Source organism: Narcine bancroftii, chromosome 1 (genome assembly GCF_036971445.1).
Source record: "Narcine bancroftii isolate sNarBan1 chromosome 1, sNarBan1.hap1, whole genome shotgun sequence".
Classification (NCBI taxonomy): Eukaryota; Metazoa; Chordata; class Chondrichthyes; order Torpediniformes; family Narcinidae; genus Narcine; species Narcine bancroftii.
The window spans coordinates 86086077-86206426 of record NC_091469.1 but is presented as its reverse complement, the minus strand read 5'-3'; the positions used below and the strand labels follow the sequence as shown (position 1 = coordinate 86206426).

The 120350-nt window shown below is 41.6% G+C and overlaps 3 protein-coding genes and 1 long non-coding RNA gene across 8 annotated transcripts in view; 2 read left to right on the top strand and 2 right to left on the bottom strand.

The window, feature by feature from the left end:
- Positions 1-7137: 7137 nt before the first annotated feature.
- On the bottom strand, positions 7138-15153 carry mrps2 (mitochondrial ribosomal protein S2). The gene is made up of 4 exons (XM_069932231.1): positions 14879-15153; positions 12508-12627; positions 10314-10440; positions 7138-8061 (listed from the first exon to the last, which is right to left on the bottom strand). The coding sequence occupies exons 1-4, from the start codon at positions 14901-14903 to the stop codon at positions 7530-7532; spliced, it is 804 nt and encodes a 267-aa protein (XP_069788332.1). The 5' UTR covers positions 14904-15153; the 3' UTR covers positions 7138-7529.
- Positions 15154-15327: 174 nt separating this feature from the next.
- Positions 15328-63325, top strand: LOC138760903 (uncharacterized). Of its 5 annotated transcripts, none has more exons than XM_069932221.1 (3): positions 15522-15808; positions 17846-17942; positions 62811-63325. In XM_069932221.1, exons 1-3 carry the CDS (start codon positions 15664-15666, stop codon positions 62830-62832), a joined length of 264 nt encoding a protein of 87 aa, XP_069788322.1. In that variant the 5' UTR covers positions 15522-15663; the 3' UTR covers positions 62833-63325. The 5 variants fall into 5 exon arrangements, with proteins under 5 accessions (XP_069788316.1, XP_069788322.1, XP_069788321.1 ...); XM_069932220.1 differs by lacking the exon at positions 62811-63325 and adding an exon at positions 38890-38974; XM_069932215.1 differs by lacking the exons at positions 15522-15808; positions 62811-63325 and adding an exon at positions 15328-15469 and having other exon boundaries at positions 17846-19721.
- On the top strand, positions 25658-29146 carry LOC138760918 (uncharacterized). Its single transcript, XR_011355968.1, has 2 exons — positions 25658-26009; positions 26159-29146. It is a non-coding gene; the product is annotated as an uncharacterized lncRNA (long non-coding RNA).
- Positions 63326-102897: 39572 nt separating the features above from the next.
- Positions 102898-120350, bottom strand: part of mymk (myomaker, myoblast fusion factor) — a 34368-nt gene continuing 16915 nt past the window's right edge. Inside the window, exons 5-6 of the mRNA XM_069891678.1 lie at positions 118126-118274; positions 102898-103152 (exon numbers count right to left, since the gene is read on the bottom strand). Of these exons, the coding sequence (XP_069747779.1) occupies positions 118131-118274 (144 nt within the window). The 3' untranslated portion in view covers positions 102898-103152; positions 118126-118130. The remainder of the gene's footprint in view (positions 103153-118125; positions 118275-120350) is intronic.

The window sequence follows — 120350 nt, the reverse complement described above, 5'->3', positions numbered from 1 at the left end:
CTTCAGATACAGTTCCAATTCTATCCAACAATTTCTTTTCCATGTTAGTGATCGCAGCAAATCATGTTAGTTTATCTACTTTTAGAACAGAATCTGAGAGTACAGGCCCTTTGCCCTCACTGTATTCCTACCAAAGTTTAAAAAAAAACTAAGCCCTTCTTACCTCGTAACCCTCTAATTTTTTTTCATCCATGTGTCTGTCCAAAAGTTTCTTAAATATCCCTGTTTCAACCTCCACCACCATCCCTAGCAAGGCAGTCCAGGCACCCACAACTCTCCCCTAAACTTTCCTCCCTTCATTTTGTTCAGATGTTCTCTGGTGTTGGCAACTCCTCCGATGGGAAAAAAGTGCTGGCTGCATACCTCATATATGCCTCTGCCTTTTCACAGAATTCATCAAAAGGCTTTTGTTTTGGAATATATTCAGTTTGGTTTCTTAAGCCCAATATTTGAATTAGTTTGAAAATGTCATCACAGCATGTGTTCCAAGTGTGCATTTGAAGGAAACGTAATATTTTAATTCTGGGAGTAATTGCTTGTCCAAATAAGTTAATAATTAACCCCACCCCAGCATCAGTCCAAGCTTTCTTTCAACATTCTTCATCCCAGGTGAGCCTGAAGACATACAGATTCCCCTCTGGTTGGATGTGGTGGTGATATAACAGATCAAGATCAGGAGGTGCAATCTTCACCAAAGTACAGACCATTATATTCCAACCTGCAAATTTGCTGTGGATATTTAGCACTTTTTAAAAATTTTATTGGGATGCTGGAGTTGAGGTACTGATCTTTTCTAGAAAAAAAAGCAAGAAAATTGACAAAATTTTCAGGCCAAGTGCAGGAAAGTCATTACTTGACAGGACTGGCACTTCCATCTTCTACACTCTTCCACAGTAAATCCATACTGACTGTCCAAAAAAATACTGATTAGTTCAATCTTCTACTTTAGGGCCAGCATGGTTAACACCACACTACCGCAGCGCCAGGTTCAAATCTGTTGCTGTCTATACATTTTTCCCTTATCTGTGTGGGTTTCCACTGGGTGTTCCAGTTTCCCCCCACATTCCAAAGACATACAAGGTTCGCAGTTTAATTGGTCACATGGGATATTTGGGTGGCATGGGCTGGAAGAGCCTGTATCTCTAAATTCAAAAATTAAATGAAAAACCCAAGACTGGTGGTTTTCCTATCTCCACACTCCATTTCCAGACACTAAAAAGCCCATGTCAGGGGTGTGATGGTATACCACCCACCTGCCTGAGGAAATGTACCACCAAGAAAGTTCACATCCAGGACAAAGTAGCCACTTGACTGACATCCCAGCATTCATCCAAGACAGCACCTGCAAACTATTGTGTATACCAGTTACAAAATGCACTTCTGGAATTCACCAACATCATCTTCAAACCTACAACTTTAATATCAGCAAGGGAATATGCATTGGGGAATGCCACTGCCTGCAAATTATCTTTCCAGCAGTATAACTTCCCTATCACTGAGTCTGCATTCTTGAATTCTCCAACTAATGACACTAGCAATGCCTTCTCTAGATAGTCCATAGCTGTTCAAGTGGCTCACCAGTACCTTCTTGAGGGCAATCAATAAGAGACTATAAATAACTGCTGAGAAAGAAAGTTAACGTTAATTATTTAATAGGCATTACTGCTTTATCAATTATCTTTTCTCAGTTAACTCAGCTTGTGTAAAGGAGACGGAAAGATGAGGATAGAAGTGGGGGGGAATCAAAGGAAACCAAAGAAGTAAACGTTAATGACATATGGCTGGAGGGCGTCCAGATGGTATATGAGGTGTTGTTTCTCATTTGCAGGTGGTCTCAGTCTGGCAATGCATGAGTCCATGGATAGACATTGGCAAGGGAATGAGGTGGGGAATTGAAATGGGTGGCCATTGGGAAATCCACACTATTGCGGTGGACAGAGCTGAGGTTCTCAACAAAGTGATCTCCAAGTCTGCGCCCAGGATACAGTAGATGACCCCTGCAGATACACTTTAATGCACTTCACTAACAATCCCCCTCCATCTTTCTCAATGGGTGTCTGAAACCATCTCTTTAAAGTGAACCCACACAGGATATGGCCACAGTTAAACATCTGCATCATGGTTAACTGACAAAAGACCCCCTGGTGTCTTTGGATATCCCAGAACAGTACTGTAAATAAAATGCTCGATTTCCCTCATGAAGGGTGCCTGACATAACAGTATAAATCACAGATCCCATAACACAAAGTACCCTGACCTTTCCAAAACCTCTAATTCATATTGAAATGTTCAGTTGTTGAAAGTTCCTTTTATTGTCACACAATACATAAAAATGTGATATACTTCCACTTAGTAGTAGGAAGCAGAAATGGTGTAGGTTGGTGGGGTGGGGGGTGATAACAAAGGGAATCACATTCTTGTTGCGCTTGGGTTGAGAGAGAGCCAGGGTTGATGTGCGGTTAATGGAGGATATGTGGTGAGGGTCGAATTGATGGTGGTAGAGGGGAAGCCATGTTGTTCTTCCACCATTTCCACCACCTACCACGTGATCCCACTACCAGACACATATTCCCCTCTCTGCCTTCTGCAGGGGATTGTCCACACCTCCCTCCCCACCAATCATCCCCTTGGGATCTACCTCTGACTTCAGGAGATGCTCCACTTGCAGTCACACCTCCTACATCACCAGCATTTGGGGCCCAAAACAGTCCTTCCAAGTGAAGCAACATCTCACTTGATGATCTGCAGGAGTCATCTACTGCATCCGGCAATCCTGTTGTGCTCTCCTCTACATCGGAGAAACTGGACGCAAAATGGGAATCACTTTGTTGAGCACCTCGGCTCGGTCTACCGCAGTAGCAGGGGTCTCGCAATGACCATTCATTTCAATTCCCTGCCCCATTTCCTTGCTGACATGTCTGTCCACGGACTCGTGCTCTGCCAGACTGAGACCACCTGCAATTTGGAGGAACAATTCCTTATATTTTGTCAGAGCACCTTCCATGTAATGGCTTAACATCGACCTCCAGTGTCCTTAGACCACTCCCCCACCCCTCCCCCATCTTTCCCTCTAGCTCAGTCTCTTTTTTTCCTGTCTTTTTCCCAGCTCAGTTTCCACAGAGCCCCAAAAAACCTTCCCCATCCCCCAGTGAAGTCTCACCTTTCCCCTCCTCTATCCAATCAATTTTTGTCTTTTGTTCTGTATTCCTCCCCTTGTCTATTTTTCCCACCCCAACCTTTTAATTCAGGCACCTGCCTGCTTTTTAATTCATACCTTGAAGAAGGACTCAGGCCCAAAATGTCCTAGGTTATGTATGCTGCGAGAGCTGCTGAATTCCTCCAGAATTTCAGCTTTTGTCTGCCTTAAACAACAAATCGCCATACATATTGCTCAGCACCCCAAACAATAAAAGGAAAACAAATGAGAGTAATTCCTTGTAATCACAGGGCATCTCTAAGCATAGGGATTACTTAAAGTGGTATGTGAGTGGAAAGAAAAAGTTCGAAAATCATTGCTCTAAACCCATCTTCTGCACGTATGTGTCCATTTTTTTTTCATAAATTTTGCAATGGTACCTACTTCAGTTAAGTCCTTTGGCTAGTTACTGATTTCCCTACTGTAGGTAAAAGGCTCTCTGGGTTTAGCTTATCTATTCTTCTCATGATTTGTATACCCCTGAAATCACCCCTTGTTCTCCAGTGCTCCAAGAAATAAAACCCTAGCCTGCTCAACTTTTCCTTATACCTCAGGCTCCCAAATCCTGGGATCATCATACTTCTTTGCACCCACTCCAGCTCGACAACATCTTTCTTGCAGCCCAGTGACTAAAACGGTGGCAAAGAAGGCAAATGCAATGCTGGCATTCATTTCAAGAGGAATAGAAAAGCAGGTGTGATGTTGAGGGTAAAGCACTGGTGAGACCTCATTTGGAGAATTGTGAGCAGTCTTGGGCTCCTCATTTAAGGATGTACTGATGTTGGAGAGGGTCCAAAGGAAGTTCAGTAGGGCTGGATTCGTTGGAATTTCAGAGAATGCGGGGTGGGGGGGGGGGGGGGGAGGGGGTTGATCTCATTAAAATATTTCATATGTTGAAAGGCATGGAAAGAGTAGATGGAAAAAAGGTTGTTTCCCATGGTGGGAGAGTCCAGGAGAAGAGAGCATAATTTCAGGATTAAAGGGCAAGTCCCCTGAGTTACCAAATATCCATGGATTTGCACAGCCAGAGTCCAGTCCAAACCATCAGCAGCGTGAGCTCTAGATCCAAAACTCCAATACGATCAGGAAACCTTCAGCGCCATCGGCACACTCTCACATCCTGGTTCCAATACCTGGCACCCCTTCAGTTAGTCTTGAGCCAGTCTCCAGCAAATGCCCCCCCACTCCCACAGTCTGTGTGGGTTCTTAACCTTGAGTCCTGCCACCTGTGTGTTCTTCAATCACAGAACTCCTCACTGTCTGCCGCTGTGGTTACCATCCTGAGTCGTCTCCTCTGCTTCTCCCTCTCAAACAGGGGGTGTTCGCCAGGGTTTTCTGGTGCTTTGCGCCTGTCCTCTGCTCCCCCTCGTGGCTGCTGTCAATCATAGGTGCTGCCACCTTGGGTGCAGACCTCAGTCACAGATTTTTTAAATAAAATAATTGTTGGCTCCATTAACAGGCAGATAAAAGCCTGTATGGAGTTGACAGCAGACAGACTGGGTGGATGGACCCCACAGGAGCACCGTGTCTCCACTCCCTGCTCTGCCCAGGACCACATCCATATTACAGCAGCTCTGGCCACAGTGTCATTTTCATAGGCAATTCTGTGATCATTTGAAAGAACAAGCAATGCCAATTGCTCCAAATCAAGCACAAACTTTGCACAACCATACATTTGATTTAAAAAATCCGTGAATGAGATTGCATTATTAGGGAAACCTGCTGGTGTCTCCCATTGCCACCCAATCATTCAAATCCAATTGTAAGATTCTATCAAGACCTCTTTGAGTATGGATTTCAGCAAGGCGTTCAATAAGGTTCTGCACAGTCAACTGCTTTGGAAGGTTGGATTGCATGATTGCAGATTGGTTAGAAAATTGGGTTCATGGAAGAAAACAGGTAGTGAAGGTGGAAGGTTTCTGGACTGGAGACCTATGACTAGCTCATAGGGTTCAGTGCTGAAGCCATTGTTATTTGTCAATGATTTAGATTAGTGGTTTTCAAACTTTTTCTTTCCACTCTCGTACCACTTTAAGTATTCCCTATGCTCTGTGATTAGTAAGGGATTACATAAGGTGGTATGTGAATGCAAAGAAAAAATTTGAAAACCACTGTTTTAATCATACCTCATTGGGTGGTGAAGAAGGCTTTTAGTATGCTGGCCTTTATCAATCATTGCATGGAATATAGGAGTTGGGAGGTGATGTTGAGATTGTATAAGACGTTGGTGCGGCCTAATCTGGAGTTCTGTGTGCAGTTCTGGTCACCTAATTATAGGAAGGATATAAACAGAGTGGAGAGAGTGCAGAGAAGGTTTACCAGAATGTTACCTGGGTTTAAGCATCTAGAGTATAGGGAGAGATTGGACAGATTAGGTCTTTATTCTTTGGAGCGTAGAAGGTTGAGAAAGGATTTGATAGAAGTATTTAAGATTATGAAAGGGATAGACAGAGTGGATGTGGATAGACTATTTCCGTTAAGAGGAGGAAAGATTAAAACAAGAGGACATGAGTTAAGAATTAAGGGGCAGAGGTTTAGAGGTAACATGAGGGGGAACTTCTTTACTCAGAGAGTGGTAGCCGTGTGGAATGATCTTCCGGGAGAAATAGTGGCGGCGGAGTCAATTGTATTATTTAAGAAAAGGTTGGACAGGTATATGGATGAGAAGAAGATGGAGGGTTATGGGCATTGTGCAGGGAGGTGGGACTAGAAAGGGGTGTTTGGTTCGGTGCGGACTAGAAGGGCCTAATGGCCTGTTTCCGTGCTGTAATTGTTATGATATATGTTATGTTATGACTCGTTATGTGCAGTTTCATGATTCCAAAGGAAATGGGCCAATTACAATTTTTCTCCAGCAAAATATTTCAGTAACAATTGCGTCTAGAGCAGTGATTCTCACATTTTTTCCCTACTCACATATCACCTTACTAATCACAGATCACCAATGGCATAGGGATTACTTAAGGTGGTACGTAAGTGGAATGAAAAAGTTTGAAAACCACTGATTTAGATGAAAACATGCATGGCAAGTTTTCGGATGACACTAAAGTGTCTGGTATTGTAGAGAGTGAAGACGGTTTCCAAAGATTGCAGCAGGAACTTGAGTGGTTGGACAGGTAAGCAGAGGAATGGTTGATGGAATTTAATAGAGAAATGTGAGATGTTACATTTTAGGGGTGGGGCGGTTTAACATGGGAGGCTCTACACATTGAATAGTAGGGATCTGGGAAGTGTTGAAGAACAGAAGGATCTAAGAGTTCAGGTACACATTACCTGGGAAGTGGCATCTCAAGTAGATAGGGAGGTCAATAAAGGCTTTTTTGCCCCTTTGCTTCCATCACAGTAATGAGTATAAAAGTTGGAAGTCATGTTGCTGTTGTACAAGACGTTGGTGAAGCCTCATGTGGAGTATTGTGTTCAGTTTTGGTCTCTGTGCTGCAAGAAAAATGTTGTCGAGCTGGAGTGGGTGCAAAGAAGTATGATGATGGTCCCAGGATTTGGGAGCCTGAGGTACAAGAAAAAGTCGAGCAGGCTAGGGTTTTATTTCTTGGAGCACTGGAGAACAAGGGGTGATTTCAGGGGTATACAAATCATGAGAAGAATAGATAAGTTAAACCCAGAGAGTCTTTTACCTACAGTAGGGAAATCAGTAACTAGCCAAAGGATGTAACTGAAGTAGGTGCCATTGGAACATTTATGAAAAAAAATTGAACACACAAGTTCAGAAGATGGGTTTAGAGCAATGATTTTCAAACTTTTTCTTTCCACTCACATACCACTTTAAGTCATCCCTATGCTTAGAGATGCCCTGTGATTAGTAAGGGATGACTTAAGGTAGTATGTGAGTGGAAATAATGTTTGAAAACCACTGTTTTTATCCTACCTCATTGACTTGTTACGTGCACAGTTTCATTACTCTAAAGGAAATGGGCCAATGACAATTTTTCTCAAGCAAAATATTTTAATAACAATTGGGTCAAGGGAGTGGTTCTCAACTTTTTCCCCACTCGCATACCACCTTAAGCAATCCCTTACTAATTATAGAGCAACTATGGCATAGGGATGACTTAAGGTGGTACATGAGTGGAAATAGAAAGTTTGAAAACCACTGATTTAGCTAGATATGGGCCAAACACAGGTAAGTGGAACATTTTGGTCGGCGTGGGCAAGTTGGACATGTTTCCATTTTGCATGACTCTATCACTCTTTCTTGGGTGCTAACAGCAGACAAATTTAATTCACTCTTTTCATTTTTTTTCCCCAAAATGGAGATTTGCTGTTTTTACAGATCCCTATGCCTAATGGTTCTTCCAACACACTTAGTTCACTTAGTTCAATCTTTCTGTAGTCCATGCAGAAGGTCCATTTGTCGTCTTTTGTCTTTTGCACGAAGAATAGTCATTTTAAAAAGTTTACAATAGAGTTTAACAGCTGGAGGAGAATCATCATTCCCTGGAATGGGGTAAGTGATGAGGCTTGGATTACAGTTACTGTCCACTATCCCCACAGTTGGAATATTCATCTTGGCAGCATCTCGCACAGCTAAATGCGGTTCAAACACATTGTTTAAAGTGTTGATAAAGATGATGAGATCAGGCAGACGAACTCCAGTGGCGTACTGGACATGAGCATTGGTCAGAAGCCCACCTTGCCAATACCTGGTGTGTGCGTACTCTCCACTCTCCTGTGCTGTTTTCTCAATCAAGTGAGCAAACTGACGGGCTCGACTCACAAACAAGATGATGCCTTTCCGATAAGCACAGTGGGCAGTGAAGTTCAGTGCCTGCTGAAGATGAAGAACGGACTGATCCAAATCAAAGATGTCTTGTTCCAATCGGCAGCCGAAAAGGTATGGTTCCATCAGCCTAAAGAGAGATGAAGTACAGTAAAACTCCAAGTATCCAGCACTTATGGGGATTGGTAGATGCTAATCAGTGTAGTTTCTGGTTGCTTGAGTCTTACTCTAACAATGCCTCTAACTAAAACACTTGCATTAAGAATAGAGTTTAAAAGACTACACTGTACTCTCAATGAACAAACTTCACTTGCATGAATATATAAACCTCAAAGCATTTTACTTTATTTTCAGTCACACTATGGAAATTTAATTGCATCTGCAAGTTCCTCCCCCTCCACAGAGCCACCCAACAGATGACCAATAACGACCCCCTTTCTCCCAATTTTACAGATAAATCCTCAGACTTAAGGGGATGCTTTAAGAAAGTCACCCCAAAGGTGAGTGGAATCAACCAGCTCTTCATCTTGGGTGATACCAACTACTGTTTCACACCATTTTATTCAAACAGCTGCTATAAGCTCCCTGAATATTTGCTCCCATCTTCAACAAAGGTTTTCGTGTTACTTCAGAGGTTTACTTCTACAATTTTTAAACTTACGTATTTTTTTTATATATATTATTTTATTCTTATTTATTTTAATTGTTTAAATTTATTTTCCTCGATTTTTTTTTCCCCACGATTGCTTTAATTCTGGATACCAGGAGTTTAACTGTATTTTCATTATTCCCCATTATTTTCAGTCAAACCTCACAGACCACCCTCCCTCCAGAGCACAGCTGGTGAAAAATGCTAAGTCAATCATCCAGACACCAAACATGCCACACCAAGACAGGCCAGCAAGTATCATCCACTATACCACATAAATGCCGCACTCTTAGAAGCCAGAACACCTTCCTTTCGTAACCAAGGACTGTCTTCAATTTGAGTCCCTTGCCATATTTCACTCTAGCTATCAGCTGCAGAAAAAAATTAACACAAAACTGCAGGTGCTGTAATCTAGAGTCAACAATGAGATGCTGGGTAGACTTAGCGGGGTCAGGGCACATCCATGGATAGATAGGGTCAGTCAGCAATTCGGATCCGGTCCCTCCGTCAAAATCTTCAGAAACTCAGGTTGAGTGTCAATTTAGAAACTCTGAACTCTAAATTAGGAGCTGGCTAGGAAAGTATAACCACCCATGGATTCCCTAATAAGCAATGTGTATTAGGACAGGTCCAACATCTGAACAATATCTCTCCACATTATTTGAGCTTCTGAGATTCCCTCTCAAACCCTTTCATAACCAAAATTGAAGGTTTTGTTTAAAATTTATTTATTTAAAAATCCATTTCAAATGCAATCCAGAGACAATTTCTCTGGGATGGCTAGTTTTCTCAGTTCAGAATCTTCCTCAAGCAGAATAAAAGAAAGCTGAGAAAATATGTTTGTTGTATTACAGGTCTGGTAACAACATGGATCTCTGGTCAGAGAATCTCTGGTCATATTTCTATTAGAATACAAAGTTTATTATGCACACTACTTCCCAGGAGAGATATATTGCCTTTGGAAGGAATGCTGTAGAGATTTATCAGAACACTATTCAGGCTAACAGGATTAAATAATGGAAACATGTTGCATGGACCAGGGATGTCCTTTATCAAAAATAAAAGAGCAAGTTATATTAAATCATTTAAAATCATTAAAAATAAAGAATTTTCTGGACTGAGAAAGAAAATATTTCCTCTGGTGATGAAATCTTGAAACTAAATCTGATATTCAAAAGGTCACATCAGAGATAATTCTGACATCCACTGGTGGAAAAATAAATCTTGAATTCTACCCCAAAAAGTTATTATGGGTGAATGGCAGCCATCACAAATATCCAAAATGATATTTGATATTAAGTTTAATTCAAGATTATTTTATTGTCATGCAATCAAACAGAAAATGTGATATTACATAAAATTTCCTTTAGTCTACCTTAAGGTAGACAAAGAAGGAAGGTAGATTGATAAAGCGAATGTATAGATAAGGCACAATTCAATTTAAAGTTGGAATAGCCTCAAGTAGACAATTAGCCTTCTTTCTGTTCCTGAGTAACAGGTGGCAATGACATGCCTTACAACCTTTCAACACAAGCCATATTTTCCATTCAAGTGTTTTGTTACTGTGATCTGATATGGTGAAAGAAAATTGCTCATCCTTGTCCCCATCTCCTTCCTCGCACCGGCCTCTATAGCACTTGTACCATCTTGTTTCATTAACCCGACCTTCCACCAATCCCCACCACAGCAAGTCCTGCCAGCCTATCTAACTCGTGCAGAGTGAACACACCTACCTGTGCCGGCAGCCTCTCTTGTGACCATAATGCACCCTGGCATCGAAGAGGTCTTTGAGAGTGAAGAGCTCACTGACATGGAAGAAATCAGGATGTTTCAAGGGGTCGTTCAACACTCTGTCCTCCTCTAGAATAGTTACACAGAAGAATGTTAACGTTCACAATTCAGCTCACTCACAGATCAGACTTTACACTAAGCTCACATCTGCCAGTTTCTTCTGCAAGGTAATGAAAGTTGATGGATAGGCAGGAATGTGGTTGCGATTACTATCCATTCAGGTATTTTTGAATAGTGGAGCCAGCTCAAGGGTCTGGATTAAACAGAAAAATCTGCAGATACTGTGATTGCAGTGAAATATACAAGTGCTGAAGAAACTGAGCAGGTCACGCAGCGTCCATAGGAAGCAAAGGGATACAACCAACATTTCGGGCCTGAGATCCTTGTCAAGGTATGAGCAGGGAGGAAGTTGTCTGAATAAAAAGGTGGAGGGAAGAGAGGACAGAATAAGGAGCAGGGGGACAAGCACGGGCCAATAGGCAAGAGGTGGATATTCGATTGTTATTGTAATGTAGTTAAACAGAAAATGTGATATTATTAAAATTTCCTTTAGCCTAACATAAGGCAAATATTTGCCATCAGCAGAAATTGCTGGACACCCAAAATGTCAGAGAAAGAGAAGCAAAAGAGAGTCCTCCAGAGTCACCGAGTCCATGGATTCAGCTCCGGTGCTCTTGCAGCCACAGTTTTCGTCCAAACCATCTGCAACCTGAGCTCCAGATCCAAACGATACGATCACACTTGCATCTGGTTCCCTTTCCTGGTGCCCCTTTACTCAGTCTCAAGCAGTCCACAGCTTGGTGTGAGTCCCTTGACCGCAGTCGCTAGCAGCCCGGAACCTGTATGTATTTCTCGAGTCACCAACAGCCTGCTTCCTGTGTGTCCCTTCAGCATCAGAGCCCCTCGCTGGTCCGCTGCCATGGTCACCATCCTTTGGGCCACCTCCTCTGCTTCTTCTTCGCAAATGTGAGGCAGACTCTCCATTTACTGGTGCCCTGTGTCAATCATCTACTTCCCCAGAGTCTGCAACCCCTCATGGCCACTGCCATTTTCAGACACTGCCATCCTGGGCCCAGACACGCAGTCACAGAATTTGAAAATAAACCACCATTGGCTTCATTAATTGGTCATTTAAAGTCTGTGCAGAGCCAATGGCAGTTGGACTAGGCAGTTTGACCCACAGGGGAGTCCTGTGTCTCCGCACCAGCGGCAGTGCTGACTTTTTTTTGGTTGGGAGGGCAGAAGAGAAAAAAGATGATGATGGGGGAGGGACGTAGCTCTCTAAATGGATAGAGAAGTGGGTGGGGAACTGGAGGAAAGGATACACAGGGATAGGGAAAGAGAGACAGGGAAGGGCCTAACAGAAACTGGAGAACTTGATGTTAATTCCATCTGGTTAGAGAGCGCCCAGATGGAATTATTAGGTGTTGTTCCTTCAACTTGCAGGTGGCCCTTGATTTATCAGTGCATGAGGCCAGGGACAGACATATCCATGTGGGAATGGGGTGTGGAATTAAAATGGTTGGCTACTGAGAGGTCCTTGTTATTGCAGCTAACAGAGAGATGGTGCTCAATGAAACAATCTCCCAGTCTCAGGATAAATTTCTACCAATCCAGTAATGCACATTAATAAGATAATCTGACAATTTATAGGAGTAGAATGATCAAATGAAGTCCCAGTGAAGTAGAGATGGCTGGAATTTGCACACTTTTGGAAAGTGACATTGTGTTTTCAGATATATGTCACCAAATTAGAGAGAAATAAGAAGTGAACAAGGATGCATGACCACCCATCTCACTCTCATCCAAATCCACCATTTAAATTCCTCTCACTGGCTCATTAACACCATAACCTCCACGCCCAATCACTGAAAGCATTAAAAAAAAACTAGAGCAGGAAACAACTTTCCTCCAACACTCCCTTAGTCTCTCAATGGCTTCTAAAATTCAGTGATTTTAAATGTTTTTTGCAGCTCCCTTTCACTTCCACTTGCTCACTGACTAATTGGATGGCAACCCTTCCACAGATTGCTGTTGTTCACAGAAAAGGCCATAATTTTCCTGAAAAGACTTCTTGATTTCCTGAGCAATGCTTGTATTTATGTGCCCGAATGAGCATCAGCCTCCATCACTTACCTGCTTCTGTTGCTTCACGTATGACCGGCAGAGGGCCTGTGGCATGCCCATAGAGTTGGATTTTCAGTTGGTGGTTAGAACCAAGCACAGATCGGGTTACAAAACCCAATTGTGGCAGTACTAAAACAAACAGAGAGAAAATACATGATATTACATGAAATCAAGGCATTCAGCCAAAACTAGCTTGTAAGAGAGAGGTTTGCGGGAGCAAAAATTAACATAGATGTTAGTGGTCCAAAATAAAAAAAAGAAAATGCTGAAGCATTCGGCAGGTCAGTAGCATCTGTGGAGAGAGAAACAGAGTTTCTGTTTTGTGGAGGGTAGATGGGATGAGTCGTGGAGTAGGGCCAGTGGGACGAGAGGGGTGAGGTAGGGCTGGTGGAAAAAGCAGTACAGAGAGAAAATAACAACAGGAAACTGAAATGGAAGATGTTAGTGTCACCACGACAGAATTAAAATAAATTGTTTATTGTCAAATGTACAAAGATACAGTGAAAAGCTGTACAAAAAAAAAACACACTCAGCTGGAGGAACTCTGAATCGAGCAGCATCAGTGGGCAAAGAAGAATGATCAACGTTTTAGGTCTGAACCCTTCATTGAGTCTTGACAATCATTATCCTCCCCCCTGATGTTGCTCGACCTGCTGATTTCCACCCGCAGCGTTAAATAAGAAATTCTGCAGATGCACTCAAGTTCCTCCAGCAGTGTTCTTTGCTCCAAAATTCAGCATCAAGTCTGCAGTGAAAAGTTTTGATTTTCGTGCTAGCTGTACAAGTCAACCCATACTTAAGGATAACACAAAAGGTCTGCACGCACCATGATTGAAGTAAAAACACAATGGTGGCAAAACTCAGCAGGTCAAACAGCAGAATTTATATAACAAAGATAAAGATATAATAATGATGAAGGGCTCAAGCCCAATACATTGGTTATGTATCATTATCTTTACAGTATAGAACCTGGAGAACATAAAACACTACAGAACAGTAAAGTCCTTTAGCCCTGGATGTTGTACTGACCCATAAATTCCAAACATAAAAATAAACCCTCCCTACCCCATAATCCTCTATTTTTCCTTCCTCCATGTTCCTCTTAAATACCCCTATTGTTCTAGCCTCCTCCACCACTCTGCCAAGGCATTCCAGGCATCCACAACTCTGTGTTAAAAAAAAACTTACCCTGATGAGTTCCCTAAACTTTATTCCCTTCATTTTGTACAGAGTACTGAAATAAAAGACACCCCCTACCCCACCACTTTCTGCAACTGGATCCTTGACGTTCTCATCAGAAGACCACAGTCAGTGTGAATTGGAAAAGTCTCCTCCTCATTGATTATCCACGCAGGTGCACCCCAAGGATGCATGCTTACTTAGTCCACTGCTCTACTCATTATACATCCATGGCTAGGTGGCCAGGCACAATTCCAATGCCATCGACAAGTTTGCTGATGACATCACATGTCGGCAGAATCGCAAGCGACAATGAGAAAGCGTACAGGAGGGAGATAGGTCAGCTCGTTGAGGGTGTAACGACAACAACCTTGCGCTCAATGTCAGCAAAACCAAGGACATAATTGTGGACTTCAGGAGGAAGTCAGGGGAGCACAGCCCAGTCCACATTGAGGGTTCAGTAGTGGAGAAGGACTTGAACTTCAAATTCCAGGGTGTCAACATCTCCGAGGATCTGACCTGGAGTCTCCATGTTGATGCAATCACCAAGATGGCTCACCAGTGGCTGTACTTTGTGAAGAGTCTGAGACGGTTCAGTATGTCACCAAAGACTCTTGTAGACCTCTGCAGGTGTACTGAGGAGAGTATTCTGCCTGGAATAGTGGCGCCAACTCTCAGGACAAGAAAAATCTCCAGAGGGTTGTTAACTCGGCCTGTGACATCACAGGCACCAGACTTCACTCCAATGAGGGGACCTACTAGAGACGGTGTCTTAAAAAAGCAGCCTCTGTCCTCAAAGACCCCAGCACCCAGGCCATGCCCTCTTCACTCTGCTACCGTCTGAGAAAAGGTACAAGAGCCTGAAGAGGAGCACTCAGTGACACAAGGCCATCAGATTCCTGATGAATCCGTGCACTATTCTTTCTTATTTTTATAGTAAGATGGTTATAATTATGAATGTCTGCAAACAGATTCAGTTTGACCTTGCTGTTTTTTTTTCAGGCACTGTGTACTTAAGTAAGCAGGTTGGTACAATAACCACAGAGCAGATAAATGGGAGTCTCTTGCACAAATGTGGCCGGGTGGCTGACAAGGAGAGGGATGGAGGCGATGGCGGGACCGAGGACGTGGCCTGGGCCTGCTTCCCTCCTTCCATCCCGCTACCCAACCCACGGGAGGAACCCGCAAGATTCTCACTCACCGCTCCGCACAAATCTCATCGCCATGAATTTCCACAAACTTTAGGAGCACAACCTGGAAATTCGCAGCACTTCGGTTTTACGTCAATGTCGAAACCGTCTTCCTCAGCGTTATCTGCTAACGTTCCTGTTTAATGTCCTCAACATCATGGCGCCTCGCCTTCTGCCCCTCAACATCATGGCGCCTCGCCTTCTGCCCCTCAACATCATGGCGCCTCGCCTTCTGCCCCTCAACATCATGGCGCCTCGCCTTCTGCCCCTCAACATCATGGCGCCTCGCCTTCTGCCCCTCAGTATCATGGCGCCTCGCCTTCTGCCCCTCAGTATCATGGCGCCTCGCCTTCTGCCCCTCAGTATCATGGCGCCTCGCCTTCTGCCCCTCAGTATCATGGCGCCTCGCCTTCTGCCCCTCAGTATTATGGCGCCTCGCGTTCTGCCTCTACCCCTCAACATCATGACGCCTCGCCTTCTGCCCCTGCCACCCCCGTCATCGAGGGACCTCACGTTCTTTCCTACTACATCATGGCGCTGCGGCACTTCCCTCCAATCAGAGCTGGGACTAGTTTTAAAAATTCAGCATGGCGCATGTACAGGTAGTTCAGAATGGCTGTAGTTTGTGACGCTGGCATCACAGCGCAGGTGAGGTAGCGGTGCCTGGCTCGCCGCGCGCCCCAGGGCTGCTGCGGTTATGTGGCTTCGGGCCGCCGGTTGAGTGACACACCTCCCCTGACCCTCCCTCCCTCCCTGAACCGGACCGACCGGTTTTTGGATCCTTCCATGGAGGTGAATGAAGGCGAATCCGAAAGCCTGGCCCTGGGCAGGGGTTCAGAACCCCGGTGTGCAGTCTCCTCCAGCGGTGGGCGAGCGGCCTCGGCCGGACCCCCGTCCCATAGCCCAGGGGAGATGGCTCCAGGTGAGCGGAGAGGAGGCAGGTGGGGCGGCCAGAGTAGGAAGGTTGTCTCCGTAGGGCTGGGGTTGGGGCTAACGTTGACACAAATCCCGGAATTGGGGTCAACTCAGTATGGCAGTACACGAGACCATGGACAGACATGCCTTCTTCATCTTTGACAAAGTTCAGTGTAACCATCGAGAATCTTATATTCATGAAACAATATTTATATATATATATAAATACTTGTCCTACATGCATATTGTTTGTCTGTATTTGTGTTATGTCTGGTTGTGTGTCTGTGTGTTTTGCACTGAGGACTGGAGAACACTGTTTAGTCAGATTGTACTTGTCCAATTGGATGACAATAAACTTGACTTAACACTGTGAAGACACGGGACTACAAATGCTGGGAATCTGAAGTGAAGAGCCTGGGAGAACTCGGGTGGCAAGTGTGGAGGTGAAAGGGGCAGTCTTGTTTCCAGTTAACATACATAAATGCTGGAGGCACTCAGCCAGTCTCACAGTGTCCATGAGAGGTAACGATATATTACTGATGTTTTGGGCCTGAGCCCTTCTTCGAGGTATAAACAAAAAGCAGGCAGGTATCTGAAGTAAAGAATTGGGAGAGAGAAAAAGAAGGGGAGGAGTCCATACCAACAAACTAAAGCTGTCCATTGGATATGATAAGAGGAAAGGTTAAAGTTAGGAGGGACAGCACCACCGTGGCTGCGTGAAACCCACGATGACTCCCATGATAGCTGAATTGCTTTATCGACATTCCCTGATCTCAGTGGAAAATTATAAAACATAGAAATGCTGGAGGACATCATTGTGTCTCGCAACATCTATAGGAGGTAAAGATACATAATTTTTTTTGGACCTGAGCCCTTCTTCAAGGTATGAGTAAAAAGCAGACAACCACCTAATTTAAAGGCTGGAGGGAAGGAAAGAATGGGCAGGGGCAGGAGTGCAGACCAACAGACAAAAGGTGTTAATTGAATATGGTAGGAAGACGGGAGAGGGGAAAGATGAGAATTGTTTGGGGGAGGTGGATGTTTTTGGGTGCGTGCCTGCTTTTTACTCATGCCTTGAAGAAGGCTTGAAGACAGAAATGTATCTTTACCACCTATGGATGCTATGAGACCAGCTGAGTTCCTCAGCATTTCTGTGCTTTTACAACAATCACAGTGTTTGACCAACTGAGTTCCTCCAGCATTGTGTTTTTACTTCAACCACAGTGGCTGCAGACTTTTGTGTTGTACTTTCAGAGGAAAGGTGAGAATTGATTTTGGCTCTGAAAGGAGACAGAGGAAAAGGGAAGAGGGAGTCAGAGCTGGTGGAAAGGAGTCAGGGGGAAGAAGATGGGGGTGCGGGGGGTTAAAAAAAACAGTAGTTGCTGTTAATGCCATTCAGTTGGAGGGTGCCCAGACGGAAAATGAGGAGGTGTTCTCCAATTTGTGGGTGGTCTCAGTCTGGCAGTGCATGAGGCCATGGACAGACATGTCAGCAAGGGGATGGAATGGAAAAGCCAGACCTTGCATCTGGTGTGTCTATTGTGCACTTGTTACCTGATCCCAGTGGCCAAGCAGTGCTCTTGAAAGCCCATCCTCATCATAATTAGCAAGCAAGTCTCACTCTCAGACCTCAATCATAATCCCCAAAAATGCTATTAAAAAAAACTACTCTGTTTGTCCCTCAGCAGATGATGCTTGAGGCTAGAATATCTGCATCTAATTTTTTTTTTAATTTTAAACATCACAGCAAGGTAACAGACCCTTCCAGCCCACAAGCCCATGCCTCCAATACACCAGTTAACCTAAAAATCCCATATAATTTTGGAGGGTGGAATGAAAGTTACATCTCATGGGGAGAACTTACAAATTCCTTATTGACAGCATTAGATTCAAACCTGGCTTGCTGGCACTATAAGTGTTGCACTAACTGGTACACTAATTGTGCCCAGTGTAAATTGAACTCAACCCTTCCCTGTGTATCTGTAACTTCATTTGAATTTCATGTGAAGTGTAAGATAAAAAGTGCTAAATTAATGAAACTTTTTTTTAATTATTTGTCATAGATGAGAACACAGTCAGGGATGCATCCAATGAACAGATGGCGATTTCTGACACAGATCAGTTCCATAGCTTTCTTGAAGTTGAACACAATTCCTGCAGGTACAAAATGGAACCAAGGGAGCAGATGCCTTCCCCAGTCTCTCTGGAATCGGACTTCTTTGTTTCGTTAAAACTCGCTGCTGTTTTAACATTTATTTTTGTTGTTGTAACAATCTTATTGGTTAGCTCCAAGCAGAATGAGCCTATTCTCATGCATCCTGGCTTATCAAAGTTTAATTACCAACATTCACTGAATCAAAAGCTTCATAAGGTACAGCTGTTCTTTCCAAGACAGTCAGATAGTTTCTGGGCAGCACTGGAGAATATTTTTAATCAGCTTCCCATGAACCCTGCTGAGAGTCTCCAAGCTCGCTTCATTGGAGTTGGACATGGAGATTCATGGAACACAATGCTATGTCTCTCCAAGGCCATTGTCAATTTATTGCGAGTCAGTGATGCTGATCTAAGTCCAGATGGAATGAACAAAATGCCAGATTACAGTCAGGTTTTTTGGTCACATTGTGGTTCTTCTCTCAGGCCAGGCACTTCCAATGTGCTTATTGCAGAAATTGTAAGAAACCACTCCTGTACTGTAGCCCTGAGTCTGCATGCAGCCACTAAGCCAACTGCTGCAGCAACATCCCTCATCTCAGTGTGGTGTATTAAAGCAGAGCCCTTGCAAGAGATTTTCCCTTCTCTTGTGGCCAAAGTTTTACATCATCTCAACCAGACACTATCCAGTAATACAAACATCCCAAACACCCCTGTTGTAACAGTAAATCCAGAGGATCACTTGCAGAGTGGCTTTCTGTGCTGAGTCTGGTCACCTTATTGGTTGGTTTCAAACCTTTCCTTATTCAGTGAATGAAGCCCAGAAATGAAAATTACAATGGAAACAAGCAAAGGCAAAGCTAAAAGCTGTGAGAGATTATCAGTTGGCCAGCAAATGTATAGAGAATGGGTAAAGATAAGCATTTTTGTACAGAGAGGATCTCTGGTTTAATCATGTCTGGTGGAGTGATATTCCTATTAATATTGGTTTGTAATGCTACCATTCCTTGCAGTTTGAAAATTTAATTGAGTGTGATTTATATTGAATTTTGAATATTTTTAAATTGCTAGATATCTGTGCTGCCTGCAATTCATTTTTAAGATTTGCATTGTAAAGTAGCTTTCTGTGCTGAGACTGGTCACCTTGTTGGTTAGTTTCAAACCTTTCCTTATTCAGTGAATGAAGCTAGGAATGAAAATTACAGTGGAAGCAGGCCAATTTCAATTCAATCTCAGCCAACATAGAAAGGATAGTGAAAGCATATTTGAAGATAATGAACATCATCAGCAAATGACATTTCTAACATTCATCTTTAAGATATCCAATGGAGACATTTTTAATTTAGACATACAGAACAGTAACAGGCCCTTTCGGACCATGACCCAGTGCTGCCCAATTACTCCTAATTGATCTAGAATGAATGGTGGGAAGAAACCACCCAGAGGAAACCCACACAAACACAGGGGAGAACGTACAAACTCCTTACAGACAGTGCCATGCCAATCTACGCTAACTATGCTGCAGTTGCTCAACTCTCCTTCATCCCCTTCCCCTTTCTGTCCATTTCTTGTAGCTGCAATCAAAATCTGTTCAAAGCCACTATATGGAATATTTTCCAATGTGACTTCAACCTTGAAATATGAATTTTAAAAGTTTTCAGTTTCCAAAGGAAAATGTATATTTTCTGTAAGCGTTGAATTTTATATCGATTTTACATTTGGAAACGTATGTGGGCATTTTCTGAGATTAATACTGACATTAAATTGTCGTAACTACTTCTCATCAAAGCATTTGTTGTGACATCTGCAAAACATCTTTATTTAAACAAAAAAAGGATCAAAATTTAAATTATTACAAATAACTTAACTCCCTTCTAATTCTAAGTGCACGTGTATATGCTCAGGAAAGTTATTTGATTTGTAGTTGATTGAATCTCACTTCTCACTCCTCCAAGTTCACCAATTCTTATACTGGGCACAGAATTTAACATTTATAAATTTTCACCAGGCTCTGGTGCTTAAAGGTACATGGTTACAGCTTGGAAGGTTCTGGTTGGTTTCAGAGAGAGATTTGTTGCTCGTTGGACACACACACAAATTGATTTCCTCCGATCAGCCACTTCAATGTCTTGCCAAAGAAACTTACCCCATCATGGGTTTTCCAAATGATAACCTCTTCTTCCAGGTCACCACAGAGTTTCTCTTGTTTCCCTTATTTCAGGAGAAACGCTCTAGCCAGCCATTTCCTCTTGTAAGGACTACAAGAGTTTTTAACGGGCTGAACACAGAACTCACAATCCATCTTCAAAATGGGTTTTCAACAAGCCTGCCAGCTTGCTATGTTGCAGCCTCAAAAGCCACTGCAGAACCCAGTATTCTCTCTCTCTAAGAGAAATCCTGTTTGGTCGTTCTCTTCACTTGTAAAGAAACCAAACAACCACTTCCAAGGCTCCAAACCCAATCTTTTAAAGATCTTTATCAACACTTGAGCTTGAACTTTTATTTGCACCTGGTTTTGAAGTTCTTTCCCCAAAGCACTTTCCATTGTCTTTGCAAAGGCACTTGAAGCATGGATGTCTGGCTTGAACAAAGCTCTGGCATTTTAAATGAGATGTGTTTTGTAAGCATCTGTTTGTGAAGTGACCTGCATGCACTAAACCCCCACAATCTATCTATTTAAGACATATATAATATAACCTGTAACACTATCTTCAAAACAGGTGGGCACAATCCCTTCCTCAGTAGTTGTTCTGATCAGAAGGGGGCACCGTACCTCCAGTGTTAAAGCTGCCTCATCAATGACAATTTCCTTTTTGCTGCTTGATGGTTTGTGACTGCTTTTAGCTCTCCATTAAGTCCCTATGTTGCCCAGAACATAATTTATCCAAAACTGCTTTAACTCTCCCAAAATGATTGAACTTTAACACAATTCCATACAGCATGTAAAAAAAGTTCCAATACATTAACCACATCTAAAACAAAATTCCGAATTACTAAACCCATATTTTTTTAACTTTTCCGTGGTCAAATATAATTGATGTAAAAAATTATAATTAACCATTCCATATCATACATTAGTCAATTTAATTACATTGTCCTGACACATATTTGCCCAATCATCTTTAAGAAAAATAAATACTAAATCACTCTCCCATTTAAGTTTAGATTTCTCCCAATCTGGTTTATCCATACTATCTTGTAACAAATTATACATAACTGAAATATAACCCTTTTTCAGTATAGAGGAAATCAAAGATTCAAATCTTGACAAAGTAGATAAAATCATCTCTCTTAAAGCTTTAAGTTGATAATACGCAAACAAAGAATTTACAGGTATATCAAATCTTTCTCTCAGTTGATTAAAAGAAAGAAATCAGCCCTCTACAAAACAATATTGTATTGTCTTTATTCCCTTAGAATCCCAAATCTTCAAATGATTGTTAAACATTGAAAAAGGAATAAGCTGATTATTATACAATGGAGTTAAAATAGATAATTTATCTTTTGACCCTAACACCCTATTTTTTTTAACCATATCTTTAATAAATGTTTCAATATCAGCATATCATATTGCTGTAACAAATTCGAGTTTCAACGAAATATAAATTCATGTATCTCAACCCTAGAAATACACACCATCTCCACTTTAGCCCATCTAGGAGGCTGATCTAAATCCATCAATCTACTAATGAACTTCAACTGAGCTGCTTCATAATAATTTTGAAAATGTGGTAGTTGTAATCCACCCAATGTATACTTTCATGTAAGTCTATGCAACGCCATTCGAGCTAATCTACCTTTCCATAAAAATTCTCGCACTGCTTTATTCAAATCTTGAAAAAAACCCTTAGAAAGTAAACAAGGTAGTGACTGGAATAAATATTGAATTCAAGGAAAAAATATTCATTTTAATACAGTTAACCCGACCAATCAAAGTTAATGGAAGATCTTTCCACTTAAGTAAATCTGCTTTAATCCATCTTAATATAGGTACATAATTTAATTGATATAATGATTGATAATTCGTATCCATAAACACACCTAAATATTTAATTTTACTTGTCCTCCTTAATTTTGTAATTGTTTTAAATTCAGAATAATCTCCCAATCCAACTGATAAAATTTCACTTTTATCACAATTAACATTATATCCCGATAATTCTCCAAATTTCAACAAACACTCTTGCAGTTGTTTCAATGACTGTTCCGGTTCCGTCAAGTATACCAACACGTCATCCATAAATAAGTTAATTTCATATTCTTAATACTTAACCCACATCCCTCTAATTTCTTCATTTTGTCTAATAGCCTGAGCTAACAGTTCAATAACCAATGCAAATAAGGCTGGTGACAATGGGCAGCCCTGTCGAGTTGAACGAGTCAATTTAAATGGTAAAGAAATCTGTCCATTTGTCACCACCTTAGCAATTGGGTTCATATATAAAGCCTTAACCCAACCAATAAAAAAATGGCCGAATTTAAATTTCTCTAACAACTTAAATTAAAAAATCCCACTCAACCCTATCAAAAGCTTTTTCTGCATCTAATGCAACCACATTAGGTTAGTTGCTTTTGATATGCATTGACCAAAGTAATTAATCGAAATATATTGTCTGATGCATTTCTATTCTTAATAAAACCTGTTTGATCAATATGTACCAATTTAGGCAAATATTTAGCAAGTCTATTAGCTTACTTTCACTATAATTTTAAAATCCACATTTAATAAAGAAATAGGTCTATACAAAGACATTTTTAATGGATCTCGATCTTTTTTTTGGATAACAGTTATTAAAGCACTAGAACATAATTCTGGTAACTTCCGATCTTCAGTAACTTGATTCAACACCTCTCCAAATTCATTAGAAAAATCATCTTTAAAAAGTTTATAAAATTCCACAGGAAATCCATCGTCCCCTGGGGACTTTCAGTTCGGCATTTCCTGAATAGCTTCCTTAATTTCAAAATCCGTAAATGGAGATTCCAATTCCTGAACATCAATTTCATCTAATACCGGTAACTTTAATTTAGATAAGTAAGAGTTAATAGAACCATTATCCTGTTTCCCCTCAGAATTATATATTTTTTGATAAAATGAACAAAACTGGTCATTAATTTCCAGAGGCTTAAAAGTTATTATTGAATTCTTCTTAACAACATTAATGGTCCGAGATGCCTGTTAAGCTTTCAATTGCCAAGCAAGTACCTTATGAACTCTTTCCCCCAACTCAAATAATGTTGTTTAGATCGATTATTTAAGCGCTCAAATTGATAAGTTTGTAAAGAACTATAACGCAATTTCAACCTCTCTAATGCAACTTTTTTTTAATCTCTGTTACCCCTTTCTGAACGTCCTTCTCTAACTCAGCAATCTTATTTTCTAACTCTAAACTTACTGCCATATATTGTTTCTTAACTTTCGTAGAATAACTAATGATCTGCCCTCTCATATAAGCTTTTAAAGCATCCCATATAACAAAATGACTATCCACAGAATTAACATTTTCAGCCAAAAATAAAGAAATCTGCTCTTTAACAAAAGTAACAAACTCAGGTTTCTTCAATAGCATTACATTAAACCTTCAACTAAACGATGGACGTACTACCTCCAAACTTTCGTAAGAAAAAAGTTATAATGAATGATCAAATATAACTCGACTTTTATATTCAGCTCTTAATACTCTACCTTGTAAATATGGTGACACCAAAAATAAATCAATTCTAGAAAATGAATCATGTCTCAAAGAATAAAAAGAAAAATCTTTCTCTGTAGGGTTAACTTTTCTCCAAGTATCCACCAAATTTAAATCTTTAATTAAAGAATTAATTTGTGTTGCCATCTTTGATTTCCTTATATTTTTGGATTTCTATCCAATAAAGGGTCGAGAACACAATTAAAATCACCCCCAACTAAAACATTTTCATTAGCTTGAGTTAACAATAAAAAAGCTTCTGAAATAAACCACTCATCATCTATATTAGGGGCATAATGATTCAACAAAGTCCACCATTCAGCAAAAATTTTACAATTCACTCTTAATACTCTGCCAGCATACCCCTCTGAAGATTCCAATTCAAAGGGTAATTTTTTATGAATCAAAATCGCTTCTCCTCTAGCCTTAGAATTAAAAGAAGACGAGAAAACATAATTTCAAATGTTCTTTCTCAGTCAAATATTTTTCTTGTAAAAAATCAAAATCAATTTTCATTTTTTTAATATGTCAATATTCTCTTTCTCTTAATTGGATGATTTAACCCCTGCACATTAAAAGTTGCAAAATTCAATTGAGACATCATTTTTAACTACTAATGTAAACACACTACAAATTAATGCTCCCCTCTACAATTCTTCCAAAAAATAAAGACCCCCTCAAAAAAGAAAAAAATAAATAAAAACATTGTAAAAATTTTAAAAACTAAAAAAAAACAACAAAAAAAAACCATTGAAAGGTAGTAATACCCTAAAAAAACTGGGAGTGGTAAGCCCACTAGTGGCAGATGACTGTCAAAGTTTTCAGTATCATTCGCCCCTCCCCTCCCCCCCAGCCGAATACATATTAATTATACTCAAACACAATCGAATATAGTCCATATATTAAACCCAACGATTCCAAGCCCAACGACTGCTCCGGATCTTCAACTTGAGAAGACTTTGTGTCATTTCTTCTTTCTTTCCATTCTTCCCATTTCCATTTCTATTTCCATTCACTCTCCTCTTAGGAGATAACGGAGGAGAAGATCCATTTCTTCGCAATTCAGGCAAAGAATTGGCAAAAACCAAAGCATCATGATCATTCTCAAAAAATTGAGATTGAAAATTTCCATAGAAAACCTTCAAAATTGCAGGATAACGAAAAGCAAACTTGTAACCTTTGCGCCCCAAAATGTCTTTAGCCATATTAAATTCTTGTCGTCTTCTAATAACCTCTTGACTCAAATCAGCATAAAAGAACACCCTATTATGTTGAACTATTAATGGAGATCGATTCTGTCTTGCATTCTGCACTGCCATACATAAAATCATTTCACGATCTTGATATTTTAAACAATGAATCAAGACTGCTCGCAGTGCTTTTCCTGGAAGTGGCCTTCTTCTCAGTGCTCTATGAGCCGTATCCAATTCCAAACCTTAAGGGAAAGACTCTTTACCCAGCATCTCTGGGATCCAGTGCTTAAAAAATTTTAGAGGGTCAGCACCTTCCATGTCCTCTGGAAGACCCACTATTTTCACATTATTCCTCCAACTTTGATTTTCCAATGAATCAATCTTCTTCATTAAATCTCTTTTCTGAATCCCCCAATCTACAAAAGAACCTTCCACTTTTTCCATTTTTTTCTCTATTACATTCTACCTGAGTTTGACACTCAGAGAAAGGTGTTTCAATTTTCTTAAAATTATCTTGCACTGTGTCTACTGATTGTATACATTTATTAATATCACTACAGTCATTTCCTGTTTCACGGTTGACATTTCATCACACAAAGTATTCATTTTTATTTTCATCTCCATAAATCCTTGAATCATTTAAGTTGATATTTGTTTTGACATATTATGCATTTGCTGCATTTGACTAGCAATCCCTTCCAAAACAATGAACACTGAATCCAGTCCAGATTCCACTTCCACTATTTGAGATTCACCTTCATTAACTGCAAGCTCCTCCTCCTGGACATATTCCAATAAGGTAAGTTCCCCTTCTTCCTCAGTCATCACAGGTCCTCTAACTGAACGGCTGCGGGTCTGGACACCCGACGCCGGCACCCCGACTTCTTCGGGACGCCGACGTTCGGGTTCCCCCACAACGCCAATTTTTTCCAACAGCTCCCAGTCCCGCAATGCCGCACGCAGGCCAGGCAAGCCTGTCGGATGCGCAGAGGTGTCTTCCAACGCTACTCTGCGCGCCACTGGGCTGCCCAGCGAGGTTGCGGGCTTACAGGTCCCCTTATTGGCCGAACTCACCGATGTGCCGGCGCCATCTTGTGGATGCAGGGTCGGCACCAGTCAAACTCAAATGGGCTGGAGTCCTCTGAGGCTTGTAGACTCCTAACAATGACTCTGTGGATTCAGCTATGCAGGTAGGCCTCAATTCTTCTGCACTTTTATATGGTAGTTTTTTCTGAAGCTGAGGTTTAAATTTTTTCACATTTGATGCCATCATAAAGCACTGTTATTTAAATAACTGCAAATCTTAATTTTAATCACTTTTGTTCTTTTTAAAAACCAGGTATTTAATAATCCAGCTGGGGAGAGGTGGAACACACATCTTCCTTCTACAGCATCTTGCCACACCCCCCTGTTGCCCAGAACCTGAATGTTACTTCCAAAGATTATAATTGTCTCAACTGGGGTGTTTGATCGTATATCTTAAACAGACAAATATCACAACTTTAATGTCTCACTCTCAAGGATAGAAATCAAAACCTGCCATGTGCCTCTTCCATCTTCTGTGATCTCCAACATCTGTGTCTATCTCAGAACTCTATCTCTCTTTTGTTTCCCTTGATTTTCTATTGCTGGTCCTACCCGGCCACTTTCCATGCATCCACCTCCTTTATGAACAATTATACTGTCTACTGCTTGGCCCATAATTTTTTCATATATCTTGCAGATCTTCCTGATATTGAGCATGTAAAAAAAATAGTGGGGAGGTCATGAATCATAAAAGGATAACTGAGGAGGTAGTGATGGCAGTGTTAAAAAAGATAAAGGTGGATAAATCTCCGGGTCCGGACAATGTATTCCCAAGGACACTCAGGGAGACTAGTGTACAGATAGTGGGGCCATTAACAGAGATATTTAGGATGTCACTGATCACAGGAGTAGTGCCAGAGGATTGGAGGGTGGCTCATGTTGTTCTGCTGTTTAAGAAAGGGTTCAAATGTAAGCCTGGAAATTATAGACCTGTGAGTCTGACGTCTGTAGTGAGTAAGTTGATGGAAAGTGTTCTGAGGGATGGCATTTACAAATATTTGGAAGAACAGGGATTGATAGGTAATAGTCAGCATGGTTTTGTCAGGGGTAGATCATGCTTAACATACTTTATAGAGTTTTTCGAGGGGGTTACAAAAAAGATTGATGAAGGGAAGGCTGTGGATGTTGTCTATTTAGACTTTAGTAAAGCTTTTGACAAAGTTCCCCACAGGAGGTTAGGAAAAAAGGTGGAGGCATTAGGTATAAATAAGGAGGTAGTGAAATGGATTCAGCAGTGGTTGGATGGGAGGTGTCAGAGAGTACTGGTAGAAAATTGTTTGTCAAATTGGAGGCCAGTGACTAGTGGAGTTCCTCAGGGATTGATCCTGGGTCCACTATTGTTTGTTTTATATATATATTAACGATCTGGAAGAAGGGGTGGTAAATTGGATAAGTATGTTTGCAGATGATACAAAGATTGGTGGTATTGTGGACAGTGAGGAAGATTACCATAGCTTAAAAAGAGATATAGGAAAGCTAAAGGAGTGGGCTGAGAAATGGCTGATGGAATTTAATACGGATAAGTGTGAAGTGTTGCATTTTGGAAAGGCAAATCTAAATAGGTCATATACATTGAATGGTAGACAATTGAGGAGTGCAGAGCCACAAAGGGATTTAGGAGTTATGGTAAATAGTACCCTCAAGGTTGATACTCAGGTAGATAGAATGGTGAAGAAGGCATTTGGAATGTTGGTCTTCATAAACTGGAGTATTGAATTCAAGAGTTGGGATGTTACGATTAAATTGTACAAAGCATTGGTGAGGCCAAGTTTGGAATACTGTGTGCAGTTTTGGTCACCAAATTATAGGAAGGATATAAACAAAATAGAGAGAGTGCAGAGAAGGTTCACGAGAATGTTGACAGGTTGTCAGGGTTTGAGTTACAGAGAAAGATTGAGCTACCTGGGGCTTTTTTCTCTGGAGCTTAGAAGATTGAGGGGGGATTTGATGGAGGTGTTCAAGATTTTAAAAGGGACAGAGAGAGTCAACGTGGATAGGCTTTTTCAATTAAGAATGGGGGATATTCAAACCAGAGGCCATGGTTTGAGATTGCAGGGGGAAAATTATAAGGAGAACATGAGGGGAAATTTCTTCACGCAAAGGGTGGTTGGGATGTGGAATAAGCTTCTGGCAGAGGTGGTTGAAGCAAGGACGTTATTTACATTTAAGGAAAGACTGGATAATTACATGGAGGGGAGAGGATTGGAGGGGTATGGACCAGGTGCTGGTCAGTGGGACTAGGAGGGTGGGGATTTGTTCCAGCATGGACTAGTAGGGCCAAACTGGCCTGTTCTGTGCTGTATATGGTTATAGTATCAGTGCAGTGTTTGACTTTCAATTTTGGGGCTTCAGGTTTCATCCTTTGTCACCTTATGTAACCCTACCACCTCAGCTCTCCCACAAGCCTCACTGAAACCCAGCCTTCACTCCCACAAGGATTACATTCAACTATTTAATTTCTGAATCTCCATAGTCTCCCACAGATCCATATTTCTATATATCATGGAAGAAAGAGATTATTAGGACCACCAAATCTATGATGGTTATTTTAAAATTTTTGGGAGTCACTACCTGGGAGGATCTTTGCTGGATTCAACACACTAAAGGCATCATGAAGTAAGCATGTCGCCACCTCTATTTCCTCATGAGTTTTAAGAGGTTTGGTATGACATTGGAAACCCTGGAAAATTTCTACAGATGTGCAGTGGAAAATATTCTGACTGGCTGCATCACAGTCTGATATGGGGATACCAATACCTCTGACCATAAAGCCCTGCAAAACATAGTGGACACAGCCCAGGACATCACAAGCAAAATCCTCCTCACCACCAAGAACATCTGCGGGGAATGGTCCCGTTGGAAAGCAGCAGCAATCATCAAGAATTCATATCACCCAACACACTCTGTTCTCACTGTTACCATCAGGAAAGAGGTATAGGTACTGCAAAACTCACACTCCTGGGTTCAGGAACGGCTGCTACCCTTCCATCAGACTCCTCGACATCAAACTCAATCAGAGGTTCATTTAAGGACTCTTTTTCATTTTATTGAATTTTTTTTTGCTGTATTGCACAGTCAGTCTCTTTACATTTCTGTATTTGTTAGCATGTATACATATCTTCTTGAGAACAGTGTTTTGCACAACCAATAAGTTGTAATTCTACTTCACCTGCAGGAAGAAGAATCTCAGAATTGTATGTGATGTCATGTATGTACTCTGACAATAAATGTGAACTTTGAATTTTGTTCTCTAAATAATTACCTTCCACCATGTTTTCCTGTAATCTAGTCTCCTGTATGCCCATAACTCTCGACCTATCAGCTCATCCTTAGTTGGGATGTGGGAGGAAGCCCACCTGGTCTCTCGGAGAACGTGGAAACTCCACACACTTACCAAAGGTAGTGATTGAACCCTGATCGCTAGAGCTATGAGGTAGAACCTCTATCTATTAGCTACAATGCCAGTAGTTCCTTTAGTTTGGGTTCAAAGACTGTCCACGTCAATTCAAATACAATCCCTACTCACAGGCATGTACTTAAGCTCCCTTCTAGTTGGTATTGCCATTGACTCACAGCATCAGAGAGCCTGGTACAATCCTGACCTAAGTGATGTTTATTTTTGTTTATTGACTTGTGTACAAAGTGAAAGCTTTGTTTTGTGTACTATCTAGGCAAGTCATCCTCCACATACTACAGCAAGTTGGACAAGAATAAAAACACAATACAATAAAACAAAATTGCAGGATATAAACCCATGGTTTTCAACCTTTTTCTTTTCACTCACACACCACTTTAAGTATTTCCTATGCCATAGGTGCTCTATGGTTAGTAAGGATTGCTTAAGGTGGTATGTGAGTGGAAAGAAAAAGTTTGAAAACCACTGTTTTAATCGTACCTAATTGACTCGTCATGTGCAGGGTTTCATAACTCCAAAGGAAATGGACCAATGATAACTTTTCTCAAGCAAAATATTTCAGTAAGAATTGGGTCTAGAACAGTGGTGGTCCCTTCCCATTCACATACCACCTTAAGCAAACCCTTACTAATCACAGCACCAATGGCATAGGGAATACTTAAAGTGGTATGTGAGTGGAAAGAAAAAGGTTGAGAACCACTGTGTTACATCATGTTTAAACTTAGAGAAGATTAGATATTCAATTTCCAATTTGAATTTAAATTTTCGAAAACTTGTTTTTTGAAATAAGTTCATAATCTTTTGAATTGTTATGAAGGTACGAATGTTGACTAATGAAGTAATTTATCACTCTAATAAGAATTTTTTCTTTATTTTCACCCAAACAGTTTCTTTCCTGGTAGTGGGTTTAGATTTTTCTTTTTTTATAATAAAATAATATAATATTAATACAATATAATCTGTTTGATTAAAATGTGGGGTACCTTGGATGAAATGATATGATTTAAGTGTAATGTATCTTTTTGATTGTTAATATATATCTACATGAACACAGAAATTTCACATTCAAAAAAAAGTTAATAAAAAATATTGAAAAAGAAAAGAAAGAGAGGAGGAGTGGGTGCAAGTGGAGCATCTGCAGTCACAGGGGTAGTTGGGGAGGGAGGAATGGATGAGGGAGACACAGAGGAAGTTGTCCTGTGGAAGGTGGAGAGGGGAATATGTGACTGGTGGCAGGATCACAAAACAGGTGGCAGAGGAAGATATGTTGGATAAGGAGGCTGGTCGGGTGGAAGATGAGGACAAGGGAAATCCTGTCCTTATTGCTTGTGGGATAGGGAGGGGACCAGGGCAGAAGTGCAGGTAATGGGGGATATGCAGGTGAGGTCTTAATTGATGGTGGTAGAGGGAAAACCACTTTGAAGAAGGAGGACATCTCTGATGATCTGACATGGAAGGCCTCATCCTTGCCCTACTGTGTTTCAAAATAGATTGTAAAAATGTAACTCATTCTTCTCATCCCAATTATCTTCCCAAATAAAACGTCTCAGCTGTACACTAATGAGTAATCTGACTTTAAGGGAATGTCAAATGAAATTCCACAGGTGAATAATATTAACAGCTGATATGAATATTTAGAATAATATCTAAATATTAAGAAGGTGAATCAAATGAAGGAAAACTGGAAAATTCCCAGGATCACAAGGACAGAATAAAAAGCTACAAAAGGAAATTAACTTATATGGTGGAATACAAGAGCCCATCGTAGAAGTTATTCAGGGCTTATAAATTCATCCATAAGTCCATTAGCTCAAAAAAGAATCAGTCTTCATTAAACCAGTCATAATGTGTGAAAGCATAGGCTGGAGCGGTTTTTCTGCACAACCAGATTCAATCTTGAAGAAGGATTTCAGCCAAAAACATTTACCATTCAGCACGTGGAGAAGTTGGTGTGGGAATGCTGTCGACTGATGCATTCCAGGCGCACGCATCAGAGGACACACAGGCTTGGCAAAGCCAACTTAACGGTGCTGTAGGGAAGGACCACAATCTAGAGCAGCCATTCTCAATGAGGCCATGCCCCCACCACCCCTGGTGGCCACAGCACATTTAATGGGGGCCACAGACTGAAATCATAAAATATTTTTATGTAGTCAGGACAAGATAATTATGGAAGAAGCCAACTAAATACTGCTTCACAGTCTGGCCCATTATCTGTGAGCAGAGTCCAAAGGGGCCTTAGCCAAAAGAAGGTAGAGAATGGCTGGTCTGAAGTCTTTACTGGGCATTGAGGGGGTGAATGCAAGGGGATCCAGCTCTTAACAACAGAAGGGGAGGTAATGACAAGGTACCACAATAGAGACTGTATATGACAATGTGCAATGATGGACATGAAACTAAAGGTGCAAAGAGATTTTGAAATTTTTTTGTCAATAACACTGGACAACAATGTTTTTCAAAAGGTTTGTTTCCTGAAAAAATAAATGGTGATTATGATGAACAACTTCAAGCTGAACACAAAGATAATTTCAGATTTGTTGTATAACATAGAAGTTGGAGAAACATTTAATTACCTTTTATTACATTTAGCATATTTAATCGCATAATGATGCTGACACATTGCATTAGTTCAACTGACCTAAAAATGTTTTTCCGCTGATTTTCGTTTGTATTCAACATCTGATGTCTCTTGTGTCAGTGTCCTACAATAGGCAGCCAGCATTGACAGATTCCAGGTGCTCGATAAGGACAGCACAGTTCGCGTAGTGGTTAGCGCAATGCTGTTAAAGTGCCAGAGATTGGGACTGAGGTTCAAATCCTACATTTTCTGTAAGGAGTCGATATATTCTCCCTACGTCTGTGTGGGTTTTCCCTCGGGGCTCTGGTTTCCTCCCATCGTTCGAAACATACCAGGGTTGTAGGTTAATTTTAGGGTTGTAGGTTAAAAAATTAAAATTTAAAATACCACTTTTCCATGGTCACAATGTCCTGGTGAAACCTTTCACCACGTTCATTACTGACTGCACCAAGATCAGCAGGGAAGAAGTCCAAGAGCGAATGCAGCAAATGAATTTTCAATGACATGAAGTAGTGTGACAGAAAATCGCAAAAATAGGTTATAGTTATAAGAATATTTTAAGGTGATTTTCATGATCAGCAGCTCAAAATTCATAAAATACACCCAAAAGTGTTCAGGAAGCAAAATCTTTGTGGTCCAATGTAATTTACTGTGAATCAAATCTGTTTTCGTAGAAAAAAGGTATTTTCTCCCACCCGTTGAGTTACTCAGTAGATTGTGTCTTGCTCCAGATTATAGCATCTGGAGTCTTTCATGTGCCATCAATTTCACTCAATTCTGCATAAGAGTGCAATTAATATCCCGCTGATGAAGCCACTGATCCGGGGGAAGAATATCAGTGAAATGGACAAGCCTGCACCTTCCTGAAAATCCACCAGAGGACACTGCTGTACTTCTTAATGTCTGCTTATCCAGAGGCGAAAGTCCCTTTCATCTAGTTTTTTCTTCAAATGATATAACAAAGGGAATGATTTGGAGTAGAAATGACAAGAATGACAGTAAAGCCTTGGTAGAAAAGAGCTGATTCAACATTAACTTTCAAATAAATAAATGAAAGGAGAAATATTGCAAAAGAGCAGAAGAATGGGACTGATTGGTTCAAGGTTGCTTTTATTGTCACGTTACCTCACTATTGTCACCTCACTGACAAAAGACAAAGGAGGAAAAACCCAACACCAACCCCAACCAATCAATTTTCCCTTGCAACCGCTGCAACCGTGCCTGCCTGTCCCGCATCGGACTTGTCAGTCACCAATGAGCCTGCAGCAGACGTGGACATACCCCTCGATAAATCTTCGTCCGCGAAGCCAAGCCAAAGAAAAGAAAAGAAACATTAAAATATAACATACATGATATACTTTAACTTCTGACTGCCATAAGGCAAACAAAGTTTCTCCATTAGCCTTCGCTGGTGCCCCTTACAGTAAGAGAAGCAAAAGAGAGTCCCTTCAAGAGTTACTGAGTGTGGATTCTTCTCCAGCACTTCTACAGCCACACAATTCATCGTCAACTCAAGCCTCTGATCCAAACTTGTGACACAATCACAAAGCCATCAGTAGCCAAAGCCTTTCAGGTGCCCTTCTTGCCTTCGGGTCCCTCTCATATCCCGACTCCAATCCTTGATTTCCATGATCCAATATCCAACAGCCTGCAGCCCATGCTGGTGCCTGACTTCAATTTGCACTCAGCATGTGTTGGTCCCTCAGCCGCTGAGTCCCTCGCTGGTCTGCTGCCATGGTCACCATCCTTAGGGTCATCTGCTCTGCTTCTTCTCAAGGGGTGGGGGTGCATTCTCATTTCTGGTGCCCTGTGCCTATCTACTGCCCTCCCTCCACCACACACCCCCCCCCCCCCCCGGAGTCTGCAACTCCTTGAGGCTACTGCTGAGTATTGGCATGGCCTTCTTGAGCACAGACCTCGTGGTTGCAGGGTTTTACTTACAAACACCATATACTCCTTTAACAGGCCATTTAAAGCTGTAAAGAAATGCTGGCATTAGAACCGGACAGTTGAATCCTTCTGAGCAGTGCTGTGTCTCCACTCTCCCAGGTCTGCTTCAGCAGCAGTGCTGCCATCTTTTTATTTTGGCTCTTTCAAATAAATGTATAGAAATGATGGGTCCAATGCCCTCTTCTTGTGGCATATGATTAGATACTCAATGGGTTCAGGTATGAATATTCAAATAGTGTGGTGACCCTCTGACAGATTGATTAGAATCAGTTGAAGGAAATTGTTATTCCCAGGTTTGTTTGTTCTGCTTTATGTCGCAGACAGATGACATTTAATGGCATTTCTTTATATATTAATGTGAGCTCATGAACTGTGTATCATCTGGGAAATCTGCACAGATTGCAAGTTAGTTCATCTCCAGTCCAGTTTTAGAACAAAAAACTGCAATACTCGATACATATAATTACATTAAAAACACAAAATAGTTCCAAAGATTTGCAGGCATTACCTCATCAAAATTAAAAGTTCAGATTTATTGTCAGAGTACACACATGACTTCACATAAAACCCTGAGATTCTTTACCTGCAGGGGAGGCAGAATTGCCACTTGTATGTTGTGCAAAAACTGTACTCAAGAAGATACACATAAATGTGAACAAATAAAGAAATATAAGCAAAATGACTTTGCAATAGAGAGAAAAACAAAATCAATAAAGTGCAAAAGAGTCCTTAAATTAGACTTTTTTTTTGGAGGACTCTGATGGCAGAGGGGTAGCAGCTGTTCCTGAACCTGCGAGTCTTAGTGCGAGTCTCGTGGCACCTATACCTCTTTCCTGATGGTAGTAGCAAGAACAGAATGGTTGCTGGGTGATTTAGATCATTGATGATTGCTGCTGCTCTCCGATAACAGTGTTCCATGTAGATTTCTTTGATGATGGGGAGAGTTTTGCTGTGTACACTTTCTTTTTTAAGGGTTTTCCACTCAGGGGTATTGATGCTCCCATATCAGATGTATTGCAGGTGGTCAGCACACATTCCACCACACCTCTGTAGATATTTGCCAGTGGTTTCCAAACCACCACAAACTCCTAAGGAAGTAGAGGTGCTAACATGCTTTCTTCATTCTATGAGTGTGTTGGGTCCAGGAAAGATCCTCCAAGATAATGACTCCTAAGAACTTAGTTACTCCCCACTCCACCTCTGATCCTCCAATCTTCACTGGATCGTACACCTCTGGTTTTTCCCTAGTTGAAGTTAACAATCAGCTTTTCATTTTGGTGACATTGAGTGCAAGGTTGTTGGTGCACCATTCAGCCAAGGTTTCATTCTCCCTCCTGTATGCTAATTCATCGCCCCTTTTTAAACAACTCACTTCTGTGGGATCATCATCAAATTTGTAGATGGTTTTGCAGTTGGACCGAGCCACACAGTCCTAGGTGTATAGCGGGTAGAGCAGGGGACTAAGTAGTTCTCGTTCTGTATTTATTCGGCCTTTATATGTAAATCAATTCCAATCTAGAAAAGGATATATTTTATGTTGTAAAGCAGAATCTTGAAATCTGATGAGAGCTCCGTTAACCTGAAGTGCCAATGGAACAAACCACTCTCCGTGGATGCTGCCTGACCTGCTGAGTAATACTCAGTTTACTTGATGTGCAGGTATACAATCCTTTATCTGGACATTTAAAATCCGGAAAGCTCCAAAAACCGGCAAATGGGGAGAGAGATGGTAGTGCGAGTCGGGCAGGTGGGGGGAAGAGACCGGCAGCATGAGTCAGGTGGGTGAGAGACTGGCAGCGTGAGTCCGGTGGGCGAGAGACCGGCAGTGCTAGTCGGGCAGCGAGGGGGGGCAGATTGCAGCATGAGTCAGGCGGGCGAGAGATCGGCAGCACAAGTCCAGTAGGCGAGAGACCGGCAGCGCGAGTTGGGTGGGCGAGGGGGGAGGCGGCAGTACGATTGGAAGGGGGTAGGTGTGGATACAGCAGCACAATTCAGGTGGGCTTAAATCTGGCTTTCTGAAATCTGGAAAAATCCGAAATTTGGAACACACTGTCCCCCAAGGGTTCCAGATACTGGAGTACCTGTACTTGAATTATACATCTACCCCATGGATAACTGGTACAAAGATCTTGTCCTTGGGCACCGAATGCAGGACTACCCCGAGATGCCACATTGTCAAATGAAGCAAGGTCAATCTAGACGTGTGGATTGGGAACATTTTGACAACTTTATCTTTAAATGGCAAAGTTTAGTCAGAACCCAGGTGCTGAGAATTACTGCAGTCATGGAACTGGTGATAGAGGTGATTTATCTGTTAAATGGTCAATTTTCCAAACTTGTGAAAATCGTTCCAAGTTACGGCCTTCCTCGGTATGAGGATTAAAACTGGTAATTGAAAGAGTGATCCAATTTCAACAGACCAAAGGATAGTGTACGCATTAAGAAACTGCTTCAAAATCAATTTTCTGGTTTACAATAAAATTGGAGAAGTAATTGTGGTACCTAAAAAGAATGAATTTGGACCTATGAATGATGCCAATAATGTAATGAAAGCCTCAACAAATGTCAGCAGTGTCAAGATTTCTACACCAAGTTCGGCGTAATTTGTCAATAAAAATCAGATAATTTATTTCCAGCTTGATACCTGTCTTCTGTCTGTTACTGTCAGTCATTTCCTCCCTGTTCTGAGTTCTAAAATATGATGTGAATTGGGACCAAATTTAATTTGTGAAAAGCATACGCCCCAAAAAGGATGCATTTCTGGGTATGTCCATCCTCACTGCTCCTGTTTCCCATTCTCTAACAGCAATGCTTCTACCTTGGCTAATTTAGTAGCTTGTGGGCAAGGACATTTTACCTCTAAATTTGTGACCTTCTTTAGCTCCACACCACACCCTAGCATTATTTCCTCTTATCTATAATCTTTCCAGTCAACACAAATTTATCTAGCCCTTTCTATTTCTGTAACCTTCTCTGGCCCAACAATGCTACTTATTTCTCTAACACCCCTCAGCCCAAAGCCCTGACCATGTATTATCTCCTCCAGCTTCCGAATCCTCCATATCTCTGTAACTTCCTCCAGTTCTACAACTCCAGCTATCTCTATAATCACCTGTCCTCTACCTCTGTACCCTCCAATACCAACATCTTGCACCAGTCTGATATCCATCCTTCTACCAGCAATGGCTTTCAGCTACTCAGATGCCTGGATTCAAGAACTCCACTCCAAAACCTCTGACTCACTGCCACTTTTTTATCTCTTCACAGGGTGATAAAACCTATCTCTGTGTACTGACAGATGTTTTGACTTGCTTGGATAGTACTCAAAGGAAAGCTTTGCACTGTATCTTGGTACACATGTCAATAAACAATTTAATTCAATTTTGACCTTACTCTTTGCTACTTCCCTAGCATCTCATTATGTGGCTCAAGATCAAATCGTAATACTGCTCCCTTTACCAGTTCAAAAGTTTCATATAAATGGAAGTTGCCATTCTTAAATAATTTCCCTCCAATCATGAGATCTTTTATTAACATAACTATGGGTAGGGTCTCACAGTAGTCTTCAGAAGCGTTCTGAGTTTAGGTGGGAAATCAGGGTTATATGTGAGCAGATGGGAGCGGAGCCCACCATCAACACACCACACTACCAGTGAATCCCAGTTCACTGCATTGATCCTGATGGGGGGGCCTTGGACTCCTTGGGTCTCCTGATCCCCTTGTGAGGGAGGAGAGGTGGGCTGGGTCTCTGGTTCAATGGTGGAGGGGGGATGCTCTTTCCTCCTGAACTGGATCCCCTGAGGCCTTGGCTGGGGGTGGCAAGAATGAGATCTATGGCTCACAGGGGGTTGTAGCTAGTTGTTCTGCTGGATGCGATGTCCCTCACCAGCAGGCACTGATATAGCTCGTCACTCATAAAGGATGAGCTGGGATATCCGAACAGGACAAAAATGGAGTCTAGGGCCTTTATGTCTGACAAAGTGGATATGTCTGGACATGGAATGGCGAACAGGAAGTGGGAGTACTCATCAATGATAGAGAGGAAGACAGTGTTCCTCTTCGTGGAGGGGAGAAGTCCCTTAAAATCGACAATGAGCCATTCGAAGGGCCTGGATGACTTGATCAGGTGTGCCCTTGTGGGGCAGTAGAAGTGCGGCTTGCACTCCGCACAGACCTGGCAAGACCTGGTCATTTCCCTGACATTTTCCATGGATTAGGGCAGATTGCGCACCTTGACAAAATGGGCCATGCTGGTGACCCCTCGATAGCAGAGCTCATTATACAGAGACCACAGTTGGCCAGTGTGTGAAGAGGTGCAGCTTCCTCTGGATAAGGGTCATTAAGGGATCTGGCTGATAGGCCATGTCATAATTGTAGGTGGAGAGCTCAATCCTCCACCTAACAATTTTGCCATTTTTGATTTTTCCCCTCTTGACATTATTAAACATGAATGCAACAGAGCACTGGTCAGCGAGGAGTGTAAATTTCCTTCCAGCCAGATAGTGTCTCCAGTGCCTTACGGCTTCTACAATGGCTTGAGCCTCCTTTTTCACAAATGGACTCTGGAGCTCGCAGCCTTGTAATGTCCGAGAGAAGAATGCAACCGGCCTGCCCGTCTGGTTAAGGGTAGTGGCCAGGGCTACGTCAGAAGCACTTGGAAAGATAGATTCTCATCCACTGTGTGCTTTCGCAATGTGATTCCAGAGGTAGTTAAAAGCTGTTTGGGCTTCAGCTGAGAGGGGAAAATTATTGGCTTTTAAGAGAGGGCAAACCTTCTGGGATTCACTGGTAGTGTGTTGTGTTGATGGCTGGCTCTACCCCCATCTGCTCACCTAAAACCCTGATTTCCCGCCTAAACCCAAAACCCTTCCGAAGACTACTGTGAGACCCTACCCATAGTTATAAGTTAATAAAAGCGTTTGTTCTCCCTCCAGTCATGAGAGCTTTTATTCGTGTTACTGCAGCTGAGACACAGGGTCTCATTAGACTCGAGGGACCAGAGGACCCACTTATGCTCTTATTTTTCTGCTGTTGTATTCAGCCATTGGGAAGATGCATGCAGGATGATTAGCGGTCATTGACAACATAGTGATCATGGAGCTGAAGACTTGTAGGAGAGATGTGCTGAAGGTACGACTTGAGAAAACTCCAGTAAGTGTGGAAAGACAGAAACCCAGTGTTTGTGATGTGGATTACTGGACTCAGCAATACTGAAAGTTATGCTAACCTTACACTACAACTCACATCTAAGTAAAATATTCCATCCACAAGAAAGTCAGGAATTCACACACCGATTCAGGGACCTGAATTGAAAATCTGGGCTGACATTCCCAAGCAATATCAAAATGCAGTGAGTGGCTCAAACCAGCTGACTCATTTTCCGTGTTACTTCAAAAGTGCAATAATGCTTACAAAGTAATTTGAGGTGTCTTGAGTTCACAAATGGCATTATAAATCCATATATTTGTTTCTGAGTTAGTATAATACTGAGGAGAGAACTATTGGAGAACTATTGGAGAACTTATAGATGAGTTGTAAAACCATGTCAGGTAAAAATGGCCCATGGTAATGCTTAAAGATGAGCCATGATGTTTGCCCCAACATCCTGACCAATATTTACCCTTCAACCAAAGTCATCGAGAACAACCAAGATGGTCATTTATGACTGTTGAACCTTGGTGTGACATCTAGTGATCATATTTTGAATGCTCTTCATTGCCTTTGGATCAACTTAGGATCATGGAAAAAGCAAGCTGCCTGAGGAAATGAGCGGATCGAGCAGTATCAATGGGAGAAATAGAATCGTCAACATTTCAGGATAGAACTTTTCTATCAAGGTTGTGAAGGGCTTCCAGCCTAAAATATTGACCACTCTTTCCCCATCACGGATGCTGCTCGACCCACTGAGTTCCTCCAGCACATTGCTTCGTGCTCCAGATTCCACCATTGCATCCCTTCCATATTCCCTTAAAATCATGAAAACTCCTCTGGTATTGGAAATCCTTTCTTTTTATTTTCTGTAGTTTACAATATTTCTGAAATTCAAGTCTATTGAGTAGGTGCTTCATCTAGTTCTATGTGTTTATATTGTGTAGGGTTATGAAATAAGGACATAATCCAGTCCAACTCACTGTGAATGACTGTGATTTCTCTCAGACAGATCTCCACCTGTTTCCTTGTGCCTCGCTGTACAGCCAGTTTGTGAATTTCCTTTATAAATATGTAATGCTTCTCAGAGAAAATGTGAAGCACCTGATCTGAATCTGTGAGTTCAATAACACTGTCTCAGGAAAAGGCATTGGGCTGCCTATGCACTTCATGCTTCCAGCTGTAGTTAAGCAGATGTTCACAGACTTAACTCCAAGGTCACTGAGTTAATATTTTAACTATATTGCTGCAATTCTTGTTATAACGCTACTGTGATAATTGTTTGCAATAATTTGTTCAAAACATAAGAGTGAGGTGAGATTAATCATGAAGCCACCAGGGTGAAAGGATTAGTATTGATGTTTTCTTTAAAAATTTTGAGTGTATTAACAAATTGGACTCAGAAATAGGAAGTTGTGCCCACAAACTGATAGCAATTATTTGAAAGGGAGCTAAACTATACATATCACCAAGTGAATATAATTCTTTTTTTTGTTTTCAGAAAGGATAAAAGATTCAATATTATTTTACTGTCATGTAGTAAAACAGATGTAATATTGCACAAAATTGCCTTTAGTCTACCATAAGGCAGATAAAGATTCACCCTAAGCAGAAATTGCCCAGCCCTCCGCTTACAGTCAGAGAAAGAGAAGCAAAAGAAGATTTCCTTCAATGTCGCTGAGCATCCATGGATTTTCCTCCAGTGCTCCTGGAGACTCCTGAGCTACATAGACTTCAGTCCAAATTATCAGCAGGTCAAACTCCAAAATGCAAACCTCCGACACAATCAGGAAGGCTTCAGTGCCCTCGGCACCCTGTCGCATCCCAGATCTGATACCTGGTACCCCTTCAGCCAGTCTCGAGCCATTCACAGCCTGGTGTGAGTCCTTTGATTGCAGCCGGCAGCAGTCTGCAGTTACATGGGTTCCTCCCCTCGAGTCACCAATATCCAAGCTCTTCAGCTGCAGACCCCCTTGCTGGTCCGCTGCCGTGATCACCATCTCATAGGTTTATCTGCACTGCTTCTCAAATGGAGGGTGGGGGGTTGGGGTAGTGAGGGTGTGTAGTCTCCTCGTTTTCTTCTGCCCTGCACCAATCATCTTCTTCCCCGGAGTCTTCAAAGCCACTGCCGAGCACAGGTGCTGCCATCTTTGTGCCAGAGCCCCCAGTCCCAAGATTTAAAAACATGCCACCATTTAAAGCCAGTACAGAGCCATTGGTAGTTGGACTGGGTAGTAGAACTCTGCAGAGAAGTGATGTGCCTCCGCTCACCATTGGTCTGCACCAGTGGCAGCACTGCCATTTTGTTCAGGTGTGAGATAAATTAATTTATTTTAAAAATTCTTCAGATTTGAGGAAATTACCAGTGTTAGTAAATTCACCTGAAAGCTAGTTTGACATTTTAAAGCAAAGGGGCAATAACTCAGAAAGATTCATAGAATCCTTCAGTCCTTGAAGTTTGATGTGTTTTAATGTTATAATACTTCACAAGAGGAGATATAGCTTGAATGAATGAGTGGAGTCACATCACAAGGGATTCATTCAATGAAGCAGCAAAGGAATGGAGGTGGATGTTAAAATAAAGGGTGATTGTACTTCTGAACATGGAACACATCAGGGCAATGAAGTGGTGTATTTAGGAAGTAAGGAAAAGTTTACTAGCCATTCATTGAGGCTATCACAGCAGTATGTGGTTACTACCAACAGTGCTAATCATAGATTGGGCAATTCTTACTGGACACATGGCCTGTCAGCTTCTATGATGTACCACACCTGTCCATGTGGAAATACTTGTGCAACTCTGAGCCCCTGTGCAGCCCCTCCTCTGTCTTACATTGTCAGTCATATAGTGAAGGGATTATTTACAAATTAAAGCAAAAATATGACCAAGTACCTTGGCAACATTTTGGGAATGAGCACATTGCTTTCTCATTCATCTACACCTAGATTCTTCTCTGGATGAGTCTGCGTGTATCAGTCAATCCATTCAACTTGGTCATTGGAAACTGATGTCTTCTCCAAAAAGAACCAACCTTCTCTCCAGCACTTTAAGGATCAAATTTAGTGTCCTGGTCTTGTTTACACCATTTCTGTGGGAATGAAGCTTTGAGAACATCGAAAAGCTGCTGGAGCCAATTAAAACACTGAATGAACATGCATTTCAAAGACCAAGGCATTATTTTGCAAGATGGGGACTGAAGGGAAGGCAGATGCTGTAATCTGGAGTAGAACACAAACTGCAAGGGCTCAACCATCCCGTTCTTAGCTGCGGAATGACCTGCTGAGTCACGCCCTGAAGTTTGTTTGTGAATGATTTTGCAAGATCTTTCCTCATGATAAGAGAGTTTGATCTCTGGAATGCCACTTCTAAAAGCATGTGATATATCCGTGTTTGTGACCAGAAGCAGCAGCAAAAGCAAAACTACCAACACGACTCAACTGTTTGAAAGACAATTCAATGCAGAGTGCAAAGAACATATTACTGGGAATAAATAAAATACGGATACAAATATGCAACTTAAGTGGTGGGTAATAGGAAGGACATAATCTGGCTGTATTACAGGACATTTCTCCAAAAGATCTGACAGAGGGCTGGTCAGTGGGGAGTAACTAGTGTCAAGTTAGACAACTCCTGGAAGGGAGTTGCTAATGTTCAGAATGGGTTGTTGCATTGGAGAATTGCTAATGTCCAGACAGACGCCTACAGTGAGGAGTTGCTAATATCCAGGCAGGTGTCCGCAATTCAGGAGTTTTTAATGTGCAGTCTGGACACTGATGTTGGAAAGTTGCTAATGTCCTGGCAGAGGCTTGCATTGGGGAGTTGCTGAGGTCCTGAAAAGAATCTGCCTTCAGCTTCTTCGTCAACTCAATGTTTTCACAGCAAACATCATTCCAAATGCTAAACATTAAAATGAGAATAAAAAGCTGAGAATGCTTTGTAGCAGTCAATAAATCGAGAGATGAAAGTTTGAGGACAGACAATCTGGACAAGCTTTAAGTTCTGCACCTGATGCTGTTATGTAACTATGGGGCGGAAAAATTTATGGTGGTGAAGACAGAGAGAGACAGTTATTTTCCCAGGAGACTGGTTAGGGCTGGAGATAATGGTGCAAAATCTAAGAATACTAGACATCCTGGAAGACACCCAGCATTAAGCTGGAGAGAGGTGATTCTTCACAGTTTGAGAATTAACCTAGAAGGAACTGGATTGAGGAATAGAAACAAAGCCACCGTTTTATGGAAATTTAAGATCTAATTTCGGACAATTCAATAATGAATAATAAAACTTTGGGTATTCTGGGAGGAATGCCCAATTAAAAATTATGAACAAATTTGATACACTTCAAGCAAAAATTGGATTATCCAAGGAACACTGGTTAACAATAAAACAGAAAGCCTGATAAACTACAGTAAAGGAAATGGATTAATTGGATGATAATGCAGATGCAAACCAGACAGTAACATTTGGTTTGTGTCAGTCATAACTCACTCCAGAAGTTCCAAGCACAACAATTCTTATTCAGTTCTGACTGCTACCAAACTATTGAGGGCTTGGTAAAGAAAATACAACAATATTGGGGTGAGAATATTCTTCCAATCTGAGGATTAAGATGCTTTGTGACTTAAACTTACCATCAAAAAAAGTTATTTAGGTGCGGGTGTCACAGCTAATTACGTAGGAATACAATGAAATACAGATAACCAACTTATTATAAACAACAGAGTCTGTGTCTTGACATTTGCCTCCCCATCCTTCCTTGAAAGCTGTGAAATATCTGCATTAGTGAGCTTAGCTCAGGAGAAAATTACTGCTTGGCCATACTCCCTAGAGTAGAACACGGTTAGTGTAGAGGTTAGTGCAACACTGTTACAGCGCCAGTGACTGAGGTTCGAATCCGACACTGTCTGTTAAGAGTTTGTACGTTCTCTCTGTGTCTGCGTGGGTTTCCCCAGGTGCTCTGGTTTCCTACCACCCTCCAAAGCCTATGGGGATTATAAGTTAATTGGGATATTTGGGTGGCATGAGCTAGTGGGCCAGAAGGACCTGTTATCATGCTAGATAATCTAAATATAAATTTATCATGCAAAAGAGTTTAACATACACATTGTACAATGTACAAATGCTCTGAAATTCTTCCTTGCTGCAAATGAACTTTGTAAAATAAAACAACAAATAACCAACTACATTAGTGCACTAAAGTGAATTAAAGAGACAATAAATACAAAAAAAAGTAATTAATACCATGTAGCGGCAGCTACACTACTCCTGAAAGAACACACACAACCAGACGGGTTGAGCTCAGTGAGCAGACTAGTTTATTGAAGGCTGCTGGGCTGCACTTATACTCCCAGCCTGGACCTGGCTGAGCCCCATGCTGGGAGGAAGGGAAAACCCCGACAGCGCCATTTTGGCTGGCTGCCCCGCTGCATGGCTTACAAGCGGGGTCAGTTGGCCTGCCTAGTGGTGAGCTGCCACACAGCACCCCCCCCCCCACCCCAGAACTAGCGACAATGTTCTTTTTCGCCAGGCGGCCTCACTTCTTGGGCTGGGCTACGACCACGGGCTTGGTTGGATGGAGGTGTGCTTGCTTCAGCCTGTCTACGGTAAACAGCTCCTGCCTGCCACCAATGTCCAGCATGAAAGTAGAGCCGGAATGCTGTACAACTCTGTACGGCCCCTCGTACAGTCGCAGCAGAGGTGCCGTGGTCGGGCCCCGTGAAACGAAAACATACTCCGCGGAAAACAGTTTGCTGGGAATGTGAGATGGGCGGGTGCCATGCCTGGGCGGCCGTGGGGGTTCAAATGAGTCCAAGAATGCCCTGAGGTGAGGAAATAGTTCGTGCGGCGACCGCTGGGGATTGTGAGGTCCGTTGATGAACTTACCAGGTAGTGCCAGCAGTGCACCGTAGTCCAGCTCAGCAGATGACGCCTGCAGATATTCCTTGGGAGTGGAGAGGATGCCCAGGAGCACCCAAGGCAGTTCATCTGACCAGTTGGGACCGGTGAGGCGAGCCAAGAGTTCTGACTTAAGGTGGCAGTGGAGACATTCGACCAGTCCATTGGCCTGAGGGTGGTAGGCCGTGGTGTGGTGTAGCTGGATCCCCAACCTGTTTGCGAGCTGTGCCCGAGCGCAGATGCGAACTGGGCACCCCGATTGCTGGTAAGGTGACCCGAGATGCCGAATCGGGCGACCCAACCATGCAACAGTGCTCGGAACCAGGAGTCGGTGGAGGTGTCTGGCATCAGAATCACCTCGGGAGAGCGAGTGGTGTGGTCCACCATCATAAACAGGTAACGGTTGCCCCAGGAAACAGGTAAGGGCCCGACGATGTCCACGTCAATGTAGCTGAACCGTTCCCGGACGTGCTCAAACTCCTGTATGGGTGCCCTGGTGTGCCTGTGCACCTTGGATGTCTGGCAATGGGTGCATGTTCTGGCCCAGCCCGCGATCTTCTTCCGCAGCCCATACCATATGAACCGTTCTGCCACCATCTGGACCATGGACCTGATGGACGGATATGAAAGGTCATGGATGTGATGGAAGACCTGCCTGCACCACTGCTGGGGAGCCACTGGTGACGGGGTGCCCATGGAGATATCGCACAGGATGGTGCCTTCGCCACTCAGAGTTGGGAGGTATCAGAACCGCAGGCCCATGATGGCGGTCATGAAGGCCCTCATCTCCTCATCAGACCTCTGGTGTCAGGCGAGCTGGTCGAAGTCGAGCCCAGGCGTCAGCGCGCAGATGGCTGGTCGCGAGAGTGCATCGGCAAACACATTGTCCTTCTCCGCCTTGTGCCGAATGTCTGTGGTAAATTCTGACACAAAGGAGAGGTGACGCTGCTGGCGGGCTGACCAGGGATCCTTTGCCATCGCGAGCGCCTGGGAGAGGGGTTTGTGGTCGGTGAAGATGGTAAAAGTCCTCCCCTCCAAAAAATAACGGAAATGCCGCACTACCAAGTGCATGCCCAGTAACTCGTGGTCGAAGGCACTATACTTGGGTTCCAGCGGGTGGAGCAGGTGGCTGAAGAATGTCAGCGGCTTCCAATGTCCATTCACCTGCTGCTCCAGGGTGGCACCGACGGCTGTGGCATAGGCATCGACAGAGAGTGCCATATGCAGCTTGATGTGCGGGTGGGCAAGCATGGTGCCCTTCGCGAGGGCATCCTTGGTCGGCTCAAATGTGGTGCAGGCTTCTGAGTTCCAAGCGAGCATTTTGTGCTTGGCTGCGGTGAGGGTGAATAGCAGCTGCATGATGCGCGCAGCTCCCAGGATGAAGCGGTTGTAAAAATTGACCATACTCGTGAACTACTGCAGCCCCTTGAGGATGTCCGGGTGGGGAAAATCTCTGATAGTGGCGACCTTCGCAGCACTGGGCGTGGCTCCTTCGGCCATGATGATATGGCCCAGGATCTGCATGGACTCTTTCCCAAACTGGTACTTGGCTGGATTGATGGTAAAGCCGAAGTTAGCCAGCAGGGAGAAAAGGGCGCGTAGGTGGGCCTTGTGTTGCGCCCGGTCCTTGATGGTGACGAGGATGTCGTCCAAATAAATAAACGTCCAAGTCCCTGCCCACAGAGTCCATGAGGCGCTGGAAGGTCTGAGCGGCGTTCTTGAGCCCGAACGGCATGTGCAGGAATTTGAACAAGCCAAAGGGAGTGATGATGGCCATCTTGGGTATGTCCTCAGGGTGCACCAAGATCTGGTGATATCTGCACACCAGGTGAACCTTGGAGAAAACCCTCGCATCGTGCAGGTTGACCGTAAAGTCCTGGATGTGAGGGATGGTGTAATGGTCAGGAATGGTTGCCTCGTTGAGCCATTGATAGTCTCCACAGGGACACCAGCTGCTAGAGGCTTTCAGGACCAGGTGGAGCGGCGAGGTCCACGGGCTGTTGGACCACCGAATGATCCCCAGTTCCAACAGGTGCGAAAACTCCTCCTTCGCCACCTGCTTGTCAGGCGGGAGCCGGCGTGCCTTGGCTTGAACCGGTAGGCCCTGGGTGGCGATATGATGGAATACCCCGTGGCGTGGCGAGGCAGAGGAGAACTGTGGCTTGAGGAGTATCGGAACTCATCCAGGATTCGCTGGAACTCGTCTCTGAGAATGCTGATCATGGCCATCTGCAATTGCTCCGAGTGGGAGGCATTGAGGCTAACGGCCTGGAAGGTATAGGCGTCCACCAGGCACCGACCTCGAATGTCCAACAGAAGCCCATGTGCGAGGAGGAAGTCTGCACCCAGGATGGCAGTCGGGAGGGACAAGACGGTGAACCTCCTCGCAAAATTTTGTTGGCCGATCTGGGAGTGGACTGTCTTGTCTCCATACATCCGGATTTCTGTTGTGTTGGCTACACGGAAGGGAGGTCCACGAGGTCAGTTCCTGAATTCGACGACCATGGCCGGGATGTCACTCATCTGGGCTCCAGTGTCAACGAGGAACCGCCAGCCGCTGATTGAGTCCCACAGATAGAGGAGGCTGTGTCCTTGGCCAGCCTCCGCAGCCATTAACAGCGGCCGGCCGGTTATTTCCTTGGAACGAGCAGGGCTGACAACACTTCCAAGCCTCGGCTCCCTTGCACTGGTGGTAGAGGCAGAGGCCTGGAGCGGATGCTGTGGCCTTGATTATGCTCTTGGGGGCCCCTGCTGGGGCCCGATGCTCTACCGCAGTGCTAGGGGCAGGCTTGGCGTGGTCGGGCCTGTGCCTCATGATCTGCTGGACCGCAGAGCCCTCCAGGAATCGTGCGAGCCATAGCTCTTCGGCCTTCTGAGCGACCTTCCTCGGGTTGGTGAAGCTCTCCTGGACCAGCAGCGGCCGGATGTCCCCAGACATATGGTCAAGGAAAATGCACTCAAAGATTGGGCAGTTGGTGTGCTCACCCATGAGCGCGAGGATTTTGTCCATCAGCTCCATTGGGGACCTGTCCCCCAGGGGGTCGAGGTGCAGCATCCGAGTGGCACGCTGGTGCCTAGATAGTCCTAGGGATCCGGTAAGCACTCGCTTGATGGTCTCGTAATTGTCTTCGGCGGGTGTTTGCTGAATGAGGTGCAGCACACATCTGGCGGTGGCCTGGTCTAGAGCAGTGACCACATGGTAGAATTTGGTCGTGTCGGACGAAATGTGGCGGAGGTGAAACTGAGTCTCTGCATGGCTGAACCAGGTCTCCAGTTCCTGAACCCAGAATTCAGGCAGTTTCACGGCTCTAGCGCTGATCCCAGGCTTGCTCATGATGGGTTCAAAGACCTTTGAACCAGTCGGGGTGACCAATTGTAGCGGCAGCTACACTGTTCCTGCAATAACACACACCAGATGGGTTGAGCTCAGTGAGCAGACTAGTTTATTTCAGGCTGCTGGGCTGCACTTATACTCCCACCCCTGGCTGAGAACCGCGCTGGAGGACGCTGACATCACTCGGGCATCACATGGTCCCACAGCATGGGCTTCTGAGCCCCATGCTAGGAGAAAGGGAAAACCCCCAACGGCGCCATTTTTGCCGGCTGCCCCGCCACATGGCTTACAAGCGGGGTCAGTTGGCCTGCCTAGTGGTGAGCCGCTACAACCAACAATTATCCTCTGAAAAAAAAATTGCAATTTAGTAGACAATCCTTTTGTGGTGTCCATAATTAGTGTTACTAAGGGAGGTTCAGGAGCCTGATATCCATCATAAACCCAGTGGTGCCTCAAGCTTCTGTACCTTTTGCCCAAAATTAGCAGTGAGAGGAGGTTATGGCCAGGGTGGTGGAGGTTCTTTATGATGTAGGCTACCTTCTTGAGGTAGCAGCTCACATAGATGTATTGAGTGGATTGGAGGTCGGAGCTTGTAATGGATCTGGCTATGTTTGTTAACTTCTGGAGACTTCTGCCTTCCTGGCCATTTGAATTCCCAAACCAGGATGTGATGCAACTGGTCAGTAAACTTTCCACAGTACACCTGTAGAAGTTTGAGAGAGTCTTCAGCAACAAGCTAAATTTCATCAGAAAGTAGAGCCATTGGTGTGCCTTCTTCATGGTTGCTTCGCTGTGCTGGCTCCAGGGAAGGTCTTCTGAAACAAGGACTACTAGGGGTTTGAAGATACTGACCTTCTTCACCTTCATCCCATCAATGCCGGCAGGTCCCTTGGCCTCTCCTTTCTAAAATCAACAATAAGCTCCTTGGTCTTGGTGACATTGAGAGCAAGATTGTTGTTCTGGCACCACCCAACCAGGTTCTCAGACAGATAGAGGCATACATCAAAAAATCAGGACAATTGGCCCTGATGAATCTATGTTGACTATCAAGCACCCATAATACTAATCCTACAATAATTACAGCATTAATTCTCATGTTCCCATCAGATGCGAACATTAATCTTTCACTTGGGATGTCATCATGTAACAGACATTGATGGATTTACATTTCTGAGGGTATTCAAATTTGAGAAATGTGCTCCACAGCCCTCTCAGTTAACAGAGATAATGACTTTTATGCTGATGTGTACAGTAGTGAGTACTTCTCCCTGGACTTTTCTTGGTTGTCATGTAGAATCCACTCTTTGATTTAGAGATCAACTTCAGCGACTGGGGCAATACGGATGAGGGGGACCCTTGCAATGATTTTCCCTATGGCTGACAGCTGGGTGACTCCTCTGTCATTATTGTCATTGGAGTTGTCTCTTTTCTTGAAGATGATCATGAAGATATCACTCTTTTGCCTGATACATCTTCTTCCCAGATGTGGAATTTGTGCCTGAGGTTCCTCTCTGCCAAGCTCAAGAATTTCAGAAAAAATCTGAACCTACTCTAAAGATCCTGCTGTTTCTCAATGATAAATTACCTTTTTGACTTGCCAGTCACCTGGAACAAAGACTTACCATTACCAACATCAAACCGCTCTGTAACTTCCCACTGGTGTGTAAGGTTACACACCATCTGAGTAAGAATTTGATAAGGATGTCTTCATTAACTGCACTATAAGAGCTCCTGATAACTGCTGGATAGGTGTCCTTTCCACTGCTATCTCCATCTCCCAAAAGCAAAAGAAGGGACTGAAAAATGGTCACAAAAAGTCAGTGTTGAAAGTCTTTGGAACCCAGAGAAGGAAGCTTTTCTCAGACAGTAGCCTACAGTTATTATTAATTACTTTTCTTTTTGTAAGTATTTTAATCGGTTATGTTTTTGTTTTTTGGTTTTTTTTTGTAAGTGGGTTTTTTTTCTCACATATATTATTAACTTTATTATTCTTCACTCTTTATTTTGGGGGGGAAGGGGGGGTTGGACTAATTTGAGTTGGGTTATTAATGTGTAATAATTATTGGGGAGGGTATAGTTTATTTAGATTACTGATACTGTATTGTAATTTTATTATTTTGTTCTTAATTTTTTTAAATGTAATTCTATATGTTATTCATGTTATAAAATATTAAATAAAGTTTAAAAAAAAGACAGTAGCCTACAGGCAACCCAATGACCATTCACCAGCAAACACCACAGAGTGCCCATAGCTTTGAGATAAAACCTATAAAGTGACTCCTGGCTTTTCTGCTAGAAAACACCAAAGTTTATTTAGAAACAGAAAAATAGGTAAAAATAGGCCATTTGGTCCTTCAAGCCTACACTGCCATTCATTATGACCATGGCTGATCAGTACCCAGTTCTTTCCTTCTCCCTATACCCTCTGGTCCCCTTAGCCACAAGGGCCAAATTTAACCTTCTCATAAATATTGATAAGGAACCGGCCTGAACTACTTCCTGTGGCAAAGAATTCCATAGATTCATAACTCTATGAGAGAAAACATTTTCTGATCTCAGTCCTAAAAGACTTCCCCCTTATCCTTAAACTGTCACCCCTGATCCTGGTTTTCCCAGCATCGGAAACAACCTTCCTGCATCTAGTCTGTCTAATCCTTTAAGAATTTTATATGTTTCTATAAGATACCCCCTCAATCTTCTAAATTCCAATGAATACAAGCCTAGACTATCAACCCTTTCTTCATATGGAAGTCCTTCCATTCCTGGTATTAATCTAGTGAACCTTCTCTGCACCCCCTCCATGGCGAGGATGTTCTTCTTCAGTTAAGGAGACCAAAACTGAACATAGTATTCCAAGTGTGGTCTCACCAAGGCCTTGTACAGCTGCAGTAGGACTTCCCTACTCCTGTACTTGAGTACTCTTGCTATGAATGCCAACGTACCATTCGCCTTCCTCGCTGCCTGTCATACCTACATGCCCACTTTCAATCACTGATGCACAGCGACACCCAAGTCTCGCTGCATTTCCCCTTTTCCTATACAGATATCATTTAGATAATAATCCTCTTTCCTGTTCTTACCTCCAAATCCCCAGGGCTGGATAGATTGCATCCAAGAGTGTTTAAGGAAGTAGCCCAGGAAATAATGGACACATTAGTGATAATTTTTGAAAGCTCTTTAGATTCTGGATTAGTTCCTGAGGATTGGAGGGTGGCCAACGTAACCCCACTCTTTAAGAAGGGAGGGAGAGAGAAATTGGGAAACTACAGCCTAACATTGGTAGTAGGGAAAAATACTAGAATCAGTTATTAAAAGTGAGATTGCAGCACATTTGGAAAGTTGTGGTATCATCGGACGGAGTCAGCATGGTTTTGTGAAGAGAAAATCATGTCTGATGAATCTATTAGAATTTTTTGAGGATGTAACCAGTAGAGTGGATAGGGGGGAATCAATTATCCACATTATATTGCATCTGCCACTTCTTGGACTACTTGCCTAACTTTTCCAAGCCACCCTGCTCCTTCTTTGAATCCTCTACACAGCTAATCTCGCTACACAACTTCATGTCATCTACAAATTTCGAGGTGCTGCTTTCTATTCCACCATCTAAGTCGTTGATATGTATTGTAAATAACTGTGGCCCCAGCACAGAGCCCTGCGGTACCCCACTAGTCTCCGGCTGCCATTCTGAAAAGAACCCATTTATTCCTACTCTTTGCTTCCTGTCCATCAATCAATTATCATCCACCTTAATACCATACCTCCTATACTGTGGTCTTTTAAGTTTGTACACTAGTCTCCTGTGCGGAACCTTATCAAATGCTTTACTAAAGTCCAAATATCCCACATCCACTGATTCCCCCCTATCCACTCTACTGGTTACATCCTCAAAAAATTCTAGTAGATTCATCAGGCATGATTTTCCCTTCACAAAACCATGCTGACTCCGTCCGATGATACCACAACTTTCCAAATGTGCTGCAATCTCACTTTTAATAACTGATTCTAGTATTTTTCCCTACTACCAATGTCAGGCTGTAGTTTCCCAATTTCTTTCTCCCTCCCTTCTTAAAGAGTGGGGTTACGTTGGCCACCCTCCAATCCTCAGGAACTAATCCAGAATCTGAAGAGCTTTCAAAAATTATCACTAATGTGTCCACTATTTCCTGGGCTACTTCCTTAAACACTCTTGGATGCAATCTATCCAGCCCTGGGGATTTATCCATTTCTAATCCCTTCAATTTAACTAACCCAACCTCTCGATTTACAATTATTTCCTTCATATTAGATCCACGATCCCTTACAATTTCCTGAAGATTAGTTATGTCTTCCTTAGTGAAGACAGATCTAAAGTAGTTGATCAATAGGTCTGCCATGTCCTTATTCCCAATGATTAATTCACCTGTTTCTGCCTGCAACAGACCCACATTTGTCTTAACTAACCTATTTCTCTTTATGTATCTGTAAAAGCTTTTACAGACATTTTTTTTATGTTCCCTGCCAGCTTTCGCTCATAATCTCTTTTGCCTTTCCTAATTAATCCTTTTGTCCTCCTCTGTAGAACTCTGTATTTCTCCCAATCATCAGGAATTTTTTTGGCTAATTTATATGCTGCCTCTTTGGATTTGATACACTCCCTGATTTCCCTTGTTGGCCACGGATATGCTACCCTCCTTGATTTATTCTTTTTACAAACTGGGATGTACATTTGTTGTAATTGCTCCAAGCTATCTTTAAGTGATTGCCATTGCAATTCCACCGTTTTTCCTTCAAGTACCATTTGCCAATTTATTTTAGCCAATTCTTGTCTCATACCATCAAAGTTACCACTCTTTAAGTTCAGAACCTTTGTATCTGAAAATGATGAGGAGCTAAGTACCACCAAACTCAGGAGATTCTTGAAATGGAAAGTGCACCATACCTCAAGAGAAAAGAAACAGGCCTCTGAAGTCCAACAAAACACCCATGATCTGAAGAAGAGATAGTGGGTGGAAACACTTCAGGATAGCCAGCACAGATAACCATTCTATGCAGAGGTTCTGCACTGCTGTCACCACAGCCTTTGCCCCAAATATCCGAGGGCTGAGGTGAGCCTATCAAGGATAGGAAGATAGTCAGCATCTGCAGAAGGAACAACTCAAAGAAGGACTCACCTGTAATTCTATCATGGACAAGGAAGAACTTGATTCCATCCCTTAGCAGACCATGAACTCTAGCCTCCACCAATAAAGACTGACAAGAAATGCCATTAACAAATCAGTAATTGTACCTTTATTATCCCATATATTTACAAATGGATATTAATTTTATCTTAGATTATTGTTTCTGTAAGATTCTTGATCTTGGTAATTAAATCAATTGACCAGTGGTTACCTGATTAATTGTTCACCCTTCTTTTGAACAAATATTTAACAGTTCTATGGAACAACCACTATGCTGAAGGAGAAAGGGAAAAATGAAGGGAGATCTCTACAATTTTCTATCCTTCCTTTGCCCAGCAACTTAAAAATATCCAATTTGGATCAGTAACCCATTAAGTTAATTTTAATTACTATCAGCCTTTCAAGTGTTTCCTCCCTATCTTTATCACTTCTTATCTCAGATATATTCACCACTGCTTTGTGAAAATCTTGTTTCACACTAATCACTGAGGAACTGTTTGGAAATAAGCATCAGTAGGGAAGTCATGGCTGGATATTCTGCCTCACTAGAGACTCACCAGGCTTCTGACTTCACGCTGGCCTCCAAACATTGAAAAGGATTATCGCATCCAACTACATTTTAAATCGTGGCGTTTTGAGCAATTACCTAATAGCTGCTGACGTCCATCTCCGGAGCATTCCGATCTTTGACTCTTGACCTTGACTGTGCTTACTCCAGTACATCAATTTCCAGCATGAAAACACCAGACAGGTATTTGGAAGCGGTTACCATAAAATTAGCCAGTGCTGAGGAATTATGGCGCAGATGTTACTGCAGTCAAGCCACCTAATTTCTCTACATAGGTCAAGTGACTATGCCCCAGCAGTCGGGAGGTTCAGCCATCTTAGTTCCCTCATAACACCAAACTTTGGATTGACTTTCATGTTCTTTTCAATTCATTTTATTTTTGCTCTCCACATCAGTTTGCAGCCTTTTTTTCTAAATGTGCTGGTTTGTTGGGCATGCTCCAATTGCTTGTTCAAACTAACCTTTATAGTATGAATTGAGACAGTGTGCGTCAACAGGATATTTGACTCCAGGTCACAAAAACTAGACTCCCACCCACACACATTTAATTGTAGGGGGTCACTGGCTTGCCATTTACAGTGGGATTCCTGTCTGATTTCCCCATTCTTGTGCAAGGAATCAAAGGAAAGTGTGTAGCATCTATCATAATGTGTTGCCTTTTGTATAATTCCATCAGTTGTTGCATTATTCAGTCAGAACTATGGTAAGATGCACCATTTTTTTTTTTGGCTTGGCTTCGTGGATGAAGATTTATGGAGGGGGTAAATGTCCACGTCAGCTGCAGGCTCGTTTGTGGCTGACAAGTCCGATGTGGAACAGGCAGACACGGTTGCAACGGTTGCAGGGGAAAATTGGTTGGTTAATCAATTAATAAATGTATTAATCAGTTATTAACTCAGGTTACACTGGACAATGAAAAATTTGCTTCCTGAACACTTCTAGGTGTTTGTTTATGAATTTTGAGCTGCTGATTGCAAAAATCACCTTAAAATTTTCCTATCACTTACTTTTTTATTTATATAAACCTATTTGTGTGATTTCCTGGCATAATTTAAGTCTACCAGTATATTGTCCACAAAGCAAGTTGCTTTGGTCAGTCCAAGCATGCCTGAGCCGCTCAGTGCAGGTGCTATGCAAATGTTGTCATAAGTCTGAGCATGCTATAAAAGCAGCTCGTGTATACATTACATTGATATAGATTGAACACATGTTGATGCACATCTTCTTCAGGCAATAGCACAAGGATTGGACTTTAACAATAGCATTTATTGTCTTGGTGATCTTGTTGCAGTCAATGACGAACATGGTGAAAGGTTTCACGAGGTCATTGCAACCATGGAAAAGCGGTATCAGGGCAACTGGAATCCATCAATGCTGGCCGACGATTGTTGAACACTGACACGAAAGGCATCAGATGCTGAGTACATATGAAACTTGGGGGCAAAACATTTTTAGGTCAGCTCAACAAATACAATGTGTCAGCATCATTATGCGATTAAACATGCTAAATTCAATAGAAGTTAATTTAATGTTTATCCAACTACCTACGTGATAGAGCAAATCTAAAATTATTTTTGTGTTCAGCTTGAAGTTGTCAATCATAATCCCCAATGTTTTATCAGGAAACAAACCTTTTTTTAAATATTGTTGTCCTACGACAATAATAATATAACGAAAATATGTTGTCCTCAATATCTCAGAAATCAGATTTTCCGTGTTTTCACTTTCCATTGGGCTCCAGCAATTCAAGAGACTTGTCATTTTTTACATACCTGATGAGGTTGAGAATTACTCCAGAGAAATCCTGGCTTCATCTCATTAGTGTCTCATTAAGTAGGAATGGAGCAATGTCAATGCCACAAACTTCTCCTGTCCAATGTTTTCATATTGGTCCTATAAGATCTTTCGGAAGTTTGATTTTGATGTGTCTGCACAGAGCTGTTTCAATCTGATTTTTTTTCAAAATAGGAGCTGAATACCTGTCTGGACACTTTAATGGCTCATTTACTAACAGTCTGCTTGACTTAATCAAAAACAGACTTTTACATCCTTGCTGACAAGTAGGCACAGTAACAATGTGGACATAATTCCAAATATAAACACCAAATTCCTGCTTCTAATGAAAGGCTGACCACACATTATGGAGATAGAGTATGGAGCAGGGGTATAGAGTAACAATGCAAACTTACAGTTCAGTAATCAGGTCCAATAAATGTTAGCAGCTGAGGACTGAGCATTGCCTGTGACATGAAGAATGTTTGCACTGCACGGGATGAGAGGGTGTCTGCGGCTAGACTACATTAAGAACAGTTTGTGCAATCCAGCTTCCAGACAGCTTCAGCTCTCTGGAGTAATTTAGCAGGAATGGTAATTACAAACCCCCTTTTGTTTTGGTCTGACTGACTGTCTGTGGACTTCGGCACATGTTCCGTGCCAGACGCCTGTTACTGCCTGTCAGCCTGAAGCAGCTTGGAGTGTGCTTGGAACAGCCAAGAGGCTTGCAGATATTTGAGTTCCATTTCTCTCTTGTCTGTGACACACATACACACACTGAGTGAGTTTGATTTCTCTATTTTTTGTGCAATTTCCTGTTGATGTTGCTGCATGCTTTCATTTATTGTATTATAAAGTAAGTTCTACAAATAATTCCACCAAATTTATCACAAAATCTGATGGATTATATCCAATCCTTGCCCTGGCCAGGTGGGAGAAGCTACTGATGCACAATCAATTCAGAAACACCAATTTGGTTAAGATTAACATTTACAAACTTTTGCAGATCTTTGAAGAATCTAATTGAATTCACTTCAGCTATATTTGACTATTACTCCCTACTTAACACAGCATAGAGTTTGACTATTAAACATCTTGACATTTTACACATTTCCTGCTGCTTCTAAATGAATGCATATAGGGTGGTGTGGTTGGCATAGCAGTTAGCACAGTGTCTTTACTTCAGGATCGGGACCAGTCTGGGTTTAGAATCCTGCACTGACTGTAAGGAGCTTGTACATTCTCACTGTGTCTGCGTGGGTTTTCGCCGGGGGCTGCGATTTCCTCCCATCATTCAAATTGTAGTGGCAGAAGTGTAGATTAATGGGGTGTAAATTGGGCAGAACAGAATAGTGGGCCAGAATGGCCTGTTACCATGCTGTATGTATGTCTAAATTTAAAATTTTAATTAGAAACATGCACAACTAAACGATATTAAGGACATATCAAAGGCTTTCAGAAATTACTTAACCTTTGTAGAAATTCTGAACCAATTAATATTGCTGGAAACAATGCGAATGAACTTAGTATCACACATAAATCTTTTATTCATCTTTTGTCTCAATTATCATTCTCAGTTTATCCGCCAATCTTTTCTTCCTACTTCTTTTACTAACACAACGCCTTCTACTATGATTATACCAATTCATTTTTTTCAGATTTGGTTTGAATAATGTTTTATGGGAGCAAACCAGATGCATTTACTGTCATTCAGTAACCCTGCACCTCAATGACCTCCAATTTGAACTTCATGACAAATCTTGACCACCAAGATGAGCAAATGTATCTGAGTATAAATGTAGGGGAATGTAACTTTACAGAAAGAATTTTGGAATGGTGTAGGAAATACAGGGTTGTAGTGTTCTCAACTTCCCTTACACGTTCTTACTGTAAGAGGACTCGATGGGGCTGAATTTGTCAGGTGTATCCAAGAAGGATTCCTGACACAGAATGTGGACCGGCCAACAAGAGGAGAGGTCATACTGGATCTAGATCTAGGGAATGAACCTGGTCAGGTGGCGGACCTCTCGGTGGGAGAGCATTTTGATGAGAGTGACTTCAACTCCCTAAGTTTTAGCATAGCTATAGAAAACGATAAAAGCAGACAAAATGGGAAAGTGCTTAATTGGGGAAGGGATATTTATGATAGGATGAGGCAGGAACTAGCAAGAGTAAATTGGAAACATATGTTTAAGGGTGAGAGCACAAAATTAATGTGGAGGAAGTTTATGGAACACCTGTGCTGGGTTCAGGATAGGTTTGTCCAAGTTGGACAAGGAAATGATGGTGGGAAAAGGGATCCATGGTTGACAAAATGGGTAAGGAAGCTAGTTAAGAGGTAGAAGGAAACATACATTAGATATAGGAAGTGGGAAACAGGAAGGGCTCATGAGAAGTATATGGTAGCCAGGAAGGAGCTTAAGAAAGGACTTAGGAGAGCTTGAAGGGGGCATGAGAAGGCCGTGGCCTGTAGAATTAAGGAGAACCCCAAGGCGTTCTATGCATATGTGAAGAAATGAAATAAGAATGAAAGTGGGGCCACTAAAGGATAAAAGTCCTTGATTAGGGTGAGGTCGGAATAGAACATGCTTGTGTGCTGGACAATGTGAAGATTAAGAAAGAGGGAGTGTTGGATCTTTTAAAAATATCAAGATGGATAAGTTCCCGGGGCCAGACACGATATACCCCAGGTTGCTGTGGGAAATGAGAGAAGAGATAGCTGGGACAGTAGCTATGATCTTTGAGTCCTCTTTGGTGGTAGGGGAGATGCTGGAGGATTGAAAAATGGCAAATGCCATCCCCTTGTTTAAAAAAGGTAATATGGAGAATCCTGGGAATTATAGACCAGTGAGTCTAACATCAGTGGTATGCAAACTATGGGAGAGGATTCTTAAGGGTAGAATCTATGAGCATTTGGAAAAGTACAGTCCACTCAAGGATAGTCAGCGTGTGTTTGTAAAGGGAAGGTCGTACCTCATGATGCTAATTGACTTTTTTGAGGAGATAACAAAAGAAATTAATGAGGGTAAAGCAGTAGATGTGGTCTACATTGATTTTAGTAAGGTATTTAAAAAGATCCCCCATGAGAAACTTGTTCAGAAAGTCATGAGGCATGGGATCCATGGAACCTTGGCTGTGTGGATTTTTTTTTAATGGTTTGCAGGTAGAAAGCAAAGAATACTAGTGGAAGGAAGGTATTCTTCGTGGATGTCAATGACTAGTGGAGTACCACAAAGATCTGTTCTGAGACCCCTGCTCTTTGTGATTTTCTATAATGACCTGGATGAAGAGGCGGAAGGATGGGTCAGAAAATTTGTGGATGATGCAAAGATTGGAGGATGGAGCTGAAGGTTGTCAAAGGTTACAAGAGGATTTAGACAGGATCCAAAGTTGGGTAGAAAAGTGGCAGATGGATTTCAATCCAGATAAATGTGAGGTGATGCACTTTGGAAGGACAAACCAGAAGGCTGAGTACAGAGTTGAAGGTTGGTTACTTAAGAGTGTGGATGAACAGAGGGACCTTGGGGTCCAAATCCATGCATCCCTCAAGGTCGCTGCACAGGTTGATAGGATAGTTAAAAAGGCCTATGGGATGCTGGGCTTCATTAATAGGGAGAATGAGTTCAAGAGTAGGGAGTTCATGTAGTGACTCTACAAATCTCTGGTGAGACCACACTTAGAGTATTGTGTTCAGTTCTGGTCACCTCATTACAGGAAGGATGTGGAAGCTATGGAGAGGGTGCAGAGGAGATTTACCAGGATGTAAAAAGTAAATCACAAAAATCTGCAGAAAAAAGATTTACCAGACTGTTACCTGGATTGGAAAATATGTCTTATGAAGCAAGGTTAGCAGAACTGGGACTTTTTGCTTTGGAGCGTAAAAGGATGAGAAGAGACTTGAGATAGGGTGAACAGCCAGCGCCTGTTTCCTGGGGCAGGAATAGCAAACACCAGAGGATATGTGTACAAAGTGAAGGGAGGGAAGTTTAGGGGTAAGTTTTTTTTTTACATAGAGAGTTGTGGGTGCCTGGAATGCCTTGCCAAGGATGGTGGTGGAGGCTGAAACATTAGGGGCACTTAAGAGAATCTTAGACAGGCACATATTAGTACTTTTTTAAAGGAATATATGGTTTGGCACAACAAGGGTGAACATTAGGGGCACTTAAGAGAATCTTAGACAGGCACACATTAGTACTTTTTTAAAGGAATATATGGTTTGGCACAACAAGGGCGGAGGGCCTGTACTGTGCTATGTTCTATGTTCTAAACTTAAGATTCAAAATGAAGCAGAATTGATAGCTGTGGCCAATAGCTCCTGTTTATCTTCTGAGGTTGATGCAGGTTCCTCACATTGTTACTCAGTAACTCCACCATCAGCACTTCCTAGCTATCTCCATTGAAACTCTAACTCATGCTGACAAAGCAAACTTTTCTCACTGACATTCATCCAGCTTTAACACTGATGATTACTGATCTCCCTTCTCAGCACCTTGTATCACTGATCACTTATCTGCTGGTAATCCAGAACTTTTAAGCTATCACTTGGGGATTCTATCCTAGGAATTGTACTCTTCAGGTTATTCCAACTCCCTCAGCCTTACTCCTCCATCCTGTATCACAAGTTGTGCCTCTGTTGATGTTAATCCAGTTCTTTTCACTATCACTTTGCCCAGCATCTTGTATCACTATGTCCCTAGCACCCAATGTCATGAACATAGATATTGTGCTTCACACCCACAGACACGCACAAACACAGAAACAGATTCACTCTCACACACACACACACACACACACACACACACACACACACACACACACACACACACACACACACACACACACACACACACACACACACACACACACAGACAAACAAAATCGCTATGTCCAGCTTTCGAGGCCACTTAGAGCAATTTGTATTTTAAACTTGCAAGCAGTACTGGTGTCGATAATCATGATGTTTGGAATGAACTTTCGAGGGAGACTTAACAATTTCCTTGTTGCTGTAGTCAAGTCTTCAGTAGTTTTGTTTGACCTTCTCACTTTACCCCTTTGTCTTTCAAGTCCAGCTGAAGGGATCAGAAAGTACAGTGTGCAAATAAAGAACTGTGACAGCCCCCCAAAGTCATGGCAGCTGTTGCTCGAGTACATTTCAGATTGTAGCAGCCTGCAAACAGCTGAAAGTGAGGCATACCCCAGCGCTGAGTGGATGGATCTGTGGTTAACTCTCTCATTTTGAGCCTGTGAGAGAAGATTGTAGAAGTTGAATTTGCAAATAAATCAGAAATTATTTTTTTAGCAGTTAGTTGATTCAATTATTCAGCAATTCCTGGAAGGGAAGGAATTGCCGACGCTGATGTAAGGGTACGCAAGAAGTCCCCATCTCAGTTTTTGTCACCCTTCAACTCTGCACTGACTAGTTGCTAGAACTCAGAGAGGTTGTGGTGAATAATGGAGTAAATATGATGTGGCCAAAGCAATATGGTGAGCATGGGTTGCTATGAGTTTGAGAGAGAGAGAAAAACTCTGTGTGTGTGTGTGTGTGTGTGTGTGTGTGTGTGTGTGTGTGTGTGTGTGTGTTTCCTCTTTTTTTTCCCTTGTCCTCACCTACCACCCCATCGGTTCTGTGTCCAACATATCTTCCTCCGCCATTTCTGCCACCTATGTGATGCCACCTCTAGACACATATTCCCCTCACCTCCACTCTCCACCTTCCGCAGGGATCGTTCCCTCTGTGACTCCCTTGTCCACTCCTCCCTCCCCACTAATTGTCCCCTTGGTCCCTACCCCTATGACCGAAGGAGATGGTCTATTTGTGCCACATCTCCTCTCTCATCACCATTCAGGACCCTAAATAATCCTTCCAATTGAACCAACATCTCACTGCAACAGGTGCTTCCATTGTTGTCTCTTCTACGTTGGACAGACGAGGTGCAGACTGGGAGGTTGCTTATTTGAGCTCTTCAGCTCTGCCCACCACAATAGTGTGAATTTCCCATTGCCACCCATTTCAATTCCCCATCTCATTCCCTTGCCGACATGTCTGTCCATGGTCTCATGCACTGCCAGACTGAGACCACTCACAAATTCCAGGAACAACACCTCATCTTTCTTCTGGGCACCCTCCAACCAGATGGCATTAACGTTGACCTCCAGTTTCTGTTAAACCCTAGCCTCTTCTTCTTCACCCCCAACCAACCCCCCCCCCCCACCCCATCTCAGTCCCTCTAGTTCTATGTATTTTTATCCCGATACTTCAAGACGGGTATAATCCGCCTTTAATATGCCTCACCTATCTGTATAAACATGATAAAGTCAGATTTGGGGGTCATTTCAGACCCGTCTTTTATCCGCCAAGTGAGGTAGTATCAGAGGTGAAAAGGGGCAAGTATAAAAGGGTCCAAATGGGAAAGAAATGTGATGTCATGATGACATCTTATGTGTGTGATGTAAATGCAGGAAATTTAAATTTAACCAACAGTTACGAAGTCGCTAATGCTTAGGTTATATTCAGATCTCAACATGTCTGGCAATTGGGGAGTTAATGAGGTCTGGGAACTCTTTACCCTCAGAGCACAGGAGGACAGTTAAGGGGAACATGAAAGATGGCCCGATGTTCAAAAGGCTGGCTACACAACTTAGCGATCACAGGTTTGCTCAGGCAAGGTGCAGATAATAGCCAAGTTGAAGAGCCTGCAGAAAAAATTTCATCAGGTCATGGATCATAATGGCAGGAGAGGCAGAGGGTGTCTGGACTGGCCATATTTTGACCTGTGCCATTCCATCTGGGAGACAAGCCACTCTGCAATCCAGTTGCTCTGCTGAGCAACATGGAGGATCCAGTTTCCCCCGAGACCATTCCTACTGCATCTTCCTCCTCCAGCGGCAGTGTTGATGCTGGAGACACTAGCTGCTTGGAGACGGATGCTACCATTATAAACGATCAAGCTGCACCTCTTGATCAGACAGGTAAAACATTATTTTTTGTTTGTGATTACCATCATTCTCATGTGTTGTTGTGAGTGTGTTTGCCCATAAGGACCCATCTCGCTAATATCGATTGTGTTGTTTTGTTCTCTAGGATGCCAGGCGCTACCGAATAAAAACAGTAATTAACTAAAGCATAGGTGGTTACAATGGAAATAAAGGATCTGCTACTGACAATGGACCATGATGATGAGGAGAGGGATTGCCTTTGTTTGGAAAGGCAGAGGGACCATGAGGAGTGGATGGAGAGATGTGCAGGAGGCAGAGAGAGCGACGTGGGAACCCAATCGACAAGAGTGCACAAATCAGATGAATGGGTTTGGTACCATGCTCCAAGACATTCAGCATGACATGGAGAATCAGGCCTCACTTCTGCAAGACCTGATTGCACTCATGGCTGCTCCTGTACCACAGTGCCCTGCTCCCTCTCCACAGCACCAAACTCCTGCGGGCCAGTACCACAGCGACAGTATTATTCTTCACCACCACATGACAATAACAGCCTCGTCCAGACGGGTGAAGCATATGAGTCATTTAGTCCACCTTCTTCCTCCAGGTGCTGGAATGATTTAACAGTTGTCCACACTGTGTTGTGCCTTACTACTTTTGAACATGGTAATAGATGTCTTCTTAATTTGCACAATTGTAAAAAGTCATTTGCAGTTGTATCTACACTATTTATTGTTATTGTTATTTACACGTTTTCTGTGCACTACATATTTTTGACATGTGCCATAAACATTTTCTAAAAGATGTTAATTGATGGTGTTACGAGCCCAGAGGACGCCAAAACCCAGCAGCAATAGATATTCACCAAGATAAATTGTTACTTAAACAAAAGTTGCTTTAAATTATCTTTAAACATGGAAACAGAATCACACTTTAACTTATCACTTTAACTTAACTAACCTAACTTAACCCCTTTCTAATCCTAAGCGCAATTGTATGTAATGTGTATGTAAGTTCAGAAAAGTTATTTGATTCACAGTCCAATCTCACTTCTCATTTCTCCACGTTCACTGGTTGCAGGCAATTCTTATACTGTGCACAGAATTTAATATTTATAAAGTTCACCAAGCTTTGGTGTTTGAAAGGTAAATGTTTACTGCTCAGGAAGGTTCTTGTTGGTTTTCAGAGAGAGATTTGTTGTACACTAGACACCCCACAACTATTCCTTTTTAATCAGCTACTCCTATGTCTTGCCGAAAAAAATGCCTCCTCAGAGTTCTCCAGATGATAACCTCTTCCTTTCAGGTCACCACAGAATTCCTTTTTGTTTCTCTTCTTTCAAGTGAAACAGTAGACAGCCAGTCCTTTACTCTTGCATGAACCACAAGGGCTTTGACCAGGCTGAACTAAGCACTCACAACCTGTCTTCCAAATGGGGTTTTCCACAAACTTGCCAGCTTGTCCTTTTCCAGTCCCAGTTGCTGCTGCTGCTGACTGTATATTACTGCAGAACTGATCTCTGTATATATATCTCTCTCTCACTCTGAGAGAAAGCTTGTTTGACTTGCTCTGCTTGCAAAAACCACATGACCTTCCTAGAACAGCAAGTTCCTTTCCAGACAGTCTACGGTTCTGACAAGTTCTTTCATCTGTTGCCTTTTTGTAAACAACAATCCATTAGTGAAGTCTCTTGGCCACTCTCCAAAGCTTTTGGAAAGGCTCCTGGCCCCAACATGTCTAGCATTAGCAGAACTACAGTATTTTAAATAAGATCTGTTTTAAAGTGTTTGTATGTGACCTACTCTAAAAAACCTGCCCCACTTTATCTCCCAAAAACATATCTATATACAATACAAACACAACATAATCTGTCACAATGGCTTAATCAGTTGACAGATTTAGTTTACAGAATGGACATAATTGCTTCATGGATAGCCTGGTGCCTGTGTGCTTGTGCACCCTGATAAGCAACTCGATCGAGTGTTCCACTCTGGCAAGAAGTGTCCCTTGTTGATCTCACATATATTGTGTAGAACACAACAGGCAACAACAACATCTGATACAAAAGTGGTACAAATATCAAGTCACTTGGCCAGGCACTTCCAGTGACCTTTGAGTAGTCCAAAAACATTTTCTATCACCATCCTTGCTGAGCTCAAGCAGTAATAAAAGCTTCACTGCCATTGATCGAGTGCCTGGTGGTGTGTGATCCCCTTCATCAACCACTTCCTGAAAGGGGTGAACTGGGTCTCAGATCAGATGCACAGAGATTTCTACTCCATTAACTTTTTTTGGATTTCTGTAGGCAGAGCATTGGAGATTTATAAATACTTTATACAACCTCTGAGATCACAAACAATCAGTTTACTGATTTAAAGTTTTCTAATGGCCGTTTTACAATAACAGGTAGAACCTGACCCTTGGACTTGTCATAAATTTAATTTGAGGTGGACTCAGTCAGCCTTTCCTTCAATTTAACATATATATATTTCATTGTCATTCTATCCTATATGGTTGCATGTGACAAAAAAAAACATGATTGATAGTTACATGGAGAGGAGAGGACTGAAGGGGTATGGACCAGGTGCTGGTCAGTGGGACTAGGAGGGTGGGGATTTGTTACGGCATGGACTAGTAGGGCCGAACTGGCCTGTTCTGTGCTGTAAGTGATTATATGGTTATATGGATTGCTTGATCCACACATATAGCACAGTAGAGTCAGGTATATAAACTTACTTCACTTGGGAAGAGGTACCCGCTTTAATCTTCAGCCTTTCTGTAAATGGGTGAGTTGGCTAAAACTTGAGCATCATGCATGCAGCCAGGCCAACACACATACGTATCTGTGAAGCTGGAACAACAACAGTTCTGTGTTTAGATTGAGATATGATACACATTAATTAAAGGCAAATTCTCCTCCAACATTTTTCAGATCGCATGAACACGTCGTTCACATGACTGCGCCATTATCTGCTTCAAAATGTTTAATACAATGTGCAGAAGATTTGCTTGCATTCGAAGAGTGCAAAATATGTATATGGCTCGCATGTACCTGGTATTCAACTGCCATTATTGTGTACAGAGGAACGTAAGTTTTACATCACTCTAGATATCAATGCTGTTGTGCTACATGCCCCACCTCTTTTGCTCCAGGAAACCTGCTTGCTGTGTAAAAGGACTCACTGACCTGGCATTTCTTCTGTTCTGTGTGAACAATCAAGCCCCATCTTCCAGAGAAGAGTTGTGTATACAGCAAAAACGTGGGTATTTAGTGTAAAAAGAATATATCTCTCTCCCCTTTTCCCTTTGTCTCTGTTCACAGAGCAAAAATCAATTCTCACCTTTCCTTTTATCATATCCATTTAATACCTTTTGTTTGTTGATCTGGACTCTTCCCCCTCTCATTGTTCTCATGGTGTTTATTCAGATGCCTGTCTGATATTTGCTTTTACCTTGGGGACGGGCTCAGGCCTGAACCGTCAGTAATATATCTTTAACTCCTAGGATCGCTGCAAGACTGGCCGAAATCTCCAGTATTTCTGTGTGTTTTTATTGCAATCTCAGTGTGTGCAGACTTACATGATGCACACCTTTTTCAATCTTCTGACAGTCTGGCATGATCTCCATATCCAAGTAGAAATGGAAGAATGCAAATAGAGCCTGGCACTTTCTACTCTTATCTCTTTCAGCATTCAGCATACAGAATAGTAACGCCATTTTGGCTCATGAGTCCATACCACCCAATTTACACCCAATTAACCTACACCCCACCCCCGGTACCTTTCGAACTGGTATCCTTCAGACCAATTACCTTTTCAACTTTGAGTGCTGCCAACCTTCCTCCTTCCCCTTTTGTTATCCAACTGAATTTCTCTCCCCCTTTTCCTTTTCCTGTGATAATGCAACAAACTCACTGGAAATAAGTTAAAAATTTTGTTCCTGGAAGCCCTTTTATGGTGCATAAAACTGTACAGCACAGAAATATATACAAACTTGAGCAGTCACTCATCCATCATTGGAACTGAACTAACGTATCTGTGCCAGTGCCATAGGAAAGTACCCATAGGTTTTTAACATTTCAGTCTTGGATATGGTCAGTGTGGCTCAGACCCAGATATCCTTTGGCTGTCTTCTTGAATGAGAGCCATTCATGTGGTCCTACAATGTCACAGGGGAGTACTTTTCAAATTTTTGGCAAGGAAAGAGATGCCAAAAAATGTCCAGGTGGTACAAGCAGACAGCCACTTCCCTCTATGAAGGAGTTCTGTGGTGGGATGGTGCATTGAAGATGTCCTGACTATTTGCATTAATAGTGAGAAATGCCCATGCCCTACACATCCAAACTTCATATACCACTCACAAAGCCTGGACTTTTTCTGGAAGGTGCACACATGAAACTGACTTGTGATGAGTTACACCTTGCCCTCAATTCAACTCATCTATTTTGTTCCATTTAGAAGAATGAATTAACATAGGCATGAATTGCTTTTGCAGAGACTTAATCCTCCTTTTTGTTCCATTTTGTAGTTTATAAACAGGAATTATTGTTGAGACATGAGCTGTCCAGTACCAGACAGCAATATGTGTAAGCTAGTCTTGGACTGCTTGCAATTTCTTTCACTATTACATCAATATCAACCATACTTCCATTATTGTTGTGATAAATGTGTATTTTGAGTGTCCCATCAGAGCTATCACTTATCAGTGAGCAATAAAACATTAAGCACAGCTGCTGAGGACAGCTTTATGCACCTGTGGTGTGCATTTCTCAGAGGACTGGTGTCCATCAGAGCACTGTACTTGTCAAATCCATTCAGTTTTATTTTAAAAAGTGTGTAGTACTGCCAATGGAAAATGTCATTCTTTTAAAATATTTTTTTTAAAAAAACATTTCTAGTCGTAGATATAGTGTGGAGTATGTTCGAAATTTCTGAGAGAGATACTCAGTTATTCTTTGGAAAAAATTATAATGTTTAAAGAAAAAAGTAAGGAATAACTTAGTAGGCATCCATAGCAATTTTTAAAAATTGGAAACAATTTAGGTGTAAAATACCCATAAATGTACTCTCTCAAACATTGGTATTCATTCTCTCTCCCACATGCACATGCACTCTCTCTCTCTCTCTTTCTCTCTCTCTCTCTCACACACACACACACACACACACACACACACACACACACACACGCAAGCATAAAACATGTATATATACTCAAATAATCAAATTCTTTCAAGAGTTTGAATACTGCTGAAATTCTACTTGCTACATGTTTTCTGGGTGATCATAGACCTTTCTCTTGCCTAAGAATTGTGAGCCAATGAACTTCCAGAGATGCATTGTTTTGCCAATGCTAATACTCCAGGCAGGAGTTAGGAGTTGTGCACTGGGTCAGTAAGATAATGAGAGATGCATTTCTATGGAAACCTATTTAACTGTAGACAAACAAAGAAAGATAATGCCTAGAAATTTCAGTGCATCCTAAAGAATATGCTATTTAAAAAAAAATAATTGAAGGGATGTGGCCTTCACGGGGCTGAATTAGCATTGCCCATTTCCAATTGCTATTGAGAAGGTGGTGGTGAGCTGCAGTCCTTATGGTGAGGGTGTACCCACAATGCTGGAGTTCTAGGTTGTTGTCCCATCAACAGGATGCCGTCTAGCTTGGAGGGCAATTACAAGATGGTGATGTCTCCTTGCTTTTTGAGAACATTTGCAGGGAGAGCAGCAACAATTATCAAGGATCCACATCACCCAGCACATGCTCTGTCCTCACTGCTACCATCAGGAAAGGTCTAGGTGCCACAAGACTCACACCACCAGGTTCCGGAACAACTGCTACCCCTCCACCATCAGTCTCCTCAACAACAAACTCAATCAGGACTCATTTAAGGACTCTTACCTTTGCCCTTTATTGATTTTTTTCTGCGTATTACACAATTTGTGTACATTTCTTTATTTATTTACATTTGTATTTTGAGTACAGTTTTTGCACTATTCATAAGTGGTAATAGAGCCTTGCCCACAGGAAAATGAATCTCAGGGTTATACTTGATGTCATATATATATATATATATATATATATATATATATCTGAAATTTAGAAATCTTTTTTGCTGCCCATGTCCTTCTAACTGGAGAGGTCATAGGTTTGGAATTGTTCAAGTCGGTGTCAAACTGCATCTAAATTCATTTACAACTGGCTCTTAACCACTGCACATTCTGATTGGGTAAAATGTGCCACCGATTCTTCTTCTTCCATACTGAGCTCAAGGTACAGAAGCAGGTAGAAAGGAAATTGGTAGTGAAGGGCGGGAATTGGAGGACACAATTCTGCTTTGGAGATTAAGAGTCAAGGAAGATATTCGAGTTGAGGATCAAGGGTGTGGTGTTGTGATAGAGTGTTAGTGATTTGCCTGACCCCCAGAGGTAGTAAGAGAATAGTTTGTTGCAGCTTGGGTAGATTCAAAATGGATGCCTCCACATGGTCTTGAGTGAGATCTATAGCTAATAAAATACTTTAAAAGAACCCAACTTTCTTTATTACAATAAAAGAAACATCACGTTGTATCAGGAGTGGAATAAACAACAGGAGTGGAAGAAAGAACAGGAATATGCAGAGCGTGTATCAGCAGAGATGTGGAGACTGTAAAGACTCCTGACATTTTAAATTGGACTAGTAATATTGACCACAAATGGAGGTTGTTCAAACAAAGATTCATGCTATACCTGCAAGCCATTGGACTTGATAGCAAACCTGATGCACAGAAGATTGTATTGCCACTTACTGTGGCAGGACCTCAAGCAAGAGAGGTTTCAATACATTTGTTTTTGCCGAGGCAGAAGACCAGGGCAAGTTTGACAAAGTTATCAAGATGTTTTATGAACACTGTTCATCAAAGAAAATTCAAGAGGTACATACTTCACTCGTGCATGCAGTTTCAGGGAGAGAGCTTTGATATTTTTTAATTGACTTGAAATTAAAATTAAGAACATGCAATTTTGGATCACTTCAAGATTCAATGATCCATGATCAAATTATTTGTGGGATTATTGATAAGAAAATGAGGGAGGGGTTGATGTGAGAGACAAAGCTTACCTTAGCTGGAGCTGTGAAGATATGCCACGCCAGTGAATTAGCTCTGCAGCATGTGAAAAAGTTCAGTGAGAGTGTAAAAGCCAGTGAAATCAAAGGCATAGCTGTAGCCACAGTGAGTGTCCACACATATAAACAAAAAAACGAGATTTAGGAAACAACAAATGAAGGAGAGACATTCAAGTGCAAATGATGTGGGACTCAGCATACACCAAAATAATGCCCCACCTCTGGAAAAGTCTGTAATAAGTGCAAAGGGCTAAATCACTATGCAAAGCAATGTTTTTTTTTCCCCAAGAGAAACAAAACCAAAGTGAAAGCATGCACACTGTACATGCTAAAGAAGAAACTGCCCTCAGTGATACACTTTTCTTTGGCACGATAGTGTAAGAAGATTATAAACCTACAGACACTGAACAGCCAAGTGTGAACAGAGTCCAGCAGGACAAATGGACTCTGCGATTGCACACAAATGGAACGAATACAGGTGGTCCCCAACTTACGACTGTAATGGGGACAGAAAAATTAGTTGTAACTTGGGTTGGTTGTAAGATGGATTCACTCCACCGCGAACGCAGGGCTCATACAACATTCAACAATTGAACCTTTAATGAGGACCTCAGGCTGCAGCGAGGAACGGGAACCTCGATCTGCTGCAGGAAAATGGGAACATCAGGCTGTCGCAGGGAATGGGTCATCGGGCTGTTGATGGGGAACGGGGACTTCATACTGTTGCGGGGAACAGGGAGCAGGGACTTCAGACTTCTGACGGTAACAAGGACCACAGTATACAGTACTTTTAATACGAAATATGAACTTGTACTGTAGTTTTAATAAAGATTTTTTTTTATTTTGGTCATATGTGTGGGTGGTCATAACTCGCATAGGTCAGAAGTCGAGGACTACCTGCATTCCTTTCAAATCTGGATATGGGGCAAAGGGCAGTTTGATCTATGAGCATGACATTAGGGCAATAAAAATAAAGCCATAAATACAGCTCAAAGCCTACAATGGAGAGAGCATCATCATTAAAGGTACATGTAAACTCAAGGTGAAAATTAAAGATAAAGAGCACCACCTCAAGTTCACAGTCATCCCAGATGGACGCAAATCACTGCTGGGTGACAAAGCATGTGAAAACTTAAGCCTAGTCAAGAGGGTGTACACAACTGGGAAACTTACTGTGTTAGTTGATGCATTATCCAAGGCAATGACGTAGAGTGAACCACACAATGAGAGTTCCACAGAGATAAATGTGAATCTCCTCGTGATCCAGATCACTGAATTGCTTTGCAACCACAGTCAAGCAGTAAAGCATAGAAAAGTTCACATAGTTAAATGGTAGCTCGAAAAGCACTAGACAGTGGCTCAGATCCATATCTATCTCTATTGAGTTACAGAGCTTCATCACTTGAACGTGGCATGTCATCCGCTGAGTTTCTGATGGGATGTAGAGTACGCACAACATTTCCCTACTCTGCAGACCCAAACAAGGACAGGGATGTCGAAGATGTTGAATGGAAACAAAAGCATCTGCAATGGAGACAAAAAACAAACTATGTCAAGTCAGTAAGAACATTAGGGCCACTGGCACAACACCACACAGTGAGACTCTGAGATTCCAACACTTGGGACAAAAAGGCCACTGTTCTGGAGGAAGTAAATCCCAGATCCTACCCTGTCAGAACAGAAGATGGTCAAATACTGAGGAGGAATCAAAAGAGCCTGCTGAAAATGCAAGAGACACTGCAAGAACAAACAAATGAAGAAGATCCAGCCTGCACATCAACAGATGAAACACCACCAGTGCTAGACAGTAGTTGGACCAGCAGAGCCAACACAAGCACCTGATTAACAAGATCCACATGTGTTATCAAAGCACCTGACAGAATGAAACTTTAGAAGAAAAAGAAAATCACACTTTAAATATTTGTGCTGCTGATGTTGTGTTTATGTTTGTGTTCAACTTAAATGAAAACTATATTAGCATATCTCATTGTTAGATTAAAGGGGATGTAGTGATAGAGTGCTAGTGGGGGGGGGGGGGGTCGGAGACTAGTTGGTTGCAGCTTCATGTAGATTCAAGATGGATGCCTCTACATGGTCCTGGGTGAGTTCTTTAGCTAATAAATAGTTGTTTAAAATGAACCTGTTTCTTTATTACATTAAAAGAAACATCAGAAGATTGCTATCATTGAAATTTTCCTTTGATGAACACAATGTGGCAGGACAAAACAAAAATTACCATCTTGTCAAATTTATTTTCATTAAAAGGAACAAGCTGTTCATGAAAAGCTGCTGGGAATAATTAGGGAGGCACATTCATTGCCAAGGTAACTCCAACTTCTTTAATGGACCTAAACAGTGAAAAAATAGTCAAAGGAAAAGTGAGACTGGGTGGTGGGGTGTTACCCAGAATCAGACACACACAAGGTAAGACTGTACCACAGGCTTTAATCCACAAAGATTTCCACAGAGCCAGGCTGGCTGTGGCTGCAGCAACTCTTAGTGAGCTCTCGGGAGGCCAGCGCAGGCTTATATCCCAGAGGGTGATTGACACCCGACCAGGTGGGGCTTGATCCATTCAGGCCAATTGATTGACAACCGGCCCGGTGTTGTCCTGTCCCCTTACACTCCTGCAGGTACAGAGGTTTCCCCCTGCAGTAGGCCGATGGTGTACCACCACATTCAACCCCTTCTTTAAAATTATCCCGGAGGAGGGGGGCAGTAACAAGGAATCGCACCCATTATGTACATACAGTATTTACAGGTTGAGACAACTTGGTGGCCGCCGGGGTCTCTGTAACCATTGTAGGACTGCCTCCTGGTCACTGGTCAGAGGGGAAGTGGGAGGGCTGGCGGCTGGGGTGTCTGTGGCTGGTGTGGTGCCACGCAGAGTGGTGGCCAGGGAACCGGGGTTGACGTATGTGGGTGGTATTGGATGGGTGGGGGGCGGGTTCGTCTCCTAAGGCTGAAGCGAGGAGGCCCTGAGTGCCCCATAGCTGCCTGAGGACGGGGATGTATGCCCGGTCATCGTCGGCCTGGGTGTGGAGTGGTGGGTGCTCCTGCTGGTGCCAGGTCCCTGGTTGAGACGGTGTCCTCCCTGCCACTGCCAAACCTAACGTAAGCATAGTTATGGTTTGCATGAAGGAGGAAAACCTGCTCTACCAGGGCTTTGGCCAGGTGTGTCCGTACATGCTTACGCAGAAGCACCGGTCCTGGGACCGTGAGCTATGCTGGGAGTGACATTCCAGTCTCTGACCTCCTGGGGAATGAGAACAGGCCATGTACAGCAGTGACTGAATGGCATGGAGCGCCTCGGGCAGGGCATCCTGCCTGTACTCAATGGCCCAGCCTTTTGGCCTGAGAGCCTGGAGGACTGCCTTCCAGACCACCCCATTCTCGCATTCCATTGCCTGTTGCCTCTCAGGTTATAGCTTATCATGCAACTGGTCATGATTCCACTCTGTCAGGTACTGGCGCAGCTCGTCGCTCATGAAACTAGACCCCAGTTGCTGTGGATGAAAACGAGGTAGCCAAACCTGGTGAAAATCTGCCCCAAGGCCCTGAGGATGGTGGCCGTGGATGTATCTGGACAAGGGATAGCAAAAGGGAAGTGTTAGTACTCGTCCACTACCGTGAGGAAGTAGATGTTTCAGTTAGTGGAAGGCAAACGCCCTTTGAAGTCCATGTCGAGACACTCGAAAGGCCAAGTAGCCTTTAAAATGTGGGCCTGGGGGGCAGAAGAAGTGGGGTTTACACTCCCCACAGACCCGACAGGCCTCGGTCATGTCCCTGATGATCCTGATGGTGTACGGCAGATTTCGAGACTTAACAAAATGGTACAACCGGGTGACGCCCGAATGGCAGAGGGACTCATGCAATGCCTGCAACCTGTCATCGTGCATAGACGCGCAGGTGCGAGAGAGGGCATCAGGGGAGTTGTTAAACTTCCCAGAGTGGAACTGGATGTCGTAGCTGTAAGTTGCCAGCTCGACACTCTAGTGCAGGATCTGGTCATTCTTGATCTTGCTCTTGTGGGTAGTGTGAAACATGAACGCCATGGCCCACTGGTCTGTGAGGAGCGTGAATCTCCTTCCGGCCAGGTAGTGGCACCAGTGGCGGACCACTTCCACAATTGCCTGGGCCTCCTTTTCAATGGCAGAGTGCCCTAGCTCAGAGTCGTGGAGGGTCCTGGAGAAGAAGGCAATGGGGCGTCCCCCTTGGTTGAGGGTAGCAGCGAGGGCCACCTCGGAGGCATCGCTCTCCACCTGGAAGGGGGAATTCTCATCCACAGCCTGCATCGTGGCGTCTTTGATGTCTGATACGGGTGAAGGCTGCCTGCGCCTCAGGTGGGAGGGGAAAAGTTGTGGCTTGGGCCAGTGGACGGACCCTGTCCGAGAAGCAAGGGACCCACTGCGAGTAATAAGAGAACAGGCCCAGGCACCTGCAAAGGGCCTTTAGCGTGGGGAGGGGTAATTCCATTAATGGGCGCATCCTTTCCGGATCTGGGCCAATGACTCCATGGGCCATGATGTACCCCAGGATGGTGAGGTGGGTGGTGCTGAACACGCACTTCTCCTTGTTGTAAGTGAGGTTCAACTCCGTGGCCGTCTGAAGGAATTGTTCCAGGTTAGCTTTGTGGTCCTGCTGGTCACAGCTGCAGATAGTGACGTTATCCAGATATGGGAACGTCGCCTTCAGCTTGAGCCGGCCTACTATGCGATCCATCTCCCGCTTAAAGATGGAGATCCCATTCATGACCCCAAAAGGAATCCGGCGGAACTGGTACTTGTGCCCGTCCGCCTCAAAGGCGGTGTAGGGCTTGTCCTTCGAGTGGATAGGGATTTGATGATACACCAAATTCAGGTCAATCGTGGAGAAAACCCAGTAGCGGACTATCTCATTGACCATGCCGGTGATCCTCAGCAGGGGGTATGCATCTAGCATCTAGCTGGGTGTACCGATTAATGGTCTGGCTGTAATCCACGACCATCCTCGACTTACTTCGCCCTTTGACTACCAGGACTTGGGCTGTTACTGGGCTCTATAACGCCTTCAGCCAGGAGTCGCCGCACCTCCGCCTTGATGAAGTCCCTGTCTGCAGAGCAATAGCGCCTACTTTTGGCGGTGATCAGCTTGCAGCCTAGCGCAAGATGTGGAAAGAGTGCTGATGGGGTGATGCGCAGTGTGGAGAGGCCCCAGGTTGGCCAGGGCTGGTAGGTTGGCGTACTGTGCAATGTGAGTGGAGTTTGAGGCCCCCTGAAGGCAAGGGTGACACTCTGCAGGTGGCACTGGAAATCCAGGCCCAGGAGAAGTGGTGCGCAGAGTTTTGGCATGACTAGGAGACTGAATCCAGTGTAAGTCTCCCCTCCCACCATTATATTGACCGAGAAGTGCCCAAGGATGCCTTATGCTTGGCGGTGAAGGTGATCGAGCAGGTGGTGGGATGGACCTTTAACCTTAGGGAGTGGGCCATGCTCGGGTGAATGAAGCTCTCAGTGCTGCCACTGTCCAACAGGCACTTTGTTACCTGCCCGTTGACTCACATGTCCATCATCGAGCGCCCAAGATTGTGGGGATGTCCCTGGTCAGCATGGTGGTGGCCAGGACCGTCTCGTAGCTGGAGTCGTCGTTATCCGGAGGGATGGGGAACGTCGATAGGCCAGCCTGGTCATCGCCCATGTTGACCACATCAACATCGGTCGTGAGGTGCTGTGTGCGATAGCCGATGGCCTCCGGAGGCGTGGGGAGCGTCGGTAGGGTGGCCTGGTCATTGCCCGTGTTGACCATTTCATTCTCAATGTCATCGAGGGTCCTCCGTGTTGGGCACTGCCTGGCCCAAGTTGGAGACAGCATGTGGGGGCCGCTGCATGGCTGGCCTCCTTCCCCAGCTGTATACGCTGTGCCGGGGGAAGTGAAGTCATCACGACCAGCGACAGTGATGTCATTACATCAGCTGGAAGGGAAGTCATGCCGTGAGCCGGAAGTGACGTCGCTGTAGTTCTCAGTGAGCAGTGCTGGCAAGGGCGGGGGTTGGTGCAGATGCTTGGGACACACGCTGTGATGTTTGCTGGCGGGGCCGGATGTTGTGCGGTCGAAGTCGGGGAAGGGGGAAGTTTCCGTGGGGACAATGGCACCGCCATGCACGTGCACGTGGGGGGGGTCCGCGGGGGAAGAGGGGACGTCATAGAGGGCCACTGAGCTGCTGACAGGTTTAGAGAGGCACACTTTTGCAAAGTGGCCTTTCTTGCCGCATCGGGAACAATACTGGTTCCTAGCTGGGCAGTTTTGGCGTGATTGTCAATCTGACCCACACCAGGACCCACAGTACTTACAAGGGCACTGGGCACCTGCCGCAGCGATGTTATCCTCCCCAGCTCGGCCTGCAGCTGCAGTGTGAGACGGTCATGACGGAGCCGGGGGAACCTGGAATCGAAGGCTTCGATGTGCAGGGCTGCTGCTTGCTGGGTTTGGACCACTTCCACAGACCTGGTTAGGGCATAGATGTTGTCTTCCAGCAGCTTCTGCCGGATGGCCCTCAAGCATAGACCTTGGATGAAAGCGTCCCAGAACAGCCTCTCGACCTCCACACCTATCCCGGGTGCAGCCAGACGCAGTTGAGCCAACTCTCACAAGTGTCCCAGGTAAGACTCAGCCGTCTCCCCGGGTTGCTGGGTTCGGGTGTTGAGGAGGTATCTTGCACAGACCGCATTCATGGGGGGGCTTCTACAAGTTCTCGAGAGTGTCCATTGCGCTCTTGTACGTGGAGCAGCCTTTGGTTACCTGGAAGGCGCAGGGACCCAGCTTTGACCGGAGTAGGACCAACCTCTTCCGATTGGAGTCCAGGATGTCGCCCTCGTGTGCCTCGATGATTGCCTCAATCGTGTGCTGCCAGATCTCGAAGCGTGCCTGGGCTTCCGGGTGGCGTGGGTCGACCTCGAGGCTCCCTGCGCACAGGAGTTTTTCCATAGACCCCGTGGGAAAATTTTGTGGATTAAATTGTGGTGCGCTGTTAGCCAGAATCAGACACACACAAGGTAAGACTGTACCTTAATCCACAAAGACTTCCACAGAGCCAGGCTGGCTGTGGCTGCAGCAATTCTGAGTGAGGCCTCGGGAGGCCGGCGCAGGCTTATATCCCAGAGGATGATTGACACCTGACCAGGTGGGGCTTGATCCATTCAGGTCGACTGATTGACAACCGGGCAGGTGTTATACTGTCCCCTTACACTCCTGCAGGTAAAGAGGTTTCCCCCTGCAGTAGGCCGGTGGTGTACCACCACAGACTTGTAAGAGATCAGTAACACTGATCATTGTGAGAGATCAGTATCACTGATTTAAAAGAAAAGTGAGGATTGTGAGAGATGAGGAAACTTGACAGAAAATATGAAAGATGGGGAAACTAGTGCAGACATGTGGAGTGATGGATTAAATCAGTATGAACAGGCTAAGCATGGAAATTAGAATGCAGGAAGCAGAGTCAGCCTATGTAAGATAAGAATCTTCTAGTCTTTCAGGATCAGTGAGCCCGCCATATGAATAAGATAAAGAGAGGTTAAGGGATAATAGAATGTAGGAGTTGAGATAGTCTGGATGAGATAAGGGTCTCCTAGCCCTGACAGAAGTACCAAGTTCAACATATATAATTAGTAAGCCTTACACAGATTTATCAAGTTATGTATATTAAATTTAGTAAACCCTAGACAGGATTAGCGAACTCTGCATATGAAGAGACTGTAGCTCTGAGAGTCGGAAAGGTGTGAATGGGGACAAGGGCAAAGTTGTGAATAAGGACAATGAGGATAATGACATGAGAAGACATCGACAGGATACCCCCTGGTCCTCCAAGTGCACAGAAACAGCACGTAGGCAGGCAACCTAATGCCAAACCTCTCCAGGAGGCAGAAGAATGTAAGGGGGAGGGTATTCCTATACTGAAATGAACTGTATAAAAGTTGGGTGAGCCCCAGTGTATGTGTGTATTCCCATGGTAAGGGGAAGCACCCAACTTTGCATTGTTGTTTAATAAATGTTCTTTGTTCTCAATTTTTGTCTCGAGCAATTTCTGTGAAGGTACATCTATTTCTAACAGACGGATAATGGAAAAATGCGAGATGTTTGTGTGCAGCAGATCATCCTAAAGTACTAAATGTGTTGTTTGCATCTATCTCACAATGCAATAGAGTGCCACATTGACCACCGCCAGTGGGCTGATATCGCCTCAAACCGTGCATCTTGGCGCCTCACAGTTTGGCGGGCAGCAACCTCCTTTGAAGAAGACCGCAGAGCCCACCTCACTGACAAAAGGCAAAGGAGGAAAAACCCAACACCCAACCCCAACCAACCAATTTTCCCCTGCATCCGCTGCAACCGTGTCTGCCTGTCCCGCATCGGACTTGTCAGCCACAAACGAGCCTGCAGCTGACGTGGACTTTTTACCCCATCTATAAATCTTCGTCCGCGAAGCCAAGCCAAAGATTTAAAAGACTGCCAATCCTCAAAGTAAAATTTCACCTCATTGGAATAATTTTTTTCAAATTTAGTGCTAATAATGTGGTCTTTACTACTGGAGAAACCATGCACAGATAGGGGAAACACTACAGAAGACCTCCATTCTACCTTCAAGGGAAACCTTGAACTTCCATTTACATGTCACTTTGATTTTCCATCTCACTTCTATCCTGATCTTCTTCTTTCTCTCTTTGGCCTCTTTCCATTGTTCCAACAACACCCAACTCAAAGATCAGAATCTCAAGTGCTGTCTTGAAATGCCACAGCCCCCCTTAGATCTCAAGAACAAATTCAGTAAACCAGTCTTTCCAGCTTATGTCAGAACTAGTCATTCTGATGAAAGGTCATCAGTTTGCTATATTGACACAGATGTTCACTGACCTGAGTATTTTCAGGTTTCCATTAATAGCTGTGTTTTTTTTTAATTATTTCATAGTTCCAACATGGTTTAACAGGACATAACCATACTCTCTCTGCCAACACCAACGCCATCAGTGTCTTTCAGTCTCTTTTGTTCTCTACCCTATCACAGATGTTCTGTTATTCTCTCCACAGCTGCCTCTTCACTGCAACTTAAAGCAGGCTGACTTTCTAGCTTTCTGTTGTTCTGTTGAAAGATCATCTTCCTGAAATGTGAATGAACTCTGTTTCTCTCTTCACAGATGCTCTCTGACTTTCTGAGTATTTCCTGCATTTTCTGTTTTTATTTCAGATTTACAACCTCAGCAGTTTGTTGCTTTTTGATATGATCATTTTTCTTCAGTGAATTGTGTCCCACTCACCATAATCATATGTTCCCATAGAGATGGGAAACACAATGGTTGAGATATGTCTGTACATTTCAGAAACCTCTTTCCCTCTGTGGAATGATAATGAAAGAAGCCCATTGTTATGTTTGCATCTTTTCCTTTCCTGTTGTTTAGTACTTTTCAGCCTCTCCATTACATGCACCTAGTGTATTAATATGAACCAAATAAATTCTATCTTTGGGATTGTGACTGCAATGATCTTCTTCACTTTTATAATTGTTTATTCAATCAATACGACTTCCTAACATTCCAGAATCCTTTGAAGCCAAGAATGTTAAATTCCACTGCACCTCCTTCATCTCCTTTATTACCATCAGATTATAATCTCATATGCAGTTTTGTGGACAGAGCTCGTCAAATTTATTTTGGAAGTCTAGGGACTTGCATTTCAAATGTGACATTCGCCCACTGCATCCGTCCTGTGTCTGAACTATTCTTTTGTCCCGTGGGATTTATCTTTCCTGTTCTACATGCACTCTTTTGCTGCCCTTTGATATTTCACTCATGTGGCCATCCTGCTGACAAATTTGTTAAAAACTTCCCCCACAGCTTTAATCAACCTTCCAGCTCCATTGGGATATAGCCTTTCCCCTATGGATTCCCACAGCAGCTGGCAGCCAAGGTGAATGTGATGCCCAAAATTATGAACTATGTTGTACCAAGCAAAATGATGAACTCGCCAGCATGAAGGGGTAGTAAAATGAATAGACTTGGCAGCAAAATGATGAACTCGCCAGCATGAAGGGGTAGTAAAATGAATAGACTTACCCAAGCAAAAGCACTAATACGAGGGGCTTCCCTAATAGTAATCAACCATTCAATCTCATATCTTTAGTTGATGCTATATAATTAAATGATGTTACTCAAACTGTTACACATTTTAAAAGGGAATGTAAAAAGTTAAAACTACTGAACAAAACCATTTAAAAGTTGGTGATGAATCTAAAAAACATCTGTAGTGTGAATTGTGGAGGGTCATGTGATCCCTCCGTCTGGAACCTGGTGGGAATGTGGATTGCGGAGGGGCATGTGACCTCTCCGTCTGGAACCCAGTCACCTCACTTGCTAATCAAGGTCAAGCCTTGCCCACAGGTCAGCACTCACCAGGCCATTGCCTCCTTTAATTGTCTCAGCAATACCTGGGCCAGACTCTACAGCTGATAGTACTATAAAGCTCACCATGTATGAGTCAATCTGCCTCTTTTCTTCTGGGAAGAACCCTAGCTCCATTCCAGGTTTGGAACTGTGGGCAATGCTGGAGAGTCATTGGTAAGGTGTGCACATCAAAGGGTTTGGAGCTGTAGTATTGTCTAGTTTTGTTTAGATAAGAGCCGTACCTGCTAGAGATATCAAGGCTGATGAGTATTGTATGTTGTAACTTGATTGTATAGCTTTCTATCCGTGAGTGGTTGTGAGTGTGTCATTTAATACAGGAAGTGTGTCATTTAATCCAGTGAGTATATCTTTTACCCCTGTTGCAACTCCCCTCTGCATGTAAATAAAAACTACTGTTCAACCAGCCGTGTTCAGATCCATTGCCCTTGGGACCCATCAAACTGGTTTCACACACACCACAGTATCTCAATGATAAATCTTGTTCCAATAAACATTCAGAATCTAATGTTCCAATTAAATCTGGTCCAAGTTCAGCCATTTGTTAGAGATCCATTATTAAAAGCTGTCAAAGTATTTTAGGAAATGCATAAAATATAAGGTATTTGATCCTTGACCTTGGTAACATTGAAGAATTGCAGATTGTTCTATTGTCAGGTATCTAGAATTTACTAGTTTTTTTCCTGGAATTTAACAATGTCAATAAGAACTGATGGATGTGCTAAACAAGAGCTGGTAGTGTTGGCAGAAACAGAATTGACAGACACAGAGACAGATTTAAATAAAGTACCTCCTGCCCACCTTGTTGATTTTTTTTTAATTTTAGAGATACAACATGGTAATAGACCCTTCCAGCCCAGTGTCCATGCTTTTTTTTTAAATAGGAGAAAACCAGAGCTCCCAGAGGAAACACACACTCTCATGGGTAGAACTCACAACGCCTGATTCAAACACAGGTTGCTGGTGCTCTAACAACATCGCACTAACCTCGACACTATCCGTGCTTCCCTATATTTATTCTGCCAACGGAGCACTTTTTCATTTCCTCATCAAAGATCTAAATCATTGCATTTAACAAATCAAATGCTCCCAGGCCAGGTACAACATAGGTTCGCTGCAGAGCAAAGCTTCATCTATGTCATGGGGTAAATAAAAGCAAGTTAGATACTGTAACCAAACGCTTTCTGGCACTAGCACAAATTAGATATTTACAATGCTCCACCCACCATCTTCCAGAAAGTTCTCTTAGATAGGCACAATATGAATCAGATACAAAGCACACTCCCTCTTTAATGTCCATTCCCCCTCTCTAGCATCCTATGGATAATCCCAAAGGGTGAAACAGTATGGATTAGATAAAATATAGAGAATGAATTAGTTGCAGATTCAAACTCAGTGTACACTGTCCCACCACACAATCACAGGTCAGGTACAGCATGAGTTAGGTAAAGTAAAATATTTTATTTTTCAACAGGCAACATTGTCTTTCAAATTTGTCTCAATTTTGACCTTTCCAACTGACATCGACCAGGATTTCATAGTAATATACTGAAATAACAAAATCATGTAGAAAGTCTTTGGATTCCACATACACAAACACTTAAAGATGCACGGCTGATGTTGCTTAAGACCATGGACGTTACGGATTTATAAATAGACTTACAGAATATAACAGTCAGAAAATATTTAAATATTAAATATCATTTGCAGAACTTCAGCTAGAGATTCGTGACACCACAATTCAGGAGTGGTAAAGATGTTAAGAGGCTTTTTTTTAAATAGGTTAACAGAAAGTTATAATGTTAGGTTAGATGTGGAGACAGAGATAACCACATAAATACTTCGCAACATAATTTTTTGACATTGATGACAAAAAGCTATTTTGCCTTGCAACAACCTGAAGTTATTGATTCAAAATCTTTGGTGACAAATCTAGAATGGGGATGAGATTTTTTTTCACTCAGGTTTCAGTATCTGGGTGCTCTGTGAAAATGTATGATTGGCTTATCCTTTCAGCATGTCCTCTCATGCTTGCCCCTCTAGCTATAGAAAATTGGCTCTTGGCATCTTCATATTATTCTCTCTTAGAACCGTTTATCCCAATCTACCAATCAGAATATGCTATTATTCCTGCAATCTCCTTTTTGTCCTTTAACCATTTTATTTAAACATATCATAAAGTTAATCCTCTTAAAATCCAATTTGTATTAGTTTTGGAAACCTCCAACTGTTAAACTGTGATTTCCCCTGTTATCTACATGTGGACCGTGAATGCAGGGTGTGATAGTACAGATTCTATCACCAATGTGTATATGTACATATGTACAGAAGCCAAGCCAAAGAAAGACAGATGGTAGTGTTGGATGACTGTGATTGGCTGAGTGTGTAGCCACACCTACTGGCAGGTCTTAAAGGATTGCTCCTAGCCAGACCAGGTCATTCTGGACTGGTCAACCTACTTATGATATGCTCCAGTCTTTTAGTTAATAAAAGCCTTGGTTTGGATCAACAAGTCTTTGGTTCTCTCGACGCGCATTACACAGGGTAAAGCAAGTGAGGCCTAGGACAAACAGGTTTTGCTCCCTGTAACAGTTACAATCTGGCTGCCAGACTGGAAAAGATGGACAGGAAGTTGCTGAGAGCCCATGAGCCTTGATGACCCTGAGTCACCAATGGTAAGGGATGTTAGATCCAACAGGATAGTGGGGAATGATAACAGAGGGGCCACGAAAGATAAAAAGGGCACCAAATATATTTTTCCTTCTGGCCCACAAAGAATTCTGGAAAGACCATCTTCTTTATCAAACCAGCACCTCCTAATTTCCTTTCATTGGGGAAGAGAAACTGGTGAAATCAGTTCCCATTTGCTTGGTGTATTTATGTCCCACTGTGGAGAAATAGTGTAGACCATTTTCTAACCTATAAGGCAAGCAACCCAGCAGATCAAATGTGTTTGCAGATAGAAGATCTTAAACTTCTCATTTATTCCTCATTTACACCTATGCCTGACTCATCTATCACAAAGAATTTAATATATGAACTTGTGGCGGCTCACCACTAGGCAGGCAAACTGTAAGCTTGTAAGCCACCTGGCAGGACAGCCGGCCAAAATTGTGTAGTCGGGGTTTTCCCTTCCTCCCAGCACGGGGCTCAGAAGCCTGCGCTGGGGGACCACGTGACGCCCAGGTGACGTCAGCGCCCTCCAGCGTGGTTCTCAGCCAGGTCCGGGCTGGGAGTACAAGTACAGCCCAGCAGCCTGCAATAAACCAGTCTGCTCACTGAGCTCAACCCATCTGGTTGTGTGTGTTATTGCAGGAGCAGTGTAGCTGCCGCTACAAACTTTTCATAATCTCTGTACCTTGTGCCAATATAGAACACACTGCCCCATTTTCTCCTGGAGCAATCTCTGCTAAACAATTTGCGTTCCTTCAGACTGCATCCACTGATTGGACTCTTTCCACCAGCTATCTGTGACACAGATGGCATGTAATTCATCAATTTCTTCCAGGTCACTCAGCCCAAATGTCTGACCTGCTGTAATAAAGTAAAGCGCAGTGTTTTTTTTTTCTTTCTCAATTGCTTGTTAACATTATTTTATTTTATTCTCATAGTTAAAGAAGAGATTGATATTGCTGAATACATGATAATATTTGTGGAGGTCTTAAATTTGTAACATGGATTCACCTTGCTCTCCCTAATGGAGATTTAAGTCTCACTTTAATTTCCTTATGATTTCTGCTATCAAGACAAAAGCAATCTGCTCTGTGTCAAGTAGTTTATTGAACAATCTTCTCAAATGGTTTTGATTACTTGTAACTAAAAAACAATTACAGGTCATGCTGTGCTCCAAGGGCTATTTCTTGCTAAAATAAGTTGATGTCTTTAAAACATCTGACTAGAGGACTGAGCATTGTAATTGAGGGGCAAAGGTTGTGCCCACTGACACAGAACCTTCACAAATGATGCATGTACAGTAAAGAAAGAATAGGATAGGCAGCAAATTTTCATCACCTTGGATATATGGAGGGCACGGACCAGCAGAGTACTTCAAGGGTCAATACGAGGACCATTGATTTTTGTAATATAGATGAATAAACAAAAAAAATGCTGGAGAAATTCAGCTGGTCAAACAATGTACTTTATATCGGAAAGATAAAGATACATAACCAATGTTTCGGGCTTGAGTCCTTCCTCAAGGTATCAAGGTATAAATTTTGTTAATCTCTTGTTGAAGGGCTCAAGCCCGAAACGTTGGTTATGTATATTTAAACTTTGTATATAAAGTACACTGACCTGCTGAGTTTCTCCACTAATGTGTTTATACTTCCATCACAGTGTCTGCAGACTTCTGTGTTTTACTAATGATTTGGATTTGGATGCTTGAGGCAAGGTGCATAAGAGTGCCAAATGAAACAAAAATATATGCTCAGACGGACAGTGAAGATGGTTAACTGAGTTGACAGTAGAATCTAGATCGGTGAGGAATTGGGCAAAGGATTAGCAGATGCAGTTCAATTCAGTGAAGTGGAAGGTGCTGCATTTGGGTAAATCGAACAAAGGCAGAATTTAATCTGTTTACATCAGGGACCTGTGGTGATATGACTCTATGCACTGGTTGGCCCGCCCTCCATGTGTCTCTCTGCCTTAGCTCCTCCCTTAGTCCTGCCCATGTGACCCCGGGCCATAAAGGTCAAGTCCCCTCTCCTTCCCGCTCATTTTCCTAGCTTGGACCTGGCCCAGCAGTCTCTAGCTCAATAAAGCCTATCATTTCCCTCAGTCTTCTGTCTGTGTCATTATTGGGGCTACCGATAATGCCCAAGAGTATTATGGAACAGAAAGATCAAGGAGTGCCATCATTAAAGTTAGCAGCACAAGTTGACAAGATAGATCCGATAGCATTTAGGATACTTGTCTTCCTCAGTGGGGGCATTGAATACAATGTTAGAACATCATGCTTCAGTCATATAAGATGTTGGTGTGACCTCACTTAGAATGTAGTCTGCAGTTTTGGTCACCTAGCTATAAAAAGCATATTATAAAGTTGGAAAGGGTACAGAAGAGGTTCATGAAGCTGTTACCAGGATTAGAGAAGTTGAAATTGAGTAAAAACATTGGATAAAACAGTCTATTTTCCTTCGTGTAGGAGATTGAGTGGGAGCCTTATTAAAGTCTATAAAATCATGAGGGGTATAGATAAGGTGAATAGTGACAGTCTGTTTCCTAGAGTATGAGAGACTAAGATGAGAGGGCATAATTATGAGGTGAGGGGGTGAGATTTAGAAGGGATGTGAAGGGACAGCTCATCACTCAGAGGGTGATGGACATAGGGAATGAGCTGTCAGACAAAATGGTAGAGGCAGGTATATTAGCTTTCTTTAAGAAAAACATGGATGGGAGGAACTTGAAGGGACATGGGTCTAATGCAGACAAGGAGGACAGAAACAGGAGGGCAAATTGTTCTGCATGGACAAGCTGAGCTTGTGGGCTTGTTTCAGTGCTTTATGACTCAAACAAGCTGAAGTTTTTAAGAAAAAGACAAATCCAATATTCTAAAAGCCAAAGAGTTGGTCTCTGGTTAGCAAAAGATTTGAAAACCATTTTTGGAACAATTTTTATGCTTGTGCAAAGCAGTAACTTCAAAGAAGATGAAGAAGGCAGACCTGATATCATCACGTATTAATCTACTTTTCACATTCCGAGTAAATGCATTGAACACTTACGGTATATCTTAATGCTGTACATTGAAAACCCAGAGGAAGTAAGTTGCAGCTTTTGATGTCTTCAACATGGTCTTATGTCAGGTGGGGCAGCAGTGTGGTGCATTTTCAGTGACCCAGGTTTGATCCAGACCTCCGGTGCTGTCTATATAGACTTATGCGTTCTTCCTGTGACTGCGTGGGTTTCTTCTTGAAGCTCTGGTTTCCTCCCACATCTCAAAGGAATGCAGTTTGGTAAATTAATTGACCCTAATGTAGGTGCCTGATAGGATTAATGGGAATGTGGAAGAACCATTTAAAGTGAAAATTAATGGTGGGATGAGAAGGCTTTGATGATCCCATATTTGAAATAAGAAATATGTACAGTTAATATGCTTGCCTGTAGCTCACTAAATGCTCAATCAACCAGTACTTAGTCCTTTTTTACAGAATGCAGTGTACATCAGTATAGAATGGAGTTAAATCAATGTCATTGCAGATTCATAGGAAATATTTTCAATTGGATAATTTATTAAAAATGCCAAAATATACCAGTTAACTCGCATGTTTTTTTCCTGTATTTTATAATTAAATATACCTAACAAGTCCCAATGACTTTAGTGCAAAACTGTTTTAATAAACTAGCAAAAGGGAGGGAATGCAAGAAAATTGATCAAATGTGTCAGTTGGGTCTCACATCAAGGTTCCAAAGTTTAAAACAATCCCAGCATTCCTCATACATCCATTTTTTGAGGAATTCAGTGTGCAGACATAAACACAGACATGCCAGCTCTAACCTGGAGCACATTCCCTCTGATGTTTTGCTTTATTGTCAGTTTCAGTTACATCCCCAGATATAGTGGCCCTTTTCCGCCAAAATACAGAACCTTAGACTCAGCCAAGCATTTCTGAGTCGGCAAAAACCCACCCTGACAGCTGTTTCTCTTATTTAACCATGACAATAATTTATTTTGAATACTTGATATTTCTTTCCACAAAAGTAAAAGATAAATCCATCATAAGGCCAATAAATTAATCTAAAGTGGCAGATGGTACAGAGAGACATCTAACCCTAATATTTCACAACTGAAAGACATATCTTTTTTTGAGACTAATCTCTGATAAAAGCAACACCATTTACTCAAGGTGCCGTTTGTGTTTTCTTTGATCCTGATCCCAATGGTGACCACTACATACAGGTATACGTCTTGCTTTTTATCATAGTTGCCATCACACCCACCTCATGTCCAAAGTAATCACATGTAACCACAGCTGAAACTCACTATGTATGAATTGACACTTTTTTTTTAAATAAAACGCATTTGAAGGGAGTAGTTTTGGATTCAAGTCCATCCAGTTGTCAAACCATGAATCACAAATATAAGAAAGATCCTTGAAAATTCTCACACCAGGTCATGTTAATTCCACGGGCCTTGGGTTGTCAACTTCTGATGTTGATTCACAAGTAATTTTCCAGTTTTATTTTGAGAGAGAGAGAGAGAGAGAGAGAGAGAGAGAGAGAGAGAGAGAGAGAGAGAGAGAGCACCAAGTTCCTTCATTTCACTTAACTGGTGACCTATCATGAACACACAACATCTCGTCACCTGTCAAAAAGGCACAACAGCAAATGCACTTCCTGAAAAGACTTCAAAGCTACTGGCACCATCATGTCAACTATATCAAGAGCCGCCTGGCCATCTGTATCACAGTGTGGACCGATTGCTGCAGAAAAATCGATCAGAGGTCAATCCACAGGACCATAAGAGTAGTAGAGATAATTATTGGAATCTCTCCCTTTCTCCCCCCCCCCCCAACCCACACCTCATCATTGTCTGAAGAGGATACCCAAAATCATTGAGAACCGACCCCCTTCCACCCAGCACGCAGCATTTTTCAGCTGCTCTTGTCAGGAAAGAGATGCAGGAGCATCAGAGCTAGCACCACCAGGCTGAGGAACAGAATCTTCCCACAGGTAATGAGAATGCTGAACAACTAAAGGACACTCTCAGTTTACGAAACAATGTATGCATTATTTATTTATTTTTTTATATATGAATACTTGTCATGCATATATGTTGTTGGTCTGTATGTGTAATGTCTGGTTGTGTGTCTGTGTGTTTTGTATCAAGGACCAGAGAACGCCGTTTTGTCAGGGTGCACTTGTGCAATTAGATGACAATAAATGATGGGTAAAAGGAGGATTTACCTGATTTGTGTTCTATCTCGGCTGGACACTATTGATGATGGCAAAGAAGCTGTGTAGGAGAGAGCTGGACATTTAGACTAGACCATCAGTCCACTATGTCAATGTAAACCAGTCCCATACATGGTCGATATCAGCCATTCTCAACAGGGGTCACAGTACATTTAAGGGGGGGGTGGAAGGAGGGCATAGACAGAAATCATTTTTTTTAATGTAGTCAGTAGGAGAGAAGTACAGAAGAAACCAGAGAAGGGGCACATAAACTTTGAGCAGAGTCCTAAGGAGGCCATAGCCAAAAAAAGGTTGAGAATGGCTGGTCTAAATCCTTCCGTTCCTGGCCAATTCATGAGACTGTGTAAATGCCTCTTATATGCTGATTTAATACTTGCTTCTACCACCTCCCCTATGATTGTTCCAGGCACTGACTCTGTGGAAAAAAAATGTCTTCATATGTCTCCTTTGAACTTACCCCTTCTCACCTTAAACTTGTGCAATAAAGTATTTTACAGTTCCACCATGGAAAAAAAATGACTCTATCTTCCTCATTTCTTGCCTCTCATAATTTTAATTCTATTAAGTCACTTCTGTAGAGCTATGCATCTGCACGCTAAGATCTCTCTGTACACCAATGATCCGAAGGAACATTAATGTCTATATTCCTCCAGCATTTGGCTTCACAAACCACAACACCTCCCACTTGTACAAATTAAAATCCATTGGACATTAAAGAGGTGAGTCCTGGACCAGTGGGGATCGAAAAATAGATAAAATTCCCAGAGACCTTCCTAGTCAATAATAAATTCATGAAGCCAGAGATGGTTCCCAAAAAGATTAATGTCATATCAAGCTTGTGACTTACGGAAATGAACACAAGATCCTTGGTGTGAATAAGTTGTTCAACATCAGCAGAGATGGGGAAGATCTGGGAAAATATGGGTCTAGATATAGACCAGGTCAGAATGAATTGAGGAGGCAGTCAGATAAGTAGCTAACTGCATGTGTTCAGACCTTGCAATCCAAAAGGAAACCACACACTATTTTTATGATAGATGATAACAGATAGGGATGAATCTAGCTATGTTATAGAATAAGGCAGTAACTCTGAAGGGAAAGCAGTTCGGAAGGGAAATTATGTTTTGAAGGATTTATTGAAGAGTTATCGATGATCAGGAGTGCTACATTTTCTGCCAAGGTCACCTTCTATATCAATGCTTTCAATATCTCTTTCAAGGTTCTTAGCTGAGGATTAACTTCCATTGTTATTGATGGAACTCTCACAACTGAGGCGGAACAGCTGGTATAGTGGTTATCACAACATTATTAGAGTGGCAGAAACCTGGGTTTGAATCTGCAGCTATCTGTAAGGAGTTTGTACATTCTTCCTGTGTCAGCGTGGGGTTCCTCTGTGTTCTCCAATTTCCCCCCACATTCCAAAGACATCCAGGGTTAATAGATTAAAATTTAAAATTTTTAAAAATTAAATTTAGATATCAGCATGGTAACAGATCATTTCAGCCCACTGGTCCATGCCACCCAATTTATACTGTTATGGGCCCAGAGGACCCCAAAACCCAGCAGCAATAGAAATTCATCAAGTCAAATGGTTACTTAAACAAAAGTTAATTTTAGTTTTCTTTAAACATAAAAACAGGATCAAACTTTAACGTATTACTACTAACTTAACTCATCCTAACTTAATCCCCTTCTAATTCTAAGTGCACGTATGTAATGTGTATATGTTCAGGAAAGTTCTTTGATTCACAGTCCAATCTCACTTCTCACTCCTCCAAGTTCACCGGTATCAGGAAATTTAACATTTATGAATTTTCACCACACTCTAGTGCTTACAGGTAAATGGTTACAACTTAGAAAGTTTCTAGTTAGTTTCAGAGAGAGATTTGTTGCTTGTTGGACACACACAAACTGATTTACTTCCATCAGTCACTTCATTGTCTTGCCAAAGAAACTTGCCCCATTTGGGTTTTCCAAATGATAATCTCTTCTTCCCAGTTGGTCACCACAGAGACCCTCTTGTTTCCCCTTATTTCAGGAGAAACATTCGAACCAGCCATTTCCTCTTGTAATACTACAAGGGGTTTTCAACAGGCTGAATTCAGAACTCACAGCCCGTCTTCAAAATGGGGATTTTCCACACACTGCCAGTTTCCAAAAGCCACTGCAGAACTGAGTTCTCTCTCTTCCTTTCCCCTAGAGAAAACTTGTTTGGTCTCTTATTTCTCTCTGCTTACAAAACCACATGACCATCCTGCTGGGCTCCAGACCCAGTCTTTTTTTTAGATCTTATCAGCTTCTGAGCATGGACTGTTTCATTTGCACCTGCTTTTGAAGTTTCTTAGCAAAGCATTTCCAAAATAGTTTTTATTGTCTTTGCAAAGGTACTCAGTGCCTCAATGTCTCACTTTGAGCAAAGTTCTTGCATTTTAAATGAGATCTCTTTTGTGAAGTGTTTCCATCTGTTTGTTTGTGAAGTTAGGTGACCTACACTAAACCCCACCACAATCTATCTCTTTTAAAAAACATAATTATATATAATATAATACAATATAACTCATCACAATACCCAATTAATCTACACCCCCAGTACATTTTGAATGGTGGGAAGAAACTGGAGCCCCATGGAAAACCCACACAGATATGGGGAGAATGTAGAAACTCCTCACAGACAGCACAGGATTCGAACCTTCGTCCCAATCGCTGGCACTGTAAAGGAGTTGCTCTAACTGTTACGTTAATTGCACCGCCCCAGTTAATTGGTCACATGGGTGTACTCTGGCAGCGTGAGCTCATGAGCCAGAAAGTCCATATCTATATCTCTAAATTATAAATTAAACTAGACATTGCATTTCTTGTCCTTTTACTCTCAGTGCTTCTAGTTACAGAATCACAATATTCTCACCAATTTCTGCATCGAAACTGGTGTCACTGTTTCTGCAATCTCCAGCAAAATTCAACCTCCAAGGTTTAGCTTCTCCCCCCTCAACAGGGACCGTTTCTTTGGCAAAAACTTAGTCTACAATTTAACATCACCTGCTGTTTTACTTCCCCACCAGTCTAAACTTCCAACACCATTTATACATAAATAAAAAACAAAATTCTGAAAGAATTCAGCAGGCCAAGCATACTTGTAGAGGTAGGGGGTGTAAATTGATGTTTCGGATCGAGATCCTGCATGATGCTTGACCCAATGAGTTCTTTCAGCTTGTTGTTATTTGCTCTCGTCTCTTTTGTCTTCATACCTATTTTTTTTTCTTTCTTTTTTGGTGGGTTGGGGATTGGGATTGTTTATTCAAAACTATTTTGAGCCTATTTACATTTCTTTCAATAAATATTTGAACTCTCTGTTTATGATGAAGGATCTTCTAAATATAGGACAAATCAGATTCAATGATCACTACACTAATTACTTCTTTCTTTGGCTTGGCTTCGCGGACGAAGATTTATGGAGGGGGTAAAAAGTCCACGTCAGCTGCAGGCTCGTTTGTGGCTGACCAGTCCGATGCGGGACAGGCAGACACGATTGCAGCGGTTGCAAGGGAAAATTGGTTGGTTGGGGTTGGGTGTTGGGTTTTTCCTCCTTTGCCTTTTGTCAGTGAGGTGGGCTCTGCGGTCTTCTTCAAAGGAGGCTGCTGCCCGCCAAACTGTGAGGCGCCAAGATGCACGGTTTGAGGCGTTATCAGCCCACTGGCGGTGGTCAATGTGGCAGGCACCAAGAGATTTCTTTAGGCAGTCCTTGTACCTTTTCTTTGGTGCACCTCTGTCACGGTGGCCAGTGGAGAGCTCGCCATATAATACGATCTTGGGAAGGCGATGGTCCTCCATTCTGGAGACGTGACCCATCCAGCGCAGCTGGATCTTCAGCAGCGTGGACTCGATGCTGTCGACCTCTGCCATCTCGAGTACCTCGAGTACTTCTATACAGAAGGCAAATGTAGCCTTCAGCTTCTGATCGTCATTCATTTTGGTCCTCTGCCCCACCCCCAGCCTGATCCCTTTGACAATGGCCTCCCATGTGTTAAAATGAACCACAATATAAATGTGAGGCATAACTCCTCACTTCACCTTTGGCAAATGTACCATTTTGAATTCAACAATGAGTTCAGAAATTTCATGTTCGTTTTAGAATCGACTTGGCAGTTTTCATTTTACCTTCTCTTATCTTTTCTTCTTTTTCTAAACTTGATCCATTTTGGTTAGCCATCACCTCACATCATTTTGTTATTTCATCCACCTTAGCATAGACTGTTCTCTTAGACTTCAACTTGAAATCTGCTTCAAATTTGGGCAAAGTTAATAACCTGAAACAATAATTTTGTTTATAAATGCAATCTGATGAGCTGAGTGTTTCCAGCAGGTTTTCTTTTTATTATGCATGTAAGGGTTAAAATGTATTTCTTACAAGCAGATTATGTTTATGGCTTTCTAGAAGATTGTTTTCATATTCTTTGGATGTTTCCATAGTAATAGTCTTCGAGCCAAGGTTACAGCTGGGTTTTCAACCATCTTGGAGAGATTATTTTTTTTGTTTTTGAACTTGCTTTTGTACTGTCTAGAACCAGGGAATATGAAGGTGGTCCAGATCATTCTTTTGGCCATTATTTTGTACATATTAATGTTTATTGTCCATTTTATCATCTGTTTTAAGTATAGTTAATTGTTTTATCAAAGTTCCTAATGCAAAACTTTCTAATAAACAGTAAAAAAACTCAATTCTACTTTAAAACAGACTTTTTATTTAACAAGTCAAAACGATGGCATCTCCATGCTGTCCGAGAAATTAAAAAGGAAGATAGTCACAATATTTAGTCAAAAGGATTTGGACTATTGACTCTTTAGTCAATAGAAGGTGGAATTGAAGACAGAAAGTTGGAAATTGGATTTGGAAGAGAAGATTAGATCAGATCAATTAAGAAGGCACAAATATCAACAACATCAAGGCCATTGAAGAAGTGGTAAGCCCTATTGGAAGTTCCTTCTGTGTGTTTATTACATATTAGAACATAGTTTGGTGAAATTGCCGCTTGTCCTATGAGGGCTGTTATGGCTTTGGAGAGATTGTTGTGCATGTTTGGTGTCTGAGTGCAATGATCAATTGAATGGAGAAAGCAGCTGCTGTAGCTGCTTAGGAATTTTGTGTTGACAAGATCAGGGTCAGATATTAAGGCAACATCTGAGGTACAGGACCTAAAAGGACCTAAGGATGGTGTGTTGAATGTTGGAAGCAAGAAAAGTAAGAGAAGTTCAAGATCAAGCTCCAGTGTTTCAAGAACTGCATCTACACATGATGTGCCAGCTCTGAAAGTGGAAAAAGCAATGCTTCAGTTTAAATTGGACTTAGAAGATAAGGAGGAGCGGATAAGAATGACACAGACGCGGTGACAGTAGGAAGAGGAGCTACAGAAGATGCAGCAACAAAGGGAAGAAGAGCTACTGGAGGAGCAGCTAAGATTGGAGAAAATGCTGCTAAAAAGGCAAAAGAAGCAACTGGAACTGGATGAAAAAAATTTCTGTTAGAGGCCAAGACACAGGCACTGGAAGGCTCAGTGGTACGTGGCCCTCAAAGTAAATGATCAAAAACATCAAGTTTTGAGGAAGGACTTCAGAAAAAGAAAATATTGTATACCAAAGCTGAGCCATTGTGCTACAATCACAGCACGTGCTTGGTCCTGAAATAGACAGGTCTAGGCATAGGGCTGAGCCAGTGATAGAACCATAGGACTTTCTTGGTCATGAGCCAGGCAGGTTAAAGCATAGGGCTAAGCAAGTGCCACGGATGCAAGATGTACAAGATCCCAAATTATTCAGGTTGATGCAAGGAGGCAGATCTCAAACCCCAATAAACAGAAATGGGAGCCAAATGCCATTTTATGGAGGGTCATACCAGGTGCTCCCATCAAGTGATAAAAATCCAGATGAACAAATAACGTGCACCTAGGCACAACAAGACAAGTTGAGATAGCTGTATCATTAATGCAGTTACAGACTCTCTCTAATCTACTCAAGAAAGATTCCATTTTTTGATGGTGATCCCCTTGAATTCCAATCGTTTATAAAAAGCATTGAATGCAGTATTGAAATTAGATGTCAAAACCAGGAGGATTGTTTATATTGTTTCCAGCAGTTCACAAGAGGCCCGCCACAAGACCTTGTAGAGTTGCCAACATGTGAATCCTAATGTAGGTTTCAAACAGGCTATGTGGTTACTAGAGAAGCATTTTGGTGACAAGTACAGAATTTCTAAAGCTTATTTAAAGAAGGCTCTTTCATGGTCATTCATATGACCAGAGGACAAGAAGGGTTTACCAGTTTACACCCTCTTTCGAAGAGGATGTTGTAATGACATGACAGAGAGTGGCTTTTTTCGAGAGCTTGACATGCCTCAGATTGTGGTAACCATTGTAAATAAATGATCCAACAGGATGAGAGAATTATGGAGAAGTCGAGTTGTTGAATTCCAAAAAAGAAACTATGTGACGGCTACCTTTAAGGATTTGGTGGAGTTCATTGAAGGGCAGGTGGATGTTGTTACAGATCCAGTGTATGGAATTAAAGGTACTCAAACAGTGAGTAAAGAAGTTGAAAAGTCCAAATCGTATCCTCATCTAAAAATGAAGTACATTTGTCACCTCTCTGACAGTGGCAGATAAAGAAATTAAGGAAAAAGAAAGTTTGCCTGTTATGAAGAAATATTCGTTCTGATTTGGAAAAGTGTGCACAGATGGAAAAGAAGAAGCATAGTGAGAAAATTGCTTTTTTTTTAAGGAAAATGGAGTAGGTTTTGGTTTTCTGTGTAAAGGACACCAGCAGAAACTGCAAAAAGTGACTCATCTGTGACATAAGTAGTCAAAAACATCCTAAGATACTACTTATCCTTAAGGAAAAGAAGAATACAGAAAAGGAACAAATGACAAGGAAAGAGGCAGGTGAAAGCAGTGCTGAAACCTTAGTATTGATGTGGACTTACTGGGGCTGATGCAGATAACTGCAAACTCTCAATAGTACCTGTAAAGTTAAGGCCAAGAAAGGGAATGCACCGGTTCGTACACATGCAATTCTTGACCCAGGTTGCACTGCATCATTTTGCACAGTGAAACATATTCTAAAGCTTAAGCTTAAAGGAAAAAAGTCAAGGATTCTATTGAAATCCCTGGGACAAGAACAGATTATTGAAGCTAACATGGTTTCAAGAATTATTTTGTGATCCTCAAAGCATATACACTCTGGAGACTATGCCTGTGCATAAAGGAAGCATCCCACATCAAAATGTTGAGGATCAGTGGTCATTATCTGAGGAAGGTTTATATACTAGAAGATAGCTCCCAGATAAAGATGCCAATTGGCTTAGATGTACCAAAGGCTCTGGAATCAATAGAAATAATACGGAGTGTGAGAGATGGACAATCAATGTGATATGCTTGGATGGACAATCAATGGATCATTAGAGAAAAAGAACCAATCAACAACTAGTGTCAATATGAAATCTGTTGGGAAACTCACAAACCATTGAAACAACCGTTCAAGCAGACTTTCTTAAACACCTCAATAATGACCAAAGACCTTCGAAAGAATACAAACAGTTCTTTGAAAACCTTGCTGATGAAAATAAATCAAAAGTATCTAAACCAGTAAAGAAGAAAATGTTTTCATCAAAAATAGATGAAAATGAAGTATTAGAAGATGCTGCAAATACTGCTGGTGATTGCAAAGCTAAATCTGGGGCAGGAATGAAGCAACTGTCTGGGAACAAATCTGAAAGTAGCTTGATGCAGAAGAAAACAAGATCAGTGAAGAAATCTTACTGTATGTTTTAAAAAGGGCGAACACAGAAAATTGTGCTGATGGCATAAAGGAGCATTTAATTGACAATATGGTGCAACTGCCTTCAGAGTACAAAATGTTGAAAGAGGACTTAAAAAATATTGGATATTCCCTAAAACAGTGACTAAAAGGGTTTTAACTTTGTACTTGGAAACAAAATTGATTTTCAGAAAGATGGGAATGAATCTGATGATTCTTCAGTTTTGAAAGTAACCTAGAGAGAAGATCAGAGAGCAGTTGACAAGAATGAAAAATTACTTGTAAATAGAATTCATAAAACCAAGCGGAGGAAAAGAATAACTGCTAAAGAAATTATTGCAGTTACTGAGGAAAGGGATTTAGCCTTTTCAAGATGCATACAGTCGAAAGAGGAGATTCATTTTTTGAAAGAAAATAAGTCATTGTTTACTGACTATGGAAAACAATCAAGAATATTCCTTGAAGACCTTATTAATAAATGATGCAGAAAGAAAAAATTATTACATTTCAGCAATGTAAAAAGCAAGGTGAAAAAATTCAAACATCTCGAAGGGTTGAAAGCAGAGGTACCAATAACTTGTTTACTCCAAGACAAGTTACTAACTTCTCAGAAGATAATGGGGAAATTACTGTCCTATTGAAAGAATTAAATGCAGAGAGAGAATCTAATAAAAGACTTCAAGATAAATTGTCAGAAAATGAGACTGTGTCGTGTGTGCTATGGCAAAGCATGAAAGCAAAACACTGACACAAAGCGAGTACAGTTGATACTAACTTTAATGACAGATCGCTCTTCCTTTAGATAGGCCCACTGGGCCTGGTTGTCATGGCGCTTCTGGCAGAAATGACATCACTGGCTTGCTGGCCGCAAGTAGGCCTGCGTTCCTGCCGGTGCTTACTGTTTCCCCGCCGTGCGACTAGCAAATCATGAAGAAAGCTGATTTAGTCAGCATGGCCCTTGAAGGATCACCACATTTGAATGCCATCTTGTGTGTCAGGAAGCCATGGACCGCCACAACTGAATTGGATCTGGAATTACAGGAGAAGACCATAGAACCCAGAATGGCTGTTGAAGAGTTTGAAGAGTCTATATTGTTTGATTCTTACTTTTCATATAGCCAACTGCAGAAAGAAAAGAAAAAGAGAAAAAGACCTATCTTGTACCCTCAAGAAAATAAATCCCTTGGAAATTAAGAATTGTGTTCAAACACTGGATAAACTGCGAACAGATTAAGACCAAAAATGGCTTTCCGAACAGATCAATTATGAAATCTCTTTTACAAGAAGCAAAAAGCTTTGATGATTGACTTTCACAATCTTTTGAATATTTACATGTATCACTATGTTTGATTTTTTTATTTGCAATGGTAATTATTATTTTTAGATATAATAATTAGGGTCCTGTATAGTAGGGTTAAAATGTATTTCTGACAAGCAGATTATGTTTATGGCTTTCTAGAAGATTGATTTCATATTCTTTGAGTGTCTCCATAGTAATAATCCCAGGCCAAGGTTACAGTTGGATTTTTGACCATCTTAGAGAGATTTCTTTTTTTCATTTTTGAATTTGCTTTTGTACTGTTTAGAACCAGGGGACATGAAGACAGTCCAGATAATTCTTTTGACTGTTCTTTTGTACATATTAATAATTATTGTCCATTTTATTGTCTGTTTTAAGTATAGTTTAATTGTTTTATCAAAACTCTGAACAAATAAAATTCTAATAAATAGTGAAAACTCAGTGCTACTTTAGAATGGACTTTTTTATTTAATGGGTCAAAACAATGGTGTCTTCATGCTGTCTGATTGATTATAAAGGTAGGTAGTCACAATAATGCACACTTAAACTGCACTTCCCTTACATTTGCAAGTATTTATCTTCTTGTTTTAATTGAGTAGTTTTTTGTACAGCATCATGTGAAAGGGTGATCATAGAATTTCAAAAACTTGTGTCTGAAACGAGTGTCTCAAGATCCAGTGGTATGAGTTCAATATTGCCAAAAGTAATTTATATCATTGATTAAATAGTAGATTACCAGTGTTAGATATTTAAGGAGCTATTTGATCAATCTCATGGAGCATAAAAGGCTCTGTGAGAAGCATACAACACTCTTGATTAATTAAGAAAATTTGCAAGATGTTTTGATAGTTATTTAAATGGGAAAGGCATAGCATGGTGGTTTTTAAATTTTTTCTTTCCACTCACATACCACTTTAAGTAATCCCTTTGGCATAGGTGCTCTGTGATTAGAAAAGGATTACTTAAGATGGTATGTGAGTGTCAAGAAAAAAAGATTGAGAACTGCTCTAGACCCAATTGGTACTGAAATATTTTGTTTGAGAAAAATTGTCATTTGGCCCATTTCCTTTGGAGTTATGAAACCATGCACATAACGAGTCAATTGGGTGCGATTTAAACAGAGATCTTCAAACTTTTTCTTTCCACTCACATACTACCTTAAGTAATTTCTTACTAATCACAGAGCACCTTTGGCATAGGGATTACTTAAGGTGGTATGTGAGTGGAAAGAAAAAGTTTGAAAACCACTGGTGTAGGGCCTAAAGCAGGGAAATGGGACATTGGATTTGCATGGCAGCATAGGAGAGCTGAAAAGGCCTGTTTCTGTGCTATGCATTTCTGTAATTCTCTTTAAGATGTATCAAATTTAATGAAAGCACATGCAATGTTGCAAAAATTACTTGTAGGACAAAAATTGGGGATTTTTTATAAAGGATGACAAAAGTAGTTCATCAAGAGGAATGAGAATAAATCAGTAAGAGCTACTGTGGTATGTAAAATGGAAAAGAATAGTTAAAGTGAATATTGGTCACTAAGAAGATGAGACACAAGAGTTAATAATAAAAGTGCAGAAATACAGAGATTCTAAATAATTATTTTGGATTGGTCTTCATTATTTAGTGTGTGATTATCATTGCAATAGCAGTAAATAATCAAGTGGAAAGTAAGAAGTAAAAAAAAAGTAATAAATTTTACCAGAGAAAACGAAAATAATGGAGATACAGGTCAACTTTCCTGGACTTGATGGCCTTCAGCTAACCTCTTAAAGGAAGTGGAAGCAGAGATATGGAAAATTTTGTTTGCAATCTTTTTCAGTATTTTAGAGTGATCAAAGAACAAATATAATGCAACTCTTCAAGAAAAGAGATTGACAATTTTTTTAAAAGGGAGCCTGGAGAATTGGTGATTTTCAGATTGTCAATGATGGGATGTTTGGCCTCAACTAATTGTAATTAATGACTTGATGAAGGGATGGAATGTACTGTTGCCAAGATTCCTGACAATGCAAAGATAGGCATGTTAACAAGTTCTGAGGCAATCACAATCCATAGGCAAAGTTTAAATAAATAGGCATGAATCTGTCAGATGGAGAATGTTGAGGGAAAAGATGAGGTTGCCCACTTTGGAAGTAAGAAAGACAGAACAAAATTGAGTGGAGGTACAAATTATTGTGGAATAAAGATATATTTGGACTAGATCAAACCTGGATTGCTATACCTGGGAGCAGCAGTAGTACTGACACTATTTACCTGACATCCCTTCAATTCATCTACCTTGTTCCAAATGTTATGTGCATTCAGACAAAGAAACTTTAATTTAATCTTATCATTTTTCCTCACTATGATCCTCCTTGCTGGTGCATTATTTTGTTTTTCTGCCCTATAACTTTCTAATACCCACCATTTATTGTTACCTTTACCATTGTTTTGTACCAGTGTTTTCTCTCTGCCTTCTTTAACCTGAATGGCTATCTTCTGTTTGTAGCTTATCTTTTCTATCTTCTGATTCTACCTTTAGATTCCAATTCCCACTGACAAGCTAGTTTACACTTCCTCAACAATTCCAACAATACCCATTTCCTGGATCCAACTGGATCCTTGACTTCCTCATTGGAAGACAAGTCAGTTTGAATTGGAAAAATGTCTGGTCCTCAGTGACAATCAAAGCAGACACACCTCAAAAATGTGTGCTTAGCCCACTGCTTTACTCGCTCTACACCTATGATTGTGTGGCTAGACACAAATCAAATACCATATACAAATCTGCCATTGATACCAAGATCGTTGGCAGAATCACAGATGGCAATGAAGAAGCATACAGGAGTGAGATAGCTCAGCTAGTTGAGTGGTGTAACAATGACAAACTTGCACTAAATATTAGCAAAACTTAGGAACTAATTGTGGAGTTCAGCAGGGGAAAATCAAGAGAATTCCTCAACAACCGAGTCAGTGGTGGAAAGGGTAAAGAACTTCAAATTCCTGGATGTCAACATCTCTGAAGATCTGTCCTAAGGTCTCCATGTTGAAGCAATTACAAAGAAGGTTTGCCAGTGGCTATACTTTGTGAGGAATTTGAGAAGATTTAGAATGATACCAAAGACTCTTGCATATTTCCACAAGTGTACCATGGAGAGCATTTTGACTGGTTTGCATTATTGTCTGGTATGGAGGTGCCAATACACAGGACAGAAAAATAATTCAAAGTTGTGAACTTGGCCAGCACCATCATGGGCGTCAGTCTTCAACCAAATCAAGGATCTACAACAAGCAGTATCTCGAGAAAGTAGCCTCTTATCCTCAAGGATCCTCGCTACCCAAGCCATACCTTCTTCACACTGTTACCATCAAGAAGGAGATACAAGAGCCTGAAGATTAACACCACCAGTATAAAAACAGCTTCTTCCCCTCCGTCATCAGATTTCTGAATAGGCATTGACCCACAGACACCACCTTGCTTCCTTTTCTTTTTGCACTAATTTATTTATTTTCTAAATGTAAATTATAGCATTGATATTTGCACATGTAATGAATAGGTGCAGCTGTAATGTTGCCACAAAAACAACAAATTTTGTGGCAGGTTTATGACAATAATTTCTGATACTGTTAAGATACAACCAACCTGGCTTGCAGAGTAACCATCTTCCCCAGAAATGGTCTGAATTCTTCAGCAATCTAGGATTGTTGATACAATTTGTGTAGTTAGATGGCAAGGCTTCTAATAGTCCTCAGGAAGATTGGGTGCAATACATTATTGGAGAATATTGTGCAGGTTGTACAGTGAATTTGAACTGGCTACACATATACCATTAGTTCCAAATCCTGTCTTTGGCCATTAGTAGAAAGACTATATTGCTCACAGTTCACAAAAGGAGCACTTGGCCACAGCTACCAGTTTGTTTAAAGGTTTATTATTTAGCAAATTCCACAGTTAGAATGTCTACAACACACTGGAAGAAGCTGAACTTCAAATTTCTTCCAGATGTTTAGGTGCTACGTGATACTTCAACAATAACCTGGGCTTCCTCCTGTCTGAGGAATGTCTTGTGCTGTTCCGCCTGTGTATTAGAGTCTGTCACAGTCTGGGTAAAACTGTCATTGAGACATAAAATCAAGTTCTGCTATGTAGCCAGCAATTTGTTTTTATTTAATTAAGGCAATATTTAAGCTAGCTCCTGAAGATCATGTCCATGCAATTTGTTTCCAGTGAATTGTATTTTCTGGAACAATTTGTCCTGCATATCTTAATCAAATTGCTTCAAAAAGTTTTTCAAGGAACCACTTGTGATGACATATATCAACATAATTAAATATTATTGAGAAAAAGTAATTATGCTTTGCAGATAAAGGCAGAAATCGTTGAAGGTTAGGGAAATTTTGAATCAAGGTTCCAGGACCTGCCATCATAATTTATAAACTGGAGTCATGCCAATGACATATCTCAAGCTTTCAGCAAAAAAGCAGGCATCTGCTTGAAACACCAGCTGACCTCGTAAAAGAATAGATGTCCCCAAACACTTTTGCCAAACAAACATTTAAAACTCACCAAAGTTGAACTAATCTTGAAAACAATATTTAGGAAAATAGTCATATTAAAGACTAATAATAATTTGGAAGTCACACATACTTTGGTCATAATCATCCAAAGTTCTCTTGATTCAAGAATGACCCTTTTAGACTGAAAATTTAATTCTGAGAGAGTGTGAAATTAGGAAACAGAAGACCTAAATATTAGGGAGAAGTTACTAGAACTTAGAACTTAGAACTAGATTTTTATTTTTTTCAGAATTCAGATTTATTGCCAGAGTACATATATGACATCACATACATCCTTGAGATTCTTTCTCCAATGGGCAAGGCAGAATTACCATTTATTGGCAGCACAAAAAAAAACTGACTCAACGTACACATGTAAACAAATAAAGAAATGTAGATAAACTGTGCAATATAGAGAGAAATAAAATCATGAAATTGCAAAAGTAAGAGTCTTTAAATTAGTCTCTAGTTGAGCTTGTTGTTGACAAGTCTGATGGGGAGGGGTAGCAGCTGCACCTGAACTTGGAGGTGCAAATCTTGTGACACCTATACCACTTTCCTGATGGCAGCAGTGAGAACAGAGCATGTGCTGAGTGATGTGGATCCTTGATGATTACTGCTGCTCTCTGATGGCAGCATTCCCTGTAGATGCTCTCGATGGTGGGGAGAGTTTGCCTATGATGTCCTGGGCTGTGTCCATTATCTTTTGCAGGGCTTTACATTCAGGGGTATTTGTGCCCCATACCAGATCGTGATGCAGCTGGTCAGCACACTTTTCACCACACATCTATAGAAATTTGCCAGGGTTTCCGATGTCATAATTAAAAAGCAGCAGAAAATATTTTATGAGGGTATTGCAACTGATCTACTCAATAATTCATTGAGTTATGGAAGGCATGCATTCCTGGAAAATGTTTTGTTAAATGAAACATTGTAAATCAAAAACTTTAGGGTAAATGCATTATAAATATTTTAGTAAAGGTATTTCTTGGTTTTACTAAAGTGTTGTATTCCAGCAAAATGTTTGGTTGGGCAAAAATTCATAAGTGAAAAGGTGTTTTCCATTTATTTCAATGTAAATTTCCGTTTGCATTCCAGAGCTCAAAAACCTCAGTCAAAACAACATAAAAACTTTAAAAATACGTCAACACAAGTGTCTGAAATAATAAAATATAATTTTATTAACAATCAAATCTAAATTAAGATAATAAAACATAATGTATATTTTCAGGGAATACTTGAAAATGACACTGAGAGGTCTTGGTATTCTCTTATGAAAGGCCAGTCTCAAAATAAGGTTTTTCCCATTTATAATAGAAAGTAGGCAAAGCTTTTCCTCTCAGAGGTTTGTGAGCCTTCAGAACACTCTTCCTCAATGGCCTTCATTAGCAGAATCTTCTTAGAGGTAGATTCCTGACAAGCAAAGAGTGAAATGTTACCATGAGTTGGCAGAAAGGTTGAGCTGAGGTCAGATCAGCCATTATCTTACTGAGTGCAAGATCAGATTCTAGGGACCAATAAGATTACTTCATATCTACACATGGAGTTGTGCATGTTAATGAACATAGAAATAAGTGAGAGGTCGAGTTATCACTAGTGCTAAAGAATAGCTGAAATTATGAATCTGGGCTGAATGGAATTTATGATTCTCAAGGTGAGGATTTTTTTTCTGCAACTACTCCTGGGTGACTGATGAACCAAATTTTAAGAACATAAGAAAGAAAATGCAGGAGTAGGCCATCCAGCCCATCAAACCTGCTCTGCCATTCAATGAGATTATGGCTAATTTGATACTAACCTTGTACTCTATCTGCCAGACCCTTGCCCACTAACTTAACCTATCTCTCTGCAGACTCTCTGTATCTTCTTCACAATTGGCCTTTTCACTCAATTTAATGTAATCAGCAAACTTAGATACACTACACTCTGTCCCCTCCTCCAGATTGTTTATGTATATCGTGAACAGTTGTGACCCCTGTGGCAATCACTACTGATTGCCAACCAGAAAAACACCCCTGTATCCCATATCTCTGCTTTCTATTGGTTAACTAATCCTCTATCTATGCTAATACATCACCCCCAACCTTATGCATCCTTAATTTCTTTATGTCTTTTATGCAGCACCTAATCGAACGCCTTCCAAAAATCTAAGTAAACAACATCCATCTACTCCCCTCTACCATGCTCATATCCTCAAAGAACTCCGTTAAATTCGAAAAACAGGACCTGCATTTGCTGAATCCATGCTGTGTCTGCTTGAACACGTGATGTGTCATTTTGCTCCAGATGCCTCGTGATTTCTTCTTTATGAGAGCTTCAAACATTTTCCCAACTACAGATGTTAAACTAACTGGTCTATAGTTCCCTGCCAAATCTATAGATACCAGCCCAGAGTCCAGAGAATATTGGTAAATTATCACCACAGCCTCAACTTCCGCCATTTCTTTCAGTATCCTGCGATGCATTCCATCAGGACCAAGGCACTTATCTATCTTTAGACCCTTGTGTTTTCTGAGTACTACCTCTTTAGTGATAGTTATTACAGCCAAGACCTCACCTCCCATCACATCCATAACATCTGTCATGTTCGACATGTCCTCGAACATGAAGACTGATACAAAATAGTCATTCAAAGCCTCAGCCATTACCTCATTACCCAACTTCTCCCTTCCAAGGAACCAAACTTCACTTTAGCACCCTTTTGCACTTTATATCCAGTGCCCTCCATAATGCTTGGGACAAAGAAGCACTTGTTCCCTTTATTTGCCCCTGTACTCCACAATTTTAAATTTGTAATCAAACAATTCACATGTGATTGAAGTCCACATTCCAGATTTTATTCAAGGATATTTGTGTACATTTTGGTTGACCATGTAGAAATGATAGCCCTCATTTTAGGGCACCATACTATTTGGGACATAGTAATGATACGTATATATGTATATAAAATGCTTAGCATTTTGTTGCATATCGCTTACATGCAATGACTGCTTGAAGTCTGTAATTCATAGACATCACAAATGCTGATTATCTCCTCTCGTGATGCTCTGCCACTCATCTACTACAGCCATCTTCAACTCCTGCTTGTCTTGAGGGCTTGTGCCCTTAAAATTTCTCTTCAGCATATGGAAGGCATTCTCAATTGGATTCTTATCAGGTGACTGACTTGGCCATTCAAGAATTTTCCAGTTTTTAGCTTTGAAAAACTCTTTTGTTGCTTTAGTAATATGTTTGGAATAATTGTCCTGCTCTAGGATGAAACACCATCCACGAGTTTGGAGGTAAATAAGACGTTTCTATACACCTCAGAATTCATTTTGCTACTGCTATCAGAAATTACATGACAACGTGAATGAAGATAAGTGTGCCGCTACCTGTGGCAGCCATACATGCCCATGAGGTGAGGTGGCAAGTTTGGATCTTGTGCAGTTACTTTTGCCTTCTGTAGAGCTCGTCGAAAGAACCAAAGACTTGTTGATCCAAACCAAGGCTTTTATTAGCAAAAGACAGGAGCTCTTCACAGGTGGCCGACCAGTCCGGAATGATCCGACCTGGCTAGGGACACAACCCTTTAAGGCCCAGACAGTAGGCGTGGCTTAGCTCTCAGCCAATCGCTGTAAGCACAGTCTAGATACTGTAACTATAAGCACTATATACATTGGTGATAGATCTGTACTATCACACCTTCACACTTTGCTCTTGCCATCATTCTGATACAGGTTAATATTGGATTCATCTGTCTGCAAGACCTTTTGCCAGAATTCTGCAGGCTCTTTTAAATACTTCTTGGCAAACTGTAATCTAACTATCCTATTTCTGTGGCTAACTAATGGTTTGTATCATGCAGTGTAACTTCTATATTTCTGTTCACTAAGTCATCTGCAGACAAGAGTCATTGACACATCCACACCTGCCTCCTGAAGAGTGTTTCTGATCTGTTGGACAGGCATTTGGGGAGGTTTCTTCATTATGGTGAGAATTATTCTGTCATGAGCATTAGAGATCTTCTTTGGTCTACAAGTCCCTTTGAGCTCACTAGAAGCTTTCTTATTAATAGTGTTCCAAACATTTGATTTTGGTCATCCTAAGGTTTTGGCAATGTCTCTTACTGTTTTATTCTTGTTTTTCAGCCTCATAATGGTTTATTTGACTTTCTTTGGCACAACTCTGGTCCTCATGTTGAAAAATCGCAACTACAGACTCCAAAGGTGATCAGAAGCTTAGTATCAAGCCGAGCTCTCTTATACTTGCACCAATTAAACACACCTGAGTAATCACAAACACCTGTGAAACCAAATGCCCCAATCAGTATGGTGCCCTGAAATGGGGGAAATAAGTATAAATAGTCCTGTGATTTCTACATGGTCAAATCAAAATGTACACAAATATAACTATATAACAATTACAGTATGGAAAAAAAAGCCATATCAGCCCTTCTAGTCCGCACCGATTTAAATGAACTCCACTAGTTCCACCTTCCTGCTTCTTGTCCATAACCCTCCAACCCCCTCACATCCATGTACTCATCCAACCTGCTCTTAAATTACAAAATTGGCTCTGCTGCAACCACCTCTTCCAGAAAGTCATTCCACTCAGTCACCATTCTCTGAGTGAAGAAACTTCCTCTTATGTTACCTCTAAAGTTTTGCCCCCTAACCCTTAACTTATGACCCCTCATTCCAATCTCTCCTACCCTCAAGGGGAAGAGCCTATTCACATCTACTCTATTTAATCCCCTCATAATTTTATATACCTCTATCAAATCCACCCTCAATCTTCTATGCTCCAATGAATAAAGACCCAGTCTACTCAATCTTTCTCCATATTCTAGATAGTGCAATCCAGCAACATTTTAGTAAATCTTCGCTGCACCCTCTCTACCTTATTGATATCCTTCCTATAATTTGGAGACCAGAACTGCACACAGTTCTTAAACAGCCTTAAATAGCCTCAACATCACCTCCCAACTCTTATATTCTATGGATACCAAAAGCCTTCTTCACCACCCTATCTACATGAGAATCTACTTCAAAGAATGATGAACTGTTATTCCAAGATTTCTCTGTTCCTCTGCACTCCCCAATGCCCTCCCCTTCACACCATATGTCCTATTTTTATTATTCTTCCCAAAATGAAGCACTTTACATTTATCCACATTAAACTCCATCTGCCACCTATCAGCCCACTTTCCTAAGCAGTCCAGATCCTTCTGCAGTCCACAAAAATATCCTCACTATCCACAACTCCCCCTATTTTGGTATCATCTGCATATTTACTTACCCAATTTACCACTCCATCATCCAAATCATTAATGTAAATGACAAACAACAAAGGACCCAACACCAATCCCTGAGTCACACCGCTCGTTACTGGCCTCCATCCACCATGACTCTCTGGTGCCTATCTTCTAGCCACTGTTGAACCCATCTGACTATCTCAACATTGATCCCTAGTATCTGAACCTTCTTCACCAACCTTCCATGTGGAACCTTATTGAAAACCTTACTGAAATCCAAATAGTCCACATCTACTACTCTACCTTCATCAACCTTTCTAGATACTTCCTCAAAAAATTCAACAAGATTTGTCAAACATGACTTTCCCCACACAAACCCATGTTGGGTATCCCTGATCAATCCCTACCCCTCTAGATACTTATACATATTATCTCTAAGAATACTTTCCATTAGTTTACCCACCACCGATGTCAAACCTACGAGCCAATAATTGCTGAGCCTACACCTGGAGCCTTTTTTAAACAGTGGAACCTCATTTGCAACACCGCAATCTTGCAGCACCACTCCTTTCTCCAGTGACTATTGAAAAATCACTGTCAGAGCTCCCGCTATTTCCTCCCTGACTTCCCTCAAGGTCCTGGGGAAAATCCTGTCAAGACCTGGAGGCTTATCCATCTTTATATACCTCAGAAGTTCCAACACCCCCTCTTTCCTTATCTCTCTATTTTCCATAATTACCCCTTTTGCCTCACTTATCCTACACAATTCCATATCCTTTCCCCTAGTGAATACCAACAAGAAGAATTCATTTAATATCTCCCCCATCTCATTTGGTTCATCACACGCTCTGATTCTCCAGTGGACCAATTCTATCCTTCATTCTCCTTTTGCTATTCACATATTTGTAAAAACCCTTTGGATTTACTTTCACCCTATTCACTATAGCCACCTCCTACGTTCTTTTCACTTTTCTAATTTAATTCTTAAGCCTCTTTCTACAATCTATGTATCTTTCAAGCATCTCGTCCATTCCTTGTTTTCTGTTTTTAATGTAGGCCTCCCTTTTATCTCGAAGAAGCTTCCTGATCTCGCCTGAAAACCACGGCTCTCTTGAACATTTGGCCCTGCCCTTTATCCTAAAAGGAACATAAAGATTCTGCACCCTCAAAATCTCACCTTTAAATGCCCTCCAATTCTCCTTTACCTCCTTCCCAAAAACACAAATCAGCCCAAACCACTCCCTGCAAATCCCTTCTCATTGCATTAAATCTGTCCTTCTCCCACTCAAAAAACTTCATTGTCAGACCATACCACTCCCTCTTCATAATAATGTTGAAACTAGTGGTACCATGATCACTGGATCCAAAGTGTTCCCCAACACACACCTTCATCACCTGCCCTATTTCATTCCCCAAAAGTAGATCCAACGCTGCCCCTTCTCTAGTGAGTACCTCAACATACTGCTGGAAAAAACTATCCTGCACACAATTAACAAAGTCTAAACCTTCCAGCCCTTTCACTGACTGCATCTCCCAATCTATATTAGGAAAATTAAAATCCCCAACTAACACAACTCTGTGCTTATTGCACATCTCAGCTATTTTCTTACATATTTGTTCCTCTAGTTCTCGCTCCCCACTATAATACACCCCTATCATTGTAACCTATTTTTTAATTCCATCCACACCGCCTCCCTTTACAAGCCCTCCAATCTATCACACCTCAGCACCGCTGTAATATTTTCCCTGACAAGTAATGCCACACCCTCCCCTTACCCCTCCAATTCTATCACACCTAAAGCAGCCACATCCCGGAATATTTAACTACCAGTCACATCCCTCCTCAACCATGTCTCGCTAATTGCCACCACGTCATACTGCCAAGTGCCTATCCACACCTTCAGCTCATTCACCTTCGTTACAATACTCCTAACATTGAAGTAAATGCATTTCAGAGATTTCCCACATCTTACCTTCTCTTTACTGTCCACTCTATTATTTGTTACTATTATCCTCCACCTCTATCATAGCACTGATCCAGTTCCTCCTCAATCAACTGCCTTTCTACCTTCAACTTTTGTCTATAATCCTTTTCTCTCAGCTGACAAAACCTCTCGCTGCTGTCCGACCCCTTCCCCAACCATACTAGTTTAAAGTCACCTTAATAGCCCTTGCAAACCCTTGATTAAAATCTGGAATGTGCAATTTAATCACCTGTGATTTGTTTGATTACAAATTTAAAACTGTGGAGCACAGGGGCAAATAAAGGGAAAAAAAAAGTGTCTTTGTCCCAAACATTATAGAGAGCACTAAAACTTTTACTGTTCATTTTTATATTCTCTGCTAATCTTTTCTCATAGTCTACCTTCCTACTCTTTATTGCTCACTTCGTGGTTCTTTTTTCTTTTTAAAGTTTTCCCAATCTCTAGTTTCCAACTGCTTTTAACAACTTTGTATGCATGAGCTTTTACTTTAATGCCTCCATTTATTTCCTTAGTTATCCAAGGCTGGCTGTCCACACCCTTAATGGCCTTGCTTTTAACTGGAATATACTTTTGTGGAGGACCATGAAAAATCACTGTTCCTCAACTGTCCCTGCATATAGTTTCTGTTCCCAGTTTACACTGGCCAACTCCTCCCTCATCCCTTGTAGTTTTCCTGGCTTAAGCATAACACACTGGTTTTAGACCAAACTTTTGTACCCTTCATTTGTATGAGAAACTCAATCATACTGTGATCTCTCTTTCCAAGAGGATCCCAAACTACAAGATTGCTAATTTTACCTGTCTCATTGCACAGGACCAGATCCAAGATAACATGTTTCCTTGTAGATTCAGTAACATGCTGTTCAAGAAACCTATCAAGCATTCTATAAAGTCCTCCTCAAGCACACCCAGTCGATGTTCATGTTCAAGTCCCCCATGGTAACTGTTGTTCCATCCTTACATGCCTCCAATATTTCTTGGTTTATTGCATGTACAACTGTAATGTTATTAGTGAGTGGCCTATAGAAAACTTCCTCCTGTGAATTTTTTTCCCTGTACTATTCCTAATCTCTGCCCAAATGGATTCAACATTTAGCTCCTTCAATCTAATATGATCTCTCTCAATTGCCCGGATCTCATTCTTAACTAAGATCACTACCCCACCTCCCTTACCTACCTGCCTGTCTTTCCATATTACCTGATATCCTTGGATATTTAATTCTCAATTTTCTCCACCCTACAACCATGTTCTGTAATGGCCACTAAATCATATACCTTTGTACTGATTTGTGCCACAAGTTCACTGTCCTTGTTTCAAATACTATGGGCTTTTAAAATTTGGTCTTCTTTGCCTCTTTAGCACTTCATTTTTATCCCCTCTAATCTTACTTTTTTTAAGTTTTCTTTTTACTTTATTCACAGTCTTCTCTTTAACTTTATCCATCCCTCTCCAATCTGTTGAACCCATTCACCACCCTCCCCCCCACTCCACTATTTAGTCCTAGTTATGCAATTCACCAGGATCTAGGTCCCATCATGGTTCAAATGTAGCTAGTCTCCTTTGAACAGTTCCTTCTTTCCCCAATACTGGTGCCAATTTCCCATGTATTGGAACCCACTTTTCACATACCATGCATTTAACTCTCATCTTCTGGACCCAGTGCCAATTTGCATGAGGCTCAGCTAGTAACTCCGAGGTTATCACTTCTTTAGTTCTACTTATTAATTTGGTCCCTAACTCCTCAAATTGCTTTAGCAGAACCTCTTTCCTGGTTCAACCAACATCGTTGCTACCCATATGTACCATAACAAATGGATTTTCCCCTCCCACTGCAAATTCCTCTGCAAGTCAGATAAGATGTCCTGAAACTGGACACCAGGCAGACCACACTCTATCCCTGTGACAGAGAACTATGACTATTCCCCTAACTATACTATCCTTGATTATCACGGCATTTCTCTCCTCTCCCCTCTCCCTCCCCCCTCCTTGAATGGCTTCCTGAATCATGGTGCCACAGTTAGGTGTTCCTTCCAACAGCCCCCACTCTTAACCACACAAGGAGTAAGAATCTCAAACTTATGATACAAGTTCAAGGGCTGAGGCTCCTCCAGCACTGTTTCTTGGATCCCACTACCTGAATCACTTGCAGTCACCCTCTCTTATCCCTGACCACAAGCTGAATTTGAGGCAACTATTCTAATGGATGTGTGACTGCCCCCTGAAATAAAATGTCTAGGTACCTCTCTCGCTCCCTGATGTGTCACAGTGTTTAAAGCTCAGATTCCAGGTCATCAGTTTTGAACTTCAAGCAGCCAACACTTGCTGCATGAGGAACCACAAAGGGGTCCACCTGCTCCCACATCATGCAGCTACAACTCATTACCTGACCCTGCATGCATACTTTATTTAATTACCTCTAATTTGGTGGGTTTAATATACCACTACAAAAGCCCTACCTACTCCTCACCTGTGCCTCTCAAGCCAAAACCTCAAAATCCCGCTCCTTACACTGGGCACTCCATTTGAGCTAATTAGCCAATGGAGAAAGTTAAAAGAGCACCTCCCTCTCCCACTGCTTTTTAAAGTCATCTGAGCTCCTCTAACAGCCCTTTTTCACAGTCCCCCATGGGAATGAAAAGTTGGCAGTGTAAATCTAGACCACTTTTTTTTCTGATAAGGGACAGCATATTCCATTGTGCAGTCACATCTAATGCAGTACTTCACTCTGGGATTGATGTTTAGATGATGATATTCTTTCCCACAACTCCAAATCCTTTTCATAATGAACTGCTTTGGTGGCATGGTGCTATGTTAGTGGCTTCTTTTTCTTTTTCTTTTTGTGACCTCTATTCCTTATGCCATTTGCTCTTTATAAGCTCTTCAACATGGAATTCCAATAATTCTCCCATGCTATCCTGTTCTACATCATCAAAATTAGTCTCACTGGCCACCTTTTAGGAGTTTTTTTAGTTCAAAAAACCCATGGGAGTTCTGCACACATTTTAGCCACAATTTCCTCTATAAACCATTCACTGATGCATCCCATGAGATGGCTATCCTGATGTTGAACTTCTTTCAAATTTCCCAAGTGGTGAATTTCTCATGGCTGTTGGATTTGGAAATGACATGCTTTATTATATGTTGCAGTTAATAAGTCTTGAACATAAATAATAACACTCTGATCTCGGGGCTGCAACAATGAAGTGGAATTACGGATCAAAATTGCAAACAGATGGCCATGCCATCAATATTAATCAGACATCTAAGGGCATTGTCAATGTTGAGTAAGCCCTGTTATCCAGGTTAATATTTTCCAATGCAATTAATGAAGTGGAGAAAAGTGATATCATCTGAGGAGAACAATGCCACACCATTGGAATATTGGCCTTTAAATGTGTGAGTGGTTGAATAAGAGAGATTTTAGATTACAGACACCTTTGGTATTATCTTTGCCTTAAGGCTTCAAGCAGTTTATTATTCTTTGATATTATAATGTAATGGCAAAATTTTCCAAAAAAGTCCTATCTCCTATTTCAAGCACTTGCCCAATATGAATTTAATTGTATAATTTTAGAAAGGGTCCAGGAGTAGAAGCTTGGAATGTGTCCCAGTTATGAGTGTGGCAAGTCAATTTGAAAAGAGGGTTTAACAAAATTATATCCTTGGCTTTATGAACAGAGGCATACAGTTCAAAAGCAGGGAACCTGTGGAAAGTCATTGAAATTCACTGGTTATATCTCTGGAAATGATATCAAATAGGACATCAAGGCTTTGGAGATGATGCAGACAAGATCTACAAAAATGCTAACATGAATAAGGTACTTATTAAATGGAGGGTGACTCCAGAGGCTGTGATTATGATCTAGAAGGCATTATCAGACAGAGTGATGGAGGTAGAGTCAACAGGAGCTTTCAGAAGGAAGTGGACGTATTTGTAAAGGGGATATTTTCAGAACTGTAGAAAGGAAAGGAATTGGATAACCACTTCAAAGAAGAGACAAACAAATGGCCCAAGTGACTTCCTTCTGTACTGCATGACTTTGACTTATCCATTACAAGTCCTTGTTTGACCTTTCTCATCATTCCAAGTCTTCAGCCATTCCATCCCTAAAAAGCTATTCAATGCATTTTAGGAGAAAGGATCCAAAATATTTTTCCAACCTTTTTTTAATCCATTAAAGCAATGGTTTTCAAACTTTTTCTTTCCACTTTCATACCACCGTAAGTAATCCCTATTCCTTAGGTGCTCTATGATTAATAAGGGATTACTTATGGTGGTATGAGAGTGAAAAGAAAATGTTTGAAAACCACTGTTTTAATTGTACCTAATTGATTCATTATGTGCACAGTTTAATAACTCCAAAGGAAATGGGCTAATATGCAAAATATTTCAGTAACAATTGGGTTGACAGCAGTGATTCACAACCTTTTTTTTCCCCCACACATACCACCTTAAGAAAGCCCTTACTAATCACAGAGCACCTATGGCATCTTTCTTTCTTTGGCTTTTGCTTCGCGGATGAAGATTTATGGAGGGGTAATGACCACGTCAGCTGCAGGCTCGTTTGTGGCTGACAAGTCCGATGCGGGACAGGCAGACACGGTTGCAGCGGTTGATAGGGATTACTTAAAGTGGTATGTGAGTGGAAAGAAACATTTGAAAACCACTGCGTTACAACAACAATTGCACTTTTACAATAGCTCACTGGTTGCAGTGCACTTTGGGAATGGTTCCAGGTCATCTTTACTTAAACCATGGAGTGAAAGTTTCAAATTTTTAATCCATGGGATCATTTCTGAATTGTGAATTGATAAAAATCATCTATTTTTTTTGCCCTTTTAATATCTGAAATTCAATGCATCGTGCCTTTGGGACTTTTACACTTTCAGTCTCAATATTTTCCCCATTTTCATTTTTAATTATTCTTTTAATTAATTCTAGCCCATGCTTACACTGTCACTATCACTGGGCATTGCTGCAATACTTCACATTGATTGGTAATCAAAATCCCACCATTTCCTTTATTTTCTAAGTATATTTTCATTTCTATGATACTCTTTTAACTGAGTTTTTCTGACCCCAAATTATTTTATATCCCTATATTTTTAATTTTGTAAGTTCATCTAATAACTTTATCCCAGTTTCCATGTATCTTTCCAACAGCTATCAGGGTCTTGAACCTCACCTCGATACATTAATCATGGATTGCTCTGACAACACCAAATCAGTATCAGCGCTACTGTAATGGCACTTTTATCTTTCACTATGGTAACTGTAAATATTTATTATCTGTAATCTTTTTAATTTATTATCTCTTTTTAATTGAACATATACTACTGTAGGAAATTTTATGTGAAGTCATTGTTCCACTGCAGCACTGGTGCATATATACATTGTACAATGTTTCTTCTTTGGCTTGGCTTCGCGGACGAAGATTTATGGAGAGGTAATGTCCACGTCAGCTGCAGGCTCGTTTGTGGCTGACAAGTTCGATGCGGGACAGGCAGACACAGTTGCAAGGGAAAATTGGTTGGTTGGGGTTGGGTGTTGGGTTTTTCCTCCTTTGTCTTTTGTCAGTGAGGTGGGCTCTGCGGTCTTCTTCCAAGGAGGTTGCTGCCCGCCAAACTGTGAGGCGCCAAGATGCATGGTTTGAGGCAAGATCAGCCCACTGGCAGTGGTCAATGTGGCAGGCACCAAGAGATTTCTTTAGGCAGTCCTTGTACCTCTTCTTTGGTGCACCTCTGTCTCGATGGCCAGTGGAGAGCTCACCATAGAACACGATCTTGGGAAGGCGATAGTCCTCCATTCTAGAGACGTGACCTACCCAGTGCAGTTGGATCTTCAGCAGCGTGGATTCGATGCTGTCGGCCTCTGCCATCTCGAGTACTTCGATGTTAGTGATGAAGTCGCTCCAATGAATGTTGAGGATGGAGCGGAGACAATGCTGGTGGAAGCGTTCTAGGAGCCGTAGGTGATGCCAGTAGAGGACCCATGATTCGGAGCTGAACAGGAGTGTGGGTATGACAACAGCTCTGTATACGCTAATCTTTGTGAGGTTTTTCAGAAGGTCGGGTCAGATACAGCAATGAGCTCTCTGAACCCTTCTCCATTAACAATGGCGTGAAGCAAGGCTGCGTTCTCGCACCAACCCTCTTTTCAATCTAATTCAGCATGATGCTGAAACAAGCCATGAAATTGTACAATGTATTTGACAATAAACTCATTATAATAATTTTATATTCAGATCCTGTACCTTATTTTGCTCTACAATAAAGTCTTCAAAAGTTTTCTATTATTGGCAAATATATACTATGTTTGTAGTACCTAGATCCAGATTTTTTTAATGAAGAATATCAAATAAAGTAGATTATTATTCATCATATTAATGATAAAGCCTTCCTTTGATTTTTCACACAGATGTTTAAAAAAACAGATGATGAATTCAATGTTAAAGCTCTTGCCAAACTTGTGGTTTCACATAGGAGAAAAATCAGAAGCTAAGAAACTTTAGAAGCTGAGAGATCCAAGTATTAACTGAAACAGATGACCCAGATGGACTTACAAAAAAAAAATAAGTGCACACATAGAAATATGATGAAGGTTTTTGATTGGACTGAAGCTCACTTCTTCACCCACACACCACATAGTTTCAAGGTACTTGGCATTGTTGTTGAATATATGCTGACATCAGTAAGGCCAGTGAAGTCCCATGTATAAGGGTAGTCTAAAAGGTTAGATCCTTTAGGATCCAAAAGTGGTTTGCTACAGGAGACAAAAGGTAATGGTGGAATCTTGGTTTTATGATTGGAAGTCAGCAATGGGGATCAGTGCTGAGTCCCTTGCTCTTTGTCATATACGTATATTAATAAATCAGACATGGAATATAATGTAGAAGGGATGAATACAAAGTTTGCTAATGTCATGAACATTGTCAGTGTGGATAATGAAAAAAAAAAGAGGTAATCTTAAGCTACAGAATGATACTGATCAGCTAGTAAGATGGACAGATCAATAGCAGTTGGAATTTAATTCCAATATGTGATGTGCTGCATTTTTTTCACTTCTAATAAGGCTATGTCATACACAATGAACAGTAGATTCCTGGGGAGTATTGAGGAATAATGTGATATCAGTGTACAAGTCCAAAGATTTCTGCAAGTTGTTTCTCCAATTTCAATGTTTATTACCTTCACATTTTATTTCTCACCATTCTTCCCACTTATTTATTTTTCCTCCTCTTTTTAGCTCACTCTTCCTGTCTCTACCTCTTTCTGGGAAGAATAAGCCTCAACTAAATATCAAAAGATCCTCAACACCATAACCTTCAAATTCACTAAAAATGGCAAAGAATTTCAGGCCACAGCAACATGAAATAGACACCCACGAGCTTAAAGATTCACTTCTATGAAATCTAAAAAATAGATTAAGTCATGGGATCAGACAACATTCACAGCCACAATGCATATATATATGGCCCTAAAGTATACAAGAAAATTAAATGCATTTGAAATACAATTAGCATTTTCCTCATGCTTAATTCTCAAGTCACTCACAAACTAAAATCTAAGTTTTTGGTATTGTCAAAAATCTATTTAACAATGTACTGCTTGTATTTTGCAAATTTTTGGAAAATAAACACAGCAAAAAAGTCAATTCAATATTTATGCTAAAAATACAGTTCCGTGAATAGATTCTAAGTAAAAAGATGATCTGACAATATATCTTAGGCCTGCTACTTAAAATATTACATGACTAAGTTAATATATTTTCAGGTATTAGTGCTGATGTCATCAGCAACATTTATTTGCACAATAATTCTTGTACTGGTTGCAGGTGTTGTACAGATCTTAACAGATCCATGCCATTTAGACAAGGGGTCAGTAAATATTTCTAAGACAAGGTTGCATAGATTTTTACATAGGGGAGTTAAGGGATATGTGAAAAGACAGATAGGTGGAAATTAGCCTATCATCAGATCGGCCATCATCTGAATGAACAGCAAAGCAGGCTCGACGGGCTGGATGGCCTACTCCTGCTCCTATTTCTTATGTTCTTATGGTCTGAAGTAGAAAGGATAAAGTACAAATCATCAAAACTTAGTCCTATGATCAGGATTTTTTTTTTGTGTTGTGGTGGTGAAATTTGACAGGTAACAAAAACAGCACATCTCATGTTCCTGGACAGAACTGTGCAATCCATGCAGATCAGGACTGGGTGAGAATGAAATGTTCATTGCCAGAGTTCTCCTCCAACATGAGGGATCTGGCTGTACGATCTCTCCAGATTATGACTGGTTGTGTGTTTATGCCAACATTACAAGAGCAACTGCAGCTGCACCTCAGTTCAGCAAATTGGACACTGATGTACAATAGCACCATGCAGACAGAAGTGGCTCTTCAGAATACACATGATTTTTTTTCCATCTAATTTATTCCATTAAGTCAGTGATGATAGATTATTGTAAGTGGCTGGAAATTTGGCAAATGAAATTCAAGCCCCATATGGCAGTTCATATGGAGCGCAAATCCAAAATAGACTATTTGAGTGAATGGCCTGCTTCTGCAAAGTGAATTCTGTACAATATCATCACTTAACCAAGTGTTTATCTTTCAAGAGATCATCAATATGTGTGGACAGCAACTCTCAGCAGACTATTTCATTCCAAAAGATGAGAACGACAAAAGTTATGACTAATCCTGAATTCTCCCAATATAATTTGCTAATTTGAACATGAAACCAGTTCAGCAGCTTCTGTCCTAACTTGTATTTCTATCTGGCTGAAAACAGGGATTGCACAATTACCTCCTGCTCCTATGGAGAACTTCTTGGAGAAGTCTTGGGATATGCTCACAGAAACACAATATTGGACAGAAAATGTTACCTTTCAATCACATATTCTTTCATTTCTGGATTCCTTTTCATAACATTAATTTTGTTCTAATTTTTAAAACTCAATATAGTTTGTTTCCACATATTTATAATCATTCATTTAAGATACAAATTTGCATAACAGCAAGATTTCACAAGATGCATTTTGAACATTATTCTGTCTGAAGGTATGATGCAGAACTTCTATTTCACATCATACAATGCATTTAGTGTTGTTTGAAAGAGAATGCAGTGCAGAAATATAATGTAATATAATTGGAAAGAGGATTTTTACCGTCTTCAAACACAGCAGAGTGTGCAGCAACTTAGTTTTATCGGATTTCCTCCGCTTCCTGCTTGTGAGTTCATCTTTGGGAGAAGTAAGATAAAGGAGGCAGCCAGGCTGCAATGGTAGAAGCTGTGTACATAACTGTAATCCCATTCCTATGAATGTAAATTTGCATCAATTACAGCAAGACTTGCTTCCAAATGCTATAGAAAATCAACAAATCAATAATTAATTTAGTTTTACGAATCAGAGAAAAAGTTGCATTTATACAGTGCCTGTCATTAAATTAAATTATTCAAAACATAACTATGACATTTGGACTATTATACATGTGCTGGCTCTTTGATAGAGCTATCCAAATGGCTTGACCCTTCTGACTTTTCACTATAGCCACACAAAATTTCTGTTCAAGTATTTATATTATTTTCTTTTCTAAATCATTAAAATTATTTCTATTACCCTTCAGCACTTCATTTTGAAGCATAGTAACTTGCTGTGTAAAAAACATTTCTTCATGTTCCCATGCAAATCACCACAAGCCTGTGTTCTCACATTACCGATACTTCTACCAGTCAACAACTTCTAATTTACTCTATCAAAACAGTTCAATATCTTGAAGATTTGTAGCAAGAATCCTCTTAACTTCTGCTCTGAGGATAACAACTTTAGCTTTTCCATTTTATATACAACTGAAGTTACTCATCCTAGGTTCCATTCTCATTTATCATCTCTGCACTCTCTCAAGGCCTTGACATCTTTTCTGAAGGTTGGTCTGCAAAATTAAGCAGAAAGCTGCATTTGAGGTTCTGTACAATTAAGAAGATTTAGCATAACTCTCTTGGGTTGAAACTTCCTTAAATTTATGTCATTTATGTTTTATTCCTTTCCTCGTTCTTCTTACTGAAACAAACACTGTTTATTAGTTTTTATGGCTGTTATTTCATCAATTCTACTTGCTGTTTACCACATTTCTGTATTTCTATCATCTATCAGTTTCAAAATGATGCACTGTATCCCTTAGTGCATAACTTAGTGTTGGACCACTATAAATTTTAAGAGAGAAATACTCTGTTACGTCCAATTTTTGGATGCTTCCATTAGCTGATTAAAAAATAATATCCACAGTGTAAAAACACATCTGATGTGTAACTGAATAATCAAAAAGGCTGAGGCTGCTTTATGGGAGTCAAAGAAAAGATTGAGTTCCATGTCTTCAGCTCTACAGTATAACAACCTGCACAAAAATTAGTTCACCAATCGTTACCGAGTGAAATAATGTCCACCATAAAACAAGACAATTCCAATGACTCTTCACATTAGCTTATGTGATACTTGTCTGCATCAGACATGCATCTAATGAGGCAACTCTTCATGTAATACCCACATCCTCACTTAGCAACATGAATTGGAGCACAAAGGAACAATCTATGTATGCTATGGGACAGGAAAGCGTGATGCCATTGTAATGTGCGTCGAAAGAACCAAAGACTTGTTGATCCAAACCAAGGCTTTTATTAACTAAAAGACTGGAGCATATCACAAGTAGATTGACCAGTCCAGAATGACCTGGTCTGGCTAGGAGCAATCCTTTAAGACCTGCCAGTAGGTGTGGCTACACTCTCAGCCAATCACAGTCATCCAACACTACCATCTGTACATATGTACATATACACATTGGTGATAGAATCTGTACTATCACAGCCATTTTGTTGTTTGCATTATATTTAAAGGGGTTTTCAGCTGACATCCGGAGACCCGAGTGGATAACTTTACACCACCAGACTTTAAGACACAAGAACAGAATTTGGCAATTTGGCCTATTGATTCTCCTTTGCCTTTCAAACCATGACTGATGTATTTTTCCTTTCAATCCCATTCCCCTGCCTTCTGCCCATAACCTTTGATGGCCTTACTTATCAAAAACCTATCACCTGCCCTTTAAATATACCCAATGATTTGGCTTCCATAGCCATATGTTGCAACAAATTCACCACCTCTGGCTGATGACATGTTCTCCTCATCTCTGTTCTAAAGGGACATCCTTTGATTCTAAGGCTGTGCCCTCTGGTCCTGGACTCTCACAAGACTGGAAACATCTTCTTCATGTCCACTTTATCAAGTCTTTTCGATATTTAGTATGTTGCATTGAGATTTCCATTCATCCTTCTGAACTCCAGCAAGTGCATCCTATTACATTGCAGATCAGCGGCAACAGAAATTCACCTAGGCAA

What these genes read in the sequence shown, in the direction of transcription:
- mrps2 (XM_069932231.1), bottom strand. Translation starts at nt 14,903, where the DNA reads ATGGCGATGAGATTTGTGCGGAGCG. An exon ending in GATGAGATTTGTGCGGAGCG is followed by an intron (nt 12,628 to 14,878) that starts GTGAGTGAGAAT and finishes TGTTTGTTTTAG; the next exon opens with TACTGCCACAATTGGGTTTT. An exon ending in ACGTGAAGCAACAGAAGCAG is followed by an intron (nt 10,441 to 12,507) that starts GTAAGTGATGGA and finishes TAACTATTCTAG; the next exon opens with AGGAGGACAGAGTGTTGAAC.
- LOC138760903 (XM_069932208.1), top strand. Translation starts at nt 15,664, where the DNA reads ATGAAGGCGAATCCGAAAGCCTGGCCCTGGGCAGGGGTTCAGAACCCC. An exon ending in GGTGAGCGGAGAGGAGGCAG is followed by an intron (nt 15,809 to 17,845) that starts GTGGGGCGGCCA and finishes TATTTGTCATAG; the next exon opens with ATGAGAACACAGTCAGGGAT.